The sequence below is a fragment of the Convolutriloba macropyga genome, chromosome 10 (assembly GCF_964194025.1).
Source record: "Convolutriloba macropyga chromosome 10, txConMacr16.3, whole genome shotgun sequence".
In the NCBI taxonomy this organism is placed as follows: Eukaryota; Metazoa; Xenacoelomorpha; order Acoela; family Convolutidae; genus Convolutriloba; species Convolutriloba macropyga.
The window spans coordinates 35,428,236-35,572,414 of record NC_134477.1 but is presented as its reverse complement, the minus strand read 5'-3'; the positions used below and the strand labels follow the sequence as shown (position 1 = coordinate 35,572,414).

The window sequence follows — 144,179 nt, the reverse complement described above, 5'->3', positions numbered from 1 at the left end:
AACTTATCAAACGGGATTAGATTGATACTTTGTTCCTTAGGGGGCTTGGTTACGGATGCGGCTAAAGATGAGATGGAGTCATCATCTTGTTCCTTGGTTACAACGCCGAGTTTGATGTTATCAACGACGTCAGTATTTGGCACAAAAGGGAATTGCTTAGTTCTCAAGAAGTCAGGACCCCTCACCCAGCTACTTGATTGCAAAACTTCAGCGGACATGCCACGCGTGCCAGCATCTGCCGGATTATCACAAGTGGCGACGTGGTTCCATTGGTCAACGCTGGTGTTCTCCAGGATTTCACTAACACGATTTGCAATGAAGATGGGGTGTTTGTTTGTTGAGTTTATCCACTGCAAGACGATGGTACTATCTGTCCACATAAAGACTTTATCCACAGTAACCGTTAATGCTCGACAGATTTCCCTTTTTAAACGGGCAGCGAGGAGAGCGGCTTGTAATTCCAACTTAGGAACTGTCAATACCTTCATAGCTGCAACACGGGCCTTGCCCAAGACAAACGCCAGCTCTGTTTTAATCTCCCCGGAGGTGCAAGTTACTTGAGCCCTGAGAAAACCTACTGCACTGAATACGTCTTGCGAGCTATCACCAAACATGTGGAGTTCAAGATGTTGGAATGGTCCTGAAAAGTAACTTCTCGGTATAGTGATCTCAGCTAACCGCGGCAGTTCAACACACCAGGCAAGGAATCTGTCAACTGTGTCTTTAGGTAACTCGTCATCCCAACTTTGTCCATTGACACGCCAAATGTCTTTCAAGATTAACCGAGCACCAACAGTGAACGGTGCGACAAGACCAATTGGGTCGTAGACCTTTGACACAAGACTTAGGACCAAGCGCTGTGTTAAACTTTTCGTGATGGTGCTGTTAGTACCCCTGCTCACAACCAGAGTATCGTTGTTGTGATCCCACTTAAGCCCAAGCACGTGCATTGATTCCTCCTTGGATGAAACGATGACCTTCGGTTCAGTGGATTGAGCAGACCCATCAATTCGGTCAGCCAGATCTGGTACATTGCTTACAAACTTAGTAAGCTTGAACCCACCTAGATGGAGAAGATGTACCAATTCCTTCGACCTAATGAGGGCCCTCTCGGGGGATTCCACTGAGTCCAAGTAATCGTCCATGTAGAAGTTCTCAAGGACGGCTTTCGCAGCTTCTGGGTACTCCTTAGCATTATCGCGTGCCGTGCGCTGAAGTGCGTAGTTGGCGCAGGTGGGTGAATCTTTTGCCCCAAAGATGTGGCGCGTATACTGGTGTACCACAACATTTGATGTGGGGTCCTCCCGCCACAAAAAGCGCAATGATGGTTGATCACATGGCAACACTCCAACTTGGAGGAACATTCCCTCGATGTCGGCGGATACGGCAAATGGATGTTGTCTGAACCGTAGGAGTACATAGATTAGGTTTTGTAGTAGGTCAGGTCCGGTAAGTAATGACTTATTAAGAGATGCGCCATGGAATTTTGCTGCTCCGTTTAGTACCCTACGAACCTTACCCGGCTTGTTCGGGTTAACAACCGGATGGTGTGGTAGGTACCACTCTCGTTCCGAGCGACTTTCCACCTTATGAGCATCTTTGACCCTTACTACGTAGCCTTTGTCTAAGTCCTCTTTGATGGTATTCGAGTATTTTTCCCTTAATGTCTGATCTTTCGTTAGCCGCTTTTCCAAAGACTTTAATTGAACAAGTGCTGAGAAATAATTGTTGGGCAGTTCGATGTTATCTTCAGCCCATAGCATTCCGACATCGTACCTTTTTCCATTATGCACGGTGGTGTTTTCAAGAATTTCATGCGCACGTGCATCCGATGCGGATCGTGGGTCTACTTGCTTAAGTGCGCCGTACGACTCCATGTCGTACCAAGATTTTACCTGACTAGCGAGTTCAAAATCCTGCTCCAAATTAGCTTTGAAACAAGTCGAGACTAAACCTGAAGACGACGGTAGAGGGCCGCTTAGAACCCAACCTATGGGCAAGCGAACAGCGAAGGGCGAGGACTTCTCGTCGGCAGCGAAGTACTCTAACGGGCGGATGGCATGATACACATCCTGTCCAAGTATCATCTCGATGTTTCCATAGCAATATGTAACTGGGTCTAGATCTGCTAGGTGCGGGTATGTTTCCTGAAGTGCTTTAATGTTAATGACATCGGCGCCTACATTCAAATTTTCCTTTACGTAAGGGCTGACTTTAAATGGTTCAAATGCTTGGTTGTCGCGTGGTGTTACAATTAGTTCAACTAACTCAGTGTCTACGACCTCTTCGGTATTTATACCCTTGACTGTTAGTTTCAATGCTGTACCGTGCAAACCAAGTCTATTTGCAAGATCATTGGACACCCAAGAGTTACTGCAAGCGGTATCGCACAAAACTAAAGCCGTGGTATCTTTACCGGTAGAGCTCTTTAACTGTAATTCAGTCACCTGAAGGAGGCCTTTCACATTACTCACAGATGACAAAGTGGTGGTCTTGCTCGATGATTGGACACTAGGGAGTTTACTTTGATTTGTGCCAGCATTAGAATTACTGTTGTTGTTGTTTGGAGGTAATTTTGATGGATAAACCCTCTCAGCTCCATGGAGAAGAGTATTATGGGAGCTGTTGCAACCGTCCTTTCTACATTTCCTGGGGTTTGGGCATTGCCTGAACATATGCTTTTCTCTCAAACATGAGAAACACAGTTTTGCTTCAGCCACTACCTTTGCTCGCTGAGTGGGAGACTTTTCTTTAAATACCCTACACTCCCAGATGCGGTGGATACCTTTACAAACAATGCAGCGAGGGGTTGCAGGCGTTGCCGATGTTGAGGCTGGTCTCTGAGTGCCCTTAGTTTGTGTGTTAGCAGCAAAAGTTTTTGAGGCTACTTTGGTCTTTACTACTGAGTTGGTGTTATCCTCAGTTCTTGCCTTCGATGAAGTTTGTTTCATTAAATCATCTGCCTCGGCCTTCTCCTTCAACCAATCGTTGAAGTCAAGGAGTGTTGGCTTAACCCAATGTTTCTTCACTGTGAAGAGTGACCAAGACTCTTTCAGATTGGGCGGCAATTTTTGCACAGCCGTATTGAGAAGTGAGGCGCTCTTAAGGTCTGCGTCATATGAAAGTGATTTAAAGACCCCAACAAGACTTGAAATTGTTGCAGAATAGTTTATGATGTTATCACTATTGTGCATCTTTAGTGGTGGAAAAGAGCTGAGTTTTTCTAAGTGTGCACTGACTACTGCCTGTGGTTGGCCAAATTTACGTTCGAGTGTCTTAAGTGCGTCCTTGTACATTACACCGCAGTATGCGAACTCAGCGATGGCGGTTTTAGCTTTTCCAGTTACAAGAGTTTTTAAGTATGTTAACTTGACGTCATCAGTCAAGGACTGTGCGTCTATGGCGCTTTTAAATTGTCCGAACCATTCGTGCCACTGCAGGGGATCACCATTGTATTGTGCCAACTTCCACTCGGGCAGTGGATCGTTCTTCTTACAAGTAATTGCGTCCGCCAACTGCTTTATCAAATCCGCAGAGTCCAAAGAAGGAGCCGAAGGTGTGGGATGCGGCGGGCCACCCCAACACAACGGGTTCGGAACGGTAGCTCCATACGTTGGCGGAATGATCGGAGTGACAAAGGTGGGGGCGGTACCTGCGGAAGAACTAAATGGATTCGCTTGCATGAAGTCTGATGTTACGTAATTTTGAGCGCCTGCTGCTGCTTGTACATGAGGGGGGCGGTGCGATGTAGATATTTGAGGGTTGATTAACGGGGCCGGTTGTACGGTGTATGAATTCGCAGATGTACGTACAAGTGGTACTGCATTAGGTGGGACTGCTGCCGGAAAACGCCAGACATTTGGATCTGGAGGAGCAGGAGGTGCATGGGTTATGGGTACAAAGTTTTGGGGCTGAAAAGTCTTTTGTGGAGGTGGTGGATGAATTAATTGAGGCACGAAATTGTTTGCCGGGGAAATGAATGGTGCAGGCGGAGAATGGGGTAACAGATTGGCATTATTCGCCACGGGGTTAGTGGCTTGTAGTGGGAGTGCTTGTGGCGGCGAAGGAGGAAAGCGGAATGCTGGTGGGATTAACGGAAAATGCGGTGGTGCGGGGTTTAGGACGGGGGATGGAGGGGCTGGTACATTTATGTGTGTCTGTTGCGGATTAAGTGCTAGCGGAGCATTAACAAGTGTGTTTAAAGGTAGTGAACGCAAAGGGCTGACTGAATTCAACTGTCCCGGCATGCTCGACCTGCGAGGGAATTGATGATCTAACTGTAAACCATCGAAGTGCATTGTTGCTTGAGACAGTTGTCGGGCTGTGTTTGGGGCGTTTAGTTGAGTTGGCATACCAAAGTTTATTGGTGGTGATGAAGGCGTATATTGAGGATGTCGCTGCTCTTGCATGATGTTGTTTGCAACATGTGCATCGTTGGTTACATTGGTTCTAGTACTTGGTTCTTGCGGCTCATGGACAGGGAGGTTGATGTTAGCCTCAACTTGACCATGAGTATTGAGATTAGAGTGTGACTTTGGAAGTTGAGCTGAAGAAGGTCGTTGGACAATTGCTTGGTTGGATTGGGCGATGGAACCAGAAAAGTGCAAACTCGGTTCGTTTGCAACATCTGCCATGTTCCCGGCCGGTGACGAATTAACCCAATCTTGAAAAAGTTTCTTGCTCTTAACTGAACTTCTTTCGGTAAAGAGCCCACTCATTTCGCTTGTATCAGACCCGTCTGTTGCTGATTTTGTCATCAACTCAATTTCCTCAAGGGCTGCAGCAGCTACTTCCTTGCGATGATCCTCCTCAAGCTGCTCAATTTCTAATTCCCGCAATTTCGTTTGTTTTTCAATTTCGAGACGTTGTCGAGCAATGCGAAGCTTTGCCTCATGTTGTTTCTCAAGTTCCTCCCTTTTTAGTCTTGATAATTCTAATTCTCGTTGACGCTGACTTGATCTTTTTGAGGAAGTCATATGCGAACCTGATCTTGAGTGGTGAGAGTTATACATCTCTGCCTTCTCTTTGTCTTGGACCGAATTGATATACCCTCGAGCAGCAGCAATGAACTCGTCAGTTTTCTTTGTTACAGTCTCTAACCATTTCTCAAGATTCTTACAGGCAGCGTCTGGATCTTCAGTCTTCTGTGCCAGATCAAAGAGCTCTTCATTCTTATCAATCACTCTAGTAAAAGCATCTTTGCACTTCACAATCAGACGTTCGATCTTAAATTTCCTGTCTTGCTTATTAACAGCATTGTTAATTTCCCCATAGATATTATTAAGTTCAGCCTCTAATTTTGCTCTTGCACTATAAAGTTTGTTGAATTTGTCCTGCAAAGTTGTCATGATCTTAAGAAAAACAGGAACCACAAGTTTAATTCAGTACTATTATAAAGTACACAACAGCACAACACAAATGGGTTATACCGAACCCGTGTGACGGTTTGGCTAGCAAACCGCCAAAGAGCAAAAATGTTCGTCGAGTACAATAGTACCCGGCGAAAGAAAGAAAGAGCGGTGCGCAGGAAGCGCGAAAAGGGGCAGAACGGGAGACGGGACGGAGGGGAAGAGACGCCGAACGAGTAACGCACGACGGACAAACGGGAGCGTCGGGCGAGTGGCGCGCGACGAAACGGGAAAACGGCACGGGCGGGGCGGAAACGTCGGGCGGATGGCGCGCGACGAAACGGGAAAACGGCACGGGCGGGGCGGAAACGTCGGGCCGATGGCGCGCGACGAAACGGGAAAACGGCACGGGCGGGGTGGAAACGTCGGGCGGATGGCGCGCGACGAAACGGGAAAACGGCACGGAAGGGGCGGAAACGTCGGGCGGATGGCGCGCGACGAAAAGGGAAAACGACACGGGCGGGGCGGAAAGCACAAGCGAGGAGGCGGGAAGATCGATGCTAGCAGACCACAGCAATAAACTCAACCAAACAAGCTAGCCGTAACTCCAGAATAAACTTAAGTCACACCCTAGAAAGAAGGAGAGGAGCTACTGCCAGGTAAACTAGCACAAACATTATGGGGTTTTATCAACGGCATCAAAACATGAAACAATTTACGGCAACGATGTAGTATAACCAAAAGTCGAAAGGGTCAGGAAATTTACTAGCCGTAACTCCAGAACAAACTTAAGTCACCCCCTAGCAAACCACCATACCCAGACAACAAAAGTGCATAATACAAAAATTAATAAAGCTACAACAAATTGCTAGCAAACAGGTGTGGTGAAAGTCACGAAACAAACCAGCCGTAACTCTAGAATGAACTTAAGTCACACCCTAGCAAGGAACGAGACTAAACAACAAACCGGCATACTAGCAGAAAGAAATTTTACTACAGCAAAACTCAACATACTACATCATACAACAAATAAACGGGGAATAGGAAGAAACAAGAAGACACGGAAACAAAGAGGACGGAAACGGAAAATGAAACCAGATAACCTGCGGAAAACGGACGGTAGTGAATAACTCAAAATGGGGAGAGCGAAACGTTTAGTAAAGCGCTATTGGAAGGAATCAACCACAAACTAACCCGCGCAACAACGCAAGACTACGAGACATTTAGGTTATTAAAGGCTTGAGTAAGTTCCGCCTCCTCGTACGCATGGCGGTTGCGGAGCGTTTTTCGACGGCGCTTTGAAAGTTTTTTCGGTCGATACCGTGTTATCAAGGACCGGAGGTTGTTCTTATGAGTTAAGACTATGGTCAATGTTTTCAGCTCAAGCGCAGGCCTTTGGTGTAATGCTCTGTACTCTTTGAGTAAACTAAGATCTTTCTGTTTACGTCTAGACACAATGTCTTTCACTAAGTGTATGGTAACTAGAGTACTACACTTGAGCTGGTCAGAAATATCAGGAGTTCCCTCTCTGGGGCAATACACAATAGCTTCTATGCGCTCCTGATAGTTTTCAAGCACTGCAATAAGCTGTGAAGGTGTTAAAGGCTTATTGTTGTTGCTTCGATGACGTGAAAGCGAATTGTTCACTACATCATGCCATATAACTAGGCGCTTCTTATCATGAAAGAAATGACTCAACTGGAACTGCGCTGTTTTTCTGACTTTCAAAGCGTTAGGGTTGAAACTTAAACCCGGTAATGCGTAAATGTTACGTTTGTAACGATTTTGTGTTACTTGAGGCGCAGTTTTTATGGCGTGATGAAGTGAACTAGCAGCTAATATGAAAACCATATAATGTTTTTACAGCATAAATGATTTGAGCTTTGCTCAAACTCCGAGCCTTGATGTTAAATGCACGATTTTCACGAGTTACCAAGAATAAGCGCTTATTTGAGCGAAAAAAATCAGTTCCCTGATTCTTTTTTTTTCAAATTTGAAATTTTTGACCAAACCCTAAATTCTACCCTTTTTTATACTACTGTTCGATCCGCAATCTATCGACGCTCTAAATGAAGTATTGCAAAATTTTCTCAAGTTTGGTTAAATTTTTCAAGTTTTTTTTTTCGCTTCGCTTAAAAGTGTAATAGTCTTACCCAAGTTCCAACCTTCACCCCGATTTGGTCAATTCTAAATTTTGACCAAAAATTTTCAAAATTGATGTTTTTCAACAAAAAATGTGTATGGGTTGGGTTATCGGTGACCGGTGAAATCGAAAAGTTGTTATATGGGATAGGAAATGGGTTCTGGGAGGCTAGATTTGCCGAATAAGTAATCAATTTAATGCATCAAAACCAAGTTTTTTGGTCGAGTCTTACAGTTTTTTGCTATTGCTCGGGGCTCCTTTGTGTCCATCTAATTGCACATGCGTTTCGTGTCCGGGCTTTGTATCCAACCAATTGCATCTCTTTTCTCGTGTCCGGGACTCGTATCCACCCAATTTGTCTCTTTGTAGCCGTCTAATTGACGATGGGTTTTGTGTTGGGGACCCAATTTGACTGTTCGCTTGACGACAGTTGAGACATAGAATTAGTTGAAGTAACCCTCCTTTCCCGTTGTCTGCTTTTCGTTGGAAGCTTTCTTCCAGTTGCAAAAGGAATTAACAATCAAGAGGGGATAAAAATCTCTAATACTTGAATGAGATGAGCGGAGGATGGGTACAAATAGCTGATAATTTATAATACACGGAGTGGAAGAATATGAACAAATATGGCCGACTGAATGGTCGACTCAAATATGGTCGATAATAAACAAACTTCTCTTTTCCTTTTCCCCGAGTTTGCAGTGTGAAATTAAAGTTCTCCAAAAGGCCGCTATATATCACCTCTAATCATCAACCTATTAAGTTTGTCACAACTCGCGGCACCAGCAATAAAGCTGATAAATTTAATAATCAGACTTTCGAAGGTAAATTCAAACGTACAATCTATATCGCATCCAACTATCTTCTATCAACGCAAAAGGCCAAAGGCCCCTCTCAATGGCCCGGCAAATCTAGCTCGATCTTTTTTAGCAGGTATTTTGTCTGAGTCGATTTTCGACTCAGATTGGTCACCGATACGTTTTCGAAACATAAAAATATTAAGCCTAAAAAGAGCGCAATCGATTCAGTATATTAGTAGGCTCAACGAAAATTATGTTTAACGAAATTTTCCGACCTTTCTACGTATATTAGAAGAGATTTTGTGTGCATTTAAACGGTTAAGAAATTACGTAATCCTTTCTCGCTTTGTTTACATAGCGCTTTAAATTCGTCGCTGCTCTTTTATTTAAATAGCGCATTGTTCATTTACGCGGTAACAAGTTGGTTGAGCTGAAATTATTTAATATATTGTTGGACAATTTCTCAAATCACGTAAAAAACGGACTCTGAGATTTTCCAGTATAAAAGGATTTTGAAAAAAGTTTCCCCCCTTTTTCATTTTCGGCTTGGGATTGGCACTGGAGGAGTTACTAAAAAAATTATTGGAAAAATGATGCAAAACACTAAAAATTATGGAAGTAAAATTAATCAATATATCTTTTATTGAGCTTATGGAGACAATTTAAATTAAGTTTACTTTTTAACTGTGTTTTTAAAAGTCTTCAACTTTAAAAATATAATAGCAGTTTTCATAGGTTTTCAATTTCAGCCCTGTTGTCCTGAACAAGGCAAGTCTTATCGCTGAGTTGCGAAAAACTTTACACCTCAATTTCATTAAACTTATGATATTTTACATCAGCTTTGATTTCAAATATTGTAGTTTGCGGACACTTTTTTCTCAATTTTACTTTCATTTGTACTGCATTTCCGTACTTTTCATCCTCTTGGATTGCCCTTTTTTATTTATCATAAAAGTTTCATATATAATTGTATAAACGTATTAAAATATTTGCTCGTACAATTCGTAAATGTTACCGGAACATTCGGTTACCGGAACATCACATATAATCCTTGTACACTGACTAATATTTCATAGAAAAGTACAACTTTTATAACACTTTTATGAATACTGTGGAACCGTTTATGACAGATGTACTATTACTAAGGAATCACGTATGATCAAAGTACAATTTTTAAACCATCCACTTCACTTTTTATGACTTTTTAATGACTATAGTGGGAAATAACAGAGAAAGATATGTAATGTTTGCTCGATTCCTGGGAGTCTAATATGACCTGGTATGGTTTCCGCTACTTCTGTCAGACCGGCAGACCTCTCTTTTACTGAAGTTCGCACTATTGGGTCAAAATTTGTTTGGTACAATATTTTTAAGGATTTGCTTTCGTTTCACCAAATTCACATCATTTGACTAAACTAGTGCATAATTCAATCTAAAAAATGAATTAAGTGATTTTTTAAACCTGTGGTGAAAAATTTCTTTCAACGATGTGCGGTTTCTTTAAAAAATATTGTAGTTTTCTCCGCAACTTTTCTGCGGTCATCTGAGCTTGGCTACGGAAAATAAACTTTTCGTTTTCTGTTTTGATTCAAATGATACATCACTTTTTAAATGCATCACTTTTCTTCAAGAATTAAAAACCTTTTCAAATGAAAATTATTATTTTTGAATATGTTAATTTATCTAATCTTTGTTAGTTGCATAAGTAACTGAGTATTGAGCACATCTCGTAATTATTATTGTCAGATATTTGTTCCGACCCCACTTGAGCGGGGGAGGAACTATATACTCAGATGAGTTTTTTTTGTTCAGTCAATTTTGGCCGATCGATATATTCATCGCAGAGAAATGTGAGTGGTATCATTAAAAAACTAGCCCACTTGTGCGGGGGAGGAACTATATACTCAGATGGGTTTTTTTTTCAGTCAATTTTGGCCGATCGATATATTCATCGCAGAGAAATGTGAGTGGTATCATTAAAAAACTAGTCCAGTGTAGAATTCAAAATTAAAAATGTTTTCTTTATTTCGTTTTTTTTTTCGAGGATTTATCGAGGATTGAAGTTTTGTGTGAACACGGGATATTTGTTCACTTTTAGTACGATTTTTCTTCAAATTAAGAAATTTTCTATAAAAATAGAATTTCCAACTTAAATTTCTTGCCAAAAAATGAACCAATTTCGTGTTCCTAATAGACTAAAGGCGATAAAAAAGACTAGTTCTGGGCTCATGAGGAGCTTCAATATAAAAAAAAATCAAAATTTATATGAGAGCTCTTTTTTTATGAACTTTTTCAACTTTTTTTCCCCTTTTTTATGTCACCTTGAGACAAGTCACTTTTCATATCGAGGTTCCGTAAATGACAAACCTCCTTTACAATAAAATGAAGCCCAATGAACAAAAAAATCGTTTTCAAGGAATTGCTCATGTTTTTTTAAAAATTCGACGCTGAGTTTTCTTAATTTTAAATAAAAATTTGAACTTCTTTTTGAGGATTTACTAAAGTTTTGGAGTCTTATAGCATGAACTCATTGACTAAAAGTGCAATATGTTTCGTAATGAGACTTAGGTGAGCACATCTAGTGCTTTGAGTGGACAGCTAATGGTCCTTAAGACTTTAAAAATAATTTTTCGAAATTTTTTTTCGATTATTAACCAATCTTAAACTTATTATTGTGAACTGTAAGTCAGTCTTTGCGATGACAGCACCCTCTCCCTTCCTATTTTACACAAATTTTATCTAGCTGGCGGTTTTCTCTTCTAACTTTTAGTAATATGACTTCAAAACACAACATTTCAAAAAGTTTTAAATTTTTTTTTGTATACTTCCGTATTATTTACTTTTGAAATCTTATCACATTATCCTCAAATTGACAGCTCCCATTGGCCTCAAGAAGACTTTCAGTGGATCACAGATAAATGTTTCAGGGAAAAGCTTATGGTTTCGAAAGGCTTTGACCTTTCCTTCTCGCACTTCTCTACTGAATTTTTGGTTTTTGCCTGATTTTGTTGATGTTTCCTTAGTCATAAGACCTGCTGTGATGTCTTATTGATCACCTATGCATGACAAACATTCCCATACTCATATTGAAGCATATTTGAGCTTATTTATTGATTTCCGTTGAAATTCACTGATTTTAATGTCTGTTAAGAATTTAAAAATCTTTTTTCGAAAATTTCTTTGAACATTAACCAATTTTAAAGTTTTCGAGCACTGTTAGCCAGTCTCAGTAATGACAGAACCCAGTTGCTTTCTACTGAAACTAAGATAATTTTCGTTGGCTGTTTTATCTTCTAACTATTGATTAGATGACATCAATAACACAAGAAATCAAAATTTGGATATTTTCGTATTATTGGTTACTTTTGAACTCTTATCACATTATCCAAATATTATACACATTATCCAAATATTAAACTGATCTAACTGGCTGGGAAAAGATTTTCAGTTGATCACAGATAAAGTTTTCAGAGAAAAGCTAATGGTTTAAACGGCTTCGAAATTTTCTTCTCATTCTTTTCTACTCAATTTTGGTTTTCGCCTGTTTTTGTTGTTGTTTTTAATAGTCTTAAGATTTATTGTGATCTCCTATTGATTATAAATGCAAGAGAAACATCTATTTTCTGCCATCGTGTTATTTCTGAGCGTAGTTATTGACCTCCGTTAAAAGCTTTTGATTTTAATGACTGCTAAGACTTTAAAAAATTTTTTCGAATTTTTTTGAACATCAACCGAACCTAAACTTTTTTGTGGGCTGTTCGTAAGTCTTAGTACTTACGTGACATCTTTTTAAATCTAGTGCAGCTAATTTTAATCTGGTTTCAGCTTCTACCTATTATTTTTAAAACTTCAATGCCACGAGTTTTCATATATTTCTTAAAAATTTTTGGGTACTTTTTGTTATTTTTGATTACTTTTGAAATCTTATTACAATGTTCTTTTACTGATAGTTCCCATTGGTTAAGTGAGGACGTTCAATGGATCATGGGTAAAGTTTTCAGGGAAGAGCTTATGGTTTAAACTGCTTCGACACCTTCTTCTGGCACTTCTCTACAGAGTTTTGTTTGTTGCATGTCTTTGTTATTGTTTTCATCTTCAATAACTTGTTGTAAGGTCTTATTGACCACTATGAATGGCCAACAATTTTGTTTTTTGGCCATTCCATGGAGGCATAATTTAGCGTATTTAGTGGATGACGTTGAAAGCTAATGAAATTAATGGCGTTGATACTACGAGTTTTCTCAAAAATTTCGAGTATCTGAAGTATTTGTTCATGCACATTAACGAGCCGCCTTGTTTGGAATTTAAAAACAAAGCAAAAACATGTCAAAACCACTGCCAAAGAAAAAATCTTTGGTTTCCAGAACATAGCAGCACTTTTTAGTATTTGAACTTATTTTGCTTTAAAATAACCCCTTTTTAAAAAAATATCTCCATACTCGATTAAATAAATCAGTACAATAAAATTTTGCTTTCGATACCTATAAGATATGTTAATCAATCTTGACAACGATAACATGCCAAAATTCACGAGAAATAATAGAGAAGACGAAAGAGAGGCATGTGGATTTTTTGATTCAACACGATTCCAAACAAGAGAAATAACTAAAAGTAAAGCAATAATTTGAGTTAATGAGAATTTTAAGTATTTTGATCATAAAAACCTCAAATTTTGTTCCAACTTTGTATTTTTTGTTCAGCAGTTTTAAGCATTAGATAATGTGAAAATGGTTTTCTCCCAAATTACTTTCGACTCATAAACAAATGGTAAAATGGAAGCAAATTGAAAAAAGTGGAGAAAATATTGTTAATATATACCGACACAAAAATAATACCTACTTCTGATGGGTGATGATTTTTGAGACGAAGCGCATCTTCATTTTACAATTGCCACAGTCATTGCGAAAGTGGCCGAATAAGATGTACAGGTTCTCTGCTGAAATAAACAACATCGTCATTGAACCCTAGTCAACACTGCATGTTAATCTTGCAAGATTCGGCAAGACTATGCATCGTGCAAAAAAATTTTTCACATTGACGTCAAAGAAAGCTTAAAACACAATGAAGTCTTGCTTGATAGATCAAAAAGTGACACCAAAACACATTTAACAATGCTTGATTTACAGATAACAAACGCTTTTAACATATGTGAGTGCCATCAATTCTTTTCGTTCAAATCTGATTGAATTTTCATTTATAAGACTACTAATAGTCCTCTTCCTGACAATTTTAACCTACTTCCTTAAAAAAACAGGGCGCTGTAGTGGTTTTACGACTCAAAGAGGAGTATCGGTGGAGCCTCTTTTTCTTGATCGATAATTTCTTAGAGTGTGTTTAAAACAGGATGTAAAAGTCAACGCCACACGTGAAACCTAAATGGTTACGGCTAATAGCTGAACAATTTGAATAGCAGAGAGAGTAGGGAGTGACTTTATTTCATGCAGCGTTGAAAAAAACGATTAGACTTATTTCAAGCGGCCTTTGTACTCTTTTTTTTAGCGTCTAGAGTATTTTCATTGGTTGAAATTATATTATATGCTAGTTCTAGTGGCATTCTGATTTGGTTAATATGAATTCTAAATTTGTTTCAGTTGTAGAAAATAGGCTATTTCAATTTTTTGCTTATTTAGCTCGTTTTTAATGTTAGTTGCCTATTTTTCCGGTTTTTAATCTGCAGTTCAGAATTTTATTTCATTGTTTACTTGGAGTTGTTGGTCGGGTAGTTGTTACTAAACGAAAGCAATTAATGGTTTTGTTTCTACCTGTATGTCTCAATTCTGCTGTTTTTCTGTAGTTTTAGCTTTTGCTCATATTAAAAGTGTTTTTTGGTGTGTTGGGATTTCGCGTAGGTGCTCAATAAATAAATCAGAACAGTTTTTTAGGATGTGTCAAAAAACAGTGTTTAAGACTTTTGCCTTTTCTGAGAAAATTTTTTAAACGGCTTTTTATTTTGTTGTTTGATTGTTTTTCTTTTCTGTTTTCGAGGTGTATTGCTGATTATGATTATCCCATCATCTCGTAGTCATTTTTTGAGCACAATGAAATTAATTCAGAAATCGTTAGCGATGCATTTGGATTCCCAACTTATGAAAATTTGCCAAGGAAACTCTTTCATATTTTACTTTTTCCCTGATAACTTGTTCCCCGGTTTGATGTTGCAAAATGATTGGCATATTGAAGTGGTTAGTTTTATCGGTTTGTGGTCGGATAGGGTGTATACTAGGCTTTACTTTGAGTCAAGTCCGGAGTCTTCCGGCTATTTATTTGTATTCTTCCAAGTGCAGAGACCAGTGGAACTTGTGGGATGTTGAGGTATATACAAGCAGTTACGCAAACATGACATCGGCCATGAGTGGTAATACACAAGAAACGTTCTTTTTTTCCAAACAAATATCAACAGTAGTTGCTAACTAAATCGAAAACCACAACTTATGAAAATATTTCTACTGAGCAAAATCGGATGAACTGCTCTCGAATGACAAGTGGGAGCTGAAACCTAATGCAACCTTTTTCAGTCCGGGAGATAGGCTAAAAAAATAGCTATGTTCACTAAAAAGGGGCTTGAAATAACGTCATCAGAGAGCATAAAGAATCACAATTGAGACTTAAAGTGAAAAAATGACACAAAATTTTGAAAATTGTGAATGATAGAGTAATTTATATCACGCAAAACACTGAGTTTTCAGTAACTGCCCCAAGCGGTTGTTGCATATATTATTTGTCAGGAGCTTGTCATTCTAGATTTCCTAGAGGGCGGGAGAAAATTTTCTCTTTAAACATAAGCGTTCGGTACCAGAAACAGCTCGAATTATTGTGCAATGAAATTCTTAACAAACAATTCCTATTTCAAAAATACCAAAATGAGAATTTGAGGTTTGGGGGTTAGAGGTGATTGCGGTTATGTAGTTGTAGAGGGTAATTTTTTGCGCGGGAGGGTGTTGATATGTGGGTTGGAGGGGGAATCTTCAGTTAGGTATAGAGTGGGGAGTAGGTATGTAGATAGGTCCCCGTGGTTAGCTAGGTAGGTAGGGGGCAGGTCTGGCGTGGTGAGATAGGTTTAGGTGTAGTGATCATGGTGGGAGGCAGGTAGTACGAAATTGGGGTTGGTAGTGTTGACAACAAGGTGTTTGGTGTGTGACTTAGATAGGTAGGTATTTATATGGAATCGAAAATGGTCAAAATTAATTTTAAGAATACAAGAATCGATAATAATAAAAATTTGACCATTACCGACAACTCTTATTTACTATACACTAAACACTAAACTGCTGTAAGAACCCAGCGTTTGGAAATATGGGTTACGGTTAAAATCCGAAGTAAATGTTCAAACAGAGGACCTGTCTGTCCAGCGTTTTTATGCTCCAAATAACAATCTTCTTTTGTTATATACAGCAATATTTTTTTGTTACTATTGTCGAAAGTTTTATGCTCTTTAAGGAAGGGAGGGGCATTCGCAAAACAATATTAAACAAATTTTGTTCACACAACTCAAAATAAACAGCTCAGTCAATAAAAGCAGCTCAATTGGTTATGAAATCCACATTTACGTTCTAAAAACGAGCATTTTTTAGCAGAAGCCTACATGAAGAACATCGATTTGAACAATATCCTCAAACTATATTACTTTATCTTTGCATTTCTCTACTTTCAAAAGTTTTTTTCTTTCTTTCTACTTATTTTGGCTGTGGTAAGCAGTCGGAAGAGACATCTTCAAAATGCGATGAGAAAATTGTGAGTCGCAACCCTGATAAAAGAATGAATTAACCAAGGAGATTTGGTTTTTGCGCCCGAAAACCGAACAACAAGAACCAGAAACTGCTAAATGAAGGGAAAATCAAAAACAAACATTAACGATTGCCTTAGTTTTCAGCAACGGTATTCCAGGAAAAATTTTGCCCCCATTTGAGGCAAAAAATAGTCTAGAAGTCACCCAAGACATTCCTAAAACTTTTTTTCAAAATTCTCTTGGAAACAAAATAGATTACAGGTTGATAAAAGCTTGACACCTATTACCCAGTAACAATGTCAAAACACTCTCCACTGTTATCTGTGATTTCGGGTTCTACCAGGGAAAAATCAATGTGTACAAGAAACACAGGAGTTGGGAAAACAGAAAAAATTATGAACAAGTTAAATGTTTACATGTACGAATCGCTGCTTGTATATGATCAGAAAAAACGTAACGAGGCACAACAACGAGACAAGATTACGAACACCAACAATTGTGCTGTCAGTTTTGGTTCATGATGAAAACGACAAAACTATGTTTGTCAGTGTACAAGAATTTGAGGAACTGGACAACTTAGATGCTGTCACAATAAGCAGCAGACTGCGACAACGACAAAAAACTATTACCGCAAAACAAATTCCACTGCCTTGGCAGAGAGTCGAGGAACTTAGTATATGTTATATGAACTTAGTGCTCTAACTTAATCTTTCTGTTTTGGCTAATTTTAATGAACTTCGATTATTTCTGTTAAAAAATGATTTCTCACGGAAAGATAAATACTTTTGGTAGGAACAGAGCCCATATTGCTAATTTTGCTGTATATTGAAAAAAAAATTTTTTGAGGCTCCTACAAACCTACCAGTGATCTCCGGTGGTGCCTTTCAACCCAGTTGCGATCACCGCAAACTGCATAAATTGGAAGAAGGGAATTGATGCATAAAAAAAACTCTGCGACCTCCACAGAGCCGTGTAAGCAAGTAGCAACACTCTAAAAAACTATCAAAATTATATTTTTCTTATCTAGGAAAGCTTGTTTCCGTTTTATGCTATCGCAATTTCCTGAAAGTTTTTGTTTTTTTCCCTCAAAGTATAAATTTCGCATGTGCTTTATCTCATTTTGAAAAAGTAAATTGCGTTGTCAGGATGAAATTTGGATATAAACCAGTAAAACATAATGCTAAAAACGCAAACAAACGAACATCGGGAAGTTTTCAAAAACAAAGACACTTCAAGTGAAACAGTAAATGAGTAGATACGTCTTCAAAACGTTCGCTCTTTAACAAGAAAGTTCGATGAATTAAAACTTTTTATTAGTCAAAATGATGTTGACCCATTGGCAATCTGCCTCATCAAAATTTGGTAAAAAACAGATTCGAACGCAATTGTTTTGTTCTATCGAACTACCTCGAGATAACGTAATCAACCGAAAAACTAGAGTATGTGCTATTTGTTTTTTTTCACAAGAGAGTGACAAAGAGGAGAATCGCATCAGATGCACAAACTGTCTGCAATCTATTGGTTTGGAGAATTAAAACTTACTTAGTGGCTTGCATATACATTCCGCCCATTGCTTCAAAAGCAGAAGAATTTGAAAAACTTTCTTCTATTTTTGGTTAAATAAGTATAACACCCACTGCCCTGCAAATCGTGTGTGAGGACCTAAGTGTTAATCACTTGAATCAGCAAATTTGATCCTGATAATCAACCAGATGGAAAGAAATGCTTTGGCTCTTGTGAACCCTCAAACTCAATCGCGCAAAACAATTACAACGAAAACATGTTTTGATGTTTTTTTTTACAAACTTTAGACCAAATTTTTTTTGAGAAATTAAAATCAGCGACCATTACTCTATGGGACTAGAGCTTGTAAAAAGCGAGAAAAACTCTGAAATTTTTCGAATACTGACAAAAACTGGAATAAACTAGGGGATGACAGTCTGCTCAACGATCTCAACTCTTTTCTCAACAATGAACTTGAATCAGTGAGCGGCTAATTTTTAACAGGTGCAAGTGCTGCTAACCGGCGTGCGGAGTTAGTACATGAGAAACTGGTTGAGGCACTGAGTAAATTTTTTTTACCACTAAAGAAATCAAAAAAGAGGGCCCAAGAACTGGATTGATAGAGAAGTAGAAAAATGTTCAGAAAAAAAAAATGCCAACCCTAAAAGCGTTTCTTAACAAGTGATAAAGAACCGTACGGAAACCATTCTCAGTCGTTCAGGAAAAAAAATACGCGAAAAATTGTTAGAGTTTTCTGAAATACAAATATTGATAGTTGCCGGAAACAGAAACCCTTTTTTTTTCATTTTGTTAACGAAGTAGTCAACATCAGTTGGATTGATAAGAGTCTATAAGACATATATACAGCCATAAGTCATAAAGTACGAAGTCCTGGTTTATTGGTCGGCCACAAAAAGCGTCCTACAGCCTATTGATAACAAAATGAACAAATTAATGAGAATAATCTTTTTTAAAGAAAAAATTTGAGTCAACTACAAAAATACTCGAAGTGAACAACATTTACAGCACACGAGCGCTTCTAATTTACAAACGACTAACATTGCTGAGAAAAGTGATGCGAATATGATGCAAGGTCAAATAACTGCAACAATTGATCGGAGAGAAAGAGTTGATTGAGTTTGATGGGATGAGAAAAAAACAAAAGCACCTGAAAGTAATTACCCTCAACTAAGTGACCGCTCAATCACTTTACGGTTGAGAAAACTATGCAACTGCTTGTTAACATTGCACCCTACCCTACCTATTTCAAAAGTCAAAGAAAAGGAAAGAAACACAGGCTAAAGTTTTTGCTAAAATATTTCTTAAAAAATATGTTATTGGTTGTTTAGAAATAAAAAACCATATATTTGGCTAATTGTGAATTTAGTTAAGATCTGTATTTTGATTATACTTGACGTTTTTATAAACAATTGGTGAGTCCTTTTCTCTGCATTGAAATAAAAGACCGTGTTTGTTGACCTTCCTCAAAAACGCGCCTCAAAACGATGCGGAGGGGCAATGGTGTCCTTTTTGGGCGCATGTGATATTTGAAAATAAATAAATATGTAAATGCCAATCTCTTTTAAGCGTAATCAGCAAATATTTAGTTATTATTAATAAATAAAAAACCTAGTGATATCATTACTCCTCTTCAAGTCGTAAAAACCGGTGAAATAACAATACTCCCCAATTCGATTCTTAAAAACTTGTATACGACCTCGTGTACTCGTCTTCGATTCCTAAAAAGACATGCAGGTTTACAATAGTTGCAAACGCCTCGCGAACATCTAAAAATTCACAAGATGATGCTCTGGTTTCTACAGATATTTGATGACAAAAATGTATCTTCAGTTGTTCGCGGTTCCGTATCACATAAAAATTTCTCTAAAGTTTACAGTCAGTTTTTGTAAATTTTGCGAAAGGAATAGTCTTGCTTCGTTTTTTTTCATACTGCAATTATTTTTTTAGATAGTATGCATTCATTATTGAAAGCGCCATTAAAACTAAGCGCAGCAGTGGCTAATGAGGCGGTCTTTTTATACCACGCACCCAGAGTGTGGCTCAGACGGGTGCAGATTTGGATAATGATTCGTTTGGTTCGTCAATTAGATGAGATTAAATCTTAGTGCCCTGAAATGGGAGCTTACGTCGCTCTGCAGTGAGACAGTGAGCTGCAGTGACTACCCACCACATGTCAACAATAGTAGCCCCACAAAAGCCTCTCTCCCCTTCTAGAAATTTCACCACTGCGAAAAAAGGCCTGACTCTTGTAGGAACACCGTTAACTACCGAATAAATCAGAGACTGGCTCACGCTTTTTGTTCGAGAATCTGTGGGTGTTATAATCAATAGAATGTAATAAACCTTAATATAGTTTGTAAAACGGTTCAGTTCATGTTTTCGTACAAAATTTTTCACAGCCATTTTGTAGTGGTTTGACCTACTTGTGAAATAAGCGAAACCAATATAGACAGTATTTGAGTTGAGCTAACTATATCAAATCAACTGTAACAATCGTAGGTCAAAAGTTTCTGTTTAGGGTGAAATTTACATTCTACCGCTTAATCTTTGTAGTTCGCTTTACTGAGACGGTCAATGTTTCTAAGTTGATAAAGTGCAAAATTTCACAACAAACAATGCGCATCAAAATACAATTCACGCGGTTGAAATCATCAAGCTCATTTGCCTGCCCTGGTTGAACTCTCTCGACTCAAGATCTTCTTAGCAGATCAGCATGTTTTCCTCCGTTTTAGTCGAACACTTAATGTCTTCAGTGTTGAGAAGATTATTAAATATTCTACATAAGGAAAGTCTACGAAATTTGGTGATTAAAAGTTATAGTATTGTTTAAGTTTTGCATCAAATCGTGTGAGAACATTCATCAATATTTATAGTTTGATTAAACGGTAGGCGGTGACCTTGCAAGATCTTACAAGGCGGCTAGAAAACATCATTGTGCGAAAGGCAAGGATGAGAGCACCGTATGTTCGATGAAAAACGGCGAAAAACTCGAAGGGCTCAATTTTCGTAGACAATTGCAAAACTTTCGATAATTTTATCGATCAAGTTTTGCCCGTCCAGAGCCCAAGAGATAAGGATGATGAAATTTAGCAAGAATCCTTGCAAGAATTTTGATCGACAGTGACGACAGCCCCGTAATTGGTCTGAACAGTAAACAAAAAGCTGGTCAAAAGAAAGAGAAGACAGTTGCAATTTTTATTCGCACTTTTTCGTGTATATGAATTATACTTCTTTCGTTCATTTATTGGGTGGCTTTGTGATTTTAAGTACTTGCCAAAAAATTGAATCTGGCCCCAAAATTGAAGTTTTCAAAGAAGCACAGAAAATTTTTGTTAAAAATCCATCCATAAACATTATATAGCAGATCATTTTCATGGAAAGATTTTTGAAAGGGCTGAACTTTTGTTGTCCGTTAAAAAAATGCGTGATGGTTGGCCACAAAAAGGTTTACTTGACCACATGAAAAGTTAACAATTGTTGGTCAGAGAGAATTGTCAGAGAGAATTAGTTCGAGCTATTGGTCTGACCTCGTTTTCTCAAATTGCTATGATAATGATAGATTATTATAAGAATTTTTATACCTCAATCCGAAACACCGAACAAAAACGGAAACATTACATTTAATTTGTATAAATAAGCTCGATCGTGATTAGTTTCTGCAATATTGAGTTTGAGTAAAAAAGCTTTCATGTAAAAAATGACATATTCAATTTTATAACTTAGAAAAATTTCGACATCTTCCTTTAGAAAGGGAAAAACGCAACTTAAGACATATCAAATTATACGTTTGTTTGGTTGGGAAGCTAAGGAAATTTTACTTTTCAATTATAATTAACTCAAACGTAAACTTCTACCAACTCCTACCTAAATAAGCTCCTACCAACTTCAAAAGTACATCCTCATTTTTTTTCAAAAGTATTTAATCACGAACTTTTTTTGTTTCATTTTTTTAGCTTTTTATTGTAGAATTGATTTTAATTGATTGAATTCAGTTTTCAATAGCAAATTGAATTGTAATAGACAATTTAGTACATGAAATTTAGCGCGAGCCACTATGACAACATCAGAACTGCAAGCTTGGGTTCAAAATTGTTCAAACCGGATTTTCGTTTTCCAATTTTAATTCGCGACGATTTGAAAACTGAAAGGACGAATCATTGAAACGAAAAACCTGCCGCTGAAGGAGTTAACTTAATGCAGTGAATTCTTACCGAGCAGCACCAGAACATCTCACCCACGACCATGTTTTCCTGGCTAAAGCAATTGCAATGGTGGGTTCTTCTGAGAAGATACTCAGGCTGTGATGATGACGGCGCAGTAGCTTTTTTTAATTGTCAGTGTTTGCCAGGTATTGAGTCCAGTATTCTGCAGAGTTGGATTTTTGTCGCAGTTGGGGCATGTTGGGTCAACCAGTGGGCTCATGAGAAGAATCTCGGTTTCCAACAGCCTGCAGTACCCGCTTCTTAGCTGTGCAAAGTTAAATGCGTCCCCTTCTTCTTGAATACTTTTGCTTCTTTCTTTGGAGTTTGGATTTTGTAGCTGATCTTGATCCTGGACAGAGATGGGAGGAGGATCCCTGCAGTACCTTTTGATGGCTGAGATGACTGTCTTTAGGGAAGTTTCCTCTGAAGTTGTTTCTAGGGCTGTGGCTGCTTTCTTTCTTGAGTGTTTTTGTTGTTTCATTACCGGCTATTTCATTGTGGCCTGGAATCCAATGGAGGTTAATATCCGTGTTTAGTGAGGCCACTGTGATCCGTATCTTCTCTGTGTCCAGATATTTTGATAGCATTGATTTACATAGAGATTGGCGATCTGTGCATTTTAGTTTATTGGTATTTTCTGTTATTTTATCAATGTTAGTGCAGCGTACAGGTTCCCTTTTCTTCGTCATATGACAAGGTTATGCTTCTGCCAACTTTCTCAATGGCGTGGGTGATTTCGATTGTGTGCTGTGAGGTTTTGCAAATGAGTGCGTATCCAATGTCTGCTATATGCCCACATTAGCGGATCCATCTATGTAATTTATCGTTTCGGCTTCATAACTACTGTTTGTTGTGATCATAGCACTGTTTCTATCGTGGTATCTTCGTTTTGGCCTCGGATCGTATCGATTAATTTCAAGTTAATGGGTTTTCTCTAAGGGGTGGGGGTTCTGTTGGGGAGAAAGGAGCCGATCAAGTCGGCTGGTATTTGATTGAGTACAGTCGTTGCTTTGTGTCTAGTTTTTGATGAGCTAGTTTCATCTTCTAATCTGATGGTTTCGATTGGTTTTGAGCTGGTATTGCTCTGAAGGCACCATTTTGGCATCGTTCTGAGCGGTTGAACTGACTTCTACCGATGAAGGGCTGCCGTGCTGTGGCTGAGTGGTGTTGTTGTTGTTGTGGCCGTCGTTGTTGAAGTCTATTTCTGACTGATTGTCGATGGAACTGATATCTTTTTGGTCTTTTTGTAGCCTTTTCTTCGTATGTTTGTTCTTTTAAAATTGGTTTTCGTTCGTTTTCATTTTTAATAGAGACACTTGAAAACAGGCCAACCTTGGCCTAAAAGTGTTCTCCTGGAGTATTTAATGCATTAATGAACTTCGATATTAACTTCTAAATGTAAAAGAGCAAGTTTCTTTTTTTTCTAATCAATACTCTGGAAACAATTTATTAATCGATATAAAATTACAATATTCATAGTCATTTTTATTTGCTGGACTGAAATTTCTAAATAAAACACTTCGAAACGTTCCTGCTTTTAACACTGAACACACACAGACAGTTTTCTATCTTATAAAACCAAACAAACCAAAGAGTTTTTTTTTGCCTGAAGACGCAATATTACAAAACGTACTGAAGAAAATTAGATTGGGTATATAACATTCCAACTATTTTTTACGTTCAGACTCAACAAATTCTGAGAATTATAGTGCCCTAACATAACAGTACGACAGGAAACAGGACATTTCGACATTGAGTACTTTTATTCCTGATGTCAGAACTGTTATGGCTCCAAATGCATCAAAATTCCGTAGAAGGAGAAAATATTCTGTATAGCTTAATGGTTTCAATAAACCAAAATGAGATGTGGTCAATGTTAGTGTAACAGCCCTACCCCATTATTATTCCTTAGGCAGTATAATGTTCCAGCTATTAATCTATTAATCTTATAGCGCCTTTCCGCTCAAGCTTTGTTTTACTTTCGTGCCACTGGACCATAGTGTATTTATTATTGATAACACAATTTGGCACGCAATTTATTTAGCTTTTGCGTGTTTCAAGAGCTAATTGAGAATTTGTTCCGTTGGCCATGTTCCTTCGCCCAAACGACACTTGATACTTTTCTGCTTACAATCCAGTTAGTTGAGCTTTTTCTCAACAAGCTTTTATAAATAACCTATTCAGTTTAATTCAATATTCTGAAAACTTACTTTGTCGATTTTCCAAGAAAAAGATAGAGCACAGAAAACAAGGTAAGATCAATTAAATTGAAGTTGTTAATTTCAACAAAAAAAAACTAAAACAACCCAATCTCGAATCCCGCATTCGCAATTCAAACGTTCGTTTTTTTTTTAATACCTACCGGGTTGTTATATTGTTGACAGGTTCGGGATTTTTTTTCCAAAATAAGCTATCCTGCAATTTTCAGGAACATCTGCTTTTTCTTTACCTTCTTTTCAAAAAAAAAAAAAAAAAGAGAAAAATAACTCAAATATTCGGTCGTTTTTGTGATCTGCTTGACAGATAACGGTTGTTCTTTTTCTTAGATGAGCAATAATTGCCTTTAACTTTAGAACGCTTTGACAAATAGGTACTGATTTCAGAGGCTTCTCAAGCGTTATCCGATTTATCGGAAAATAGACGCTCCTTGCTTCCGCAGCTTCTACATTCCCAGTGTTTGTAGGTGCCACGTAGTAAGACTAAGGGGCTTAGCAAGGGAGGTTTCGGCGGCTGCTACGGCAACCTCAACGATACATAACTTAAGACGAGAGACCTGAAATCCTAAGTTAAAAAAAAGTCTCTGCGTTCTTTTCTGTTATCTCTTAGAGGCCAGCTTTTTCTGGTCCCCACAATGTTGAACAACCGATATCTGACTTGCCGGTCCAATCGCAAGGTTGGAACTTTGTGCAGCATTTTTTTATTTCCATGTAATTAATAACAAATGGCTGACGCAGCTCTGGAAGCTAAACTTCTTCTACCGGAGCCTTTTAACGGAACAAGTGATATTCAGGCCTATATAACACAATTCGAACTCTTGAGTTCGTTACAAAATTGGCTAAAAAAAGCATTCAATAGTGATGGAACTCCGCAACACGACAGCGCTGGTCAACAGGTTTACATTGATAAGCGTCATACTATTTTTCCCTTGCGCTTACGAGGCAGTGCTATCGAATTTTATCAGTCATTAGATGACGCAACAAAAAATGATTATTCAGAGCTTAAAAAGCAATTTTTGCGCCAATATCAGGAACCTCCTGAATTTTTTCGGTCATCCCTTGCAAAACGTATTCAAGGCGAGTCCGAAAAAGTAAGTGAATTTTTAGCTGAGCTCAAACTTCTAGCTAATAAGGCTTATCCCCAAGACACGCAGGCAATCAGAGACCATATTGTGCTTCAATCTTTCATTGATGGCCTTCACAATATTCATGTAAGGGTAGAGTTAAGAAAGAACAAGCCGGCTGACATTAACGCGGCCTTAGAATCAGCACTCCACTTCGACGCAATTTACCGTCTTGAAGCAAATGCAAATGAGACTGCGCCTTCATCTACTTCTGTGAGTTCCATTGAAGCACTTTCGCGTAAAGTTGATAAACTCATGGCCGGACAAGTTAGTTACCAACCACGTTCTCGTCCGATGAACAAAAAATCGGGTCGCAGGAGCAACTCTCCTTACAGATTGTCTCCGTTTAACAAACGCAAGTCACCTACTTTCTCTCGTAGCCCATCGCAACACGGAGAACGTCGTCAATCTTCCTCTCCGCGAAAAACGTTTCTTGACAATTCACACAGTCGTTCAATCAGTAATGAAAGAAAAGTCAGGTTCACCGGACCAACTATTTGTTATGGTTGTAATCGTAAAGGTCATACTAAAAATAATTGCAAAAATTGTTGGAACTGTGGTTCTTCTCAACATCAGCGACGTAATTGCCCAGAGTCAAAACCATACTCTAACCGATAGCTTCTTCTATCGCCATAGTCCACCTTGAAAGAGTTTGTTCTCCATTTTTAATAACCCATGGCACAAAACAAGCGTATTTTTGGCATACAGTCGCTTCTTTCCAAAATAATAATCGCCGATAATATACTGCCTGCCCTGATTGATTCAGGTGCTTCAATTAGTGTAATTCGTGCCGATGTTTTTGGCAAGTTCAGCAACTTTAGCCCTTCGCTTACATTGGAAGCATCTGATATCCAAGCATCCGCCATAAATGGCTCTATGCTTCAATTTAAGGGTATGTGCTTGCTTCCATGTCGTTGGTTTAAAAATGGTCCCATGTTTTCTTTCAAATTTTACATTTGTGCCCACCTCAGTGTTCCTTGTGTGGTCGGTTTTGATCTCCTACACAAACAAAAATGTGCAGTAGACTTCTCTCGGGGTTTATTAGATGTAGGTGACGCAGTACTGGAATGTATCAGTCCGTTGTCTCAGTGGTTTGAGGATAATTCTCCGACAACTGAGACTTCGCTTTGTTCTGTAACTTCGCGTTTCCTTATTCCACCTCGAAGTGAAGCACTCGTAAAATGTAATCTAAAGTCACATCATGCGCATAAGTTTTCTTCAAGCAGTTCGCGTACTTCGTCTGACGCGACTGTGGGTTTGGTTGAGCCCCACGTAGGTTTCACCAGTTTAAACTCCCTTTTAGTGGCCTCGTCTCTTGTAACAGTTTCTCAAAATGAATTTTGGCTAAGAGTACTTAACCCTACTTGTAATTCCGTAACTTTATATCCTTCGCAAACTATTGCGCAAATCTTACCCTACAACGAGACTGTCCTTCAAACTGTTGGTTTCAATGCTGTTGACATCAATTCAGCTGAAACTTTGATGCAGCTGTTTAAATCAAAGTTCAGCACTCTCACTAAAAAACAACAAAAGGACACTTTTAGTCTACTCAAGCAGTTTGCAGACGTGTTTGCTACCGACAAATGGGATCTAGGCTCATGTAATTTGCATAAACTGCGTATTCAGTTGAAAGATGACGCCCAGCCTAGCCGAGTGCCATACAGATCAATGAATCCTTCTAAAAGAAAAGATCTCAAGGATAAGATAACCAAACTCCAAGAAAAAGATCTCATATCTCCTACTCATTCCGAGTGGGCAGCTCCAACCGTGTTAGTTCCGAAACGTGACGGGTCATATCGTCTTGTTATTGACTATCGGAAACTAAATGCCCAAACAGTCAAAACATCGTGGCCTCTTCCGCGCATATCAGATATTCTAAATAATCTCGAGGGAAGCATTTTCTTCTCTAGCCTCGACCTTTGCAGTGGATTTCATCAAATGGAGATTGATGAAGAAGATCGACACCTTACTTCTTTCATTACGCCGTTTGGACTGTATCAGTGGAAACGGATGCCAATGGGTCTTTGCAATGCCCCTGGAGCATTTCAAAGACTAATGGAAATTGTTTTATCAGGGTTGACATATGAAATTGTCCTGGTTTATCTTGATGATATTATAGTCTTTGGTCGTTCTTTCGAGGAACACATACATCGTCTTCAACTTGTGTTCCAACGCATACGGGAAGCAAATTTGAAAATTTCACCTGCCAAATGTTCCTTATTCCAAACGAAGTTATTATTTCTGGGTCATGTAGTCTCTGCTGACGGGATACACACTGATCCTGCTAAAATAGCAGCTGTGGAGAAATACCCAGTTCCACAAACTATTCGTCAGTTAAGATCGTTCATGGGCCTTGTTGGCTTCTATAGAAAGTTTATTCTCAATTTTGGTTTGATTGCGAACCCTCTGTACCAATTGATGAATAAAACAACAACGTTCCATTGGACAGCAGACTGCCAAAAAGCTTTCGAGAAATTGAAAACAGCGCTAGTATCCGCTCCAATCTTAGGTTTTCCAAATGAAAAGGATCAATTCGTTCTCTGTACTGACGCATCGCTTACTGGAATTGGCGCAGTGCTATCTCAAAAACAGAAAAATGGTGAAAAGGTTATTGCATATACTAGCAAAGTGCTGCAAAAAGGTCAAAGAAACTACTCGGCTACGAAACGTGAACACTTTGCTGTGGTGTTCTTCACATCATACTTCAAAGAATTTCTTCTTGGGCAAAAATTTCAGATAATTACTGACCATCGCGCCCTCGTTTGGCTCTATTCGTTCAAAGAGCCTGATGCAATAGTAGCGCGTTGGCTAGAAAAATTAAGTATGTTCAATTTTGAAATTGTCCATCGGCCTGGAAAAACTATTGCAAATGCTGATGCTCTTTCCAGATTACCACCTTTGAATTTATCTGCTACTTCTGTCACATCTGTTTCTTCGTCTCCGCACTTTTCAGAAACGCAAGATCAGGATAAAACTCTGTCTGTAGTCAAATCATGGTGTCGAACAGGTGAGAAACCACCTCGATCCTTAATGTTTGGTAGACCATCTGCTTTGCAGTGTTACTGGCAGCAATTCGAGACATTGAAAATTATTGATGGTGTTTTGTACCGGCTATTTCAACAACTGGATGGATCTACACTTTTCCATCAGTGTTGCGTTCCACTTAACCAGGTTCAAAAAGTTCTTCTTCAGTTGCATGATTCACCTGCTTCAGGACATTTAGGCAATAAGAAAACTCTTGATCGGGTACGTCAGCGATTTTACTGGCCAGGATTGAAAAATGATGTGGACTCCTGGATCTCAGGTTGTGCAACTTGTCAAAAACGAAAGAATCCCAAACAATCACATCAGCAAGAAATGCAGCTCTGGGCATTCTATGAACCTTTTCTTTGCGTGTCAGTTGATATCCTTGGCCCTCTCCCAGAAAGTCGGTTGAATGAGAAATTTTATAAATACATCCTAATGATTGGAGACCATTTTACTCGCTGGTTCGAGGCTGCACCCCTACAGAACATCAAGGCTGAGACAATCTGTAGCACTTTCTTAGATCAATGGGTCACCCGATTTGGTGTACCTGAATATATTCACAGTGACAACGGTTCGCAGTTCACATCGCGCCTTTTCGCAGATATGTGCAATAAGCTGCAGTTAACCAGCTCAAGATCTACTCCTTACCACCCGCAAGGAAATGCAAAAGTGGAACGCATAAATCGCACTTTGGAAGATGGGTTGGCAAAGTACTGCGCAGAACGGCATGAAGTTTGGTCTGTTCATCTTCAATCTTTCATGATGGCCTATCGTTCTGCAGTTCATGAGTCGACAGGTCAATCGCCTTTCCGATTAGTTTTTGGGAAAGAAATGCGCATGCCTGTTGATATGCTATATCCAACATTGCCCACTCCAATTGTTGGTCATCGGGATTATGTTTTTCCACGTTTAGTTGAATCTTCCACCATTTTCGAGTCCGTAATTCAGAAAAACGGATGGGAAATGCGCCGACAAAAAGCTATCTTTGACAAAAAGAAGCATGGTCCTTCGTATAAGGAAGGAGACCTGGTGCTTCTTCATTCACCAGTGTGCTCACAGGGTCAAACTCCTAAATTAAAGAGCTTCTGGTCTGGACCTCATTGCGTGAAAAAGGTTATTAACCAAATTAATTTTGTTCTACAAGACGTCAAAACTCAAAAACAACAGATTGCTCATTACGATCGCATTAAACCTTTTACACCATCAGACCAGCGGTTGCGCAGAAATCGTTCCAACCAAACTGTAAGACCAAGTCCTCAACCCATCGTCCCTGAAGACGATGATCTTTTGTTGGTTGATTTATCTGAAAGACAGGCTTCTACCTCTGATAGGTTACAAAACACTACTAACCCTACAAGTTCCGCCATTCCGTCACCGCCAATTTTTTTGTCAGAAAATCAAAGTGGTTCAGGTTCCACAACAGTTCCTCAACGACCGCGTAGAGCTGTTGCTGATCATGCACGGCATCCAGGATTTTTCCGTTTAGCTTATTTTGATTCAGACAGTGATGTTGAGTGATTTGTTTAGATGCTCTTTGTGCAGCAAGTGTTGCTGTTGTTCACTTGCCTAGTAGATTGCAGTTTCTCTACACTTGTAGGCTATGACATCGAGGAAGTTCTCACAACAAAAATTTACTCGCTTCTTCCGAGTGAACAGTGTACGCCTGATAAATTAAGCACCAAAAACATTACTTTTGGTGGTTTGGTTCTTCATGCGCCCGAAGTTGATATTCAAATGAGTTTTTGCATGTTTCAAGCTTCTTACGCTGTTACCGGATTAGCGCATTCTGCCCGATTTGATGATTCTGTGTATTTAAAAGAGTATTCTCGCCTAGTGCCTACTTTCTATGCATTAGAAACTTGGGTTTGCAGAGCAATTTGGAGTGGTCGCAATTTCAAACTTCCAGGTTTTGCAGATGAAAATTTTAAAATGACTGAGGGGGATCTTTTGTTTGATGGTAGACCATACAAACCTGGCAATTTCAAGGTATTTGACTATTCGTACTCTTTCATGCGTGGTGGCAAGAAAGCTGGAATTTACTTCACCTGGCCTGTGGATTGGATTACCCCAGGTGGATCGAAAATTCACGCATCTGGTGTTATAAACGCAAAATTAACCATCGGCAAAGTAGTCGCAACTTTGGACAAAACCAGCTCTCCATGGTCCTTAATCTTGACAGATCCCAATGAAAGATCCACGTCCTGCAGTTTTCCAGGTTCTGACTTTCAGCATGACTCAATCACCTATTTACCGCATTTCTACGGTCAGTGTGAGATTAAATCAATATTTGAGTTCTCTCCGGAGCATCCTGGCGTTCAGATCTCTTCTGCTGATTCAATGTATTTGAGTGGAAAAACTGCTTCCAGGGATGATTCCCGCGTCTTTTATATAGAACTTCTGAACACAACTGTTAGTGTTTGCTCATATAAGGTCCGACCAACAACCTACTCTGGTGTTTACTTTGTCATTGAACCTATAACGGAGCAACTTCCGGAAATAGATTACAACACAGATGCAATTCCAAACTTAGTCTATGGGACAAAAATTGAGTTTGTGCATGTCAACGCGCATCTTTCGCGTCAACGAATTGTAAATTTCATCAAAAATGAAATTTGCAATACGCGTCAGATGATCTTAAATGGACTCATTTCTTTAGCGTCAAACTTGGACAATCCTAATCTCTTCCTCGGATCCGGTTCCATGTTAGGCATACATGCTGAAAAAGCGGGAGCTGTTCTTTACGTCCACAAATGTGTTAAAGTCGAAGCTCGAATTGCAGACTTCCCCTACTGCACAGAGGAAGTTCCTGTTCTTTTGGGCAATGATACGCAAATTCGTTTCATGAATCCGATAACACAAGTTGTGTATCCAAACTATACTTTGACTGCTTGTGATCCCATAGCACCTTACATGTACCGCACGTCTGAAGGCATCTGGATGCACTATGGAGATGATTATTCGGTCGCACGTACGCCCGAATCTCTAAGTGTTTTCAGCCATCTAGATTTTAGTGATAACTTACCTTCATTACACACCGCTGGTCTCTTTTCTTATCAGAACTTGAGGCAGAGCGCAAAGGCTCGGGTTCTAAAATACTCGCGCCGAACAATTTCGGGACGAGAAGTATATCTTGGTCCTCGCAGCCAATATTCTCATCCTGGTTTAATGCATTTTAATCCAAGCGTTTCCGAAGAACTAGAAAATTTGGCGGCTTGGAAATATTTGATTGATTTGCAATCTGTTGCGAGTGGTGGTTGGTACTACGCCGAGAGGTGCACTGTAATTACGCTAACAACTTTAGCGCTTCTAGGGCTCTTTATCTATATATTGAAACTTGTATTTGCGCTTAGGCTCCTTTCTCATGGAGTTCCTTTCTGGACAGTTTTCCGGCTTCTTAACCCCCTTGCGCCTTTTACGCAGATGCTTCAAAATCACATAAATAATATACACGCATCTGCGCCTGACAATCATGACCAACTTGTCAATGAAACTGATGGGAACCCTGATAATCGCACTGTAATAGTTGATTCAATTTATCCGTCAGCACAATTAAATTCTGCCCGCTACACAACAAAAATTTAAGCACAGGTTGACTCTTTATCGCCTATAGTGTTCTGTCTTAGAAAAAAAAAAAAAAAAACTGCCGCTTTCTGATTTTTGTCTTTTGCTTCATTCAAAATTTTTTTTTCTTTTCGTTCATCAATCACTAGCAGCCCTGATGCACTTCTGTACACAAATGATTGACATTGCTTGTTTTAGATGTCGACAAGCTCAGAGTCAATCAACACTATGCCTGCTTCTCCAGGCCCTGATATTCTTCTGGACACAGATCTTCTTTCAGGTGCTTCTTCGCCTGCAATTCCGTTGCTGGACGATAGTATGGACTCTCAAGCAGATACAGGAATAACTGGCAACTGGGCAAGTGATCAGTCGCTTGAGTTCCGTCAAAACCTCTCGCAAAATCGGGATCCTCAGCCGCACACGGATGTCTGCTCATCTGCTTCTTCGGATGAAATGACAATCATCTTTTGTCCGCCTTCCAAAAACATTCCAGTCGTTCAGACTGCTTCTGCAACAGCAGCTTCGGGTTCGAGAAGCAGCCCGCTCGAAGGAAGCAATTCAAGCCAGGCTATGGGTCCACCTCGCAACGGTCCCTTACGCCTCAACGGTTTGGTGTATTCAGCAAATTTGCATGCCGTGTTGCGGGTTGTTGAATTTTACCGCAATGGGAAAGTTCGCCTTCAGGATCCTTACAATGCAAGGCGAAGGCCTCTGCTGGATCCTGCGGATCTAGTCGCTATCCCTGTTGACAACTCGGCTGAAAATCGCGACCTTCGAGATCAACTTATTCGACTTCGTCGATCTCGTGAGGCTCACGAGCGTGACCTTTACCAGGCTACCAATGAGATCGACAAACTAAAAGCTCGCATTTCCGAGCTGAATCAAATGCTAGATGATTCTCGGACGGCAAATCGTCTGCTCTCCGCGAAGGTTGTTACGCTGGAGAAAAAACAACCTAAAAAGCCAAAATCCTCTAAGGTCCGCAATGCAGGGGTGAATACGGACACTATGTCTGCCTCTGAGTCCTGTTCAACGACCTGTCGTCACCTCAGAGGTCTCCAAAACGAATTCCGCTCCCTGCGTTCTCAATTACTTCGGGGAAATCATAATCCACAAAACAAGAAAATAAAAAGGAAGCCTCGCTCGCGTTCTTCGAGCTCATCGTCCTCATCGGGTTCGGAGACAGAATAGTGGGACATGAGGACATGTCCTTCCTAAGCGGGGTGATGTAACAGCCCTACCCCATTATTATTCCTTAGGCAGTATAATGTTCCAGCTATTAATCTATTAATCTTATAGCGCCTTTCCGCTCAAGCTTTGTTTTACTTTCGTGCCACTGGACCATAGTGTATTTATTATTGATAACACAATTTGGCACGCAATTTATTTAGCTTTTGCGTGTTTCAAGAGCTAATTGAGAATTTGTTCCGTTGGCCATGTTCCTTCGCCCAAACGACACTTGATACTTTTCTGCTTACAATCCAGTTAGTTGAGCTTTTTCTCAACAAGCTTTTATAAATAACCTATTCAGTTTAATTCAATATTCTGAAAACTTACTTTGTCGATTTTCCAAGAAAAAGATAGAGCACAGAAAACAAGGTAAGATCAATTAAATTGAAGTTGTTAATTTCAACAAAAAAAAAAACTAAAACAACCCAATCTCGAATCCCGCATTCGCAATTCAAACGTTCGTTTTTTTTTAATACCTACGGGGTTGTTATATTAGATCATTTTTCGTGACGAAACTTGGCAAACCTTTAGCGGTGAAGCTTTCCTTTTTAATAGAGTTTTACTGATTCACACGCGCACGCACATACGCTCTCTCTCACACACGTTCAAACACACACACACACACAGACGCACATTTATCAGTAACAAAAAGTTTTGACCAAAAATTTTTCTTTTACCGTGAGGACAAACATGAATATGGTGGGCGTGTAATTATCCATAATAAAAAACTTTCTTTGTTTTTTCACTAATTTATAAAGCGGATGAGCCAAATTTAGTCAACCAAATTTTTTATACGTGATGTTATAGTACTTTTTGTTGGCTCAACTACTATGAAAAACTGTATTGAATGCGATGACGTGTTACATTTTTGAGCAAGAATTAAGAAACTCTTGGGACCACTCTTAAACAAAACATCTGGTGCATATCTTAATGTGGCGTCTTTCGTGCAGACTAATTGCTCTACGTATTTTGAAGATATTAAACCAGCGTGAAAAGAAAGTAATTTGAAAAGGTATTACTTTCATTTACCAATGTCTTATACTAATAAGCGCCGATTGTTAAATTAACTCTCTAAGTATCATGTATAAGCTATCTTCAATGAATCTTCGGCCAAAAACGGAGTTGATTAAAATTTTAATTGTCCAATTTCTGTGATAGGTATAAATACCCCCCCCCCCCCCCCCCACCGCTCAAACAGCAAACTAGATAAGATTCTGTGCGCATTTTGTGGTTTTTCATCAATATCAAAATTACAAACGATTTTCGATTTACAAAAACTTTTGTACATCCAAACATTGGCACAAAATGATTTTAATTGTGCTGATTATACAAATTTGGACATTTGTCGAGTGTTCGTGGCGAGAAGAACCCTTCTATCTGCCATTTGGACCCGCCCACGGGGATAAGTTTACAAACAAGGAAGGCGGGTGCCCCTGTGATCCTGCCCAATGCTCCGCCAGACAGTTCCAATTTGGACGATGTTTCATGTTGGGCCTGAAACACGTCTGTTTTGTCCGAGTTTGTAATAGGGGTCAGTATCATATCCCAATAAGCCGAAACTTGATGGATCTTGATTTGAAACATGCCAAAATTTGGTATAAATCTTGCCAAGGATCTTGTCACGTCACTTGCTTTGAAAACATCAGGATCTTTTCAACAATCCCCCCCCCCTTTGGTACCTAGTAGAGAATCGCCACCCCTTCTGTGCTATACTTTACCACGATATTACTTGGCCTACAGTTTAGATAGCCGAATAATAGTTTAAGCGCAATTGCGGACCGCTGTCCATCGCCATGCCTCTCATGCGCTGTGGGATGTAATCCGGAAATCGCGGGCCGGTTATCCAGGGGCAACTTAAAATACGGGTATCCGAAAATTTTTCGGCTTACTTGACCTCATTTTCAAAATTCGGCTTGCTTGCCTATCGGCTTGCTTGACAGCCACCCGCTTCACTATTCCGGTTTATATCTCCACTCTTTGCGTTGGCCACGACTAATGCCAAATTTTCCCATCAGAGTCGAGTAACCTATACATAGTTTTTATAATGTCATGGAACACCTTTAATCCTGATGTGTTGCGAGGTGTCGCACCAACTGAAAAATAAAACCACGCTGAGAATCAAACTCAAAAGAAAACTTTTTAGAATTATTTATTTTTTATTTGTTTTTTAGAATTGTAAATTAAAAAAAAATAATCTCAGATTTGTAATGAATGATGGCACTTTAGGCATAGTTAATTTTTGTATGATATAATTTTAGTCGGTAATATTATTTTTATAATATTATTATTATTTTTATGATAGGATCGGTGAATCTGGAGGGTGTTTATAATGAGTACAATACGTCATTCCTCACCGACAATACTCCTGGAGAAGACAGAATCTTCATCTTCGTCACCCCAGATTCATTGCCCAGTGACTTCTTGTTCGACAATATGTGTCTGCAAAACTTCTACTACTACTATGGAACGGCTGCCTCACAATTAGGTATCTGTTCATAGCTCAACTCTACAATCACATGGAGGCACCATTACCTAGAATGACATCCCGGGTTGCTCATCTAACAAAATTCTTTGTAGTCATACCAGGTCTTATTTGATTCCTAGTAATCATATATCCCTAGTCGTGTATGTTTTGTATGATTTTCTATTAGTCATACAAGAATCATACAAAAAATCGAACCCGGTCTCAAAACGCTTACATTATTACGCTAAAACTCACTGAATTCAAAGTAATTTGATTAGTACTGCCAGGCTTTGCCAAAAAATCTTTTTCTTTGTAATCATACTAGGTCATATGATTTGTATGATTTCTTTTAATTTATACAAGGATCATGCATAATTTCATAGTAGTCATACAATGATCGTACTAGGAAATACGTTATGATTTGTATGGCATCGTATATGATCCTTGTATGACTACTGAGAAACGGCGAACCGGGATGTAAATTTATCAGAAACATGCACGTATATTAGCGTTCCTGCTTTCTACTTGCACGTTAACCGTACGCAACCGAACCTTCCGGTGAATCTGCCTGCAACTTTTAGGTAGTCCTCCTGCTTTTCAAGCAGTTTTTACTTCCTGGAGGTTTAAATGCGTATAAACCTCCCGGAAGTGTAAACTACTTGAAAAGTTTAGTTAAATTGCGCAGATATATATCTCAATATTTGTTTGTGTATATCGTGCAGGAGGACTACCTAAAAGTTGCAGGGGTATTCACCGGAGGGATCGGTCACCTTCGGTTAACGTGCAGATAGAGTGCAGGAACGCCAACATACCTGCACGGCATACATGTATATACCCGTGCGTGAAAAGCTTCGGCAAATTGTACACGTAAATGAAGCTTAATTTTTTACCTTATTTCCTTGTTTCAGTTGTAGCTTATGTTTCTCGTGACTTTGATCTTATCTGTTTCAAATCCGGTAGACATTAAACTGAGACATAAACAAAGAAATATTGTAGTTTTAGTTGCCCACAAGGATTTTTGTAATGTCAACATTGATGTTTTCAATAATATTACTCGACTTTTCAGGTCTAGTTAAAGACATGAAAAGACAATGCTCGACCAAAATGTACTATGAAAAGACCACACTCGACTCATTTGAGCTAGGAGCCGATTTTAGCTGGACTTTAAAACATTCTGGACTTTAGCTCAACTCAGAGTTTTTGCAAAAGAGTTTAGCCGGACCCAAAATATTACAAAAGACTATGGCTCGACTCAAAATTTGGGCTGGACTTAACCTTGACAAAATGTGTGCAAACAAAGTCGAGTTAAAGTGAACATGGGTCCATCATTGGTCTTTTCATAAGTCTGCTTTTCGCCATTAAAATCTATCAGCATGTATGATTCATCATATTTTACAATTCAGACAAAGCACAAATCCCTCAAAAACCTGCATTATTTTAAAAAAGAGAGCTCATAATTTTGGAAGGGAAAACAAACTAAATAAGGCCGAAAATTTGTCATGGCTGATGGGAGTAAGACCAATAAACCTAAGCTAGCTGGTTTCATTGAATCAAGTAATGGGGTAATATATTCAGCCTGCCATAATTTTTATATTATAATTTGAAAAAATTCGTAAGGCATTTGGCAGTTTTCCAACTGTTGAACTGCTCTTGTGCAAAGCTATTTAGTCTTGCTCTGGTTCTGCTTCTGTACGTACCGAAGCGGAAAAAGTCGATTTCTGAAAAAAACAGATGTATGAAAAGACTAATGGTGGACCCATTAAAAGACCTTAATTCGACTTTGTTGGTTATGATATGAATAACGGCGGACCCATGAAGAGACCTTATTTGGGCTTTCTTCGTAATGAAAAGACATAAGCTCGACCCAAGAAAAGATATTAGCACGACTTTAACTAGGAAGCAAGACTGTGTAATTATAGTCAATTTTTGCCCCTCTTACTAGAATTTTCAAGTCTTTTCATAAGTCGAGGCCTAGGCCTGGTTTGTGAGTTAGGCTTTCAATATTTGATCACTTTGGGTTCGCTGCTAAACTTCCTTATCGAGAGCTCTCATTGGCTTGTATACGAGGCTAAAGGGAATCTATACATTTGTTGCACTTTGTAAGTAGCCAGTAGTAATTATACTTCTCACACTGCTTATTTTAATGAACAATAAAAGATGTTTTGACTTTTGACTGCATCGCAGTCTCTTTCGTGACGGTTAAGGCTACCCGGGTTCAATGTCATCCCTAAAATCCTCCCATTTTGTTGTAAGAGTGGGGGGGGGAATTGTCTATGGGGGTAAATTGATGTAAGAGTGCGGTGGTATTTTGTTCAGAGGGGGGCAAAATGATGTAAGAGTTGGGTGCAATGGGAGGACTTTTGAGGAATTACCCCTGACTAAAACTGCCATGTAAAAGTGAACTGCAATGTGCTGCAAGGGGAGGACTTTTCAGGAAAAACCCCCTAAAATTGCCATGTAAGATTGGGCTGCAATGTGCTGCAATCGGAGGACTTTTGAGGAAACGCCCCTCTGACTCTGACTAAAATTAACATGTAGGGGTGGGCTGCAATGAGCTGCAATGGGAGGAGCTGGGTTGCCAAGGGGGTTAAATTGCAGTAAGAGTGAGGGGGTAATTATTCCAGAGGGGGTTTAGTTGTGTAGGAGTTGAGATGCAAGTGGGTAAAATGGTGTAAGAGTAATTTGTACAGAGGGGTAATATGAGGTAAGAGTTGAGCTGGCAATGGTGGTAAAGTGGTGTAAGAGTGAGGCGATAATTTGTTCAGAGGGTTGTAGAATGATGTAAGAGTTGGGCTGCCACCAGATGATTTTTAAGGAAAATGCACCTTAAAACTCTCACATCTTTTTGGGTTGCATTAGGCTTTCAACGGGGTTAAAATGGTGTAAGAGTGAGGTGTAATACAAAATAACGCCCAACTCTTACTTTTTTTGGTCTGTCAAAGGGGATAAAATGATGTAAGAGTCCGGGGTAATTTCTCCATTACCCCGGACTCTTACATCATTTCACCCCCTTAACAGACCAAAAAAATGTAAGAGTGGGGGCTTAATTTGGTTTTTACGCCCTCACTCTTACTTCTTTTTACACCCGTTGGAAGCGTAATGAAACCCAAAATGATGTAAGAGTTTTGAGCTGCATTTTCCTAAAAAATCCTCCCATTTCAGTCCCACTAATTTCAGCCGGGTGTTAAAACAGACTTTCGGAATAAGTTTCAATTCATGAGCATTCGACTGTTAATCCACTAACACTAATAAAGGCCAAAGTAAACTGCATCAAAAACGGCAAATCCAGCTTAAGTCTTATGCATGTCCTAGTTTAGGATCGATCACGATATATTTTCAAAACATAAAAATATTAAGCCAAAAAAGAGCGCAATCGATTCGGTATATTAGTAGGCTCAACCAAAATTAAGTTATTTGAATGATTTCGGTATTTTGCTCGCATTTTGTAAAGTAGACGATCTAGATAACTGACTTAATAAACTTTCCCACTGGATGTATAGCTTTTCCCATTTACTTTCTCGCTGGTCATTTATTTACAGCTTTAATTGAAAAGCGCTTTACTCATTTGTTTACTTCTTCGGCAAGGAAGATGTTGCGATGACGTGCGTACGATTGCGGAGCGGGCAACACTGTCGGAAGTGTACCGGAGCTCTTCAACCCGAGCAGTGGGATAGATCTACCGTTCAGAGCAGGTACATACTCCTTAATCCAACGTGCCTACATTGCATTGGCGTGGGAGTGCGCGCGAGCGTACGACTTATGATGATAAAATTCGTCAAAATCAAACGATTTTTGGAAATCCTGTTGCTTGGTTGCCTAGTAGAAAATGATTGGGTGCTATTGGGCCTAGATCAGACGGGTCAGCGCTCAAGGGCGTTACCAGACGTGCGTTTTGTAAAGAACTCTCTTAAAACTACGGAACAACCTCTCCTAGATGCCACCTTGATTTGGCGCACGGAGCTTATTGAAACTGCACTTAATGCTCTGATGAGAAAATTCCGCGGCGATGTGGGGCGTGTTTCATTTTTCATTCACTTAAGGAGCTCTTTCTCCGCTCCGATGAAGTGTGTACCATTGTCTGAGCAAACCGTAGCAGGCGTACTTCGCCGGGAGACGAACCGCTCGACTCTCATTAAACTGTAAAACGTGTCCATGGACGGACCGACTTTTACATGAAGAGCACGAGTATTTAAACAAGTAAACAGAACTCCCCTTCTTTGTTGTTCCACGAATTATGACACACAATGGGACAAAGTAATCAAACCCGGTGTTGGTAAAGGGAGGAGACTGATATGAAGGTCTCTCCTGATCAGCTGATGGTTGCCGCACGGAACTTTCTGCGCAGGACGCAGTTTGACTCGCATGAACGCAGTAAGGAACATAGTTTAAAGCTGGCATAAGGTTCCGGTACCTTTGACCGTAAGTATTTAATGCCCTTATGATGGTATTTTATGTGAGTTTGCCGCAAGATTAGTTTAACAAATGCATGACGCGCATCCCGCACGATAGGATGGTTAGTGTGAAAATCATTTTCCACTAGCCGTCCAACTCAACCAGAAGAACGAATGAGATCAGAAGTCCCACGAAACGGCACAAACTTAGCAACGCGGCTGCTCTTCTTGACGGATTTGTAGATTTGTCGTCAAAAAGATTCTTTCTTTCTGTATTAAAGGACTTACCTTGAACAAAGTGATGGAGATGACGCTCCGCCTCGTCAAGCTTAACACGCTCCGTTATGCTGCCGTCTATGGTACGGTAACTTTTGTAAGATGGTGTAAAACCATGTAGCACGTATACTGTAATACGACATAGTTTTTGATAAGAATTGAATTTATCAACCGATATTAGACTAAAGTTTTGTTCCTTAACGGGTTTGTTTAGTTGCTGGCTATAATTTAGTCATCATCTTGTTCCCTGGTTAAATCCCAAGTCAGTATTTGGCCTAAAACGGAATCGCCTAATTCTCAAGAAGTCAGGACTCCTCAAACAGTTAATTGATTGCAAAACTTCAGCGAAATTAGCACGCGTATCGGACTCTGCCGGATATTCATATGTGGCGAAGTGGTTCCATTGATCTACGCCGGTATACTCCAGCAATTAACTTACACATTTTACAATTAAAATGGGCGGTTTGCTGTTTGTGTTTACTTATACTAAGACAATTGTACTATCTGACCAGAAGAAAATTCTCTACAGTAACGGTCAACGCTCGATTTCCTTTTTCGATCGTTCAGCGAGAGGAGCGGCTTTCAGTTCCAACTTCGGAATGATCATCAGCATCATAGATGTAACGCGGGTTCTGCCCAGGACGAAAGCCAAGTTTATTTTTATCTCTCCGGAAGTGCAAGTCACTCGAGCCCAGTGAAAACCTACAGCACTGAATACGTCTTGTGAACTATCAACAAGCATGTGGAGTTCTAGATTCTTGAATGGTCCAGAAAAATAGCTTTTTGGTATAGTGATCTTAGCCAACTGCGGCAGCTTAAACATCATGCAAGAAACCCGTCATCTTTGTCTTTTGGTAACACGTCAATCTAATTTTTTCTATTGACACGCAAAATGTCTTTCAAGATTAAATGACACATACAGTAAATGGTGCAGCCAACCCAATTGGGTTGTACACCCTTGACACAAGACTTAATTCAAGCGTTGTGTTAATTTCTTTGGAATGGTGCTATTGGTACCCCTGCTTACAACGAAAGTGTCACTGTTGTGATCCAATTTCGGCGCAAGATGGTGCATTTATTCCTCCTTGGATGAGACGATGAAGATGGGCTAAGCGGATTCAGGAGACCCATCAATTCGGACATCCAGTTCAGGCACAATGCTTTTAAACTTATTAAGCTTGAAATCACCTAGATGAAAACAATGTACCAATTCCATCAACCTAATGAGGGCACTTTCAGAGCTTTCGCTGATTCTAAGTAATCGTAAGCGTAGATGTTCCCAAGGGTAGCTTCCGTGTACTGTTTAGCATTATCGCGTGACGTGCGCTTTAGGGCCTAGTTAGAGCATGTGGGCGACCCTTTTGTCCCCAGCATTCTGCATGTAAAATGATGTACCACAACATTTGATGTGGGCCCTCTCGCCAGAGGGAGCGCGAATATGGCTGATCACATGGTAGCATATCCACTTGGAGGAACAATCCTTCAATGTCGGCTGATACGGCAAATGGATGTTTTTCTGAATCCTAATATTTCCTAGATTAGGTTTTGTCGTAAATTGGGTCCAAGTAACGACTTATTAAGAGATGCGACATGGAATTTAGCAGCTGCCCAATTTAGAACCCTAAGATCCCTTCCTGGCCAGTTCGGGTTAACAAACGGTTGGTGCGGTAGGTAATATTCTCGTCTCGAGCTGTTTTCCACCTTATGAGCATCTTTGACCCTTACTACGTAGCTCTTGTCTAATTCCTCTTTGATGGTATTCGAATACTTTTCCCTTAAAGTCTGGTCTTTCGTACGTTCTTCTCACGTTCGGAGCGGCCTACCACCTTGTGGGCATCTTTGGCCCTTACTATCTAGACCAGCTCTAAATCTTCCTTGAAGGTATACAAATTCTTATCCCTAAAATGCTGGTCCTTCGTGATCCGCTTTTCCAAAGATTTTAATTGAACCGGCGCTGAGAAATAGTTGTTGAGCAGTTCAATCTCATCTTCAGCCCATAGCATCCCGACATTTTACTTTTTCAATTACGCACTGTAATGTTTTCAACAATTTCATGCGCACGTGCATCGCACTCGCAGAAGATCGTGGGTCTACTTTCCTAAGTGCTCCATACGACTCCATTTCGTGCCAATACTTTACTTGACTACAAAGATCAAAATGCTGCTAAATGTTAGATTTGAAACAAGCCGAGACTAAAACTGAAGACAACGGTAAAGGACCGTTAAAAACCCAGCCTATGGGCAAGCGAACGACGAAGGGCGAGGGATTCTTGTCGGCAGCGACGTACTATAACGAGCGGATGGCATAATACAAATCCTGTTCCAGAACGATCTCGGCATTTCGATAGCAATATGTAACCAGGTCATCAACTTTCCCTTCAGGTAAGAACCCACTTTGAAAAGCTCGAATGACTGGTTGTCGCGTGCGTGGTTTTAGAGTAAATTCTACCATCATGGTGTCAGTAAACTCCTCGGTATTTATAACATTGACTGTTAGTTTCAATGCTGTACCGTGCAAACCGAGTACATTTGCAATACTATAGGAGACCCAAGAGTTATTGCTAGCGGTATCGCACAAATCCTAAGCCGTGGCATCTTTGCCCGAATAGTTCGCCCCCTGCTCTTCGGTTACCTGAAGGAGTTCTTTCAAATCACTGACAAATGACAATGTACATGTCATACTCGGTGATTGCCGACTAGAAAATCTCCTTTGACGCGCCACCATTATGATTACGGTTGTTGTTAGTTGAAGGGGATTTCAATGGATGAACTCTCTCGGCTCCAGGAAGTTGTGTGTTACGGGAGCTGTTGCACCCAGCTTTCCTACATTTCTTTGGATAAGAGAACTGTCGAAACAAATATTTTCCCCTCAAATATGAGAAGCACAGTTTTGCTTCGGCCACGCTGCCAGATGCGGTGGTTTCCCGATAAATTAATACAGCCACTAGAAGGCGATGTTGTTGCAGTTGCAGCCGGTTTTTACGTGCTTTTTTGCTGTATTGGCAGCGCATGTCCTTGAGGCATCTTTGGTCTTGGTTTTGTCCTCAATTCTTGCTTTATTGATGTTTGTTTCATCAAGTCATGTGCCTCGGCCTTTTGCTTCAACCAATCGTTGAAATTGAGGAGTGCCCGCTTTACCCAATGTTTCTGGGCCGCAAAGAATGACCATGATACTTTCATATTTGGCGGCAATTTTGCACTGCCCTGTTAAGTAGAGAGGCACTCTTCAAGTAGGCGTCGTACTAATGTGACTTAAAGGCCTCGACGGGAATTGAGACGATTACAGATTAGTTTATGATTTTTTCCCTATTGTTCGTCTTTACTGGTGGAAAAGAGGCAACAAATCCAAATGTCCTATGTGCATCCCTATACAATATTCCGCAGTCTGCAATCTCGGCGATAGCGGTCTTTGTTGTTCCAGTTACTGGAGTTTTTAAGTCAGTCAGCTTGACATCATCAGTCAGTGACTTTGAGTATAGTGCGCTTTTAAATTGTCCAAACCATACATGCCAATGCAGGGGTTCACCATTGTACTGAGACAAATTGTACTCGTGCAGTGGTTCATTCTTCTCACTACTGATTGCGTCCGCCAACTATTTTAGCAAAACCATGGAGTCGAAAAAATGAGCCAAAAATGTGGGATGCGGTGGACACCCCAAGCACAACGGGTTTGGAACGAGTTCCGTGCGTTGGAGGAACCTTGGGAGTGACAAAAATTGGGGCTGTACTAGTTGAAAAACTAAAGAGATTCGGTCGCATGAAGTCTGATCTTACGTAAGTTTGAGAGCCGGAAAGCGCCAGACATTTGGATCCTGTATATATATATATATATATATATATATATATATATATATATATATAAATATATATATATATATACATATATATATATATATATATATATATATATATATATATACAGAGAGAGAGAGAGAGAGAGAGAGAGATGCATGGGTTGAAGGGGCAGTATTTAGTGGAGTGCACTACTGCTGTGGGGCCGGTGGATAATTTAAGTGTGGTACAAAACAATTGCCGAGAAGAAAGGTTCTATGCGGGCGCAGAGGGCGGTAATTAATTGTTATTGTTTGCCACGGTGTTATTGACAATAAATGTGATTTTTGTTGGTGGTGTTGGTGGTGGTGGCGATGGTTGTGCGGGAGCAAAAAAATGCGTGTGGAATTAACGGGAGTTGCGGGGCTATGGGATTTAGGGACCGGCGAAGCCTACTGAGTGGATTTAATGGTAGCGTAAGGGGGAGGGGGTGATCAGGTTCAATTGTCCCAGCATGCTTGATCTGCGGGCTAGTTGGTCGTCCAACTGTAGACCATCAATAATGTGAGGTCTGATGCAGTACTGATCCCAGACTAGCATTTTAATTGAATCGGTACCAATTAAGACTTGACTTTCAGTCCCGGTACTAATACGGAGATCATATACAAAGTCAGGCAAAAACATGTTAGGGGTAATTATAGCTGAAATCAATTTCTATCTCAGTTCCAGTGAAGTGAGTGTAACTTTTATGGCTGTTAAAGGAGCTTCACTTTAAAAGGCCCTTAAAAGCCAGGATATCATACAATTTGAACATGACCTTGCATGGTTGCCGGTATTTTTGTAAACCTGGTCGAGGTTTGATCAAAAAATAATGTATGATTAGCGGTGAATATTGGTGAAAAAAAAACTTTTTACCGCAAAGCTTCCGCATCTTTTAGCGTTGAATGCATTGACAGCGGTGATTTTTTGTAAGATTAGCGCTGAAATCATCTGTAAATATTTGTAGGATTTGCTATTCTAGCGGTGAATTTTTTTTCACATGATCCTGGTAGCGCTAATTTTTTTCACCGCACTCCCCGGGTCGATTAAAAAAATGGTGTCTATAATATTGCCATAGTTGTCAATTGAGCTAATAACTGTTGTATTGTGTAAGTTGAGTGGCTGTGAAATCGAACAATTAATCACAAGCTGAGAAGAAAAAGAAAAATGTTAAAAAAACAGAAGACCTTATTGGAATTTTTTAAAACCCCTATTCTTGTGTATTCAAAGCAATTATGTAGGGCCAAATATACAGAACAACCAACTTGCAGACTAGTGACGACCTGATTGGGCCATTAAGAGCCAAAAAGGCAAAAATGACTACAATGTTTTTTGACAAAATTATTGAAAATTTCTGGAGGACAGCAATCTAAAAACCAAAAATGAAAAAAAAAAGAATCAATTGTTGGTACGTGGAGATCCCTTCAAAAGTACGTCAAAAACTGCACGTCAATTTTTAGCCCAAGAAACTTCAAAAACAGACCTTTCCTATTTTTTAAATCTTGCCAGCAGATCCAATAAACTATACGCATAAAAAACTACTAAAAATTTGCCGACGGCCTCCATGAACATTTTGCTGTCGAGTTTTTCATGATTCCTCGTTTTGAAATCTGACAGCCATTTAAAAAATGTGTAAACAAGTCTTACCAAAAAACAGCAGGACATGTTTTTAACCACACTTCAAAACATTTCCGTTGACTTAACGACAACTAGATTTAGCAATGACTTGGATAAGATTTGAATTATCATTTTTCTTTAAACCGGTATGAAAACATTATAAACAGTCAAAAAATGATAGTACAAAAATCACAAATAAAAAAGTTTTTGATGAAAATTTTAATGAAACACCGTTTTCCGTTTTCCAAGAAGTTCAACGTTAGGGTGATGAAACTTTCCTTCGCAAAGCCACCCGTTTCCTTGCTTCATTAATTTTCGGCTGGACCAAATTGACTTCAAAATCCTAAAAGTTTGAGAACAGTTCCTAAGAAATATAGCCGGAAGAGTTCCGAAAACGACTCGAAGAATTATCTTCCACAAAAAACGTTCTTTTTGACAACGCAAAAAATATCTTAAGACAACACAAGAAAATTAGAAATGATTTGCATCCAAATAACAAAAAAAGTAGCTGAAAAAAAAGTTCAGTTTAAAAATTGAAAAATTTAGATTGTTTCCTTTTATCAGAAAAAACACATACAAGAAACAGTGTTTTTTTTCCAGTTCCCAAAAGATAGAAAAGAAATGGATTCAACGGAGAAAAACGTTTAAATTGACTGAAAATGTGACAAAATTTTTAAAACGCCAAAAAATTTTAGAAATTCTATTTTGACAAATAACTTCAAAACGCAGTGAAAGCAACTCTTATACCATAAATTTAGCCTATTCAACTCTTTGAAGTAGAAAACAAAAGTTGAAACCAGGAAAACTGTTTGAAACAGCCGCACCTGGACAAATATTTTTTTTCGATTACCGAAACTTTTAACGCGTCTTTTTCTCGCTCTGTCAAATATAGTGGTATGAACGAAAAAACAAAGCAGTCCCAAATAACGAATTATTTTCAGACAACAATTCCAGACAAAATTTTCTAAAGCAAACGCACAAAACCAAGATCTTCAATAGATAACTAGTTACCTAAAAAAGAAAACTATACAGAGTTAATACCAACTATATATCAACAAAAATTGTGTTGTAAACTGTTTATTTTTTTTGTAAACTAAATTTAAATAACTTATTTTCATGGGAAGAATTTGGCATTACTTTATGGTATGTATATCGAACATAGATATTTTAGTTATGAACAATTCTTAAATGTTTTCAAATATTTTTTTAATTCAGATACAAATCCAGTCAAAGAGCTGACTCCAATTGTTCATTCTGACTATTTTGACCGGAAATGTTTCATGTGGGCGTACTCGAATGTTTAGTAAAGTCACGAAACACCAATCTTAAGGTGATAAATACTACTGACGCTCGAGGCCATATTGCACCTTTGTCATTCGATACCACTTCTGATTGCACGCAAAAATGGTACCGAAATACAAAAGGACATTGGCCTCCACTGTCAAAAAATTAATTTAATTTTTTCCGACAAAATATTGTTCACGAGGAAGGAAGCATTTCCTTCAAATGTTGCCCTTTTTGAAACTCCGTTTTGAAACGGTTTAGAGAGTCAGGGTTATTAAACTGTCGTCTAAATTGAGTGCAAATTTAAATTATTTGTAAATATGTTACATTATGTGTTTTAAAACACATAAACAATTACACGTAATGGTTTATATGTTTTAAAATACATAGTGTAAATTTAGACGACAGATTTAAAGCCCTGATATCCAAAGCCTTTCAAAGGGAGTTTCAGAAAGGGCAACATTTGTAGGAAATGCAGTTTTTGTACTAGTAATGGTTCGTATACCCCGACCAGATGTGGGTATTGTCATGATAGTTAATACCCCTGGATTGCCACTTCTTAATACCCGGAACGTGTTTCAAGTATTAATCTGTACATCTCCAGTGAAATACACGTCTTGACCTGACAACTCAGAACTAATGACGTCATATTCCAAGTCTCAGGAATTGTGAAGACTTGTCAAGGCTTGCTCAAGACATGGCAAGTCTTAAATCAATTCTTGGCCAAAACTTAGCAAGTCTTAATTCGAGTCTCGGCCAAAACTTGGCAAGTCTTGATTCAAGTTTTGGCCAAGACTTGGCAAGTCTTGAGTTAAGTCTTGACCAAGATTTGACAAATTTTGAGACAAGTCCTAACCAAGACTTGGCAGGTCTTTTTTTGCGCAATTAATAACCAAAATAGAGGTTTGTAAAGAAATTTTTTAAATTATTTCAAAATTGTCATGTTTTTATGAGAAAATTGTTATTTTGACCAAGCTAATTCTGATCTGAGCATATAAAACTACAAATGTCCCATATAATCACTCCAAAACCAATTTTTTTCAATGGGCAGAAATGACAGGCTATGACTGCTGTCATGGCGGCGATATCAGATTTTTCAAAAAGTTCTCTGTCAAGTGAATTTGGTGGAAATGCTAATGATTTCTTGTGCTTCCTATTTCATTTTGGAGAGTTTTGCAGTCAAGCCGCGGTAAATGATGGCCTTTTTGTCAATTTTGGCCAAGGTTTGCGCAAAATTTTAAAATTTGATTTAAGACGTCCCAAGCCCAAAAGTGACAATATCAGAGCTCTGATGCAGTACTGATCCCAGACTAGTTTTTTTGAAATGAATCGGTACCTAGTAAGACTTGACTTTCAGTCCCGGTACTTATACAGAGATCATATACAAAGTCAGGCAAAAACATGTTAGGGGTAGTTAGAGCTGAGATCAATTTCTATCTCACTTCCGATGAAGTGAGCGTCACTTTTATGGCTTTTAAAGGTGTGTCACTTTAAAAGGCCCTTAAAACTTGTATAGCCAGGAAATCATACAATTTGTACACGACCTTGCATGATTTCCTGTTTTTTTGTAACCCTGGTCGAGGTTTGATCAAAGAATAATGTAAGATTAGTGGTGAATAGCGTTGAAAAAAAACTTTTTTACCGCAAAGCGCCCGCTTTGTTTAGCGTTGAATGCATTGACAGTGGTGATTTTTTGTAAGATTAGCGCTGAATACAGCGGTAAAAATTTGTAAGATTTGCTATTTTAGCAGTGATTTTTTTTCACATGATCCTGGTAGCTCTGATTTTTTTCACCGCATTCCCTGGTTCGAGCAATGAAAACGGAAAAAATGTAAGACAAGCGGTGAAAAATTGTTTTTTTTTCAACGCAAATTTCGAATATATTTTTGCGGTGAATTTCTGTGAAAGCGGTGAAATTATGTAAGTTCACCGCTAGAGTAAGAGGTGAACATACAAAAATTTAACACCTTTCTCAGCTTACTACAGGTTACCGTCCTTCCACGGATTCGAACCTCTCACCTCCTGCTTGTAAGCCAGTTCTTATACCACTGCGCCTCATCTCACTAAGATGTAATATGTTTGGTTTGAATTTAACTCAAATTCACCCTACTTTTTGTAGAACATACGAGTTGAACTTTTGTAAGATTAGCGCTGAAATTTGGTGATTTTTTGTAAGTTCACCGCTTACTCTAATGGTGAAATTATATTAATTCCCCGCTTTAAAAGGTTTCAAAAAGATGTATGATTATTCTTGGGTAAAATTTTCCATGCGTCTTTTAATAAATGTATCTTAATTCATTGAATACATAAATCCACCTCTTAACATAGTGGTGAATTTAAATAAACTCGTCGCTTAGAAAAAGTGTTAAAATTGTGTGAGATCAGCACTGAATGCGATGAAATTACACAAATCCGCTTCACTTATTGGTGAAATAACATAAATTCACCGCTTAGCAAACGCCTCGAATTGTCTTTTGTTTCACTGCTGTTCTCACGCAATTTAAACACTATTTTCTAAGCGGTGAATTTATGTAAGTTCACCACTAAGTTAAGCCGTGAATTTATGAAATGTCATCGCATTCACCGCTTATCTTACATAATTTGGACACTTTTTTGAAAGCGGTGAATTTATGTAAGTTCACCGCTAAATTCAGCTGTGAAATTTTGTAATTTCACCGCTACCAGACGATAAAGGTTTTCTTCACCGCATTCACCGCCTGATTTATGTAATTTCACCGCATTCACCGCCTTTTCTTACAAAATTTTCAGCATTCACCGCTTATCTTAAATAGTTTTGCGCTGAATGGCGGTGACACCTCGACCCGGGTCTGTTTTCACCGCATCCTTAAGACTGGCAATCTGGTTCGTTGTAAAACGTGTATAATATCAATTGTAGCTGGTCGTAAAGGGTGATTAGGGCACGGTTCCCAATTGCCGGCTATTTTTAGGTTACATCCCTGAACCTGCCTGTGCATACTGGTACTATGGACAGGCATACGATAAGTACATCCCAATTGCTTACTACGACTACCTTCCCGAGAACAACTATGCCATATACAAGTGGAATAATGGTGCCAATGTGACCCGACCCGAATTCAGCGTTGGCTTTGATGACGAATTGACGTACTTTCTGATTGGGCCAGAGACAAAGTACGTCAACATGGCCGGAAATGTATTTTACAGAGACATGATTGGAGATGACTTCGTCTTTATGAACAACCTAATTGGCGAAAATGTTGACACTGATTTCGGCTTTGTAGTCACTTTCTACATGATAACAAGCGGTGTAAGTTTCCGGGGGGGGGGGGGGGGGGGTTAAAATACGTAATTCATATATTAAAATACGGGTCAAAAAAGGGTACCGAATTTTACCCGGCTTGCCCAAGCTTGCCTCCTAAATGTAATTGAAGGTTACCATTTAAGTAACTTTTCATCCAGAGAGCAAAACCCTATATGCAACGCTCTTAGAGGTGCAAAAGTTTTTCGGTCATCATTACGTAACCCATGTCCCATTTATCGAGAAAATTTACTACATTTCTCACTATTTTCCACGAACATGTTTTAACATTAGGGTTATCAGCGTGATGAAATTTCGTCACAGTAAGCAAATTTAGTTCAAACTTTCTCTAAGTTTGGATGCATTTGAAACTAGTTTGCACGAAAAGTGTTCTCGGGGCTAGCATGAAAAATAGAGACAATCCTCTGAAACTATTTTGCACGCCATAAGTAACTAATTCCCATGCGTCATCTTTTCCATGGTTTCAGTATCTAAGAACTAAAATAGTGTCAATTAGACGAAACTTCAAGTGTTGACTAATTTCAGAATTGTCCCTTTATATACTTATTGTGAATCTATTAAAAAGACTTACCGGCTTTGCAATTACCCCTAGCACTGTTCACAGGAAAAATTTAGGCTAAAAACATGCTCAAAATTGTGGTATTGGCTTAAATTTATCCTTGAATACTCGCCGCACTATGTAAGCCTTCTGATGAGATATAAGTAACTTAATTCCAGATTTTAAGTATCAATTTTTTATCGTTGAAAATGGTTAAGCAAACTTGAAATTTTTTTAAAAAAAACGGAGTATTGCAACTCGTTTTTCCAGAGGGCCAAACTTATTTAAACATGATTTTTCGGAGATGATTCTGACTACGTACTGATTCTTTCAACACTGAATAAGGTACCATGAATAATAATTTTGTTTGGCATGCGAAGGTGAAGTCAACTTGAAAAAAACATGGTCTGCATAAACTGATAAGTATAACGCACGATTATTGATCGGAACGTTGTTCTCCAGCTGTACCAACAAACTTTATCACGCTAGAATTTAGCTTGAAATAAAATATGACACTGGACTATAACTCGACTACAATGCTTTGGTACACTATAGATCGACCCGAGAGTTTTTAAAGTGTGTTAAAGCAAGTAACCTTAGTCACAGCTATGACGTTTCAAGTATTTCTCTCCTCAAACAATCCTTAACTAAAAAGAGGGTTCTGCTCTTAATAAAGCGGGACCTTGCTCAAACATTTGATAAAAATAACATATTTGGGGGATTGAAACAACTGAAAAAGAATAAAAAAGATGGAAGATTATGACTGTACAATATTGTCTATTCCAAAAGAGTGAAATTATCCAACGTTTCCAAAACACTGCAACATTCGATTGAGAAATAAAAATTCCATTTGAAAGCTAACGTTTTTGCCTGAAGGCAAATTTTTCTGTTTTTATCCCCATTTATGGACCCATGACCTCTCTAAAGTGAAATTTGAGAAGTTCACTTAACTCAACTCTATAGGACACCACGCTATAGATTACATACTTGTATTGCCTCAAACAAATAAAAAATGTAGCCTGCATGCAACAAGCACTCTTTATTAAATTTCTCACTGTTGAATATGTTCTTGATCAGATTTTTTTGTACCAGTGATGTTTTGATGTTGCTTCGTGGAAGCTCCAGCCAGAATCAGCAGAACCAGTAGAGTTTAAACGAGCTCATGCTCAAATTATAATTGTCAATAGGAGACAATTCCCGCAAATAAAGATTAAAGATGAATAATATAATCTTACATTTGATTACATTGGGTGTTTATCCAATCAATTTGTGTCAAATTTTAGTTGTTCCTAAGCTGTAAATTCTTTCACTGGTTTTTGAAGTGTAAAGGTCAATGCGATTGTATATATTGATTAATTTCTTAAAATCGAATAGATTGTTTGAATATAATTTTATGAGTTCCACTGTCCCAGCAGAGGTCTTATGTTTTGAGAAATATTTTAGGCAAAAAAGCGGACGTTATATTAGCCTGCGTAAATATCTAACTGACGGCGGTTATTCTTGTAGCAACATCATACTTAGTTTTTAGGTCGAATAAAATTAAAAAAATCAAATTTAATTCTTATGTTTTAAAGCATGAAATATAAGTCGTGCTTTTTGAAATGCTCTACGAACGTAACTTAGTTACTTGTAAAAAAGTGTTTTCAATATTTAGTATTTAGAAATAATCAATTTCTCTCCGCTGTTCATAATTATAGACGACTTTTGTGACAAACAAAAGAACAAATTATTAAGAATAGCTCAGTTATCAGTATAATTAGCAGCTAATTAAAAAAAACTTTTTCAAGAACAATATTCAACTCATTTTTCCCACAGCTAAAATATACTTCATTTTTTTGTTTCCAAAAGTTATATTGTTTTATCTATCTCTGAGAGCCGAATTCCGAAAGATATTTCTAATTGTATCAAATACAGCTGCAGTTGGTGTTTTCTCTTTCTGTTGAAATGAAAATGATCTGAGAAAAAAAAACTACAACCTGCAAATATTTTTTTTCATTTTATTTCTTTTGTTCATGCACATTTTCGATTTGTTTATATTTCTAGAATTAGCACTGTCAGAAAAATCACATTCATTTTTTGCAATTCCTTCATACGGAATGTGCTCTAGATTCTGAAAATCTACGAATTACTGATAAGGTTTTCTACATTCATTTAACCTACGCTGCAAGTAATAAAGTAATTGTTCGAGCACCCGAGACACGGGAAAAAAATTTTCAGAATACGAAAAGGACACCATTAGTTCAATTCTTTTTATACTAGTGGTAATCTCACTTTGGAGATTGCTTATTCACATGACATTCAATTGAGTGCAAATACAACAAGTGTTATATATCCCGGGCCGAGGAATTCTACCAAATTTATGTAAGATCAGCGGTAACTAGTGGTGACAAGTCGGAAAATTCACCACAATTTTCTTACATAATTTTGCGTTGAATGCGTTGATTTTACCGTAGATCTCACATATTTTGCGTTCAATTTAGCGTAGATCTTACATAATTTGCGTTGAATTTAGCGTAGATCTTTCATGTTTTGCGTTGAATTTAGCGTAGATCTTACATATTTTGCGTTGATTTTAGCGTTGATTTTACAAAAAATTTAAACGAGGAAAACTCTGTGTATGGGACTCGAACCACTGACCTCCTTCTTACTTGTCGCCTCTTCTACCACTGTGCCACTGTACCTTAATTTTTTTAGGATCCGCACTCTTTACAAATCGGACTGTAACATCACATTTCAGATAATTTTGGCTTTTCTAAGCGTAGATCTTACATAATTTTGCGTTGAATTCAGCTTAGATCATATTCGATTTCTGTTCAATTTTTGTTCTGTCTTTTCAACTCTTTCCAGTTTTTCTTGCACGCAACCGGTTTCTGATTTTTTGAAAAAAAAACTTGCCACCCCCAACCCCACATACCCCCCCCCCCCTCCTCACCTCACATAACCCCCAACACGTACCCCAACCTACCCCCCATATACCCAACCCAACTAACACCCCTCCCCCCGCGGCGAGGTAACCCCCCACCAAACCCCCCTTGAACCCCCCCCCCCACCCCCCCTCACCACCACCACGCCCCTCGTACTCCCCTCCCACACGCTTTGATCTTACATAAATTCAACGCATTAAACGCCAATCTTACATAATTTTGCGTTTTTAGCGTTGACACCTCGGCCCGGGATGGGTAAGTTTTGAAGCTTGTGTTCAACCGTTTGAATTGAGTGCTCTGTTTGTTCCACACAGGTGGCGGGCAACCAGTTCTTCAACAGCTACCAATTTGCTGTCGTGTGTGACAGCCAGGATACTGCCTGGACTATAAATGATGACAGGTGTTTTGCTTCGTTTGAGTTCCAGAGGATTCAGTATGGCAGACACCCTCCTTCTTTTGGTGCTGTCGGATTCAAAGTGGCCAACAGTATGTACATAAATGTCTCATTTTTTGTAATAAACGTTTTTTTTATTACACAAACTTAAGTTTCTCTCGGACTTTTTCTCGATTTTATCATTCGGTTTTATTTTTGCACTTCTCATCAGAAAAAGTCATTTGAGCATTGCATCTCAGATTAGATTCGGAGCAAAATGCTGCTGGTTTTTTGTCAGCTTTGTGGTCTTTTATATAATCAGATTACAAAATAAATTTTTTCCTTTCTAATTGGGTTGCGTGTGTCTTATTTTGTAATTGTCAGTTGATCGCCAGATAAGAAGTAATATTCTTCTCTGCCATTTTCCTATTTATTTGCATAAATCTAAGCAAATCTGAGTTCCTAAACATTAGACATGATTAAAATGATTAATTGATATATAGAGGAACTAAAATAAGGATATCGGAACATTTTTAGTTCCTCTGGCACATTACACGATTTTTGCGTTCATTTTCGAATTCTCGAACGTTCCATTTTTCTCTGGTTTTTTTTCGTCTTCATTTTTGTTCATTCATTTTTTTGCAGGCAGACTATTGAGAGTGGACAAGAAAAAAAAACTAGGAGACGACTATTCAACAATAATTATTTTCCTAACCTGAGAAACCTTATATTTAATAGTCAAATAATTTGCAATTTTTAGATCTTAACTTGTAATTCAATTAACTTATATGTCTTGACTATTTGCGGATTATGGAAACGGTTTATGTAGAATTTGAAAACACGGGGTGGGGGAGTTCCCTATCCAAATCCCAACAATTTTGAATACTTGAAGATCACTAAAAAAATTAGAGAAGTGGTAACTTCACAAAGCTATTCTCTTAATTGAAAGAGAGGGTTATACCAGGCCCTCCTGCTACTCTTAAGGTTCAAGTTTAGAGGCAATAGTTGCAAGAATTTGATTCAATTTTGAGCGCCTCGTCTACGATCTAATTTTGTGGAGAAACTAATTAACTACAAAATAGGTGGCGCTATGATTGGGAAGTATATCAAGTTCCCAATACAATTGAGTTCTATTGAGAGATCAATCTATGGACTTAGGAATTACTAATTTGAAGATGAAGAGACGATCGTCGGTGTTCACTCCACAACCCAACCAGACGAGTATCAACCACTTGAAAATCATGAACGTAAGATCTATTGCCCATCAGGTACTTCAGGGTTACTGCAGACCGTGTTAATTGTCTACTTGGTTCGCCCATCCATACTACATGGGTTAGTCCTACTTCACTATTTCAGTCTCCAGAGGAGCACAGCGATCAATACTCTCAGAAACACTCGTCTTGTGGGTAACTACAATTACTCTTTCCTCGGTCAAGTCCAAGGAGTTCTTAACTTAACCTATTTAAGATTGATCCCTGTAAGCCACTTCTATATTCCTAAATTAGTTATGCTAATTTGAGTTCAATGCCAAATCTTACTGTATAGAAATCATAGAACCTATAACTAAAGATGCGAAGTTACCACAGATCTTAACCCTAGTCAGAACTGAACTTTACCAAGTGTATTATTCCCCAAAGAGTTCCTTATTATGTTCTAATTCTTTATTCGACCTCTGAGTCTACACCGACTCCATCGAATAGTTCTAAGACCTTAGAAAAACCGAGTTTTAAGGAAGACTATTACCGCGGAGAATATAACAAGTTGGCAAATAAATGAGTTAAATTAGAATCAAGATTTTAGATTCGAAAAGCTGTGGTCTGAAATTGATGTGCAAAATCAACCGCATTTATAGCGCCAGAACAATGGAATAATAGGTCCGAGTTCAATTTGATCATCTTCTTGTATGTCTTTTGTTTAATGCTTCACAATGTGTTTCTAGGCTTTTGTCTTTAACAATGCTTGTGAAGGTAATTGTTCAGTTTCAATCGTTATTTGAATTCCCGTTAGTATTCCCTTTGTTGCTCAATTTAACATCAACATTCTGGTTGACAAGGTTAATAAAATCTTTAACAAGTTCTACTTTTCACATTCTACAGTTTACAGTTCAGCAACCACCTATATCACGACTCACAAGAATAATTACCCGGGTTGACGCTTCTCGGCAATAGCCATATATGGTTCCATACACGCAAAACAAAACTTTTGCTGTATAATCTTACCGTTTTTTTTTGAAGATTTTCAAAAATTTTGCTTCGCGTTTCAGGAATTTCATGCAGGGGTTGATATAAGCGTGCAAACTAAACACACCAAAACAGTACCTCGTTGTTGTCTATGGCTCTGGTTTTTGAAAGATTTGACCATAAATGGTCTTCCATGTGACGATAAACGTTTTTCACATATATTGTTGCAAAAAACCAAGAACTTGAACAGTTTTCAAAATTTCGACAGATATATTTCACCACCAAAATATGTCCGAGGAACTTATTTCAGGCTTTTTCAGCCTTAGTTTAAAAATTCAGATGGGCTGGTATGTGGTTGCCAAGTTTTCTTGTTCAACATATATGGCTGCCACGATTTATTCATGGTTGTCAACGCGGGAATATTTTAATCAATTGAGTCGTAATTAATATTTGTAAAAAAAAGAACGATCAAGTTTTGCGCTGATTGAAGAGCTTGTGGAAAAATAGATGCTCAAAATTGTCGACAATGATTACCGTGGCTGAAGTTCCAAATGAAAACCAGTATGTCCAAACCGTCCCAGACAGAAAGTGTCCATGTCGAGACCCCGGTTCAACGATCATACAACTTTCTTTGATTTCGTACTAGGTCATATAAGATTCTTAGTAATCATGCTAGGTCATATATGATTTGTATGCATTTTTTGTAGTCATACAAGGTCCATATATGACTTCCTAGAAATCATACAAGGAACATACAAAAAAATTCAAAGACAAAAAACTGTATAATTCTGATTCTCCATTGAATTTGAAAAAATTTCTTTGATTTCATACAAGGTCATATATGACACATAATACATTGACTGGTGCCACAAATTCCAGAATAATGTAGTCAGAGGACTTATTAAATTGTTATATCGCATTTCCAATCCACATTTAATTCTTTGTGTGCGCTAAAAGAATAACTTTGTGGTTTAAACGTAATCAGAAAACGAATTTGACGTGATATGCATTTTTTTTCGTGATTAATTTTTTTTATAAATGAGCATTTAAAAATATAAACTGGCTTCAGAGTATGTCAAAAATTTTGATATTTGTTTGGACTTACTCTTTTATTTTGTGCCCAACTTGCAATTTATATTTTACGTTAGGGTCTTTTGACGGATCACAATGTGATGCCGGGGTATCATATATGTGATGCCCTACCGAATAAAACCAGAAAAACATAAATGGTTAAAGATTTTCAAAAAAATAGATGTCTGATTCTTGGTATTCGTACTAGGATCATATATGATTTCTTGGTAATCATACAAGGATCATATATGATTTCTTTGGTTTCATACAAGGATCGTACTAAGAAATCAAGTATGGACACTATGAAATCATATATGATCCTTGTATGAAATCAAAGAAACTTCAACCCGGGACTGTCTGAGACGGGAAAATCTTATGTTCAGACATTTGCGCGTTCACCAGATTTTTGTGCGTTTATTTCCAGATTACTCCTTAGTGCATTCCCCAGATTTTCGTACGTTCATGCTCTCACTTTAGCGCCTTCAGCAGACTTTTGTGCGTTCATGTTCAGACTTTTATGCGTTCAAATTCAGACAAACTGCAATAACGCTTAACTTGAATACTTGAAATAAGCATAACGTTTTCATTTCGTCGTGTGTTCACCTTTGGTTATTTGAACATACTTGATTCCGTCTGGAACCTCAACCGGGTACGTTTTCCACGAGAACCTGCAAGAGTGATGAATCCATGCTTTTTCAATCACTGTTGTTCACGATTCATGTATCGATTTTTTATCGTAGACAACAGTGTAGCAAATTGGAAATATGTGACTACGTAATTTGAATGTTGTTCATGCCCTATAAAGCTCTACAATTACAATTTAAATGTGGAGGAATTACAATGTAAAAAAATAAATATAATGTGGAGGAACTAGATATGATCTTTATAAATTGTTTCCTGGTGTCACAAATACAATTGACATGGATTATTTACACATTTTTCTTCTAAGCAATAAGTGGCAGCAGAGAGAACATTATTAGACCATATGGTCCGTTTTCAAGTGCCTCTTTTAGTGGAGGTTGAATTGTAGCTGTCACTCCTAATGCAGATTTTTATTTTATTCAAGAAATTTGTGAGAAAAATGAAGAAAGAAGTGATAAGGTGAGAAAACTGAAAAGAAGAAAAGCTTTTATTGCCTTCGATTTTTTTCTTAAAAATTAATTTTTATATCGGGCTACTGGTAACTAGCTGTTTTCGTATTTTAAGGGACCCTGTTTGAGGTACCCTACTCGCGGACTGGAAGAGTGACTCACTTGACCCATGAGAGCAATATTGGGATCCCTGGAATATGGTTGTATGAGTTGGAACAAAACCGAGTGGTAAGAATAACCAGTCACTGTTACCCATGCTTTTGCAGTCTGTTCTTTTTATAGAACATCATTAAAATACAATCGCCAATTTATTTGGCGAAGTGACATTACTGTATACTATAAGAACTTTTATCCCAATATGAAAATGCGAGTTTTGATATGAAAATAGTAAAATGGGAGGTTTCTTCCCATAATGGGATCGTTTATCCCGCGATGAAATCTTTTATCCCAATTAAACAAACCAGAGGAAATCCTATCCCACTGTTACGCCTATTAATAGGAGGCGTTTGAGTATCCACCCTGTAGTAAAATTCAATTCTTTCAGTAATAATTTCCTTCAGTGTAACTTCAAACATCTGAATTCCATTTAAACAAATATTGCAGCGCTTTGATGTGATATCAGTTATACTAAGATCTTTTCTTATCTTATGCGATTCCAATTATTTTCTTAATTAATTTTTAAATTCACATTCTTCCCTATTCTTTAGAAGTACAAACTTTGTATACTCCCAAAAAAGTAGATATTATAAATGGTTGTAAATTTTTGATGACAAGTGAGGCTCGAATGGACTTTAGTATACGACGGAGATGATGACATGCCGGATTTAGATGATTCTACTCGACACATTCGAGGAATTAATGGGACCAACACATTCATCGACAACAGTTGGCCACAACAATAACACAGGTCCACCATGACTATCGACCATGACATCTCCGTCGTATCCCAATTTAGCACAAACAACAGGAAAAACGATTTCAAATCATCTCAATCAGCGCAAAAGAGGTGGGGAAAATCAAATAGAAAATCAAATGAAGACGATAAATGCCCGACCGCATTACATAAGGTACTACGAAATCAAATCCTATACATTCGAGGATACTGACGATGTATCAACCCTTGGAGAGAAATATTCAATCCTAGGCATACGAAATTCTAGCTCCTAGGCACACGAAGTGCTCTGAGATCGATCAAAAACAAATGCATTAGATGCCGAAAGGGAAGAGCCCAATCAAAAGCACCAGTAATGGCAGATCTGTCTGAAACACAATTAGTCTCATCAACATTGTTCTCGAATGTGCGCCTAGACTTTTTCGGACCATTCACAGTAATGATTGGTCGAAGAAACGAAAAGTGTTGGTGCTATCTATTCACATGCCTTACTGTGCGAGCGGTACATATAGAGATTGTACCAAAACTTGACACTGATAGTTGTCTGAACGCAAGTATGCGATTCATGGCTCGAAGAGGTAAACCGTTCAAAATGATTATTGATAACGGGACAAACTTCTTGGAGCTGAAAAGAAATGGCAGAGTATATAGCAGCATGGAACAAGGAGCAAATTGAAGAACATCTGATTCAACAAGGTATCAGATGGAAGTTCAACCCACCTGCAGCACCACACTTTGGAGGAGTGTGTGTAAAACTGGTTAGGAGTTGCAAGAAGGCAATGTACGCAGTGCTAGGCAATCGGTCAGTCAGAGAAGATGTTCTTTCAACCACGATGTGTCTTGGTGAACAGACGCTGAATGCTAGACGGCTGACACCGGTCAGTTCTGATGCTACCAATTTAGAAGCTATTACTCGAAACCATTTCCTACTTGGCAACAAGAACCTTCGTTTACCGTATCTATCAGGTGCAGAGCAATTTGTTGATCATAGAAAGCTCTTCCGACAAACACATGCTTACGCAGACCTGATATGGGACAGATTCCGCAAAGAGTACTTGTCAACGTTGAACAGTCGAAGGAAATGGCAGGCCATAACGGACAGAAGTAATCAGCAGGGTGATCTTGTGTGGTTAGTGGAAGACAGTGACAAACGTGGATATTACGATCTGGGTCGAACAACCGAAACCTTTGAAAGTTCCGACGGATTGATTCGATCAGCGAAAATCCGAACGAAAGATGGATAATACAAGAGGCCAGTAGTGAAGGGCACTCCAGTACTACCAACTGGCGATGATTTTTTCACATATGAAAACAAGGCCGTCGACGTTGGAGTTGAGCTTAAGGAATAACAAAATTGCGTAGGAAGTAAAACTTGAGCCCAGATTCAAAACAGATCCCAATAAATGCGTTGAATGAAAACTATTACTGTGTTCCATTTTAATCCAGATTATCCATCCCCTTAGCGACAAAATTATGCATAGCGAATCAAAAACAGCGGCGTATGCCACCCAAGCATAAATTATTGTGAACAACCTGAACAAAAAATAAGAACTTACAATTTTAAGTTGTTTTGTCAGCCTAGCAACTTGAGCTAGCACATAAACTCAGCAATGAAATTGTTGAAAAAATATAGTCTTGAGCAATATAATTGTTACTGCGTCTTGCCAAAACCCAACACTTGAGCAGTGTATTTGTTAAATTGATACTGTGTCTTGATACCACAATAATTTTTCTTGATCAATATTCAATCTAATACTGTGTCTTGTATCAAAAACGTCTAGAATAGTGAATTCAATTTTCTCTTTCCAGATTTCCAATCTTCAACTCGTTAGTACTCTGCAAAAATCGCAACACACACACCTAGGATTACGTTAGAAACCAATTTTTCATAAAACTTCTCAGGCATATTTTTTGCCTTTGATTTGTTTCATCAAAACGATTGAACTGTTAAACATATAAAGATCCCGTATTGTGTGATCTGTGGACCAAGTTCAATTGAGAAAAAAATCCAAAACTGAGGTAGTTAAAATAGTTAATGCAACGGTAAGTACAGCACAGCGGATATACAGTTACAAAAGCAAACTGGATAAACGAAATATCCGGACAGATTTTGTAACCACTCAGAACGAACTGGGCGGTGTAAAACTTTCGTTGTGAAACACAAGGAGAGCAGCCGTTACATTTGGTCCGTCGATCCTGACAGTTGAATAGACTGCTGTCCAACTCAACGAGTGAAGTGCCAAAGGCATCAACAAACAAAACAAAACTCAACAGGCAATTTAACGCGCAAAGCCAATTAGGCAAAGAGCATTAGAAGTTGAATAGCAAGGCTTAATTAAAACAAATAATCAAAATTACTTGAGAGATTCAAGCTCCAGTCCCAAAGTACAAACGAAGTGACTTCGTCACAGAGTCAAGACATTTTGCATAGACAGGTTAGCAACTGCCAAAAACAACTCGAAGCAAAAACTCAGGAGGTTCAGGAGCTAATCAGAAACAACACTAGATCAAACAAACTCAAGACCATTTATCAGCAGCTACTGATGCTTGACCACTCTCTTTGCATTCTTCTGCGGAAGCGAGCAATTATTCTTCGCGATCCCAAACTGTTAACTGTTAGAACGTTACGAAGCCCAACGACTAAATTTGTTACAAAAATTAAACGCAGATTGGTTACCATGCATTCACGGAGAAACAAACATGACGGATCAACAGAATCAAACCGCAAAATTGACATGCGAAGCATAAGCAACTGCCGCTAAGTCTTCACAGTCTGTTGTATGAGTTTCTCAACAAAATGCTGAACATAGAAACCCAAACAGGGAGAATGATTCAAAAGCATCCTCTGATAAACGAGCTAAAAGGGCAGAAAAACTTGCGGCTTTAGAGAAAGACTTTGCATCAAAAATGAGGCTGAAGAAAATTGAATTCGAATTGAAAAGGAAGGAGCTTGAAATGGAGATGCAACTTTTTGAAGAAAAATGTGCACTGAAACTGGAATACGAGAAAGAAGCTCTTGACGCAAGAGCATCAGATTTTGATGATAGTGCAGCCCCTAGTAATTGAAGTAGATCACCATTCAATTGGAAAACCCGGAAGAACAAAGACGTTTCCGGTTGGATCGATAAATCGGATAAATTCTCCAACTTGCACGATTATGGTTTCGAGCGTGCGAAAACCAGGTTCAACAACAATTATCCCAGGGTAAGCTTCAATCGCAAAGGTGTAATTAAGTAGGGGTCACCAAGCGGAAAGTGTGTCAGTTCAGCCCGGAAAAAGAACAAGTTTAAGCGTAATAAACCATGCAGTAGTAGTCAGCTACCTAAGTTGAAGTTAAGTTCAATCAACGGAAACCCCCTAGAGTCCGGAGTGGTCGAATATGTTCAAAGCAACGGTTCACCATCGCGATAAACCTGACTCAGAGAAAATTAGCAACTTGAAAACTTTATTGACAGGTAAAGCAAAGTCAGCTATATCAGGAATGGGCTATTCGGGAGAGTTCTGCGCTCAGGCGTTGGAACTCCTGGGACGGAAATTTGGGCGACCTTACCTAATTGTCGATGCTCAGCTTAAAATATTGCGCAAACAACAACCAATTCGAATGCATGACTCAACGGCTAAAATTAATTACTCAATAACAGTCAGCAACCTATTTAATGTACTGAAGCAATACAATTATGAGGGCGAGCTGCGTTCAAGTTCAACACTGCAAGTTGCATTAGAAAAACTGCCCCAAAACTTGAAAGAAAAGTGGTTCTTCTTCGATGACGAGCGCCAAGAAGAAAGACCCGACCTCACTCTCCTTGATAAAAGTTTGGCTCAAATGGCTTTTCTCCATGAAGGAATGCAATCAACCAAGAGCGAACGCAAGGAGGATGACCGACCAAAAGCTAACAAGAAAAAACGATTATCAAAATCGTCAAATGTTAGTGCGAGTTCGAATGCGAACAAAACGAAGCAAATGCAAAACAACAACTGTCCATTAGCGGTTGGCACTGATAAAATATGGAACTGTCCAATATTTAAGAATTTGAATGTCATCGATCGCTATGCAGCAGTGAGAAAAGAACGCTAATGTTAAGGATGTCTGGGAAAGGGCAAGCTATCAAAGATTGTAAAGTCAACCCGTGCGGTATAAATGGATGTACCAAAAAGCACAACTGAATGCTACACTCAGAAACCAAACGGACGAGGGTAGTCACGCAGTTAAAGTAAGCGCAGCAACAATCAACCAGGATAACCAAGTTACTAGTTTTCTTCAAAAATTTCCGGTATCGGTTCAGAGCGGTGGTAACAGGTTGACTACCTACGTTTTCCTCGATAGTGGGTCAACAGTATCTGTCATCGGTCAAAGTTTCAAGGACCAACTACAAGCCAAAAGGCACGGACGTTACCTTGAGCAGAGCAGGCATACATGGGACGCAAGATTTGAGGACACAGAAGGTTCCCATCACAATAAACGGACTACATTCAAAGGTGCATTCGATTGAAGCGTTTGCACACCCATCAATCTTGTTGGGAAACACGGCATATGATTACAAGGAACGGAAGAACTACTTCAGACACCTGAATTTTCTCATTAACAGGACATTCAACCTGATGGAAGTAAGCATCATTTTTGGACAAGATGATTACGAAATTCAAAGTCCATTGGACTACGAGGCTGGAACACGAAAGAGCCTTTTGCCGTCTTAACAAAATTAGGAGGGGTAGTCACTGGTCCCATGACAGGCAAGACAAGTCAAAATGTTCGTCATTTCGCCTCCGCAGAAGATGTGAAGGTGGCAGAAAATATCCCTTCATGGTGGGACATAGAAACTTATGCTTCCAAAATAAATGATGTAAGTCAATCAAAGATAGAGCAGCCAGCCCAGAATTTCTTAGAGAGCGCTACAAAGTTTACAGGCGAGCTGTATGAAGTAGGCATGCTCTGGAGTGAACCAGAGCCCAATCTTCCAAAGAACTACGGCTTGGACCTTGGTCAGCTTTAATCATTGGAACGAAGACTCCAAAAGACCCCAATTTGAAAGAAACATATCAAGAATCAATTTACCAAGATGTTGAAAAAGGATTTGTGAAGATCCTTGGTAAATCGAAAGTCAAAGGCATTTTTGGAAAGGAATGGTATTTGCCACACCATCCAGTACTAAGCTCCAACAAACCGGGTAAAGTACGCCGTGATTGCAATGCTGCAGCGAAAAAGGATATTTGCATAAATGACAAGTTTATAGCCGGACCCGATCTACTGCACGGATTGATCGTAACAATATTCAGATTTCGAGAAGGAGCAATTGCCCTAACCGCAGATGTTGAATCAATGTTTCTGCAAGTGCAAGTTCCTGAACGGGATAAGGGCTGCTTGAGATTCCTTTGGCGACCAACAATGAACGAACTTGTGCCAGTTTACGAGTATCACCGTCATTTTTTTGGAGAAAAGATTTTATCAACATGTGCCAACTGCGCTCGGAAGCGAGTAGCGATCTATAACGAGGATGAGTTCCCAGTTGCAGATAAATCAATTCAAAAGAACTTCTACATGGACGATTTCATCTAGTCACCTGAAGAAGCAATCAATGTTTTCAAACAACTGCAACCTCTTCTCTCGAAACATGGATTTGAACTGAAGAAGTGGCTGGCTCAACAACAGCGACGTCGTAACCAACGCAATCCCCGAGGACTTGAGATCAATCAGCGACACAACGCAAGTTGAAGTAGAACCCAGCAAGGAAGGTTCATCCGTGCTCGGGCTTTTGTGGACGATTACCGATGATAGTCTACAGGTTTGTAGAGGTACAAGCAAAGAAGTGGAGACCCCAACCACCCAAAGGAACATCTTTTCTCTAGTTTCTTGAGTGTTTGATCAACTTGGACTGTTTGCATCATTCAGTGTTCATATGAGACAACTCCTGAAGAGCATATGGATCACAAATGGACAACATTGGGACAACTCAGTGGAACCTAACGAAGAAAAGTAGTTTCTGAAGCGGAAAGCGCAGCTCCAAGAAGTAGCAGAAACCAGCACTGATGGAAGATACTTCAGCACAGCCAAGGAAAAATGGCAACTTCATGTGTTTGCCGACGCATCTGAAGACACAATTTGCGCAATGGCATATCTACATTCAAAATCCAAAGAATACTCAGCAGACTTAGCATTTGTAATCGGAAAGTGAGTCGCACCGATGCGACACCTTTCCACACCAGGCTTGGAGCAACACGCAGCAGTGATGGCGGTGAGACTTAAAGAACAGATAGTAAAGGAACACGAAGATTCACAGTTGTAACTTTTGGACACACTCCACTACTGTTCTGCAATGGATTCATAGCTCCCACCGTAAGCAACAGGTATTTGTTGCAAAAAAGAGTAGCTGAGATTTTGAATACAACTAATGTTTCACAGTGGAATCATGTGTGTGGTGTTAACAATCCAGCTGACATCGGGACACAAGCGATCAATGTTGACGAACTTAAGAGAGGCGAATGGCTCACTGGGCCGGCCTGGTTAAAGCAACGAGAGAACGAACGGCCTGAACAGTTGAACTTAACAGGTGAGCAGGTGTGCTTCAGACGAACAAAACAACCAAATGGTTTTCTCAGCAAAGGTTGAAGAAAAGAAGCCAATAATTCAGTGGGAACGATTCAACAATTTCAATCGACCAGTAAATACAAACGCATACGTGCTGCGCGTATTCAAAAAACACAAACCGGCAACAAAAACACTAAGTGTTGAAAAAAGAGAGGGTGCACAAGCAAGCATCTTCAAACTACTACAGGAAGAACAGTTTGCTGAAGAGATGAAATCTCTCAAGGCTGAAAAGCAAATTCCAAAAAACAGCAAAATTCTCCCGTTTTCACCATTCATAGAACATCTAGGGCTTATTTGGGCTCAATGCAGAATAGGTAAAAGTCAATTGACTTTCAAATCCAAGCATCCAATACTGTTACACTTGAAGCACATGTAGTTGAACTATTCTTGCGAAATGAACATAAGAATAATCATCACGAAAGTAGTGAATATGTAAGAAACATAGTTCAGCAGAAATTCTAGATCCTAGGCATACGAATTGCTTTGAGGTCGATCAAAAAGATATGCATTAGATGTCGAAAGGGAAGAGCCCAACCAAAAGCACCAGTAATGGCAGATCTGCCTGAAAAACAATTAGTTACATCAACAGTGTCCTAGACTAATTCGGACCATTCACGGTTAAGATTGGTCAAAGAAACGAAAAGCCTTGGTGCTGTCTATTCACATGCCTTACTGTACGAGCGGTACATATAGAGATTGTACCAAAACTTGACACTGATAGTTGTCTGAAAGCAATTATGCGATTCATGGCTCGAAGAGGCAAACCGGTCAAAATGATTAGTGATAACGGGACAAACTTCTTGGAGCTGAAAAAAATTGGCAGAGTATATAGCAGCATAGAACAAGGAGCAAATTGAAGAACATCTGATTCAACAAGGTACCAGATGGAAGTTCAACACACCTGCGGCACCACTCTTTAGAGGAGTGTGGAAAAAACAGGTTAAGAGTTGCAAGTAGGCAATGTACGCAGTGCTAGGCAACCGATCATTCACGTAAGATGTTCTTTCAACCATGATGGATGTGACTTGTTGAACAGACGCTGAATGCTAGACCGCTGACACCGGTCGGTTCTGATGCTACCGATTCAGAAGAAATTAATCCAAACCATTTCCTACGTGGCAACAAGAACCTTTGTATACCGTATCTATCAGGTGCACAGCAATTTGTTGACCAAAGAAAGCTCTTCCGACACACACAAGCTTACCCTGACCTAATCTGGGACAGATTTCGTAAAGAGTACTTGTCAACGTTGAACAGTCGAAAGAAATGGCAGGCCATACCGGACAGAAGTAATCAGCAGGGTGATCTTGTGTGGTTAGTGGAAGACAGTGACAAACGTGGATATTACGATCTGGGTCGAATAAACGAAACCTTTGAAGATTCCGACGGAGTGATTAGACCAGCGAAAATCCGAACAAAAGATGGATAATACAAGAGGCCAGTAGTGAATCTCGCTCAAGAACTACCAACTGGCGATGATGTATTCACAAAGGAAAACAGGGCCGGCTATGTTGGAGCTGAGCATAAGGAATAACAAAATTGCGCAGGAAGTAAAAACTCAGCGCAGATTCAAAACAGATCCCAATAAATGCGTAGGACGAAAACTATTACTCTGTTCTAATTTATCCGGATTATCCATCCCCTTAGCGAGAAAATTGTGCATAGCGAATCAGAAACGGCGGCGTATGCCACCCAAGCATAAGATATTGTGAACAACCTGAACAAAAAAAAGAACTCACAATTTTAAGTTGTTTTGTCAGCCTAGCAACTTGAGCTAGCACATAAACTCAACAATGAAATTGTTGAAAAAATATAGTCTTGAGCAATATAATTGTTACTGCGTCTTGCCAAAACCCAACACTTGAGCAGAATAATTGTTAAATTGATACTGTGTCTTGATACCAAAAAAAATTGTCTTGAGAAATTGTCTATCTAATATTGTGTCTTGTATCGAAAACGTCTCGAACAGTGAATTTATTTTTCTGTGTCCTGATTTGCAATCTTCAACTTGTGAGTAGTCTGCGAAAATCGCAACGCACACCTAGGATTAAGTTCGAAACCAATTTTTCATAACACTTCTAAGGCATATATGTTTGCCTTTGATTTGTTTTATCAAAACGATTGAACTGGTAAACATATAGAAATCCCGTATTGTGTGATCTGTTGACCCAGTTCAATTGAGAAAAAAATCCAAACCTAAGTTAGTTAAATTAGTTATGAAACGGTAATTACAGCAGAGCGGATATACAGTTACAAAAGCAAACTGCATAAACGAAGTATCCGGACAGATTTTGTAACCACTCAGAACGAACTGAGCGTTGTAAAACTTTCGTTGTGAAACACAAGGAGAGCAGCCGTTACAATCGTGGACATCAAAATTACGACAGGCGACTACAATATAGAATTCTACCAGAAGGAAATGTATACAGAATTCAGTCATACAACTCAAAACTAAAAACGTAGAGACCTAACATAATCTCACTTGATAAACAAAACTTGACTGTACTTGTCAATTCATCACTGCCAATTTTCATAACGAACACAACACGTATGTACAACTTCCGCCTGGAGCAAAATTTCTTGAGAACGAAGCAAAAGACTGCGAACCTACAAAACCGAAAGTTCCTTCAAAGTGGAATCAATGAGCTTGAAAGAACCCATGATCAGCAAAATTAAACTTATAAAACTCAAGCTTTTAAACTTTATTAAGCTTTTCGAGTGTTGCTCCTGCTTTCGGAATTGCAGTATGTTTCTAAAAGTAAATATCTAGAAAATTTTCATAACCATATCATTGTTTGTTTATATTACTGTTCAGATCTAGAAAGTAAAAAAAATCTCCCTTAGCTTAAAACCTTTGCTTTAAAAATTTTCTTTGGCTGCTGATTTTTTATTTTATTTACCAAATTATTTACATTAAAATTGCATACACACTGAGATGAGGTGTACTAAAATGGGAGCCCAATAGTCCAATTCAATTCTTCCAGTATTCACTTCCTTCAGCGTAAACTCAAACATCTCAATTCTATTTAGAAAAATGTTGCAGCGCTTTGATATGTGCTTTGATATAATTAGATCGTTCCGTATCCTATATCCTTCAATTTTTTTAAAAAAAATAATTTTTAAATTCCCAATAATTGACTCTTCAGAAAATCAAAGCTTTGTACACTCTCAACAGGGCTGAGAGTATAAATTGGTGGGAACAGTGGTTCTCTTTAAGTTTCGGCAGTTTGCTCCAAATGAGGGAATGGAATGTTGGAGCAGACTTTTTGTAATCGTTCAAACAAAGGGCAATAATTGATCATCAATATCCAATATGTAGTCAACAACCAGAGGCCTTCAAACGAAAAAAGAGTAAATATTTGATAACCATTGGAACTCAATTTTCTGGTCTGAGATTATCTAGCCTGGCAGTATTGTGGACTCTTGTGATCAACAATTTATGATGAATGATCAGTGGAAAAACCTATAGTCGTATTTGTTAACTCAAAATGGGGTACACCTATTTGGGAATGGGCTTAGTTTGCTTTGCTGATTTTGGCTACGTTAATTTTTCAAAAGTACGCTATATCTTTTGTTTTTTACATGCATTTTGATTATCAACAATTGAACAGACTTTTGGACTGCTGTTACCCAATTTGAGGAAACAGGTTACCTTGAGTTTGTAAAGCCAGTTAGACCCAAACATAAAAAATAGTCCGCGAGGCTTGTTGAAAGTGAAAACGAATTTTCCTCCAAACAGCCATTTTGCGATTTACGTGCTCCAGCGTCGTCGTGTGCTCTTTTCATTTTTTCCTCAAAAACAAATTTGCCAGTTAATTTACATCAGCTCTATTGCGCTGTATTTTTGGTTATACTAAGACAATGCCACTGATACATGATGAAAATTTAGCAATCAACTTTTTACTAGATCTTTATCTTCATATTGAAATACTTAATAATTAGTTCATCTTTACACTGCTCCGATACAGTTCACATTCAGAAATAACGATTCACTGTTTTGACGTATTCATTTTTTATCTTTTCGGGATCAAGAATTTTATATATATATATTTCAGAGCACTGATCATTTAACTTCGGCCAATCCTATGTCAAATATTGGTATTCCAAGTTTTGGCGTACTTGTGTCCCCTTTTCCAAGCTTTGAAAAGTTTTGCGATCAGTGTTAACTTTTATTTAACAAATTTTGAACAAAAGTCTTCAGAGCAGACTTTTTTATTTTTAAATGGCCATTTAGATCTTGGTGTCCTCAGACGTCCAAAAATATCAATGACCTTTAAGCAAACACAAGCATTAGATTCTACTTGACAACATTTTTATACATGGCTCAAAATGTGCCCCGCAGAGGGGGGGGGGGCTTTGAACAACTTCCGAACTACACTTGCAACAATTGGTAATAAGTTTTTTTCGCTTTTGCTTTTGGAGAAAAATCGTATGTTTTCCTCTGCATGAAATTTGCTTAGTTTCTTCAGTAATTTTTATCTATTTAACAAAAAGTTATTAGAGTGCAGAAACAAGTGCGTGCGTGTTCAATGAATAGAAAAGAACATTTCATCACAACTAAATGATTATTATAGCCCGTTTGAATTTTTAACTATCTAGTAATAAATTATAATGATGAACTATTCCGGATAAAAACAAAAAATTTGAAATATGTTTGTATATGAAATTTCTTTCTCAGAAACGCAAAGTTAACCCAAAATTGGTTAAATTCAAAAAACCCGTAGGTAGTCATTATTGACCTGAAATGAATAGCAATCGAAAAATTTTGTCCATTTGCACCATATCAAGAGTCCTTTTAAATTTATTTGAAAACAGTTTTACTTTTTTGCTGCACCTAAAAATGGACCTTTTAAAAATTCATTCCAGCCCTATTCCAATTTGCTCCGGAAAAACTCTGATTTAAAGGTCCTTCTTCTGCTATCTCTACCTCCACGGTTGATTACATTTTGCCTCACCGCAGAATTCTAAATTAAGGAAATAGATTTAAAACTTCGCTCTACCTATTATTTAAAACACTTCTGCCATTCAGTACAGTCATCTGAAAATTTTCACAAATGTCCTGAAGAAACACCATCCAGATTTATTTAAAATCTGTTCACATCAGTTCTCATTTCATGATCTGCGATTCATGTTGCATTCGCTCATATTTTGAGCAAAAACTGTCACCAACACTCTCTAATCAAAATTTTAAATTAGTTTTTTTTGTTACATGCGTCACATTGCCCGTTGTGACTGAAACTTTCGTGGACTGAAAGAGGTGATCGATTTCACCAATTTTTCATATTTTTTCTTAAAGTGTTAGATTGAATTTGCCCTGAAAATTATTATTACTATTTCCGCCAAGAATTTTCTCAGCCAAACAGCATCAGTAGGAACACTTTTTGTTTCTGCATACTTTATGTTCATTAGTGTCAACAAAGTGTTTCTTAGAAGCAAAATTATTTCTTAGAAAAAGACAACAATTTTCGACATCAAGTTTCTCTGTAAAACGGCATCAGTTGAAATAAATTTTTTATGTGTGCTTCACATCATCCTAAAGTTTGTCAGACTGGAAATTGAGATTAGTTTCACAACTTCTAATCAGTTTTTATAGAAATTTTCTTGCCCATTTACCTTTCTACCACATCAGTGTTATATCAATTTTGAACATAATTTGATTTTTGTTCCGACTCACTTTAGTGGGGCAGGAACTAAATACTCAAATGGGCTTACTTGTTCAATCAATTTTGGCCGATCGATATAATCATCGTAGAGAGTTGTGAGTGGTATCATAAAAAAGCCCGTCCAGCGTAGAATATGGAAATAAACAGTTTCTTCCAATTTTCGCTTTTTATAGGGAGTTATCGCGGTTTAAGGTTTGGTGAATATTATAGGCTGTTTTTATTCATATTTAAGGTATTTTTGACCACATTTTCGTCATTTTTGCTAAAATATGTCACAATTGTTAACTTTAGTGTTGTTGATTTTATCTCTGAAGATAAAGGAGTGCTGCTGAATTGTTTGATTCAAGTTTTGTGGCTAGAAGATATGCTAAATTTTTCAAAATTCAGACTTTTTTCGTCAAATATGGGAACAAATTTGCCTTTTAGCCCCTTGTTTCAAAGTTTCAGGAAGTAAATACCTTAAAACTGATGCCATATTCTTCCTAAGCTCGAAAAAGAACTAGTTGTTCTCCCGCTTGATTTAAGAGTCATCTGGAAATATAATTTTGCCCAATTTTGTTTAAAAATCGACCTATTTCGACACCATTTGGACAATTGAGTTTTTTGCTAGACGCCCAGCACTATTTGATCTGATTTTGATCTACCATGGATCCTTACGATAAAAAATTACTAGATTTCAATCGAAATTTTTTGGTAGTTTTTTTTTAAACATTTCCGCCATGTAATTGTTTTTTTTTATATAAAATACTGACAATAATTACAAATCAGGGCTCAATTAATGACAATACTATTTACAATAAATTGGGCGAAACGAGATTTTATCATGGTTTCAGAGTTAAGCTCTTGTTTTTTATGGCTATCACCAATTGATTTCGTTAAAATTTTACTTGAGTTTTGATTTCATTTGTCACACTTGTAGCCCCATGACTTAGTGCCCCAATCAACGACCCAGTTAACTTTTAAGGAGGTATAAAGGAAACTAGACAATTTTTTAATTGTTATCTAAGGTCTGTTATGACTCTGAAAATTTTTGTTTTAAGAAAGAATTGCTGAATTTTTGAACTTTGCCAAAATTTTATCCCATTTTTCGGTTGCAGTCTCATCAAAAAAGGCCGACAGCAATTTTATATCAAACCTAAATTAATGTCTGTAACCGTTTTACATTCAAATAATGTTTTCTTTGTTTTGATACTACGCATTCTCAATTTTTTTATTTGAGTACAATTGCAAAATTTTTGATTTAATTTTGTTTCCTTAGCAAAATATCACATCATTAACAAACACAAATGAAGGAAAGGACACTAGGGAAAATACATCATGTTAGAAAAAGGCGCATCTGGATATGTTAACTCTTTTTGTTGAACAGTTTATGCTTTTGTACTGAGACACAGTTATCTCGCAAAATTTATGATTTTTTTTTGTTTTTGCCTATGATTGTCAGTCTTTTTGTTGTTTTACGCCAAATAACTAATAACGATAGGTCGCAATTACTTCTCCAGGACGTATAACTCAATCTAGATAAAAGTTTCAGTTTATAGCTGTTTGTTTTAATGACTTTCAAAATAAATTAAAAAAAATGATTTTTTTAACTGTCTCCCTTTGGCTTTTATTGTCGTCACCATGTAACTCAATCTTACTAATTAGATGTATTTTTGTGTTTTGTTGATTCAAAATTTTTTCTTCGCTTTTGGTTATACCTTGCGACTGATCGCATCAACCATTTAATTTCATAAAATTTTTCGAGATATTTATACTGTTCAACTTTTGGGTTTTTTTATTGTCATGTCTACGTGGTCCTTTTGCAAGGAAGGCTCTTTGATGTTAAGATGAGGAGAAAGTGATGAATTACAGTTCTTGCAGGTAATATCTTATAATAATAGTGCCTTCAATAGTGAGATGTCGTAAAGTTATTTGGTGTTTGAGCTTTTTTCTGTAATTGTTGTTATTTTGTGAGGTGGTGACTTAGTCTTATTATTGAGACTAGTGGCTTTCCTGCAACTTAATACATCGTTTTTGTTGAAGTCCTAAGTCTGTTGTGACTTTTGACACATTTTGTTTTCAAAAACATATTTGGGTTTTTGAGCTTCGTAATTTTTTTTAAATAGTTGTTCGGCAAATTTGTAGCTCGGTCTCTGCAACCGCAGGTCAAATGCCGTTTCCTGTGAGCTATAAATAATCTTTACAACGGTTTTTGCTTCAAATATTTGTTTTTTGGCTTTGTTGCTACTGTTACTACGAGATTTTATAAAATGTTTGAGAATTAAATTTTAAAGGATTTTTGTTTTCCTTTTAATTTATAACACTAATCGTAGATATCATTGGATTTTGAAATTTTGCTCAAATTAACATTGGATAATGGCATTTCTCAGTTGCTTCCTATGGAGATATAAATGAACATTTTAACGATTTCAGTTGGTATCTGATAACTTTAATAACTGTGAAATTAATTGTTTTCAAAAATTTAAAAGTTATTTTTGAACTTCGCACCTCTTTGCTATTTTTTGTCGACCTGTTAAGTGGTCACATCGACCACAAGTTCCACATCTTTTCTAATGAAATAAAAGTTATATTGTTTTGTTTAGGTTTTATCTGATGAGAGTTGGATTTTGTTATAATTTTTTTTATTATAGACAATAAGTTTTGGTCAATAATAATGTTTGTTGTTTGATTTTCATTGTTTTCCTTTCTAGCAGTCTTTTTATCAACAACTTTTATCGGCCCTATAACATGGCATTATTGGATTCCATTGGTAATTTATTGAACGATGTGTATGTTTTTGAAAGTTTTCTATCTCTTCATCATTTTGTAGCCAATTAAGTCAAGAACCTGGATGAGCGGGGTCGGAACCATATGTGCATACGCACATTGCCGAGCCTCCTTGTTTATCTTAATGACAATTATAGGTATTGGTTATATTATAACTCCCATTAATTCTCCAATCTATGTCTCCCACCATTGTTTGACGTCTTTAACGATTCTCCCTACACATAAAATATTTTTTAACTTTAATAATTCACTTTAAAAGCCAAATGTGTGAATTTTAATTACCATAGGCAAAAAATTCTGATTACTAAATCTTAATGTCGTACTGACGTTCAAAATGTGAAGTACACGTGCGTCGTTTGTCTGTGTGATTAGCTGTGCGTAAGTTAGTTTTGGCCTAAAAATGACTCAATGCTCAAATCTGTAATACGATTTGACTTTGACTTTCCAGGTCTCGGCTAATACTTGCAAACTACTTGGCAAATTTTGATTCGCAAAAAGGAATTCAAGAGATGGACTTTAATTCAACGGTGAAGTGCGTCATAACTTGTAACTCTTATGTTGCGTATGTACTCTCAGGGTTGCGTAGTTAAATAGAAAAATTTTCTTGTTTAATTTTGTTTCATTTTTGTTTTTGAATGCTTTGGTTCTAAGTTATATCAAATCAGTCCGTCCGGAGTTTAGTTTTGCCCTTTTTTGATGACCAATAACTAACTTGGATACACTGAAAAGTAATTTATACAACCTAGTTATTTTATCCCGAATGTTATGTTTTTGTACACATCTTTGTCCTTAGATATTATTTCTTACCAAAAAAAGTGACTGAGGAGGCGTCAAAACCTTCCCACAAACCTAAACTACGCAGCTTCCTTATTGATGTTTTCTTTCAACTTTTACAAACTTGGAAGAGTCTTGAAGTAAATAGTGGATGTCTCAGCTCAATGTCAACTTTTTTATTTTAAAACTGATAATTTGTACTTTAAAAAATTAAAGTCTCGTTTTTAATTTCGATTTAATCGTCTGATAAGGTAATGGAGCATTTGGAGAATCAGCCATTCAAATGACACGGGCAAGTCAACTTTTGTTTAAGGAGCCGTATGTGTACGGAGGGACATTTGCTCATATGACAATTGCAGACCTGTGTCCTGAATTAGAATTGACCCCTCGCGAGGCGCACATGTTCGAACGCGATGACATTGAAATGGTCCTTTCCGGTTGTGTTGGACTCCGCAGCTGGCAAAAAATTGGGTTCAAAGTTGTGGGCACGTTTACCAGGAATTACCCAGCATATGACAGCTCTAACCCTACAGGTGTTATATAGAAACCAATTTGTTTCTATTAAACTTCAGTCTGTTTGTCGTCGTATAATAGCGAATTATGCTTTTATGACAAACTTTGAATATCAAATTTAAGTTATAGAAACACGGGGAGATCTTAATAGATTTTATATATTGCAACACAACAATCTATGGTATTAGTTAACACCATTTTGTAAGCATAAAGAAAATATTGGACTCGAAACCTATAAATTCGGGCACCAAATTTCCTTCCCGGTGGGGTCGTGTGGAGGTGGATACAAACGGTAGAAATAGGCAAATATCATAAACAGGTGTTGTGGCAAACACTGTGCTGGGTTTCGTTACCGGCAAAGTTCCAAAAGTGTGGGGCGTGAACGAGGCTGCTAAAGTGTACCTAACTCTGGATCACCGAGACCTGGATACCGGACTGACTTTGTTCTTCTACTCACCAGAACAAGACTCTGCTGCTACTAACGGAGGCATAACAGTTAACAGGGAAAACTTAACTTTTGTTCACGTGTCCTGGGCGAACTCAACTGTCGATGTGTCATCACTCACGGCTCCGGAGTTCATTTCCGTCACCATAAATGACATCGGTGAGAAATTCATTGTCATGTCCTTTTGATACTAAAAAATGCCTGCGTGCTCTAAAATTAAAGAGCTAAAATACCAATAAAGTGTGGTGCATTATCGATTTTTCAAGAAATAGTAGTTTTTTTTTTCAATTAGCCAATCCATCCAAAATTTAGACATATTATTTTAAGATCAGTATGTGTGGGTGCTCTTCAAAACTCAATTGTTTTGCTCAAAAAGTGCGCTCATCCTATAAGAACAAACGACTGCAATCCATTGTTAAAAGGATTGGAGAATTAGTTACGGGTGGAACGCTGAGGAGAATTGTAACTTGGACCAAAAGACGCACATTCAATGGTACGTTGAAGTGGGGATATTAATGCTGTATATTGTTCAAAAAAGGCAATAATGAAAGTTATCATTCATTCCCGTGGTTTATATTATTCGTGGTTCAATTTTAATCATATTTTGATTTCAAACTTTGATTACAAATTATCCTACATTGGTTCCTTGTTCATTCCATAGATCTATTTCTTCTGTATCTTCCTCGTTTTGTCATTTCGAACTTTTCAACTCCTCACTCATTGGGTGAGTCTAAAGAAAATTAATCTTGAATAGCTTTCCTTCTTTTCTGGACGACAGAAATCCGGGAATCTACATAATTCTGTCTAAAAATTTTATTTTGTAGGAATATCTGATCTGAGCTATTGTTGTTGAGTCATAATATTGCATATTTTTCCAATGCCTAATGCTAGTCTGCCCTGATATCATACTATGCTGAAGATTTTCAATAATTGGGCTTAATTTAAATTAAATTGGTTTCCTTTCACTGGCTTTCACATGCCAACTGTTTTAAGTAGTGCAAAAGTAGGAAACTTTAGAACAAAAGTGAAAACGGTTGAACTTTTGTACGATTAGCGGTGAAATTACAAATTTTAGCGATGAAATGTGGTGATTTTTGGTAAGTTCACCGCTTACTATTGTGTTGAAACTACATAAAATCATCGGTCAAAAAAGTTTCAAAAAGATGTATGATTATTCGTGGGTAATATTACCGGGCGTCTTTTGATAAATATATATTAAATTCGTTGACCAAAAGACAATTCGAGGCGTTTTCTAGCGGTGAATTTATGTTATTTTACCACTAAGTGAAGCGGTAACTTTATGTAGTTTTATCGCATTCACTGCTGATCTCACAAAATTTTAACACTTTCTTCTAACCTGTGAGTTTGTGTAATTTGACCACTAATTTAAGCGGTGATTTTATGTAATTTCACCCCATTAATTGTTATTTTCACACAATTTTAACACTTTTTCCTGATTCAAATTTATGTAAGTTTACCACTATTTTTCTAAAGAGGTGAATTTATGTAATTTCACCGCTACCAGGCGATAAAGGATTTTTTTACCGCATTCACCGCCTGATTTATGTAATTTCACCGCATTCACCGCTTCTATTACAAAATTTTCCGCATTCACCGCTTATCTTACATAATTTTGCGTTGAATCGCGGTGAAACCATGAACTGGGGTGTTCAATTTCTATTTTATCTCGTTTTAATTCCAAATTTACTCTTCTAAGTGGAGAATATTTTTCAAAAGGGGAGATTTAAGTATGCTACAATTTAAATTTTCACCCCCTGAACTATTTCCGCTGTTTTTGACCAAGTGAATTTCAAAAAATTTTTTGTGAGAGGCACGCAACTGCTCATTTTGCCTACAGTTATAGAAAGCTCTCATCAATACAGCAGCAACACCCAACACCAGTGGAAATCTCATATTATAATATAAATTTGTTCAAGAATTTTTTCATCAAAATGAGAATAAATATAATCTCAAATTTAGATCATTTGAGATCAAAACTGGACAGAAAAAAAATCACCACGCTGATGAAGCAGAAATTTGCTACAGAGCTCAATCCGATTTAATACTACGTAATTCCGTGGTCTATGTCCAAAAAAGACAACTTCACAGAGGTTTTGCGTTTTGTGCAAATTGCTGACAATATTTCGCAACCAATTTTGTTTTAAACAGTCATTTTTCACGTTGAAAATTAGTCTCGCGAGCCCCGGCAAACAGTTAATTTATCCTAGTAAAAAGATTAAATTTTGTTACAAACATTTGCAATGAATTTTCACGGTTTTGATTAGGTATTTAGCTTAAAAGTCTATTGGCCAAATTTTATTAGTATTTTTTGAGAACAAATGCAAAGACTTAATTTTTCCTGTGAGTAATGCTATGGGTAAAAGTAAAACTACTAAAAGTCTTCCCAACAATTGAGAGAGAAATTTCTGAAAATAATCATCAAAAAGGCCTTTGTTTAAATTTAGTTGTTAATGATGATATGTTAAATATTAGATACAGTAACTCTTGGAAAAAGATGACGTGTAGAAATTATTTACCAATGTTGTGGCAAATAAAAAATACAAAATTAACTGAATTTACTCGAGAAATTGGTATTTGGCCGCGTAATGTGTTATTACTGTTCAAAATGATTTGTAGAAGTTTTTCAAGGAGGAAATTTTCAGGACAGTCTTGTTTGACAAGACAAAAAAGTACCCAATGTCCCGTAACAAAACGGGGGAAAATCCAAACAAGGATAAATGGTTTGGACGTCAATTGATAAATAGTTAAAAAATCATGGATAAATGGTTCGGACGTCAATTGATAAATAGTTAAAAAATCATTTTCTTACTTTTCTTTTTTTTTACAAAAATAGATCTTTTTGTGCATCAAGTTGACGCTTAGAGAGCACAGAGATGCTGCATTAAAACCTTCCAGCAAAACAAAACAAAATCAGTTGAGAAGAATATCAAGTTTATCAAATCAACCTTACGTTATTCTCAGTTGCCATGCCTAGATCAGTTTCAGATACAACAGCGAAGCTTTTGTTTTCTAACAAAATTTTTATGCTCAATTCGTTATTCAAATTGCAATTTTGGGAGGATAAAAAAAATAGAATTCTTTTTATTCAAAACTTTCAACATTTGTCCATAAAATTTCTAATGATTCTAAAATACACAACGTGAACTGTGCGTAGTAATATAACCAGCATCTCTGGAACATTCACTCTACTTCAATTTAAGTATTGCTGATAAATTATTCCCACAACTGTCTGGATTTACAGGGTCAAGGTTTCAAATTCCGCCCTTACTTTCTTTTCAATTTTACAAGGCTCTAACGTTGACATCTCACTGTAGAAAAATAGAACGCTTTCAAAACGTACAAAATGAGAAAATGTAGGGTTTGTTGTTCGGCGACGCCAATTCGATTGAATTGCAAGCGAGTGTTTATCTATTAATTCGCGGAGCGAATCAATACTAAATTTTGTCGAGTGGAATTTATTTATTTGAGTTACCAAATAAATCTTGATTTGGCGGAGCGAAATCTCACTTCTATTTTGTACTAGTGTTTCGCTTAACGAATTACAGTTTACTTTTGAATCGTATAGATTAGACTTTAGCGGTACGATTTCGAGAAAAGAATTTAGTTGACTGATTTGAATTATGAATTTCAGAATTGTGGTATAATAGTACCTTCATCTTAAAAGTTTTAGTTTTGAGTTGCTAAATTAAGATAATCCATTATCATTTATTTAGTTCATTTTCGCTCTTTAAAATTTGTTCAATTTGTAAAGTTAGATTTCTGAAGATCAAATCTCAAGATTTCACGTCGTTAAAATTTGTTTACAATTTGTTGCATGATTGAATGTCTGTTCATAAATCTTGTAAAGATTTGCCGCTTTAAATTGTCTGATGATATGAATAAGTTATTGTTCAACCATTTTATTCTTTCAATTTTCATTCTTCTGAAATTCATAATTCAAATCAGTCAACTAAATTCTTTTCTCGAAATCGTTCCGCTAAAGTCTAATCTATACGATTCAAAAGTAAACTGTAATTCGTTAAGCGAAACACTAGTACAAAATAGAAGTGAGATTTCGCTCCGCCAAATCAAGATTTATTTGGTAACTCAAATAAATAAATTCCACTCGACAAAATTTAGTATTGATTCGCTCCGCGAATTAATAGATAAACACTCGCTTGCAATTCAATCGAATTGGCGTCGCCGAACAACAAACCCTACATTTTCTCATTTTGTACGACATGGCGCAGCCAGCTCGCGAATCCCGAAAAACACCTCTATCGATAGAGCCATTTTGGGAACGGCCGACTTCAGACCCACCGATCAGATGGGAGAAATGGAGAATACAAGTGAAATTAGCGATTCTCGCTCGGGAAAACATCACAATTGATACATTGTTGCAACCTAAACCGACAGAAGTTCGTTTGCCGGCAGAACCGAAATATGAGGTACCAATCGAAGATGCGACAGAGGAAACAGAAAGAGACAGACGAATTCGAAATAATCAATTGAAATTGCAGTGGGAGCTCAAATGTCAGAAACTAATTGAGGCAGGAATACTTTGTGGAGAACGACCATGGAACTTGTGCGACCAAAAATGCGTCTCTCTGTTATACTTGAGTATAGGCACGGAAGGACGACGTCTGCTAACACAAAAATTCCCACATGACAATATCTATGATTTGTCAACCCTCAAACTGTGGGAAATGATGGAGATCGCCTTCATTCGCCCCAGAAACATTACATTCGATAGATACGTCTTCTTCTCCAGAAAACAAAAGAAGGGCGAGTCAGTTGAGCAATTTTACAGTGTTCTTAAGGAGCTTGCAGAAAACTGCGATTTTGAAAACCGTGAGGAAGCCATAATAAGGGATATCTTCATTACAAACATGTTAGACGACGACATCCAACGAGAGCTACTTCGAGATACGGTGGAACCAGAAAGGGCTCTCAGTATTGCAGTGAACATGGAAATGGGCAACCAAAATCAACAACGGATTTCATCCAACAATGGAGGAAACGGCAACGCAGTAAACGTGATACAACAGAATAGTCGATTTCGCGGCGCGGGTGTGCGTGGTAATCAATCGACGAGGATAACAACGAATCGCACCTCCATTGGACAATGCCGTGGCTCTGGTCAAAGTTGGACACCTACACATCGTCAGGTTTGCCCCGCCATGGGTAAGAAATGTAATTATTGTGGTTTGCAAAATCATTTTGCAAAAATATGTCGTCGACGACTTAATAATTCGAGAACTAATCAACAAAATAATCGTATTAATACAGTAGAAAATGTAGACACTTCAAATCAGAACTCAAGTCAAGAAAACCAAAATGTTAACTACATAAACTATAATGCGGAAACCCACTCAGACTACGATTCCTCTGACGATAACTATGTCGCTACTATCGAAAACGTCGATTCACCGAATACAACTTTGCAAAATTTATCAATTATTATTGGTAACACAAATTGTGACTTACTACTTGATTCTGGTAGTGGCTGTACCATAATAAACATGTCATTAGCAAGAGAAATAATGTTCAACTGTATCCAATCCCAATGGTCAGAGAAAAAGCCGCAAGAATTGAAGTCTTTTTCGAATGATATAGTTCAACCACTTGGAACATTGAAAACTCCTGTAAAATGCAACGACTGGTATATCTCGAAAGCAAGAATTACAGTAGTACCTGATGGATTTAGACCAATATTAGGAAGAGACCTTTTTGACCAATTAGGTATTACAATCACTCAAAAACCTTGTCCAAAAATCGAAGTTAACAACGTGGATCAAACGTGTGTAATAAAAAAATCACTAGCAAAAGAGTTTCCTGAACTAATATCACGAATTGGCAAATCAAAAAATCATACAGTAAACTCCAAATTTCACAGAAACTATCGAGTTGTACATCAAAAAGGTAGAAAAGTACCAATACACCTCCAACCAAAAGTAAAAATTGAGTTAGAAAAACTGCTTAATGAAGGACACATCGAAAAACTAAACAATTGCTCAGATCAATTTTTCATATCCCCAATAGTCATCACTGTGAAAAAGGATCAGTCAATAAAAATAGCACTGGATTCAAAAATCCTCAACAAAGCGATTCACAAAAACAAGTACCAAATGCCGAACATTGACTCACTAATTCAAACTATTTCGCAAACTCTATCATCGGCGCCGCAAGAGACCGCATATTTTACAACGCTCGATCTGCAGTACGCGTACAGCCAACTCAATTTACATAACGATACGGCCCGCCATTGTAACTTTAATATTGTTAGTGGAGATATGACAGGAACATATCGATTTAAAACGGGATTCTATGGTTTAACAGATATGCCAGCAGAATTTCAAAAAGCTATTGACTGTACTCTTGCGGGTTTAGAAAATACATTCTGTTTTTTGGACGACATATTAATAGTAAGCAGAGGAAGAATCGAAAAACACTTGGATTTGGTACGAAAATGCTTAATAAGACTTGACCAAGAGAATCTGCGAATTAATTTGGCTAAATGTCATTTTGCTAAAGACAAAATTGAATGGCTCGGTCACAATATTACACAGTCAGGTGTAACACCTCTCTCGAGCAAAACAGACGCAATTGAAAAATTAGCAGCACCAACTAATCTCAAAAAACTTAGATCATTTATGGGATCAGTTCATCACTTAGGAAAATTCATTCCGAACCTGTCTCAACTATGTTACCCTCTTAGACCATTGTTAAAGAAAAACACTAAGTTCATTTGGACGGACGAGCATGAAAAACACTTTTGTTTAATTAAAGAGAAAATTGCGGAAACAACGGAAAATAAACATTTCAATCCAGAGTTAGAAACACGCATTAAATGTGATGCTTCACGTAAAGGATTAGGATGCGCATTGGAGCAACGAACGCCCAATGGTTGGCACACTGTAGCATTCGCATCGCGATTTCTTAATTCAGTAGAAGATAGATACAGTGTAAACGAACTCGAACTCCTAGGGGTGGTGTGGTCTATTGAACATTTTAAATACTATCTCTACGGAAAACCGTTCACCGTCATCACTGATCATAGAGCCCTCTTATCTATTATGCGAGAAAATAGATCTAATAAGTCATACAATAGCAGATTAACACGTTGGGTGGACCGATTATTGCCATTCGATTTCTCAATTGATCATCTTCCTGGCTCTAAAATGGGCTTAGTGGATTACATTTCTCGCGACCCACATCAACAAGCCGCTAATATATCTACATACGATGAACAATTCATAGTAGCAAAATTGGATGTAATTAAGCGCGGCGCGAAACGCTTTCTATTAAATGCTGAAAATTACGTTGATTTCGCAGCGCGAAATCCACCCACAAAATGCGTCGAGCATAATCTAAATTCCATTAACAAATTTGGAAGTGAATTGGCACCGCGAAATCCAGAACATTCTAATATTACGCTAACTGACAATTCAATTAGCGAATTAAGCCCAATTATTGCAAATACCAAACCCGAAATTGAAATAGCCAACATTCCAAACTCGCTTTCTGCCCACAATCGCTCAGCTAATCAGTCGCATAGTAATTTAAACAATTTCCAGCGAATAGCCCAAAAATTTAGACAAGTTTACATGATGTCCCAGCCGAATTCCGACGACGAAACCCTCATGTCTGTTAAGCAATCCACTCCATCAAGAGTTCGCTTCGCGGATGCAGGGCCCTCAATTGCATCAACCGCTCCAATTGTCCCAGCCGCACCCAGTACCCCAACAACACCGACAACAGACACAACAGGCACTTCCACTTCAGGCGACGAATTATATCTAGACTCGTTTAATTTTGCGTTATCGAAAATATTTTCCAGCTCTCTAATGGCGAGTCTAACGACAAAAGACGCAATCCTTAAAGAAATTCGTGACTGTATCCTCACAGGTAACGAGGACCGATGTAAGCAGATCTCGCCATATATACACAGTTACTGGAAAGATCTTCATGTGAAGAGTGGGTGTGTATGTATTGACGACAGAATAGCACTTCCGCACACAATAAAGGACGCCTATGTGGACGCAATCCACGCCACGCATCCGGGCACATGGGGCATGACAGACATGGCATCGCACGCGTGGTGGCCATATATGCATCGTGATTTGGCCACAAAGACGGCGAAGTGCAACCCGTGTGTAAAAATCGGTAAAAATTTAAAATCTATAATACCAATTAAAAAATGGGCACCATTAAAACTATGTAAAGTTCCTAATGAAGAAATTCAAATTGATTTTGGCGGACCCATATATAATGAGAAAAATCAAGAAGTCTACTTTCTTGCATGTATTGACCGATTTTCGAAATTTCCATCAGCTGAGGTATTTGAAAGCGCGAATGCAGATAATATTTTGAAATTCCTTCAAGAATATGTTTTATTACACGGTATACCCCGTGCAATTCGACTAGATCAAGCTAGATGTCAAACGGGCCAGCGAATTAAAGCATTCTGTAATCAAAATAATATAGAGTTAATTGAGGCACCAATACACGATCACAGAGCTATTGGCTTAGTGGAGAGGCTAATTCAGACAATCAAGAATCGTCTAGCATGTATTAAAACGGCGGCACGAAATCAATTTAATATAAAGGCTTCAATAAATTCAATAATATATCAACTACGAATCTGTCGTCAAAAGACGATAAACATGTCACCATTTGAAGCACATTTTGGTCGCAAAGCAAATACGCCTTTAAGTAACATAACAACAAAGCCAGACCCTAAAAGTCTAACATACAATAACATTCTAAATAAATATTTAGATCTGGAGACAGTTAGATGGGATCAACTAATTAAAGATGAGAATTGGACGAACGAAGAAAGGAGTGACACAGAAGTGGAGGACAACAAATTTCACTTATGTAAAGATGCGGAAAAACGTCAACAAGACGACACTAACAAAGAGTCCCGATTCATCCTCCATCCGGATGTATGCCAACCACTACCGCGGACAGAGACTTCATTAGAACTAAAACTGGCAAAGAAACGACCAAGGACTAAAAGGTCCAAGAAGAGTCTAGATGGACTTTATGAAGTATTGGCCCCCGGCTCCTCTGTAATCAAAACAGACGAACACACGTCTGTCATAAAAGAGCCTGGCAAACGTGAAGTCACAATCCGGAACTCCAATTTGGCTAAATTTGGGACAAAGGCAGAGAGGGGGACTGAGCTTCAAGCCTATGCCAATAGGAGACCAACGATCCCAACAGGAAAAACTACGGAGGAGCTTATTAATAATCATGCTAAAGAGTTGAGAAGAAAAATCGAGGGAGGAAAGAAGATGAAACATCGTCGAATCGCTGACGATATCAGCACTGTGTCATCCATACACTCAAATGTAACACGGGCACTACGAGTAAAGATGCCAATCAAACCAAAACGTCATGTACAAATCGCGCCGCCAAATCAACAACCAGATCAAGATACTCAACCCGCAGCGCCAATAGACCTCCCCACATCTAGTATTGTAATAGCAGAACCACCAAGCCGACCCAAAAGAAAAGCCGCTAGTAAAGCCTCCGCAAATCTTATGCCCGCCAAACGAACACGAGCATCAACTTCGGTCACTGAAACAGACGAATCGGCAGCTTCGTCACAAACATGCCCCCCAACAACATCCAGTTCGAGTGTAACAGGAAAACAAAAAAGACGGCAGAAATTGAAACAACAACAAATAGAAAACAAAACGCTAATCTCACAAATTCAAACGGCCGCCTCACAAACACAACATGTAGAATCGAACTTTACAGTGCCGCAATGCTCACCAACTCCTGCTTTCCCAGTTCAATACTACGTTTCACCAAACTACGAAGGACCTGAGGTGTCGATGACAGTTGGTGAGGCAGAACGTTATTATGAGAGCGAGAGTGACTGAATTGAAAATATCTCAAAATAAACATTACTCAAAAACTTCATTTAAACTCTCAAAACTTTATGATATTATTTAATTAACAAGTACATATTTTACTAATTTTCTGCTAAATAATTCTCATTATTTACTTCTCCAAAGGGGGAAATGTGGTATAATAGTACCTTCATCTTAAAAGTTTTAGTTTTGAGTTGCTAAATTAAGATAATCCATTATCATTTATTTAGTTCATTTTCGCTCTTTAAAATTTGTTCAATTTGTAAAGTTAGATTTCTGAAGATCAAATCTCAAGATTTCACGTCGTTAAAATTTGTTTACAATTTGTTGCATGATTGAATGTCTGTTCATAAATCTTGTAAAGATTTGCCGCTTTAAATTGTCTGATGATATGAATAAGTTATTGTTCAACCATTTTATTCTTTCAATTTTCATTCTTCTGAAATTCATAATTCAAATCAGTCAACTAAATTCTTTTCTCGAAATCGTTCCGCTAAAGTCTAATCTATACGATTCAAAAGTAAACTGTAATTCGTTAAGCGAAACACTAGTACAAAATAGAAGTGAGATTTCGCTCCGCCAAATCAAGATTTATTTGGTAACTCAAATAAATAAATTCCACTCGACAAAATTTGGCATTGATTCGCTCCGCGAATTAATAGATAAACACTCGCTTGCAATTCAATCGAATTGGCGTCGCCGAACAACAAACCCTACATTTTCTCATTTTGTACGACACAAGGCTCTAACGTTGACATCTCACTGTAGAAAAATAGAACGCTTTCAAAACGTTTTTGAGCGAAACCGGTCATAGAGAATCTTTTGATCAATTCATTTTCACTTCCGAAATGGACAGTAGTAAGTTTTTCTACTGGCTATTATCAACTTGAGGACCGAGATGGCAACATTGAAATGTAGTGAGACGTACATGTTAATTCAAAGTACATTATCGGGGCAATATTTGGTTTTGATTTGCAGTTTTTTTATGTAAAGACAGTCAATCTCTTTACACTTGCTTCCATGTTTTCCTTCATCAATAACAGAGTCCATGCCTCGACTATCTGGTGTAATTTTAACTAACAGTTTTTGCTTTTTCTTCGTTTTCTAGTCATATTTTGCAAGTTCTGTTTATGTACTTGATTTAATGGTGCATCATCCAAACTTGTTGAACCTTTGATTATGAGGAAAAACAATTTCTACATGTTAAATGAGAGGTCTTTCTAGCTGCAAATTCCACGGAAATATTGAATGTTTTGAAACTGTTAAGATACTGAGGGATTCCTTCCGACGGAGGCAGGCGGAATTGCTTTGACTAATGAGGTGGAACAGGATTACAGTGGATCGCAAGAGAGATACACGTACTTCACAGTTGCAAGTAGTGAAACAAGTTAGTGTTCATGGACTGTATTTTTTGTGTCACCCGGCTTGAGGTGTCTGCCGTAAATTGGATAGAAGTGTGAACAAATCGAAGAGTTCCACTGTTGGTCTGCCGATTTTTTTCTTTTTGATGACAGTCGAAAACTTATCATGGGAGATAGTAAACAAGAGAAAAAAAATGTTTTTGTTTGTTCCAGCTGTATATTCCATGCCAATTCTGGGAAGCAACACTCGCAGCTGTTCAGTTTGGAGCAGTTTGGAAAGTATAAGAAGTCTCACAACATGCCAAGCTCGCCTAAGAGAGAACTATCCTTGTCCAGCGTACCCAGAGGACTCTGGACTCAACAAAACTGACGCCTTCTTTGCCCATTTGGAAGCCGGGGCAGCTACTGGAACCAAAGGGTGGTTCTACGATATTTGCTGCAACAAGAACGGATCATCAGAACTCCATACAGTAGTAACAAATTCCGGATTTTGCACACCTAGCCAGTGCTACTTCAACCCAGGAGCCGATTTCTGCGTCCGATCACCTGCTTTGAGCTGTTATGATGACAGTTCTAATCAGCCTTATTATGTATCTAATCAATGTTGCTATGACTCAGAGGAGAGTTTGATCACGCTGCGTAAATCAGGAGCCGGAAGCATGGGGTTGCAACCCGGGACATTCTCCAACATCATGGCTCACTATGACTTCGACTTGCAACCTTTTGCTGAGTGCTGTTTGCTTGAAGACGGGTCAGTAAATACGGACCCTAACAACGAGGCTGTCTGCAACTCTTTCTTGACTGCCAGACCAACAATCATAGGAACCTACAGCGGCTCAGCAGTTGCAGAGTCAACCATGCTTTCACACATTAGAACTCTGGATGGAAAAGATTACACCTTTTTTGGACTAGGGGTGTATACTTATCTGATAACAAGCCAGGCTACGCCTTTTAAAATGCAAGTCAGTACCAGAGTTAAAGGCAATGGTACCGTTATTTCCGGGTTTGCCATCAGTTACGGAGGAGTTGCGGTATTCGATTTATTTCGGCTGAGTGAGACATCGACTAAAATAGCCATTAGAGGACAATCAGTTACACTAGATCGTATCTACCTTGTGCGCGAAGGTGTAGTAATTACGCAACCAGTTGATGACATAATAGTGGTTGCTATTCTGGACGCAAACGTGATCATAAGCGTGTTGATCATCGACGACTTCTTCTCTATCACTGTGTCGGTGCCCACTAGTTTCCTGGGCATTGCTCAAGGGCTTCTGGGCTATTTCGATGGAACCGTTGTAAATGATTTCACTACACCAGGCTAGTAACCCAAATTGCATGGTCCTTTTGCCCCTTTTTTTCATCGGTCTTCATGAAAATGCCCCCGATTGTGATTGAACGTTTTATATCTTATTCAGTTCCTACTTATAAATTTCGATTATCGAAATTTCCCTTAATTGTTTATGATATCTGACAGAACAGCGTGATGTTTCTCAAACAAAAAACGACCTATTAAAATATTTCTTTGAGCAAAAATGTATTGGTTTCCTTGAGGTCGTTGTGGCAAATTCCATCACAGATTTCTTCGACTGATCTCTTGTTTGGTAAAAACATAGCTGCAGGAATCTTAGCGGGCCGATGAAGGATTGATCCGCTGTCATAACTATGGAACTTTCAATCAATTTTATCAAAAAATCGTAAAAATTTTCCTTACAAAAAATAAAATGGAAAGATTTGCTTTTTTACCACTGGCTTCCCAACAGGCAACAAACAATCGTTGAAAATGGCGAAAAGCATTATACTTAGTTAGGAACAGCAAAAAATGTTTATTTGGCTGGAGAAAACAGAAAATTTTAACAATTTTTGCATAAGTTTAAATTTTTTTTGCATTTTTCAATATAAAACAACTAAACAGCCCATTGAAGAAACAGAACTTAAGACAACCTGGAATTTTTTAATCATATGTGAAAATCATTGCAATGATTGGTTCATAAAATTGTTCGAGTTAACTGAAAAAATATTTTTTTTTTCATAGAACTTCTTTGCTACCAAACACATTATGCCAACCATTCTCACTTGACACTCTCTGTTAGTATAGAATATGAAGTTTTCGAGCCTCTAAAACGCAGAAACGCAAAATGGTCCAGTTCTGTAGAAATTGTTAACAGGTACTGAGATCCTGAAGTAAACTCTAATTCTTTTAATACTTTTAACTCAATAGCTATGAAGTAATCTTGAGAGTTAGAGCTCAGGCAACAAATCTCGAAATTCAAATCCCTGTTTTTATGTCGACAAAATTTGAGCAAAACAGTTACGATTTGTGCTTGAAAAACATCACACATGCCATCATTTAATCCGATTCTGAACCATTACTTTAATTTAACCTTGACAACAAAAAATTGTTTTCATGACAATCTTTTAAGATTCCTAGAGATTTTGATCAGAACGAAGCCTGTAGTGTGTTTTAAAAAAAATTTTCTATTGAAATTATCTCAGAAAGAAACAAAACTGTCACTTTCCTTCCATGTGTACACAATTTAGTATGTTCAGTGCACAGTTCAGACGATACTGCGATTAAAAATGAATCTTTGTGGGCCTATTAGTCAATTTTTGCTCGTAGGAAAAGCTGTCTTTCTAAAAATGGCTGAACAAATTTTAACATAAATAAATGCAGCAAGTTGCAAGATCAAAGTGCATTTTGAATTATTTATGTCTGCTTGTTTGCTTCAATCAAAATTCACTTCTACGGTTTCCCAGTGAAACGAAACTTGATACACCTTGCCATGACATGCAAGATCTTGTTAACTCGTGCAAAACTTGAAACATCTTGCCAAGATCTTGATAGACAAACATTTCTTGGAACACCTTGATAAGATCTTGACAAGATCTTATCAAGACATATCAAGAACTTTTCTTGGCGTAACTTGATAAGATCTTGATAATTCTTGACATATAGAAAATTATTTTTCTAAGCAACACGGGATGAGGTGGTGGAAAAATGAAATGGGAATCCAGAGAAAAATCAGTTTTTCTGCATAAACTTGTTTTTGGGGTAATTTGGAGCATTCAGAAAAAAGTTCGTTCCGTTGTGCGTTGAATAAGGATCCCACGGAAAGTTATAGTGTTATCCCCTTAAAAATAACACTGAAATTGCTTGGCTTAAAACTAGTTTTCGTAGAAAAAATGCTTGGAGCGTAATGTAGGAAAATGTGACCACAGAATAATGATTTCCCTCTGTTTTTCATATTAAGTTTTAAAAAGACCTATATGTTTTAAATTTTGTGCTCGATTCTACTTTTTTTTAGACATCTAGAGAAAAACAAGCTTATATCTGACTGTTAAACGGTATTATCGGCGTTAATAATGTATACCAGGACGACCGTTTTTGTTATAAAAAAGATGTTTTTATGGGATTTTAGTGGGGGCCTTCCCGATGGCGGTCCTGTATAAGGTGTGTACTATGTACATACCGAGCTAGCACCCACTTAAAAATTTAACTATACTGGAAAAAGTAGGCTCAATTGTTGGTTGATAAACTACTGGGAGCTGAATTTTCCGACAATTCTTGATAAATCTTGAGAAATCGTGCTTAATCATATGAATTCTTGCTAAATCTTGTTTGAAGGTGCTTTTTAATTTTTACAACTTGGTATATCTTGCCATGTCATGGTTAGTCTTTCTTGGAAATCTTGCCAAGAGCTTGTTTCTTGATAGCCATGCAAAGATCATACAAGTTCGTACATATCTTGATGTTTTCTTGCCATGTTACATAGCAAGATCTTGGCAAGATTTTCCATGTTTTATCATGTTTCTTATCATGGCTATCAAGTTTCGTTTCACTGGGTTATTTTTAGTTAAGTTGAAAAGTAATCTGACAACAACCAACAGTGTTCAAAAATCCTCAGGTTAAGGAAAGTTTGAGTAAAATTCTCACGGTTTTCTTCACAACGGCTGTCTGCTCTTCCGATATGTATTGATGGTTTTCAGAGATTTAATTTTATAGCAAAACAGCACTCTGAGGTGAGCGAATGAGATTTTGGGTTATCGACAAAACTGTCCAGTTAAAACTTTATGCAACCTGTTGCAACTCTCAATAAATTGACCATTGTCAAGAAAATTGAATAATTTCGTACTCTTCGTAAACTTACAACTTTTTAAAAACTGTATTATAACAAATAACAAATGCACAGAATTTAAGTTTTGATTAGCTTCGAGGGACAGCATTATACTACTTATTTTTAGTAGAGGCATTTTTTGAAAACCCGTCAATCCAGATATACTATTGTCATTAAGTTGCGAGATATCATGGTTTCCGGGGGTCATTTTTTTGCTTAAATCATTTAAGAAATGCTCTGACAGAATCTGAAAAACTTCAGTGGATAAACTTTGCACAACTATTTCGTGAAATGTGAACATAATATCGTGAAATGTGAACATAATATCGTGAAATGTGAACGCGTTGGTTCTATTTATTCGGCAGTTTCCAACATAGTGAGATTGTAATTAAGAAGATCTTTCCGCTAAAAAAAATAAATTTGCCAGAGACTGTTTGCAGAACTTTTACATTCATTGAGCGCTTTTAGACAAACTATTAAAATCTTCAGCACTTAATATTCTTTTTTCACAAACAATTTCCCTACTTTCAGCACTTATGTTACGTAGTTTCTTCAGCTTGCTCACGTAGTTTCCAGACCGTTGCAATTTTTTCCCAATTTTTTTGATAACAATCACCTACATTCATATTCCTTATAAAAACACATTAACCTCTTGTAACATTTATGTACCTTCAGCATTATATTTCATTCACCAACAAATCTTGGTCTCAAAATCCGATCTCTCAAACATTAGCCTCTTCTTCCTCCCCTTTCCACAATTTGAGAAGACTATTGAGGTTTGTTAGGTTGCTATTTTCACTGATTGTTATGAACATAATTCAAAACCTTTCATAAAAATTCCCCATGTTTTTGTAACACAATTTTCACAATTTCAGCAGTTCTCTGACATGTTTTGCATCTTTGTGCACCTTTCTTTTTAAATTTCTTTTAAAATAATTTGCACACTTTTACGTAAAAAAAAAACGATTTTTTTCTGCTTTTGAGGCACATAAGGTATGTATTAAACTATTGATTAGTGTTAAAAAATATTGTTTGTTGAATGCGCTAAATTATTGAAGTGGCGATTTTATTTAAGGTTTTTGCTGAGGCAATGCTGCATTCTTCTAAAAATTGTGCCGAAAAAAAATTTAAAAGGAGCTGAAAACGTGCGATTTTCTTTCCAACGAGGAAATATTGTAGGAAAAATACTGAGTTTCTTTAAGCAATGCGTTGAAGAAAACTGAAGTATTATTTCAGCACATTCAGCACTTGAAACTACACATTGAAACGCTTTTAGAAATTTTCATACATTATATTGCACACGTTCACTGCATTTGGTACAAAAATATTTGCTCATACCCGGAGGTTGGTGGCAGCGTAAATCAACGCTGAATCAGTCTAGAGACATTTTGTTTTTTAGGATGCCCAATACTCTGTTCATGAACCAATTTACACGGGCCAGTGTTGATTTTTGAGTAAAACTTGCTGCATGAAAAATTATATGCTCAGCTTAACTCCCGCCAACAAGGTTTGATTTATATGCGATTCTAATTTCCGCGTGGGTACCTGAAACATTTAACTTGCGTATCAAGTCGTAACCAATAAGCTAAATCAGCTTTGTGGTAATTGCCTACGAACTAGCTTACATATAAAGAGTGGGTATACTACTATAGTAATTAGCAGTTATACGCTACAAAAGTATGACATTACTCTGCTCAGACTTAATTTTGGGGTGTGAGTAATTATCAGACTGCACATGATAAGTTTAGCTTGGGCTAACTCCATGACCTCAATATAATCATAATGCAGAAGAATTACACATAAAGAAAATTAATATGTTCTGGAGATGCAATATTTCAGAGCTGAATTAAGTTTGTACACTTGAAGTGTGCTGGCTCAGCGCTGAAATGCTCTGAGACTAAAGTCTGGGTATCTACTGACACTTTGACCACCTAACAACAAAAAAGAGCTCAAAAGAAAATGCTTCCAGTTTGTCCGGGCCAAAATGCGACGTTGTACTCCCAAGAAAGTTAACTATGCCAAGTTTTCAAAGAAAACGTTAATCCTGCAAATCATACAATATGGTGGTTATCTTGCAAAATTCTTGCAAGTTTGTTCCAGTCGAGCTCTGCACTCATTGGTTCTCTTCTGTGTATCATCTTTTTGCAAGCTATAGTTGCTCGTGGTTAAAGTAAGGAATTAAATTAAAATTATGTAAAATAATGTCTAGTAGTCTAATAGCAAAATGTCCAGTAGTCTAATAGGGATAAACCGTTATTGTTCTTTCCCTTGATCGCACCTTTTGACAACTTTAGAACCATATAAAAACTCAGATTTAATCTTCTCCTGTAAAAAAGTAAAAATTGTTTCTTATAAAATTTTTATATGAAAAACTAAAGTTGATCTTATTCTAGATCTTTATAAATTTGTACTCTAAATCTGAAAAAAAACTTCTAATGAAAAAAAATTGATTGATATACTACTATCACTTTATTTGACTTTTTGAGTTCATTTTGCGTATTGTTGAAGCTCCTCATGCCTTTTGTTAGCTTTTTCAGATGCTTTTCAGATATTAATGATGAAGAACTCTTGTAGATGTTAATCTTGCATAATTCTTACAAGACTTATGGTAATCTTGCAAGATATTGCAAGGTTAACATCCGAACCCCAATCTGGATGTTTGTTTTTTCCTTTTTATACCCAATTTGTGGTATACTACACAGAATTTGAGTTTTTCTTAACCAAATACTCCAACCAACACCCTCCCACCCCATGCTCAAGGAGAGAGAACCAGAAAAGTATTGTATTTGAGGCGGGACCGTGATCAACATAGAGACCAGTTCCAAGGATCTTCATTCCTTTTTTGGGGAGACGTGGAAAGTGGTGAACCAGAGTGACTGGATATCCCAGTGCGTGACAGAGATCCAATCTGACATTAATAATGGTCCAGTGTACCCTGTTTACACTGCTTCTGAGGCAAATCAAGAAACATACTCTGAGGTAACTTTTATACAATTTCGCTCTCTTACCCTATTTTTACCCAGGTTGATCGGATAAATCTTCTATTAAATCGTTTGGTTATATACCTATATAACGAAAAGGAAAAAAATCGCGGCTTGCTAACCAATCAACGGACTACATCGTGTCCAACAAGGTTCTAAAATACTGCATTTGTTACTTGAACTATCAGAAGCAGTCTGATTGGTGTTTTTGGACGAGTAAATGGAAAAAAATGAAAACCTGACAATTACTTGAAAAAATAAATAATAGATATGAAGGAACGCTTAGACTAATAAAAAATTCGTTTATTTTAATTATAAGAATGAACATGAAGCTGCTCTTAGTGTATGAAAATTGATAAGATATATCATATGGTCCTGTTTATGGCGAAGTAAAACAAACAAGGAGGCTCGGTAATGTGCGTACGCAACTTAAGTTTCCGACCCCCGCTCAACCACATTCTTGACTTAATTTGTTACCAAATGATGGAGAGATAAAAAACTTTCAAAACATTCTTACCGTTCCATAAATAGCCAGTGGAATACAATAATGCCACTCTAGATGGCCGATGAACGTTATAGATAATATGATTACTAGAAAGGACAATAATAGATATCAAACAACAAACATTATTTACGATCATAACTCGATTTCTATAAGAAATAAATTCATAACAAAATCAAACTCGCATCAGACAAAATCTAAACAAAACAATTTAGCCTATACGTCATTAGAAAAAATATGGAACCTGTCCTCAATACAACTGGTTAATAGGTCGACAAAAAAGAGCAAAGAGGCGCGAAGTTCAAAACTACGTTTCTATTTTTGAAAAGAATTAAATTCACTGAATACCCTAAAATGTTCATTTATATCTCTATAGGAGGCAATTGAAACATGTCTTTATCCAATGTTTAATTGCGCAAAGTTAAAAAGCCAATGGGACATGGGACCTACGCTTATTGTTGTAAATAAAAAAAAACAAAAATCCTATAAAATGTACAAATACAAAAAATCTCAAATATTTTATGAAATCTCGTAGCAACAGCAGTTAAAAAGCCGAGAAACAAATGTTCAAAGCTAACACCGTTATATAGATTAAATAATAGATCACTGGAAATGGGTTGTCACATGTGTTTACAGAGACTGAGCTACAAATCCACCAAAAAATTAACTAAAAATGATGAAGTTAAAAAAACCCAATTACGTTTTTGAAAACAAATATTTTCAAAAGCCAAACAGACTTCAAAAAGATTTCAAAAAACAGCGATGGAGTAAGCTGCAATACACCAGGAAGCCAATTGGGCCTGATAAAAATGAGACTAAACCACGACCATAACAAAAACAACAAATATAAAAAGAAGCCAAACAATTTTACGAGATCACACTGTTCAAGGCAATATAATTATAAGTTGTTACCTGCAAGAATTGTATACTTTCTCCTCATTTTAACATCAAAGAGTCTTCCTTCTAAAAGGATGACGTGGACATGAAAACAAAATACCCAGAAATTGAACACTTTAGAAATCTCGAAAAGTCTTTATGAAATTAATTGGTCGAAGCAGTCAGTCACAGTGAATAACAAAGCGCAAATTGTACGAGAACATGATAAAATCGAGAAAATTAATTGAGACTTCTGATTTGTGAGATTGAGTCACTTGGTTACGAAAATGAAAGCAAAAATGATACAGTTGAAGGTCATTAAAACAAACAGCTGTGAACTGAATTCTTTAACTAGGTTCAGTTAGACGACCTGAAGAATCAATTGAGACCTATCCTTAGTAGGTATATGGCGTATAAGAACAAAAAGAAGGACAAACATAGGCAAAAACAAAAAAAAGTCCACAAAATTTTGCGTGATAACTGTGTCTCAGCCCAAAAAGTATAAACTATATGACAAAAACAATTAAAGATTCAGATACGCGTTTTCCCATCGCTGCTCATTTTTCCTACTATGCTCTCCCTCAATTACAGTTATCAATAATGCAATAATACGACAAGGAAACAAACTGAACTCATAAAATATGCAGTTATGCTCAAAAAAGTGAAAATGCGTAGTATCAAAACAAAGAGACCCTTAGTTGAACTTAAAAAATTACGGACCTTAATTATAACGTTTATAATCCACGTGAAACTGGTTTCTGTAATTTTTAATTGATACTGCACCCAAAGCTGAGAAAAATAAGATAAAATATTGGCAAAAATCAAAAATTAACAGATGTTTTCTTAAAACAAATATATTCAAAGTCATAGCAGACACTAGATAACAACTGAAAGAGATGTCAAGGTTCACGAATAACTCCTGAAAAGTGACTGGATCTTTGATTGCGAAAAATAAGTTATTGGGCATGAAGATTGGGCAAAAAGACAACAAATGAAAGCAAAAATCAGGAAGTACATAAAAGATTTTTACGTAAACATTTGGTCAGAGCCATAGAAACCACGCACTTAACTCTAAAACCGTAAATTAATCTCGTTTGTAAATACTATCTGTCACTAATTGGGCGCTGATTTGAAGTTCTTGTAATTAAAAAAATTATACATAGAAATCGTTTACATAGCGGAGTTATTTTGAAAAAAAAATTGCTCCCCATTAAAATCTAAAAAATTTTTTATCGTAAGGATCCATGGCGAGATCAAGATCAGCCCAGATGTTGCTGCCCGTCTAGTAAAATACTCATTTGGTCAAATGGTTGCAAAATAGATATTTTTTTCGCAAAATCTTTCAGTTTGTCAAAAAAAATTTGTTTTGTATATTTCATGAATTGAAATTTGCAAAAAACTGGCAACTCCAGAACACTATCAAAGCCATTTGGTGTAAAACTAGCTCGGTTGTTAGCTTGAAAAGAATATGGACGCTGTTTTAAGGAATTTAATTCCAGCAAATATTAAGCCAGTCGGCTGAAAAATCAAATTTGGTCCCAATTTTGGTCCCAAAAAAAGTAGAATTTTGAAAAATTTAGCGTAAATTTTAGCCAACAAACGCAAACCGAACATTTCAGCATCCCGGCTCAATCTTAAGGGATAAAAATAATAACACTACAGTTAACAATTTGTACGAATTTTATCAAAATTGACGAAAATTATGTCAAAAATACCAAAAAAGTGAATAAAAACGGCTAAAATACGTCTAATATTCACAAATATTTAATGCACGATAACTCCCTATAAAAAGTCAAAATTGAAAAAATCTGTTTAATTCCATATTCTGTGCTGGACGTTTTGTTTAATGATACCACTCACAACTCTCTACAATGATTATATCGATCGGCCAGAATTGACTGAACAAAAAAAAACCCATTTGAGTAATAGTTCCTCCCCCACTAAAGTGGGTCGGAACAAAAAAAAATGATATTCATTATTTGTTATTTTTATGCATATCAACTTTTAACATTATTTAAATGCTCTAATGCTAGCGTTACAACAGGTCACTATTTAAAATTTTCTTCAAAAAAACACTTGAAGAGTGCTCTGAATAAATTATTGTTGAATTGAAACTAATGTCAAGTTCGACAAAATTTGAAAACCTTTACTTTAATATTTTGCTTAATCAAAAAACAAAAGATATATTTTGAAAAAGCTATTACGGCCATTCGTCCAACTCATTTTTTTTCTATCAGAAGTAATCCTTTTGAAATTTTTTAACAATTCTTCACCGTTAGTTTTTGGGGAAGATCATTTTTTATTTTTCCCCGGGTCGAGTTCGGATGTTTAACCTAAAGGAAAGTGAGTTCTTTCTAGGCAATGCAGGTTGTTACAACATAAACACTCGACCTAAAACTTTTGACAAAAATTATTCAACGAAAACAATTCTGCTTAAAATGTAGGGAAAAGGCAAAAAAACGGAAGCTAAAACTGTGCACATATACTGCTCAACAACAAAAGCAAAGTATAAGATAAATAATCTTAAAGAAATTGGTATAAGAGGAACGAAGGACAATTTGTTAGCTCGAAGAAAAATGCTGACATATGAAGATGAAAATTCAGCAATAGTTGAAAAAGGTATAAAATTTTAAGAATATTCTTAAAAATCAATCGGGCTCCAAAAGTTTAAATTAGGGCAGATTTTTCCGCCTTGAAATTGAAATAAAGAGGCCCAGTGAGATTTAGATTTTATTAGTTGAATTGCAAAAGAACCTATTAGGTTGATAAAAAATAAAAAAAAGTATCGTTTTTTCAACTTTGGAGGCAACAATGGATTATGTTATACAAGCTGAACAACTAATTCACTCGCGACGATTCAAAAGGTAAATGATAGTATGTTAAGGTGAATTAGCAGATTATAGATGAACTCGACAGGAACGGTTTCGCAAGAAATGTAGAAATTCACTAACCGACTTGAAGGGTCCTACAATTTAAACATCCGGTCTCGACAAGGGTTACGCATGTTTCAGAAACGCTCACATTAAAAACTTTTGTCAATAATCTTCTCGTATAATGTAGTCAATTTTGTTTGAATATTATAAAACTATATTGCAAAGAAGGCAGAGGAAGTGGCAATTCTTCTGAATTCAGTTAAAGTAGATACCCGGAATTGAGTCTCTGAGCATGTCAGTGCTGAACCAGCCTTATTTTTATATTGAGGTCATAGAGTTCGCTCGCACGGGGGAGTTTGAATCGCATATAAAGAAAACCTTGTTAGCGGGGGTTAAGCTGAACATATTAGTTTTCATGCAGCAAACTTTACTCAAAAATTCTGGCTGTCCAATGTAATTTGTTACATGAACAGAGTGCCGGCATCCAAAAAAAAAACAGAAAGTCTTTAGACTAATCAGCGCTGATTTGCTCTGCCACCGACCTTCGGTTATTTGATCGTGCAAAGTTATTTTGAGCATTTTATCAACAAGGCGGCTCGGTAATGTGCGATGGCACATAAGGTTCCGAACCCGCTCATCCACAAATTTGGCATAATTGTCTGTATCAACGATAAGATAGCCTCCAAAGCAAACAACTCAGTGGAGTAAAAGTTGATGCATTGGATTGCTGTAATATGTCAATATTAAGAAAGCGAGTCAAGACGAAAAGCAAAATCAAACAACAACAACAACAAACATTAATTACATCAAAAAATTTATGTCCCTCTTAGAAACTAAATTTAATAACAAAATCAACATACCGTCAGATAAACCCAAAACTAAACAAAAATAACTTATAAATCCCCAGAAAACATATGCGACCAGTCCATAAAAAGGTTTGGTAACAATTATACAAGAAAGAACAAAAACAGTAAAGTAAAAAAATTAACTTATTTTTTGAAACAGTTAACTTCAAAGTAATAAATACCATTAGGAATCAATTAATATTACCAAAAATTTACGATTTTCACTACTTCTATAGAAGGGCATTAGGACCTGTCCTTATTCATTTTTTAAAGCGGCTAAAAAGAACAACAAAGAACAAACAAAATTTCAATTGAAACTTGCCAGAAAACGCTGTCAAAACCGTCAAGCCAATTTTTGGCACTCAAAATACATTTGATTGCACCTTCTTCAAACAGCTATAATTTAGTACGTGGCTATTCATTAGTAAGACTAGGTAACAAGCAGACAAAAAAGCGAAAGGCTAAAGTATGTAATTTTTTTTCGAAACAAAATTACATTTAATGTCATGAAAGGCATTAATAACAAAAAGAGCTATTTAAATAGGGTCGTTTATTTAAAAAAAAGCCCTCGAGACCTGTAATTATCCAGAATATTTCTTGCATCTACAAAAAGAACGTCAAATATGACAAAAATCACATTAGTTTACTTTTTTTTTGTGAAAAACCGGTGTCGAAGCCAGTAAGGTCATAACAAATTCTTTAAAAGATTTTGGGACACCAATCCCTCCTATTCCTTTGACACCCATAATGTTATATTTGACCTGTAGTTAACTAACGAGATTAGGTAACAAAAAGAAACATAAAAAGAACAAAATTGCGAAGTTGAAAATTTTTTTTTTTTAAATTTTGGAAAACGATTGTTTTGATCGTCGTGAAAGCCATCAGCTATCTACTAATATCAGAATATCGGTTCTTCTACTCTTGTATGAAAAGCCAATGAAAGCAATCACTATACAGGAAATTTCATTCGACCGAAATGACAAAGTATAAATGACAGTTAGAGACAAAATTAAAAAATTCAATTGATTTCTTCAAGAAAGAGGCGTCGAGGCCGTTAAAACGATGATGTATATCTTTCAGAATTTTAATATGTTCAATTGTGCCTTATTCTGAATGCTAATGAGGTGACATGAGAACCGTCAAAAATGTGATAATGTGACAAAATTAGAAAACGTGAAAAACTGGCAAATATCAAAACAAAAAAAATCTGAAATCTTGTGGTATCAAAGCCAGAAAACAATAATTTCAGGCTTAAAACTGCAACTGAGAATAAATGTTAAATAAGTCGAAAGAAGAAGCGGTCGTTTTTTTGCTGACATTAAGCTGGAAGTTGTACAAATTAAGAAAAAAAGTAGAGGAAAAGTTAATTAAGCCATTATTTATTGAAAGGTCAATTATTTTTAAAAAAAGAAACGACCATAAATTTTCAATTAAAAAACTTAATGCATTAGCTTGGAGCTGCTTAACAAGCAAATCGGGTGGACCTATCACTCCTGAGCTTTGATTTGATATGTTCTGTTTTTTATTATTAAAAAAAAGTCTTTTTTTTTAAAAAAAAGACCGACTGATTAAAACCCGATTTTTTTTGGATTGTAACAGTCCTAGAATGGCCAAAAACAAGCCCTAATAATACTTATTGTCCCTTAGGAATAACTGATTTTTCGAATGTTGTAGATATAGATAATTTGTTAGTTGAAAACTCAAAATAAATTCTGCATTTTTGATACTCATTGAGTAAAGTTGGCAAAAAACGGCAAGGTTTTAACTACAGTGCACTCTCAGCGGACTCTGAAGTAGAAATAGCCCCCTCTGAGTCTACAAAGATTTTTTAAGTGTTGTTTGGGGATGTACTGTCGGCAAATTTAATCAAAGTGGACTAAATTAGCTTATTTCGTGCTGTTTTTGATGAAAAAGTCTAAATTTTGAAATGTTTATCCAGATTTTTTGACCAAAAAATTAAATCAAAACAATCAACAATGCTTGTTCGTCTTCAAAAATAAAATCAACGACACTATTCTTAAAAATTATAACAAATTTCAGCAAAATCGACGAAAAAATTTAGGCAAAAATTCCGGAAAATGTGAATAAAAACAACGTGAATTCACTCTTCTTTTCTCAGAACTTTAAACCTCGATAACTCTCTGTAGAAATCGAAAATTAAACAAATCTTTTTAATTCCATATTCTACGCTGGATGAGCTTTCTAATGATACCAGTCTCAACTCTCTACGATGAATATATCGAGCGGCGAAAATTCACGGAACAAAAAAAAACCCAGTTGAGTATATAGTTCCTCTCCCCTCAAGAGGGTCGGAACAAAAAACAAATGATTTCCTGTAAGATAAGTAAATGACACTAAGAAGAATGCCAACCTGTAACTAGCCAATATCGTGAAGAGACTATTCGTGAAAATTTTCTGGCAAAGATTTTGTCTGGATTCATCAAAATTATTGGATGCATTAAAATAGGGTAAAAAACAATAATTTTAAGAAACAGTGTCAAAAACGGACTTTTCCTACAGACAGCGGCCAATAACGATCATTCCTAAGTTTAAAAACGGTCAAAACTGATCATATATTGGTTTTCGTCTTAAAATAACAGTTAAGATCGGTAATTACTTGTAATTTTTTGTTCAGATAAAACTTCAAGTCGGATATCCTTCTGAGAAAACCTGACCTCTGGAGAATAACTAAACCAGATCTGATAATCGGTGGAGTTCTTTTCGCAAGTAGATCATTTGAACCATGTTTCAGCATAACGCAACAAACTTTACAAATGAAAAATCCCAAACTATGCGTTAGAAATAGCTTAATATTGCAAGGTTCTGCAAAAAAATCAAGTTTACCTTGCAGAATTTGTTAGAAAAGAGATAAACTGCCCTAAAAACATAAAAAAATTGCCCGATGGTGCTTCATGGTCAGTACTAGTATAATCCGGTTAGGCAATAGGAGAAAAACAGTTACTTTTGAGAACGATTTACGACCAGTTGCTCAAAGTTCTCTAAATTTTTTTTTGAAATGAAGCTTGATGCTGCCTTCAATTTGCCAGAAGTCAATTTTCTCATATTGTAGTTCCTTTCCCTTTAAAAAACCTTTTAACACTTGAAAATCACTTTTAGAATGTTATAGTTAGGTTTTTAAGTTTTTAATATACTTTGAATTGGTCAGATATACAACATAATAAAGCAAAACAATTGTTTTAAGAAGAATCCAGACTTTTCGGCAATTATCAGACCTTAGTTCGTTCTTGATCAGACTTTATCCAGACTGCGAAAGCAACCTCGTACTTCCTTGTAATGAAAACACTTTAACCCCTTCCCCGTGGGTTTTTTTAAATTCTGGTCATAAACTCACACCTTGAATTGAAAAACACAGTTTTAGGTTTAGTTTGTCCAAATCAACGAAGTGTTCTTAATGGTCTGGTCGCATGGTCAATCCGGGATTTCAATTTATATAACCCAACACAAATTTATTTACCTTTTAATGATATTTCAGAATTGCCTGAATGATACGAATTGTATCTTGGACATAATCAACTCAAAAGACCCGCTCTTCTACACTAAGTACGCAACAGCTGCAGCCTCTCTTTTGCAGGGAAGTAAATCGGGTGGCATCCGGGAACTCTTTCAGGCTGTTCATGAAATAATTGAGGATATTATAGAAAATAATGACAGCGCAATTCAGATTTCGTTCGATTTGGCTGATCAAATTCACCTGAGCTTGACCAAGATTCTGGTTTACACTGGATTTTCCCACCTTGCCTTGGTCGGACTTTTGAGATAGAGAGACTTGTAAATTTGGAAGCTAACTGCGAAAAAAGACATTTCGATGTAAATATTTGGAATATTTTCATATAGAGAGCTATAATACTCCAAAATATTGGAACTAAACATGAGTTTCGAAAAAGTTCTCAAATGAAAAGCAACGTGATCATACATTCTTAGGAACAGCAGTAATAGCTTAAGTCCCCGAGGACACTGACAATTACTTCGCTGTAATGGTCATCGAAGCCTCCTGGCTCATACGCAGGAGGAACTAACCTCGCAGGACATACACAGGAAATAATTAAAAACTCTGATGGGAAAATTTGAGGTTAAGGATGTCTAGGCAAGTGCAACGGAAGAGAAAAATCTGGGCAAACATCACGAATACTCCAAAAAGACTAGTCGTGTTCCGAAGCGATCCGGCTGTGTAGATTAATCACGTCCCCTCAATATTTTGCCGCCAGTAACATTGCAGGATATTATCATTGTTCCGACCCCACTTGTGGGGGAAGGAACTATATACTCAAATGGGTTTTTTTTTGTTCAGTGAATTTTGGCCGATCGATATATTCGTCGTAGAGAAATGTGAGTGGTATCATTAAAAAGCTGGTCCAGCGTAGAATTCAAAAGTAAAAAGATTTTTTTGAATTTCGTTTTTTTCGAGGAGTTATCGAGGATTGAAGTTTTGTGTGAACAATGGGATCTTTAGCATGATTGTTCACTTTTAGTACAATTTTCTTCAAACTAAGATCTTTTTTACGAAAACATTAATTCAAATTTCTATAAAAAGAATAAATTTTGAGTTCGTAAAAGTTGAATGCAAGGCGATAGAAAGACTAGTTCTGGTCTCATAGGGAAGTTCACTATCAAAAAAAAATCGAACTCTAATTGAGAGCCCTTTTTTTAATAAAACTTTTCTCTTTTTTGCTTTTTTAAGTCACCTAGAGACAAGTCACATTTTATATCGACGTTCTATTAATGACAAAACTCCTTTATAGTCGAATGAAGCGCAATGAACAAAAAACGTCGTTTTCAAGGAATTGCTCATGTTTTTTTTTGGCTTCGATTCTGAGTTTTCGTAATTTTGAATGAAATTTTGAATTTCTTTTTGAAGTTTTACTATTTTTTTTGGAGTCCTATGGTAGGGATTCATTGACTAACAGTGCAATATGTTCCATAATGAGCATTAAGTGAACATGTCTATTTCATTGAGGGGGCGGCTAATGGCTGTTAAGACTTAAAAAATAATTTTTCGAATTTTTTTTTGAATATTAAAGAATCATAATCTTATTATAGTGAATTGTAAGTCAGTCCAGGGGTGAGAGCACCCTCTTCCTTCCTACTGCAACCAAAACTAAACTGGTTAGCGGTTTTATCTTCTATCTATTGGTTATATGACTTCAATGACAAAAAATTTCAATTTTTTAAAATTTTTTTTGGATTTTTACGTATTATTGGTTACTTTTGAAATCTTATCACATTATCCAAATATTGACAGTTCCCATTAGCTTAAAAACGATGTTCTGTGGATGACCAATAAAAATTTTAAACAAAAATTTATGGTTTAAATGGCTTCGACACGTTCTTCTTGCACTTTTCTACTGATTTTTTGGTTTTCTCCTGTTTTTTTTTTGTTGTTTTAATAGTCATTATACTTACTGTGATCTCATAATGAATACCTATGCATGACAAACATAAATGTACTGCCACCGGGGCATCTTTGAGCGTTTTTATTGACTTACGTTGAAAGCTATTGAATTTAATGTCTGTTAAAATAAAAATCATTTTTCGAAAATTTTATTTGAACAATTACAATTCCTAAATTTTTCTTGAACTGTTAGTGAGTTTCAGTATTGACTGGACCCACTTGCTTTTTACTGCGACTAAAAATATTCTGTTTAGCTGTTTTATCTTCTAGCTATTGGTTATATGACTTCAATGACAAAGATTTCAATTTTTTTAAATTTTTTTTTGGATTTTTTGAATTATTGGTCACTTTTGAACTCTTTATCACATTATCCAAAGATTATTGTAATCCAATTGGCTTAGAGAGGACGTTCAGTGGATCACAGAGAAAGTTTTCAGAGAATAGCTAATGGTTTAATTGTCTTCGACACTTTCTTATCGCATTTTTCTACTGAATTTTAGTTTTTGCTGTTTTTGTTATTGTTTTCTGTCATAAGACTTATTGTGATGTCTTTTTAACTATCTATGCATGACAGACATCATTTTCCACCCTATGGGTTATATCTGAGCATCGTCATTGAGCTCCGATGAAAGATTGAGTTTACTGGCTGTTAAGGGTTTAAAAATAATTTTTCGAAACTTTTTTGAAATTCAACCATTCCTAATTTTTTTTCGTGAATACTCTTGGTCATTGTTGGTTCTAACAGAATCCATTTCCGTTCTACTATAGCCAAAATTAATCTGGTTAGCGGTTTTATCTTCTACCTATTAGTTTTAAAACATCAATGCCACGAGAATTCATATTTTTTTTGGGTACTTTATTTTGTTTTTCGATCCTTTTGAAATCTTATCACATCATCTTACTGCTGAGAGTCCCTATTGGTTTAAGGAAGAAGTTCAATGGATCATAAATAAAGTTTTCAGGGAAGAGCTTATGATTTGAGTTGCTTCGACATTTTCTTCAGGCACTTTTCTACTGAATTTGTGGTTTTTGCCTCTCTCTGTTGTTGTTTTCATAGTCATTAACTTGTTGTAAGGTCTTATTGATGAAATACGATTGGCAAAAAAACTTATTGTCCCCTCGAGGCATCATTTATTGTATATACTGGCTTCCGTTGAAGGCTAATGAATTTAATGGCGTTGATAATACGTGTTTTCCCGCAATTTTCGTGCGTCTAATGTATTTGTTTATATTTGTTGATTTTTTGAAATTATATTGATAAAAAAGGTTTTCCCATTGCTCCTGAAAAATTAATTTAAAATTGAAGAGTGTTTAGTGAAAAGTTCATTTTTTTAATGCCTTCGACCCTTTTGTCGCTCAATTTTTTTTCCTGAATTCGCTGTTTTTGTTCTTTAGGTAGCCGTAAATTGCTCACAGATCTCATAGGCTTGTAATTGAAGACTGAATGAATTATGTTGCTCGAAACATTCAGTATATAGCGAATAAGTTCCTTTCGTCAAATTTAACTTCTATTCATCAATCAGATGTCCCATCGAATTTCGTGTATTTCAAGAAATAACATATATATTGATATTATGTGCCACTGTTGTTTCGTTTTTCTGAACGTTTATTGAATGGCCATTTTTTGCGTTTCTTTTTCTCTTCCTTCAGAACAATCGCGTAATAACAGATCCCAATGGTTTTTAAATGTGGCCCAAGTAAACTTATTTAATCTTTCAGTATAAATCCTTCAACTGAAATAGCAGAAATAACAACTCAATTAAAAATACATATTCAGATGATAGCTATTGATTTTAATGGTAGCAAAGGTTTGTGTTTTCGCAAATCGTTTGTAATTTTTTGAGTTTCTCTTTAGTTTTTTTCTATGGCATAGTCTGACCACAGACGGGTGCTTTTGGTTTTGTAATGACTTTTTAGTAATTTATCAAGGATTTTTTTATTAAAAACCAATGTTTTTTAAGATTTTTGAATTTTCTTGGTGCAAAAAATGTTGATTAATTTTTAAGTTTCGCCTCACTGTTCGTTTTTTTTTTGTCGGCTTGTTACCTAGTCTCGTTAAGAAAACTTTTCATCTGCTGTATAGTTAGTAAAAGGTAAACTTGTGTAGTTAAGGTTTTATCTGACTGCATTTTGACGTTGTTACCAGGTGCTTTTAAATTTAGATATTCATTTTTTGCCGCCAAAATTTTGTTGGTGCTATTTTTTTCTAGTCTCTTCAATGTCAGGTCACGTTGGTGCTGTAATGAAGCATGGCATTAGTAATTCAATTAGTAGATAGAATGTGTAACGATTGTTTTAAACTCAAACATCTATTTTTGTTATCTCTTGATTTGGTTGACATTTTAGTCAAAAATGTAGATGAGCTCGGGTCGGAACATCATGTGCGAACGCACATTAACGAGCCGCCTTGTTTAATTTACGCATCAGTTGGTAAATACACTTCAAAACATGAATATCACTGGCTGAGTTTCACAATCATATAAGCAAGCAAAGATTCGGCAAATTTTCAGGGCAAGCGATTTACCAACAAAAAAATCTAACGAAATGGTTCAAAATTAGGAAAAACATAAAAAGAAATTTAAAATCAATTCGATATTCCGACGGAATTCAAACGGGGTTGAAACACCAGAGAAGCTTCAGCTAGTAAGAAAGAAAACCGTTTCAAAAATTCTAAGAAAAATGTTACTATATTCAAAACATTCCACTTAGCAGTGATTTTCGGAGTCTTCTGAAAAAATGTAGTTCTCAGTTGCTCAAAAAATATTTCTTTTTCATTAAATGGTCTTCAGGTCTATTGTACTAAAGTATTCCAATTTTTACGGATATTCTAATTTATTGGTGGGATATGTTCAATGTAGAGAGCTGTGAGTCGTATCATTAGAAGTCCAAACTTTTCCCTATTCATTTTTTCCATGACGATATCAAGCTTTAGAGTTTTGTGAACACTCGACTGCATGATTCGAGTTTGTTGGATATCTTAATCTAAAAACTGCGGACAACACATTCCTAATATCAGAACAGGTTTAGTTTTATTTTCGCTTCCTATGAGAAAACCTGAAGCAATTATGTTTTTAATTGGCTAGCTTTCTAGCAAGGCTAGATCTTATCCATCTTATTTTTATTATCAAATCTTATCAAATATTAATCTTATTTTTATTGGGCGCTGCTTTTTTTAAATTTGTTTTCTGTTTGTTCTATAATACATAAAGTCAAGGATGATTTAATTTAAAGTCTAAAGTAGTTAAAGGTACAAATAACTTGCAAAGAAGGTGCAATTAAAACTTTAATTACAGCTCAAGTTAGGGCTGACTAAAAATATATACACATTTTTTTTGGTGAATATCTTACGGTTGTAGCGGCAGTTTTCTTCAAAAAATTATTTGAATTCTTTTTTTGCCCTCATTTGTCGTGTCTTTACTCGAACAGAAAAACTTTTTTTAAATTGGGTTTGATTTGATGCTAGTTTGGATCTGTTATTACGAATCTGTTGTTAAAAATGTATGGCATTCATTTTTCGTTGTAGTTTGTTTTTTTGTAATTCTGGTTTCTGTTTTGTCTCCAAGTCTCAATATTAGAGGGTAACTCTTCTGATGCAGTTTTTTAAAACCAACTATGAGGTTTGAAGTAAAAAAAGCTTATGCATCAGTTTTTTTCAAAAAGGGTCTGCTTTTTTGAAGTTTTTCCATCTCTTCCCTATCCTGCAATTGAGATAATTAAAATAAGGTCAAAAAGTGAATGCTCGCGTTCGGAAAATTATGCGCGAAAACACATTACCGAGCATCTTTGCTCGATGTTGTAATGGTTAGCCAGAAAAACACAACACGAAACTTTCATTGAGGCCATGAAAAAACCAAAACTTCTACTGGGAAGTTTTTGTTAGAAAAAACGCAAGTTTTTTAATTGTGAGCACAAACATTTGTGTTTAATAAATTCAATTTCACCCTAGGTTGCTATCCCAGAACTTCCAGTCAGAACAGAGCTGTGTCTTATCCCCAGAGCAAAGTTGTGTTGAAATATAAAAGATTTAACCTCGACTTAAATTTCAATGAAAGGATTGCCTGCTGTCTAGATTCCAAATATACACCCAAATACTAAATTTTTTAAAGGCTGAATTTGTTGAAGTAGTAACAGGTGTTGAATTTACCTAATCTAAGCAGTGCCTTTGCAGCCAGTAGGTTCTGTTTTCTTCAATGATACACCTCGCTAGCTCAGCTCTTTAGATTTCAGTAAAATTTCAACCAAAAAAAAACACATCTGAGTCACCATCCAAAAAAACCGCTTTATAGAAAACGAAACAACTGAACATTGGGGTCACGCATATTTGATGTTGATGTTGCATTTTCTTTCGAGAACCAGTTGAAATTGGGGAACAAGACAAATATTGCAACAAAAACAAATTTTGGCTCCTGAAATCAGCTGGAATTGACTACGGCTGTAATGAAAGCTACTAGAAATTTTGGTGCAACAAGATTATAGTATCCAAATCAATTCCAGTGATTGTCAGTGAGATTATGATGCCTTCCAAATTAAAAAGACAATTGTTTCATCAAAGTTATAAATTTTTCACAATTAAGTTTCACAAGTAGAAATTAGTATTCCATCAAGAACGCCAAGTCTTTTACCAGATGATGCTCTCTGTTCTTAAAAGAAGCAAATTAAATATTTAAAATAAATGCTAAAAATTGCTCACGGATTATACTCGCTACTTAAGTTGACTGTACTGAATTCTGTCAGACAGTAATTTTATTGTTTGTTTTGCAAGTTTATCTATTCATTAAATAATAAATAACCATATCGTTAAAAAACTACAGCTTTCCAAAAAACTGATTTGATTTAATTTACAATTGATGGTTTTTTTCGCTGTGAGTTTTGCAATTGTTTACGTTGATGTCGTCTTCTGAATTTCTGCTAGGCTCAACAGTGAGGGGACTCTGTCGCCCAGAAGATCGATCAAATAAAATAAACCAAAGGTTTTGAATTGGTGAAGCAAGCGTTACCTTGTTACTCTGCGATTTCCCCTCTTCCACTCTTGTATGCTGTTGCAAATTGGATTGCCTTGAAATAAGTTAATTCACAATGGGGCTCGTAATATCAATTCTAGTTATATGGATAACGAATGTAAGAGAATTACTTGCACAGCAATGGAAAAGACAAATTCAAGACAATTTATAATATTAATTAGAATGATAATGACAATATCCGTGGTTCAATTCCCAAATGAACTAAATCAAAACCGCTCACAGTATCCCAACTGGTCTTGCAATTACAAACTTCCAAAGTTCAATCTCCCTCTAAATCTCTTTAAAGTTTAGTCCCCCTAAATCAAAGCTTTCTGTCGCTTGTGCAGAAAACGCTCTTGTGTTCAAACTTCAGAATTCTCCCAGAATTCTCCAACATCTCTCTCTCTCTCTCTCTGTGTCGCTTCAATTTATACTCAACCAATACGCTCTTATCTTAAGCAAACAAAACTTAATCTCTTAAGTAAACATTTCAACTTATACTTGCAATCTGTCACATTCCGTAGGAGGGCTTTGTTTGCTATGCAAACAAATCAATATCAAACTATGCTCTGTCATTCAACTGCTACCAACCATTGTTGAATTTTCTCCTTATCTTAAGTAAACGACCTTGGGCTCTTATGTAACCAAATCCACTCCACTTTATCTCATATATGCACTTGACATGTCAATCAGTGCTTGCTTAGTAAACAATGAACGTTGTTCTGAAATGTTCTTATACCTCTATTTCCGCTATAAATTTAATTAGCTGCAATCAATCCCTGTCAAAAGTCATGTGTTGAATAAATAACTAAACTCAACCCCAAAGCTAAGAGCAGTTGTTATTCTGAGCTTTTTTCATCATTTCATGCAATTCCCCAGTTAGAAACTGCCGAAAAGTCTAATATTCCTAAAAACCCAAAAGTGTGACCTCTAGAGGTCAATCAGGGGTCATTCGTCCAAAATGAAGGGGCAAGTTAATAAAACTAACTAATGTCACGGAAAGTTCTCTCATAGTTGCACCTACTCACAAAATTTCATGGCCTAACTCCAGCTAGAACACGAGCAATGACCACGCACACTTTTCATCGACCTCCCGGATGACCCCAATTTTCCAAACTTAATAACTTGCGAAGTAGTGGTCAAAACGTTTTCGGGTAAAGTTTTATAGTAACTATAGGGTGCCACCAACTTGCCTGCCAAGTTTCATGACCAACGGATCAGCCGTTGCGAGTCGTTTGCAATTTAAAAATTTTCAACGAGTTGTGGGTGACGAAACCCGAAAAATCCAAAATCCGGATTCGTCAAAATTGACCGTGTTGGTTATTTTTTGTCACTAACTGTCTCAGGTTATCATAATAAAACCGTTTCAAAGTCATTCGGCCGCTCAAAAAGGCCAATCTCCGGTTTTCGGCACTCGGGTTATCCCGAAGCACCAACTTCCGGTCGGAATCTGGGATTGAAAATATCACCAATCGAAAGCCCTTGAAAAGTTACACTAACCCTCCAAAAATCATAGGGCTACTACCAATACTCCACGAGCAATTCAAATTTTACCTTCCGCAGCACCGGCGTGCGCTAGTTCCGTGCAGGTTGGTGTGGGGTCAAATCTGACCTTGAAATCGGATTTCTCGTACCCAAATTAGTCTATCCCCCAATTTTCAGGTCAATCCGAAGTCAACTTTTCGAAAAAATACTATTTCAATTTAGGTGCTAACTACATTTCTGTGATAATTACCAATATACTTAAAAAATGCCATTTTACATCCTAAACCCTTTCCAAGATCAAGCAAAAACATTAATTCATCCGTGCAGGACATTACAACTGAATAATCGCCTTATTTCTTAATCAAACATTCATTTTTCGCAGTAAAATACCTAAAAACCTTCAAATCACACTACTTCCGGTGTTAATATTTGGAGGGTGGGTGGTCGGATTCGCCTGAAAATTATTCTCGCAATAGAGGACCACTAGGGGTTTCTCGCCATCATTGACCAGTTATCAACCAGTAACTCCTTCCCATCCCGGGGGGGTCGGACAACTTTTTATCGGTAGGGTATTTGGAAAACTGATAAGCTGCCTTTTCATTTACTTTAAGTCAACAAAACTCTAATAAATTTCTTCCACAACTTTCTAAACCATTTCCATGATTATCCAATACATTACTGCACCAGTACATGCTAGTACGCCTGGTTTCTACCGTTATTTCATCCATAAACAGTCGAAATTTATACCGCAAATTATCAAAAACCGTCGAATAACACCATTTCTTGTGCCAAAAACTCAGATCAAAAATGTATGTACGGCTGCGTATCTCTATTATATATCAACAATCATAAGGGGAATAGCCCCACAAAATTTCAGATTCCAAAGACGATTATAACTTGAAGAGTTGAGTGTACCAAGTTTGGAGTTGCCAATTATTTTGTAAATTTGAAATCACACTTTAATTTGGTTCAAATTTGAAATTCCAATTCTGTTCAAAGTATCTAGTTCACTTCAAATGTTCGCTCTCTAGTTTTCAGCTAAACTTAAATCACTCATTTCGACTTTGGCCTGATGCAGAAATTCAACTTTGCTAAGTAAATCAAAATAGATTGACAGCTCAAAATGCGTTTGTTCATTAATTTGTTTGTTTAAGATATATCACTCAACTCCTCTCTGGCGCCTTCAAAACAATAACCTTTTTAAGAAAGAACTCTTACTTCAAACACCTTATTAACTTGTCTAATTTGACCTAAATTCTCTAACTTACAATATCTGGTTATAAAATTTCTATTGAGTTTATTCTTATGCTTTCTACAGTTAACCGTAATCTCTCATAACTTCATTTCGTCATTATTCTTTGTCATTAACGTCATTTTCTGTTGAAGTATACGAAAATATGTAATATATGTATACGAATGTTAAAGTTGAGGAAGGGTTGCTGAACTGCTTTTATAAATTTTTTCGGATTTTCGGCTAATTTTCTTTAAATCAGACTTTTTTCATCAAAAATGTCACCATTATGCTTTTTTTACCCACTTTGTTTGAGTTTGCTGAACGAACAGACCTGAAATTATTTGAAAATTCAGAACACGTCTAGTATTACTTTTGCTGCCTGTGCGAACACTCGAAACAATTGTTTTTTAACGGACCAGCTGCTAAGGCAACGCTAGTTTCAGTCTCATCTCCACGTGCAAGTTTGAAATAAAAGATTCTAAGGATTTCTTGGGGGCACTGCCTTTTAAAAATTTATTGTCTCTTTTTTTGTTCTATGTTAAATACAGACCACAATAACTCCAAATCAATGATAAAGTAGTTAAAGGTCCAACTTAAATTTCGAAGAGGGCCCAATGAACATATATTGTGTTTTTCGAGAAAAGATCACGGTTTCTATGGCCTCTATGAAACGTTTGAGTAATTTTGAGTTTTTCCTACATTTTTGGTTGTTTTTGCAGTCTCATGTTTTTTCTGAATAAAAGAAGACCCATTTGCCTGCCTTAATTATTTTGAGTTTATCTATATGATCGTTTCAGTTGATACCTGGTTGATACATTGATTGACCTTGAGATGACCTCCAATATATTTCTATTCGGAAGATGTCAGGAATTATGTTAAAATTTGTCACAAATTGTCTTAATTCTGTCGACCTGCAGTATAGTCTCAGTAAATACAGGTGCAATCCTCCTACTGGTTTTTTAAATTGTAGTCTTTGCAGAAGCTTTTGGTTCTTACGGATTCTCCCAGTTTTCATCTAATTTTGCCCATTTTTGTTTTCATTTTTGTTGTCCTCTCATATTATCACATTGAAGACAACTCCTATTGGCGCTGACAAAAAACGCAATTGAACCTTTATAATGTTTTAAGCACAAATTTTTTTTGCAAACAACGGCAAACATTTTCTCTCAAGTCTAACTCCTGATTTATGCCTGTATTTTTTTCTAATGATACAAGATAATAAGTTTTAATTAGTTTTGTTTACGTCTCAATTGATGATTTTAAGACTTTGTTTTTAAATGCATTTTGAAAAGAATTTAGTTTTGGTTGTATTTATTGTTTGTTGTTATCTGTATTTTATATTTGTCTTGCCTTAGTCTCAACAACTGCTGGTCTCGTGGATTTAGGTATTACGGCCTCATTTGCCGCATTAATGGTTTGATAATGGTTTGATTTGAAATTTTCATACATACATACAGTCAAATACCAATTCTTTGCGAACAGTGTCTTTTTTGTTAAAATTTTCCATCTTTGTTTCCCGTTTTGCAAGTGAGACAATTGAATATAATTAGTTCAACAAATTGGATGCGCGGGGATGAAATATTATGCTCAAACGCACATTACAGAGCCTCTTTGGTTGACACTGTAATGGCTTGCAAACAAAACAAGAAAATTGATAACAATTTTGGCACATCGACGGTTCATTGGACAGAGAGTTTTTGCTTGACTCAATTTTGTGAAATCTTATCATTTCTTAAAGGGACAAAAAGTTGCAAATATTCTGGCGGCACTTTTTTTCTGATGAAAAATTTTTTTGATGGCAAGCTGATGGCTTTTTCTTGCACCTCCCAAAAACTTAGGCAGGACGTCCAGTGACAGGAGATCGGCATGTCAGCCCCTGATATGCATAAATTAAATCACATTTAGGTCCTTCAAAGGCACTTAGACAAGATTGTGTTGATATATAAAATCCTGATTTAACGTTCATTGAAATTATTCAGCGCTGTCTAGAGTCCAAATCAAAATTTTACAACCAATTACGAAGGTTTCATTTGAGGTTGGTCTTCTTTGGCCAATATCATCTGTTTTTATACATTTATTTATAAATTCTTAGTAGCACTTTTGCAGCCACCAGGTTCTGTTTTTTCCAATTATGAAGCTCGCTGGTTTAGCTCCTTAGCTTTCAATAAAATTTCAAAATTTCAAAAAAAGGAAAGAATAAAAAACTTAGAAAATATCGAAAAAAACGCCGGCACAATGGTACTAGGGACCCTATGCTGATTTACTGCAGTTTACTGCAAATGTACTGGTAAATTTCATTTCGAGAACCTGCAGAACTTGACGAACAAGACAAAGTTTGCATTAAAAATAAAGATTGACTCTTGAAAACGGCTGGAATTGACCACAGCTATATTGAAGCTAGTAACAATTGTCTCAACAGGGGAATAAAATCCAAACCAATTCCTCTGACGCCCACTGAGATTTTCATGCCTTCCAGGGTTGAGGTTTTCGGGTAAATTTTTGTGAGAAATGCGCTGAATGCGGTGAATTCTTGAAAGAATTGCGGTGAATACTGTGAATGCCCTTAAAAAAATTTTAACTCAACGCATTACACCGCAATTCCTACATCAATTCATCATCTTGAAATTCACCGTATTTCTTACAAAAATTCACCGCATTTGTTGTCCAACGTTTATTGGATCGGATTTAGGTTCAGAAGAATTATTAGAGAGGGAAGTGGCAGATGGCGCAGAGGAGTAATTATAGTTTTAGACATACAGGAGGAGAGATGTTTGACCCCTTTTACGGAAGTTTCTTTGTGTTGTAAGCATTCCTTTGGTTTTGATATAATAAATACGCAGTAAAAATTAGTTATTTTCTGCGGATTTTGCCGCATTTCTTACAAAAATTCATTGCCAAACCTTGATCCGGATTCCAAACTTCGCTTAGATCATTGATCTCTCACCAGAAGAAAGTGGTATTCCTCCACGAACATCGGATCTCGGATGATTGTACCCGATGTAATTTTTTGAAATAAAATATAAATAGAGTCGTTGATTATTCACATTTTCACATAAACATTAAACCGATTGTCACTAAACTAAGATCGCATGGTGGTTGTTCCGACCCACTAAAGTTGGGGGGGGGGGGGACTATATCCTCAAATGTTGTTTTTTGTCCCGTCAATTTTGTTCGATTGATACATTCATCTTAGAGAGCTGTTGGTGGTATCATTAGAAAACCCGTTAAGCTGAGAATATTAACTAAAACGATTTTTTTATATTCGCTTTTCTTCAGGGAGTTAACGAGGTTTGGAGTTTTTTGAACAATTGCCGGACTGCCGTTTTTTTATTCACAGATTTCCGGAATCTCTGCCTTTAATTTTGTCAGTTTTGCTTAAATATGTTGCTTAACACCTGAAAATTGAAGAATTTGCTTCAACTCAAGAAAGGGTAATTTACCTCTTTGAAAGCTTTTTTTGGTCAGAAGTTTTTCCAGTTTTTAGCTAATATATCTCGATAATTATACAAGGAGTATCATTACAATTTTAAATATGAAATTTTTGTCAGGGTGTCTATCCCCATCCAATTGGGAACCATTTTATTTTCCTAAAGTGGGGCGAGTAATAGCAAAGCTAGTTTTGATCTGATCGCGGAGTTCTAAAATCCTAAAATAAACCGGATTGTAATCAGTTGCTGTCTTTTTTCTTAAAAAATTATCGTTTTTTTGTTCGTTTTAGAACAGACTAATTCATATCATGGCTCAATATTGACAGGTCCAAATGGGTCCATGGCAACTTACCAGTTAATGTGTTTAACATTAAACCTCTAAGGATTTTTAGAGCTTTGCAACTACTTTTTACTTTTTTGGTCAATTTGCAGCTCAGTTTCAGCAAAGACAGAATGCATCTTCATACTAACTTAAATTTGATCTCAATGGTGGTTTTGTAGTTTAAGTGAATGTTTTCTGGGTTCAAAACAGAAGCTGGCTTCAGAGAAATTTTGATTTTTCGGCCTTTGCCAATTTTTTAGTTTTTTTTTGGTATTTTCAAATTATCAGTCTTATAGAACACTTATCATTTTATTGATGTTCAAAAAGTAGGCACAATTGAACATACAGTTTTTTAAGAAATGAATGATGCATGCTTTTAACGTCTTTGACAACGATTTTTAGAAGATTTTAATAAAATTTATTTCACTGTTGTCTTCAATTGCCTTTCTTTTTGGATTTGTATGAGAGCGTCTGATAGCAAGAGGTCTCAAGGGTAATGATAATTGCTATGAGGGAACATGTGAGCCTATTTACCTTTTGTTGCTGCTAGGTGATGGATTTCATCGCTTAAAAGATACATTTTTCGAGAAATGTAAAAGATTTTTTAAAACTTTCATCTTCTGTTGTTTTTGCCTATTTGTTACCTAGTCTCATTAATCGCATGTCGCAAGTCGCATTGTGGCGTCAAGTGGAGACGTGATTGAAGATATCAACTTTGTGAATTCATTTTGGTTTTAATATCTTCGACAACGATTTACACAAAAAGAATAAGTTGGTTTTTGATTTTTGCCTCTATTGGAGGTTGTTTTTAAGCAAATGACAAATTCTGCTTTTTGGCAGGTCTCAGTGGCTTCCGTTGGGGAAAAATAAAATATGTTTAGACATTTTATACTACAGCTGGTAGATTTTCAGGACTTTAAAAACAACTGTTTTCAAAGGAAATCATCATTCATCAGTAATGTATTGCAATAACATGAATCTGCAAGTGAGCACAATATTGAATACCTGGAAAGCGAGATCCTGGTAAACAAATATTGCAATCGGAACCGCAGTGACTCGTGGTAACCAAGCAAATGCCGTTACTTCTTGAAAGTCAGTTGAAGATTTGTAATCAAATAACGGGGCGAGAAGTATACAAATCTCATGAATCAAGCCAATACAGTTTTACACCAAGCACTGAAGTAGTTATTGAAATCAAACTATCTCTAGAAACATAGGTCGTGAACAAAAGTAACAAATCACTAACTGCATCAATAGCTAAGCCAACTTAGGTACCCCCTGGCCCAGCTATTTCTGATCAAGTTCGGCCCTTATCAGAAACTGCAAGGAATCAAATGTGCTCTCCGGATGTTACTCTCTCATAAATGTAACCAGTTAGTTGCAATTTACTTTGAAGAAAATCATCCAGTCGTTCCAGAAACACCTATCATTGGTTTTTACGCTATGTAATCCTTAAACTACGACCCTCACCGCAACAATCTCAAAATCAACCAGACAAAATCAAAGTGCGGAACGTAAAGCATTTTCCGTACTGCCTTTATTCTATCTATCATGGCTGACATCCAAACAGAAAGACTCCGTCCATGGACTCTAGTTCTTGCATAAGGGCATTGGAGTTGTTGATATCTCCTTTGTTACTGCTGCTTTGATATGCTCATATAATGGTACTAACTTTGTTGGAGTGAAAAAGAGGTCTGCGAGGATATTGAAATCTGAAATATTGTTAACCTGGCCGTCGAATTGGCCCACAAAGGCATTAATTAGAGATTCAACCATCCAAGAATAACGTCAGTGTGCCAATTAGCAACTGGGTTAGGCTATCGTGCTTATAGTTTTAATTTTGTGTTTTTTTTTTTAAATCCTCCGTACTGGTCGCCTCACTGACGAAGATTAGATCACCAATTTTTGCCACATTTGGCTCGATTTTGATGTGATTGCGTTAACATCTGATCCGTCTGACCTAGGCGCTTTACTCCGATTCAATCTCGGCTAGGTTATCTTCCACTGGTCTTCAATTTGATTCATTTTATGCTAGGTAACCATTCAATATTTGATCAATTTTGTGTATTCAATGACGCGTTGGATCATCAAAAGTCATACACTAACTCTTTTTGGTCCTGTTGGATAAAACAGGACAGATACTGCCCAAGCAACAACCTAAAAACAATGTTTTGGTTCCAATGTTTGAAAAGAACAACCCTTCAAACCGTTTTTACCCACTGAATTCCGTTACCGTACCGATTTCGTCGTCGCACGCTGCGACCTGGCCACAGTTCAGTCCCGAAAACTTGCAAAAACTAGAGCCAATTCAACGCAAATCAACACAATTCCTGAGTATATGTTTATACGCTATTTTTTGAGATATATGATCGAGAGATCATCCAAAATCTGTCATGTTTTTGTACTTTTTTAAAAAATAGATTGGAGTATGTAAAATTTTCATAAAACGGGTTCCAGTTTAGATAAAAAGCTCCGAAAAAGTGAGAAACAAATATTTTCAGTACAGCAAAAAAAAATAAACCCAGAAGAATACATATGCCGATAGGGTGATACTCGGCACCCAATCAGCACATGCATTCTTCCTCGGTTTTCGGAACTTACCCGACAATGAAATTGTTCTACTTTTAGAAACACCTCATTTTAGAAAAAAACAAATTAAAATATTACTAACCTCACTTTGCCTTCCTAATAAGAATACCAACATTGAAGCACACTGTTTGACGGCTGTGGTGAACATTCAGGTTTGACTCCTTCCGTCCTGTCTCCTCGTCAATAATTCGTGCGAATTTAGCGCTGGTTCGATTTTTTACGTCAATAATGCAACTTGTTCTATGGATAACGTTATTAAAATAACCAATGTCTTCATTTTGAGCCAACTTGAGACTTTTTCTCCACTGCGCGTGCATCACCACGAATTTGATGTCATTATACTTTTTCGCTAGCGCCTCTATTATCTTCACGCAACTTTTTCCATCTAGCGCTTCATGACCGTTTGCTGTAAAAACAAAAAACAAAGTAAACAAAGAATCCTTTACTAGAACTGCCAGCATCAGCTTTTCCCAAGACATCAACAACATTAGTTAGGATCAAAATGCATTGAAAACCCTTTAAGCTCACCCTGTCTCTCTCTCTTCTCTATTTCTTCTCCTCGTGTTGGGTGAAGCTATTCTGTTGGGAGAACGAGGAGAAAGGAACCGTATTTCAGCGAACTCACTTTCTTCATATGAGGCAGGTGGATCATCGGATACCCCGGTATTTTCGAGTGCCTGATTCGACACCTCATCAGTAATTGGTGACTCGGGCGACGAGAGAAATACTGTTACTTCCAACACTCTTGCGGCTTCATTCAGCAAGCCGTCATTGCTGTCATCATACCCTCCTGCATGACGCCCAAGGAAAACCAAGGCTTGAGTTAAAGCCTGTCTTTCTCCGTCTCTTGGACATCCATACATTCGGAGCAGATGGCAAAACCGCAAAACTGCGTTTCAAGGTCTCCATAACTATAAAGTTCATACGCTTACAAGACAAATTCGAAGTTGTTGTTGTTGTAGAAGGGTTATCATCTGCACATGATTTAGATGGCAACCTTTTATTTCGGGAGGGCACTTCCTCGACCAGGCTTCCATAGTGAGAAGTAGAAGTGTTATTATCTCTAAAATGACTTACATTTGCCGGCTTGTTTTTTGAAATAGTCGTGAAAGAATTGTTTCTCTGAACGGAAATTGGTGTATAAAAAATGTTTCGAGAGCTTGTTGGTAAAGAGTGTTTTCGTTCACACAAAACCGGATACTGCATATATTTTTCGGTCCAATCAGTGGTAAAACTACAGTCATGTTCTCCCTACTTGCATTGGAAACCAGGAGATCGGGAGGAACGGAGTGAACTTGCGCAGTAGTCTGGAGAGCTTGGACAGAATTTGGATCGTGTTGCCACCATGAAGCCGCGGACATTTCGCCTTGTGTTGTAGCAGAGCAACCACTGCAATTCAAGTCAGAAGAATTTTTTTCTTCTTGCAAGCGTGTTTGCCCGTCCACCGCCATCCTTTTCCCAAGAACCTCGGTCGCCAGTCGGTTTTTCGATTTCTTTTTAACGTCTGACTGAATTTCCTGTTTGCGGGACCATCGGAAATGAGTAGCATCAATAACACAGCACATAACGACAGACAGCAAAATTATCGAAAGGATGAACAGGAACAATGAAACATAGTTTGCGCGCACAATAGAGCTGACATTAGTGTCATTAATTAGATCTAAGTCAGCTTTTAGTTGGCCCCTTGGCTCGCAACAATAAAACCCATCAACGCTCATGCAACAGCCCATATTCTTCATTTGACAGGAGTTGACCGCAATGTAGTGACAAGTCAGTTTTTTAAGATAGCTGTTACTTGATCAGTCTCTTATTGTTTCTGAGCTCCAATGTTGAGTGCTGTCTGACTTGGTTTAAGACATAAGGTTCAATAGTCTGAAAACAAGACAAAGTTTGTGCATGGTTTGCAATTTCTGTTCAAAAAATAAACAATTGGAGAAAAAAAAATGTAAAAAGAAGTGATTACTTCAAATTGAAAAAAGAAACAAAAATTAAATTACTGTTACCAAATGCAAACTGGCTACATTAATGTTTGAAGTTGGATCAGAAACCATAGTGGTCAGATAAGCCAGTATCAGTATTGAAACAGCGTTTAGTACAAGTAATCTTAGTCATTTTTTGCAAAACTGTGTTTGAATTTTACCAGTTTTAACACAACGACGCATTGAGCTAAATGGGGAGCGCAGCTCGTGAACCTCCTGAAGAACCAGTTTTTGAATGCTTCGATATCGAACGTTTTCTCCACTGCTCTGTTAATAGTGAGACATTTGACTTTAAAAACATTGTACTCAGCAGCTGTTTCATTTTTGCGTCCATTGATACAGTAAAATTTTGGCCCACCACTAAAAAAATTATCAAACGTGACCGTTTTTGGAAGCTCGTCCGTCACATCACCGAGATAGGAACCGATAGGTATATCCCTATGAGCATCCAAACCACTAACTTGCTCATCATTGTACATGATACTGTCTGTATCACAGTATAAAACGTTTTGAGGTTTTTTCACTTTCGAAATATGCTGATATAGTATGCTTCGGGCGTGGGCGGTTGTAAAGTCAGCCAAAACAACATTAGGTTTTCTCGGAATATCAGCCGCATCGTCAATCATTTGGTACTGAAGAAACATCAAATCTTCTCCCACTAGAATTGCGTCAAAAACGCGAGAAAAATTAGACGCGAAGTATTTTACGACATCAGGGTAATTGTTAACATACTTCGTCCTTGGCAGGTTCTAACGCATACCAAGAAAACCCCAAAAAGAATTGAGAAGAATTTTTGAGATGAAACGTAAGCCTTCGTTCCGCTCCATAATCTCCTCATTCAGTTTAATCCCCTCTTTGAGTTCAAAGTCGCGCAGAAAGTCTCTTCTGTGGCTACAAGTTTCAGTCTGATCACAGTAACACTCTATTGGCCACCCACTCGCTTCTGTTTTTATCTTCAAAAAAGTGTTTATGTACTCCCGAAATAAGTTTGATGAGCGTCTTGCAGTGCTCCATGACCAAATTTCCAACACATCAGTAACTCTGTGGCCCCAACGAATCCCTAATCGGAGTTCAACTGTCACAAATGTGCCCCAGAAAGCCCTATCAAGGTAATCACTGTGCGAGCAATTTGACCCATCGATTGAGATATTTGCCTGCTGGGATTGGTTAGAACTAGTCGTTTCCACGCACTTCCTGCAGAGCTGGAAAAAAGTTTCGCATTATACTTGAAAGGGATAATTGGTATCCAGAGATTCCTTGGCGGTAGAACAAGACATTTGATTAATCCAAAATATTCTTCATCCAAAATTTTTTGATCAACTTCTGAAGAGGGCTGACAATAAATGCAATCATTCGAACGTGATGCTAGCACTTTTTGTTGCTGGAGACTTAACGGATTTTCCGACACATTTTCATCAAAAACTGGAGCCAATAGCACAAATTTGGATGAAAAACAGGATGAGGGCACGACGCGTTAACATACGGGTACAAGGAACAAATATCAACATACCGAAAATTTTTGGTTAGAAATCTTTTTGGGCCAACGTGTGCAGAAATTTTCTGTCCGAGGGCCAACAAAAGCTTCTCTGGCTTTGAGTGGTGAAAAAAACTTGCTATTGCTTACCAGTTGTTTCAAATTTGAGGTATAATAGTGGCCGTTAGAAAAAGGAGCAATTTTTTTCGCCTCTTCAAAAGAATGATTTTTAACTAAATCGTTAAATTGACATTCCCAGATATTTTCACAGGACTCAATAACATAGTTTAAACCATCCGTCGTTTTGTGGCGAACTTTGTTTTCAGTTTGAGATTGGATAAACTGAAATCTATTTGAAAAGTGGTGAAATGAAGCTCTTCCATAGGCATTCCCATTTTCTTATTAAACTCTTTGCAATTTGGATAACATTTATAGCAGCCGTGATAATAACAACCAAAAAACTCATAAACAATTGCTCTGTACACAAATTTAGAATCGCTGATCCAATCTTTTTCATCGGAGCGTTTTCTTTATTTAACATGAGACCATCTACACGGCACGGGCCAATTTTTTGCTCTCGAAATTCTTTATCGTTTTTTGAAGCAGAACCACCCACGGAGTTTGATTTGTAGAAGTTTATTTCAAAATTCCTTTTTTCCCTCTCGGTACGTTCGATCCAGCAGAGCCATTGGTTAGCCGGGAACTAAGTTTTCTCCATCGACCGATATCCGTTTGACGGTAAAATCGCTATAGAGGCTGGAGGCATGAACAGCTGTCGGTATATATAGTTACAAGCTGATGCAGCAGTACATGCTATTTGAAAGGGGTCATTGTTGTTGCATGTTTTCTTAATCAGTCGTCAAAAAGTGGTAACGCCTTGTTTCAATAATTCAACGTCTGTCTGGCAGTATTTTATCAACTCTAGATGAAAGTCGTAAAATAGCAAGTTTTCCTTGTAAATCACCTCTTGTTGTTGATGCCACTGAATGAAGTGATTAAAATCCTCAGTACCTTTTAGAGAATTAACGCCAAACAGACACCGCGGCGTGAACTGTCCGAGTAGGAAGGCAAAGTCTGGTTCTTGGCATTCTCTTGAATTCTCATGGCACTCTCTTGGTAGCGTCCGTGCCGTGCAATTTATTCCTTGGAGTTTTGAAAGTCTGCTATCTCTCCTACTAATGCAGTGAGGGCAATCAGCGGAAACGATGTTCACTTAGCCGCATTCCTGTCCATTGGGGCACGAAGAAATTGTATGAAAAGGTGTTTTACCTTCAAAAGCTGCAGATGAAGTAAGAAAGGAGGAAATATCCCTTCTCCGTCTCTTCAATAGTAAATGTCTCTGAAAATTTCCGAAGAGGGATAGGTATGAGCAGGTATGAATCAATAAACCGTTTTATTCCAACTTTGAGTGACACAACTTTATTGCCTCTCAGAACAATTTTTGAAATGAAACTTTGTTTCTGATATAGCCACTCCAAGATTGGCAGAAAGTCGTACCCATTTCCAGAATGAGCAATGGACCATTCGCACTTTCTGACACGCTCTTTGTTGTCGAACAACCAAAGACAAATATCGTTAACTGAATTGTAACCAACAAAAGATTCCTCAACTCCGGAAAATGATTTTGCAATCAGAAGAACCGGTTTGTGTACATTCTTTTGTTCGCAGCTCTGATAAGTTTCAATGTCAAAGACCCAAGTTTGTTCGTCTGGCACTGCTTGCTCTGCTTCTTCATCATGTCGCGAGAAGGAAGCGTCAGATGTGGACACTGAATTGAAGAGGTTACTCCTCTTTGATTTCTTGCTGGCAAAATTTCCGTTTTCATCGTCAGCAGTCGTTCTCTCACCAACATCAGTCTCCAGGGCTGCACGTGCCCGTTTTCTGCGGCTCTATACAAAAAACTCGTGTTTCTTTCCTTGTGAGAAATCGTAAAATTGAGAACAAGTTACGCATCATTTTTTGCTGCATTGTTGAGTGGACGGGAAACAGTAAGATTGCACCCAGGACATTTGTAGAAATAAGAGCAAATACCTTGTGTTATATGCGCATCCAAGCACAGCTGACTCTTCAAAATTAGTCCACAAGTTTGGCAACGATACGTAGAACACGTCTGTTTTCCAAAAAAATTAATATAGAACGCAGTAGAAGCCCTGTTTCTGCACTATGGCATACGACACTCTGTGCACGAACTGGCTGCACAAAAGTGTTTAACAGTAGAAAATCCTTTATGACAAGCATAGCGGTAAAACCGAACGCTGAACAGGCCCTTCATTGAAGTGAATACATCAACGTGCTCTGCGTCTGAGTTGTACAACAAATCAATGCGCTTTTCCTGGCCGTCGTTGAAACTTTTCAAATAAACACACATGAACTTTGCATCGTACACAGTTATGTTGTATGGTATTAGAGTTGCGGTTTTGGCCAACATAGAGAGATTGTCAAGAGTCAAATTTTTATTCGCGCTGTTTTCGAAATCAATATCCGAATTTGAAAACCGTTTCAGTTTGAATATCAACTGCTCTTTTTCCGAATCCTGTTTGTATTTTTTTGATAATTGTTACTTTGCCTGCTGTAATCCGTTATCTGCCAGAGCCATGCCTACGCCTAGTGCTGCTAATAGGCAAATATTTGATTCATCAGTATGAATAGATATAACTGATTGCTTCTGTGATATGAAAGTTAGAACGTCGGAGATAGTTCGATTATGAATTTCGCCTATTTTATAGCCAGTCATTGCAAGTAAAGACACCGATAACACATTCACTTTCATATCGCTACTGATATCGAATTTGAATTTAAAACACGCTCTATTTCATTTAGCACAAATTCGATGATAAAATCAGCCACTTCCTGAAAAGGTATATGAGATGGGTAACTCAGACTCATGCTCGGAGCTTTTAGAACCAAGCGTATACGGTGATTAGTATTTTCGTTTTTACGGTTTAATTCTTCAATGAGGATATTTATCAAGTGATCAAAAATGTCTTTGACTTTGTCAATTTGTGTTTCAATACCTCGGAAACTGACCTCGAAGTCGCGACTGACCGCTTGTAAGGAGCTTCTTTTTTTCGGTCTTCGTGTTATTTGATAAAATGTTGAGGGATCAAAACCACTAGCTGAGCTCAGGTCTGGTGCTTCAGCTACAGTAGCGTGTGTGTTTTCACTTGACATGATCAGTGTCTGAAAACAGGTATCAAAATTAGAACCTGATTCTTCAATTATTAATTTAAGACGACGGTCTGTTTGTGTGGTTTATAGAGAGAGAACAATCATCAATTTCGAACAACAAAAAAATGTTAGACAGAATTCGTGTTCTTTTTTAAGTTGACACAAGAACAAAGTATTGTGTCATCATAAATATTTAGAAAACTCGAGTACAAAAAGTGAGCGCATCAGAAATGACAAAAGAAAAAGTTTTGATTGGAAAATGATTAGCGGCTTTAAGTACAGCAGCATGGGTGGTAACATGTGGGAGCAAGTTTTACTTATCATTTGAAAGCAACAGTTAAAGACACAATTTAATCATTTGTTGGCTGGTTTCTGAACATATTTGCAGGCAAAACCCGCTGCCATTTAAAGACATTCTTTGGCTTCAGATTTAGAGGAACCACCAAGACGTAGAATAATGTTTTTCTCCATGTTTTTCATAGGTTCGTTCCATCAGATATGTCATGCTGAACCACTGATAACCAGTCAAAAACTCTTTGATATTTGGGAGCGTATGAAGTCGTAAACCTTCGTCTCTGAGGCCTTTTAAAAGCTGCACTGCCTTCACATCGTTCATCTCTTTTAATCGAATACCTTCACTTGCTTCCATTAGTGAATCGTTCCAGGCCGCAATACATTTGTCAAGATAGACAACCCTTTCATCGGCACTGGCTTGTACATTCATTCCACCGAAACGCAGCAAATACGTTAGAAACAGCAACAACGAAGTCAGTTTGATCAAGTTTGATCAAAGATTGATTGGTAAGATATCATTCAATGCTTTTGAAAAAAAATTCTGTCCAATAGTTGACACATTTTTATTCCTCTCAAAAAAGCTGTACATTAAACCCGGATATAAATTAAAGTACTTTAATATCAGTAAAAACACTGTGAACTATACATAATATTTGAAGGTGAAAGATATGCAGCTAACAAAAATCATAAACGTTCACAAAAAACGTTATAATCTGGTTTTGGAACAATCACTCTGGGATAGTCGCTGGTTTTTGTGCCTCATTACGCTGTCTATATTCTTGCGATAAATTGAACGCTCTTAGGCTGAGTGCTTTTGCGTCGTCGTGCATGTCAATTTTCCTGTAACAATCCCCCAGCCTCAGATAAATTTGTTCGAGAGTCTTGTTCAGTCGATTCCATTGAAATAAGGAAGCGAAACGTCTGACGATTCCCATATGGTAGAGCACATTTCCAAAAGCCTTTGTGCTTTCCAGGTTTCTCAGAGCTTCTATCCATGTAGAGGATCCGCTATCTATCGAAATGGTAATTGACTGATGTGACAGCTCCAGTTGACGAACAGCACTCTCAACTTTTTCGTAAACTTCAACTTCTTTTGAGCATGACGGGTTCTCGGACATTGCAAAAGGTTGATTTCCAATCTGCATTTTGTGGTCTGAAAAACAGAGAAGTGGCTGAATTGGTGATCTTGTGAGAACATTTGTTTTTTTTTCTAATGAGTTTGACAAACATTCATCATAATACTATTGAAGACAAGGTGGTTTTGAATAAACTTTCTTCTTGCAGTTGGGCGTTGAAGTTAAAAATAAGGGAAAAAATTTGGTAGTAAAACAACTAAATAGTCAACAAATGACTGACTGTCTTAGCATAAGAATATAAGTAATAAACAAATGTAAGAAGAAAAAGCGTACAATAAATTTTTAGACATAACAAAATCAGCGCAAGAAAAATGAATTATGATAGGTTGAACATTTTGCTATGCTATGTATTTGTCTCCGAGGAACCTAAGTTTATTTGGAGAAGTAGGCTCTTTAAATTAGCTATCGTGAAGTCAAATGCCGTATTCAATTCTTCTCGCGTTGCAACATATTTAAACTTCGGATAAAGATAATCACATTGGCCCTCTGCGATAGCCTTGAGTATCATATTGCCTAGCGATATTTGATTTGATTGTTTATTGACAACTTCCTTCACTACGTCAATCCCAAACACTTCCGCTAGCTGGGTTATTTGAACATTTCCACTATCCTAAACAAAACACAATAAAATTATTGAGGCTCAGCAAATTATCCAAGTGATTTGTTATTTGTATCTTTTAGGGTTCGATACTGTCCATCTCAATACAGTACAATATATGTCATCCTTGAAAATATGAGGTGTTTCTGAATCAAAAAGGTTCTCAGTACCTCGTCATTAACGTCTTCAATGTCCAAGTCAACAACTTCAGTGGTAGAGCTCGCTTGTTGGGAGTTGTCGTCGACAGATTCTTCGATTTAAATCCGGGTAGAATTGCCTTCATCATCCTCCAGTGTAAAATGAAAACCGTCCGGTTGCCTTGTCAAACGTGGCCGCTTCACAGCAAGATTATGACCGCGACTAAGGTCAGTTGCTTCGCAACTCACTGCTTCAGAGGAACTGAAAGAAGTCATTGATACTTGTCTGAAAAACACAGCACTATAAGCTCGTTCAAGGTTTGAAAAAGGACCAACAATGGCTGTAATGAGATGACGAGTAAAAGCGGCAAAAAAATTCTTTATTTAAAAAATAGTAGCATTAGAATACAAAAGTATTGTATATAGGTTGATCAAGGAGAGGAGATTAATAATGTGGTAGCCAATCAATCAGTTGAACCAAAGCTGTGTGATATCATTCAGACAATTTCAAATTTTTTCATATCGAAAGAATTGCTCTTTTTTTATTTACTAGCTTTGAATTTGACTGGGGATCGCCAACTATCTGCATCTTGTTTATTTCTAAATGATACATCCTCTGTAACAGGGATAGCAAAGTCCTCGGAAAAGTCGTCCCCAGCTTGAGACTGGGTAAAATTCACCTTCGTCGCCGATCGTTTCGCCATTTAATTTGTGTTCAACTTCCACAACTTTTGTCTTCATTTTCTTCCCTTCAACAGGAGCGCTATTGCTTCAAGGGATGAAGTCATTGCCAACTCAAAAGACTCCCGCAGTGCCAAATCTGTCTCGGTCAAGGTTTCACTTGATTCACTACCAATAATTTTTGTGACGTTGATCAATTTGTCCATTGTGAGCGATAAACTCGATTGTCTGATCCATTTATCAGATATTGTATTGATTTTTGAATCAACCGTAGTTGTTAGTTTGAATACCTTAATGTAAGCGTATACTCTCGTTTCAAATTTTCTGAGCGCGACTCTGACAAATTGGTTGTTTTTTGGATCCAGGTCCCACGCGTTATCCAGTTTTGATACCTCAAGATCTTCTTCAGGCGTTACTCCGGTGAAAGGCTGTGCATTTTGTCGCTCGAGGTCACTTTGTTCTTTTCGTTTTCTGATCCACTGCGCCATTCTAATCTATTGCAAGCAATGAAACTATGAACTAATTTTTTGAAAGAAAAGTGTTGCTTGGTACGACCAACTCCCGTGAAAGGTATCAGTTTCCCAGTGTCACTTCGAATTTCAATCAAAATGTTGTGAATATAGTTTTTATTGACAAGCTTAGATTGAGTTTTGTCAAAAGAGTGACGATATACAGCTGGATATCCGAAACTACCTGCGATGAAGTACTCCACCTTTTCAGGACCAATTTGAGTTGCATCAGATAAAGGAAGAGATCTTAATAAGGGCGCCTTGGTATTGCCAACAAACTGTCGCTCAATAATGTCACAATAAACAAAAGCAAGATGATACAAATTGATATCCGTTGGAAAAACTGGCTTATCTTCCAACTGGTTATTTCCGGAGGAAAATTTATTAAGCGTCCTAATCCTAATGTGTATCTGAGATCAACGGAAACATTTGTCAGATGAACACAGTCCTTTCCTTTGCATAGAACAACAACACCTTTGGACGTAAGTTCTTTTCTCGGGATAAACTGAAAATCTTTTTTACTTTTATCGAAAATAGATTCCTGTCCTCTAGATGAATAGATTCCTTTTTCCATGCCATCAATCAATTCGAAGACGCTATTGTACAAACCTCTAGGAACACGACAATTTGATAAGTAGATTCGAAGTTTTCCATTGATATAGTCAAATTTACCTTCAACGATATTGAAGAACTTTTTTGGGGCAAGTTATGCTAGAGAGGGAAACGGTCCACAAATTATCGCCAAGTTCTAAAGTTGCGTTGAGTGATGTACGGAAGGACGCAAGTGTATTGTTGGGATAGCAATCAAGCGAAGCATTGGTTAATAAATTGATCGTAAAGAAACTGTTTTCTAATTTTGTCATCAAAACGTTGCAATCACTACTGCCTAAAGTTGGCAAGCACTTCTTCTTTAAAAAAATTAAACAAACCACTCATGGCGCAAACTGTGTTTTAATCAAAATTTTAACTTACTAACAATGTTGTGGGAATGAAGACCAGGATGCTTTTGGATATAAGTTGGATGACACTCCTCCAGGTTTTGTTTTCTTCCAATGAGAAACAAAATGTAGTAGTGCAAGCTAATCTGAAATAAAGTGGAAGGGCTGTTTTTTTTGAAAAACACAAACAAGAGCTCTATGTAAAAATGAGAAATCACTTTAATTTGTTTTTTGCTGATGAAAAACAAAAACAGCGAAAGAACGAATTTTACAATTTGTAAAATTGGAGCAAGACATCCCTCGCTTGTTAGAAATAATCCTCTTTTTTAAAATCTGTAAACAGGAGCAAAATAGAGAATTTTAAATAATTCCGAACGAGGAACATAGTTGAAATTTTACAATTTGTAAAAAGTAGAAGCTGAGTTTTTTACAATTCTTAAAAAAGATAGAAGCTGAGTTTTTTACAATTTGAAAAAAGTAGAAGTTGAGTTTTTAAAATTTGTAAAATGAGATGCCTTAAAGTTTGACAATTTGCAAGAGGAACGTAGTCGAACTTTTACAATTTGTAAAAAGTAGAAGCTGAGTTTTTTTACAATTTGTAAAAAGTAGAAGCTGAGTTTCTTACAATTTGTAAAAAGTAGAAGCTGAGTTTTTTACAATTTGTAAAAAGTAGAAGTTGAGTTTTTACAATTTGTAAATTGAAATGCCTAAAAATTTGATAATTTGTAAGAGGAACCTAGTTGAAATTTTACAATTTGTAAAAAGCATAAGCTGAATTTTTTTACAATTTGTAAGAATTAGAAGCTGAGTTTTTAACAATTTGTAAAATGTAGAAGCTGAATGACGGTTAGCATCAGTGTGAGCAAAATGATTTACTTGGAGCGAGGCAAAGCTAACCTCAATTTGCTAGTCAATACACCAACCAGTCAGAAAAAATCTGGAAAAATGATCCACAAAAACAAAGAATTAAAGCATTGAGTCCTATCAAAAAATTTGTCAAAAACGAAAAAAGAGCAAAGAATGAATGAAAAGTAGAGAAAAAATTAACCAATCAGTTTTCTTCGCTAACTCAAATTAAAGTTCGAAAACACAAAACGAATCAACAAAAAGGTTGTTTTCATAGTGAATCAAGTTTTTTACAATTTGTAAAAAAATTTTACATTTTTTAAAATTGAGTTGATCCAACAGGCAGGTATCACGATTAAAAGAGTAAGAGTTTTTTACATTTTGTAAAATTTCTTTTACAAATTATAAAAATTGTGCCTTTTTTAGTTTTTAAAGATTCCTTGGAACAATGAAAGTTTTACAATTTGTAAAAAAACTTGTAAAATGTACTGTTTGTTTTCAGAATTCAAAATAATTTTTGAGAACTATAATTTTTTACAATTTGTAAAAATTTTGCATTTTGTAAGATAAACTGATTGTTTTTAGAATTTGAAATACTATTGAAGAAAAGCAGTTTTTACAATTTGTAAAAAAAAAATTGTAAAAAAATTTTTTTACATTTTGTAAAATCTATTTTACAAAATGTAATTTTTTCTGCAAATATAAGAAACGTTGACTGTGTGCATGTATAAGTCAGTTGTTGCGTATAAACGCGTGAATGTGTGTGTGTGTGGGCGCTTGTATTTGTGTGTGTGTGTGTGTGGGTGTGTGTGTGGGTTGGTGTGTGGGTGTGTGGGTAGGTGGGTAGGGTTGATGGAGGGGGGTTCACATTTTAGTGACTACTTTTTTGATATTTTTTTGATAATTTTCTTAGAAAACACGCAGTGTTTTTCAAATACGTAGGTTGAATAAGTTGGGAAGACTTAACTGTTTAGAATGAGTAAAATTGTTGAGGCAAAATACTGTTTTTTGTACGTTAGGGTAAAGCGTGTTGATATTAAGAGCTATGACAAATTAATGTGCTTGCCCTAACAAACAGTAAGTTATTTTAGCAAACACACATACTCATGCACGCATACACTCATACACAACACAAGCAAACACACATACTCACGCACGCATACACTCATACACACAACAAATACAAACGGGCACTCAAAAAGAACAATACGCCAGCTGAAAAAGTGGGGGGGGGAATTATGACGCTATATGGTTTGCTAAAAATTGAAAAAGGAAAATGAATGAGTTTACAGTGTCATCTAAAAATAGAACAACATGATTATTCGGGTAGGCTCCGAAAACCGAGGAAGATTGCATGTGCTGATTGGGTGCCGAGTATCACCCTATCGGCATATGTATCCTTCTAAACCCATATGATGAACCTAGTTTAAACTCAATAAATATAATTTTTTAATGACTTTCAAAAAATGATAACCTCCTTTGATCCTATAGAATCTTCGTATCACAAAATAATTACAAACTAGTCATTGGGCATCAAAAAAATATTGTGTCTTCTAAAGCACTTGTTGCTAGGTATGTGACCATGAAACATTGCCCATTGTAAGAATGCCTATCGCGTGCTCAAACAAATTCTCGGCAGCAAATATTTCTGCTGAGCCTCGCGCTCTTCTGGTATTCTCCCGGTTTCCTGTGCTTCTCCCCTCCAAAGGGGCAACCTCACTTCTGCTGTTGGCTACTGGACTAGGAAGAAGAAAAGAGTTGCAGCTAGAAGATTGAAGTGAAGTCTTCTGGAGAGGGTAGATGGAGAGAGGGCCAAGTCCGTTGTTGAAGCTCCAAAAAGTCCGAAACAGCTGATTTTGAATTTTTCAGAGTCCTCCTTTTATCCTACTTTTCCATATGCCTTAAGTTTAGCCAATCAAAAGTATTCACGTCAGAACTCTGCTTCTTTTGTTTTGCTAATACCTATCGCATGGAGCATGAATTTGGAATTACCAACCCTCTCCTCAGCATCCATTCCTATTTTGTTCATGCATACAAATTTAATCAGAATCACATACCTAAATTTCAAGTAAATCAGTTTGTAATAAATTGCGCATATGTGTTTCTTCTAAATGAGGGGTATGAAATTGGTACTTCATTAAAAAGGGTAATATAATTTGTTTTACGGTGTAATCAACCACCTGAACCTCCGTTTCTTGCTAAATTTTGTGACTAAATTCAAACTTCATTTCCTATTCATTATTTGCCTATAAATTTTGTTTGGTTTATCAACTTTGACGATTTAGTGGATCTTGGATCATCTACGAATGGAGACAATCAACGGAGAAAGAAATCAGCAAGATGATTGGGTCAGTAGTAAAATAAAAACAAAACTTAAAAGACAATTGTATTCTGTGCATAAAAATACTTTGTTCATATATGTTGGTGAATTAATCTTCTTTTAACTTATTCCCTTAGTCAAGCGAAAAGCGCTTGACTCAGGCATATTTCTTTTGTTATAAACATTTGAGGCTATGCATCAATTATTTAGTCCTAAATTGCGTCTATTATTCAATCCTACATACCCCTCATCTAGGCTTGCTATTCGCCAATTGAAGTAGTTTTTCGGCATCAATATTTTTGTCCGGTAAATAGTTTAGTGTCAATATGACGGCTTTGAAGATCGATCTTTGATTTCATATGATCTCATTCGGGGGCTGGTGCCATTGTGAACTGGATTTCCACGTGATTAAACATTTCCTGTAGAATCCCAGGTAGTTGAAAGTTTTTTATCTTTCCAGTGTCAATACTGCACACCTTGGGTTCCGGATGAAGGATTAGAACACATCTAGGGAGTTCAAGAAGGCCATTGCAGCGTTGTTGCACCAAGCAAACACTACAGCCAAGTATTTGGCCTTCTCGGGTGCCATTGTTACGTTAAGAAGATGATAATTGTTGAGTTCCGACTGAAGAAGAAACATAGACGGCTTCAAGTTTTGGGCTGACGGCAACGAAATTATCTTCTGTGGACTCAATTTCATCGGGTCAGTTTTTTGGTCAAAAAACAGGCTGCTAAGACACAGGCTCTTCGCTGGTCTTGTTAGAGCAAACGGTTTTTTGCAGAAACAAAGACGGTCAGTACCATGGCATTTGACTTATTCAGATCTATACAATTCCCGAAAGAATTCTTGCCGTGGGGAGACATCAAAGTACTCTTTCTGAAAATCGTAAACTGTTGCCGTCTTTCCGCTGTTCAGTGGTTGTGGAATCGCCACAGTCCGATATACTTGGTAATTTGCGTAGGTGTAATGAAATGGAATTTCCAGTTCAAAATGGAGTCCTTCGGATGTTATTTCGGCGTTTTTTACAAGTTCGAATTCGTAATATGCAGACATCTCGCACTTGCTGATTGCGGGGAACTACACGTTTTTTCCATCTTTGACACAATGTCCCTAATTTCTAGTGGCGGTAACAAGCTGGCCGGTAATAGTCCTTTGAGTAGAGAAACTAGGGCATCGGTTAGCACATATCCCAGGTTGGTCACAATGGCACGTGAGAAGAGAACTTGCATTTGTAGTTCGGATAGATTTCTTAGCAGAATCTCGATCTACAGGTTGACTTTCATCTCATCTCAATACGCTTCGTTTACCTTGCATCCCCAACCGCTCATGCGTTCTCATTTTTTCCCCATCTCATTGATTTGGGTGACAAGCAAGTCTAAGTTTCTGTCGGTATTGTTCCTGATGGTCTCAACACGAGTGCATGTAGCGAGCTCCTCAGCACTCAGATTTTTGACTGCACCTCCCGTTTGCGTGTTTAGCCAGTCCACGTTCCACTTGTTTCTCTGGTTTTCCTCATGCAGTTTCTCTTTGTGCCTTGCTTCCTTTGATTTGCATAAACTGGATTTAGAGAAGAATTTACAGCCTACTGCCTCCAGATTTGGACCCAGGATGAGTGCCGCTCCTGCCGCCAATAGCACGTTGACCTTTCTCTTTTGCCTTGTTTCCTCATGTACCACATTGGAATGGTTGCTAAACAATGAGATGCGGTCCTTGAATAGCTGATAATCCTGTTGGAGTTGTTGATATTCCTTTTCTAGTTCAATAACAGCACTAGTTGTCAAGTTTTTGAAACTCTCAGTGACAACCGTGAAAGAGCAAATGCATCCTTTGTAGTTTCCGTCCCATTGTTGAGTCACATCCTGCGCGAGGCTGTGTCTTGCGAGTTGTAGTTGGGCAACGTCGATGCGTGGGAGCTCTGGAAAGGGTACGAACGATCTCATCGTCATGAAAGAAGAGGCCACAAACACCGTTGTATCTGGGATGAACACCACTCCTGCTTCTAGCCAATCGTCTTGAATGAAGTCACCAGGTTTGAAAAGAATCAGCCAGTATATGAGAAGATTTCGCAGCATTTTAGCACTCACAAAGTTTTATCAAACAGAATAAGAGGTGAAGCCAAGACAAAGTCACCCAAAAAAGTGATTTTGAAATGCAAAGGCCTGCTATTTATACTATTCAAGTTGAAAACTAACCAATAGGATTGGTACTGTTTGATTTGTTGGTTACTTTGACCTAGCACATTGTATAATACTACTTCATGCCTTTAAGGTGTTTTCCTCTGTAGATTGATTATACTATATAAAATTAGTATCGTTTTTGCATTCGTTATTTCTGCAATGATATTGCAATCATAATAATTTATCATGCAACATATAAAAGTTTCACAGTCCCATTCTGTCTACTGGTCGTCGTGTTCTTCTCGGATATTGGCGCTGTTCGTCATCGTCAATGTTGTTCGGTTCGTCTGCAACAATCACCGATTGCTCTTCCGTTTCATCAATTGTTTCTTCCCGCTCGGGCTTGATTTCGTTAGTTGCTGGATCTGCACCGTCATTGATTTCTGAAATCCAAGCCAAAACTTGGGGTGGTTCAGCGAAAATATCTTGTACATCCCCACCAATGTCATCGTCGTCCCACAAGTCGTATACAGGCTCCCTAACTCTCCTGTGGATCCTCCGATTACGCTCCAGCAATGCATCATCTTCATCGTCGCTACTTGGCAAATGGTTTTCATCAAAACGTTCAGTTTTTAGTCTTTCTGCAATTCGCTTGGATCGACGCAGATGCTGATCATCATTTTCTGATCGTGCTTTGAAAGGTTTCAGTCTGTTATAGTGCACAATCTGATTTTTCTTTTTGTTTTCCTCGGAACAAACTTCGTAATTGATTTCATTAATTTTCCGAACAACGGTATATGGGCCAGTCCATGGTTGGTAGAAATTATTTTACTTCACCAATTTAGGCGAAAAGAGCCACACCTTGTCGTCTTTCTGATACGATTTTCCGTACGTTCTCTTGAAAAACTTATCCTTCTGTCGTTGTTGTACTGCGCCTAGGGTCTCACGAGCACACATGTGGGCTTCCCGAAACTTCTCGTCCAAAAGTTGAGAGTACTCGTGTACTGTAAGTTTTGTGTCTGGTGGCTTGGAGAACAATAAGTCAATCGGGTAGACGGCTTCGTCTCCAAATACTAGCGAGAAAAGGGTTTCTCCTGTCGACTTGTGGACAGTTGTGTTCTACACAAACTCTACGTATGGGAGGATTGACTCCCATTCCCTTGGATTTTCTGAGCAGTATTTGCTGATCACATCTTCCAGAACTCTATTGTTGCGCTCTATTTGCCCATTTTCTTGTGGGTGGTATGGAGATGTCCGGGATCTTTCTATGTTTAGGAAGGCGTCCACTTCATTCATGAGTTCGCTGCAGAAATTGGTTCTTTTGTCTGTATGCAACGTATCGGGGGCTCCAAACCGCAAAACCCACTTCTCAGCGAACGCCTTTGCCACATCTGCCGCTGTTATTGCTGAGAGAGGGACAGTGATTACGTATTTCGTAAAATAATCAGTTATGACCAAGATGTATTTGTTTCCCGTTTCTCGGTTACGCGTTATTGGTCCCAGGATGTCGGTAGCCACTTTCGCGAACTGTACTCCCACCGTGATTGGTTACAACTCGGCTTTCAAATTTCTGCCAGCTGTCGATCGCGCTGCACATGGTTTGCAACTTTTTGATCCCTTTATCAATGTCTCTTCTCATCATGGGCCACCAGAAACGTTGTCGAGTTCTATCGAGCAACTTGTGTAATGCAAAAAGTCCTCCTGTTACCTTGGAGTCCTGCAGTTGTTCTAGTACGCTGCGCCTTGCAACTTGTGGTACAACGATAAGTTCTTGATAGCCGTCTTTGCCAGGGGTATACCACTTTCGTATGAGTATACCATCCTTCATCATGAATTGCTCCCAATTATTCCATAACCCGAGGACTTCAGGTCCCAGCTTCTGAGCCTGTTCCATCGTCATTGGGTTTACTCCAAAAGTTCTGCAGTTGTACTGTCTGTCATTTAGTGGTACCGTAGCTTTTTGCAGAATCGTGGCAATAGCTGAATCTTCCCTCTGTTTTGCCCTGACTTCGTCACTGCTAGCTTTGAGCTCCACTGAGGCACCGTTTTCTTCCGAATACTCCGTTATCGACAAAACAAAAAACCTCTGGTTCTCGCAATTTAGCTATTGCCGTCTCCAGGTTCATGGGTTCCGGGCAAGATCCAGTTGTTGCCTCTTCCTCGCCCTCCTGTTACTCAGGTTCCCTTGTTGCTTGCCGAGAACGAGCGTCTGCATTGCAATGTTTCTCACCAGGCCGGCGAACTACTTGGAACTGAAACTCTTGCATCACCTTGATCATTTTGTATGTCATTCCGTCAGCATTCTGACGAAAGAGCCATTGTGAACTTGCGTGGTCTGTTCGAAGTATAAAGGGGAATACCCAGCAAATAGGAGCGGAACCACATTGCTTCTTGAACAAACGCCAACGCTTCATTTTTCGTTGTACTGTAGTTTACTTCTGTTCGAGTCAGCACGCGACTAGCAAAAGCAAGTGAATTCTCCGTATTGCTTTCTAGATTCGACAGAACAGCCGCAATGCTGTTGTTACTAGCGTCAGTGTCCAAAACAAAAGGTCAATCGTAATTTGGATGGCTCAAAATTGGTGCTCCGATGAGTCTATTCTTCAGACCTTCAAAGGAAAGCTGAGAATTCTCGTTCCAAAGGAATTGCTGGTGCTTTTTAGTAAGCTCGTGTAGGGGCTTCGCTATACCCGCAAATTCTTTAACAAATCGTCTGTAGTAGCTACAAAAGCCAACAAATGATTGTACTTCCTTGTATTAGTAGGTTCAGGCCACATCGATAGGGCATTCAATTTCCCCTCATCTGGCCATTTTTTATCCGCTCCAGTGTGATATCCAAGGTAGGACACTGCTGTTTGAATCAGCTTGTATTTCGAGGGCTTCAGTTTCAATCCAGCTGATGCTAGTCTCTCCATGACAATTTTGAGGCGTTGCAGGTGCCCTTCAAGGTTCTGGCTGTAGATGAGGACAGCATCAAGAAAGATGGTAACAAAAACATACAACTCTTCTTTGAACAATTGATTCATGAGGCGCTGGAAAGTTGCAGGCGCATTGCGCAGTCCAAAGGGTAGGCGCTTGTACTCATAGTGGCCCCCATCTGGCGGTGAGAAGACTGTTTTCGGTCTAACACTCTCAGCGAGTGGTACTTGCCAGTACCCCGCTGCTAAGTCCAAGTAGTTGTAAAATTGGACCCCTTCCAAGCAATCCAAGATCTGATCAATTAATGGCAAGAGAAATGCGTCCTTTTTGGTGATCGCATTGAGTTTGCGAAAATCTACACAGAAACGTGAAGTGCCATGCTTCTTTCCCACTAAGAGCACTGGAGCACTCCAATCGCTTTTTGACGGTTGGATGATGTCCAAATCGAGCATCTGTTGCACTTGTTTTTTAACCTCTGTCAGCTTAGCCGGGGTGATCTTGTAAGCCGGTAGCTTGATTGGCGCGTTGTCGCTGGTGTCAATGTTGTGCTCAACTAGGTTGGTCAGACCCAACTCATTGTCATTCTTTGCAAAATTGGCTCCAAAAATGTAGACAATCTGTTCCACTACGTCATTCTGTTGATTGTTGGTCCCTTTGCGTTCTCAAGGAGTGCCTCCGTGATTTCGTCTACGTCAGCGTTGAATTGAGCATCTTCGATGATTGCGGAGAGCACTGCAGGGGCTCCCTTTTTTGAATCTTCCTTCAAAACTTCTTCAGGTGATTGGTCAGGGATGATCCATAATCTAACCTCAGAAACGCCAAATTTTCTGATGATGAAATCGTGTACCATCTCCATGTTTAATCCAAGGAGCTTCAGGTCCTTCTCATCAATTCTGAGCTCCATTGTGTGGTATCGTTCGGCTTTTGTTCGAAAGTTCGAAAACATTTGCCAAAGATCTGTGTACAGTAACTTCTCCCCTTGCTGAAACCAAGGGTTAATGTGATATCATGTAATGGACCCCTTGTCCCAATGAAAAACTGCCCCTGATCGTTTTCCAAATAATTTGAAATGAAGTCCAAGTGCGTTGTCATTTTCCAATAAATTGTTCTCTGTTTCGGGCGAATTGGGCATCAGTTTCACCATTGGCATCAGTTCCACTGGCGTTGTTCAGAAACATAGTCACGGTTTTTTTACGCTAATCGATTGGGGTGAAACTCTCAAATTCGTAAAATTGATCGAAGAGCCAGTTATTGTCTTCTAGCTCCTCTCGGTTCTTTGGCCATGTAGTTTTCCTAACTTTGGCGATTAGGGCACCCGCTTCGATCTTCACACTTGTTTGTACATGGTTTTCGATGAGTATTTTGCCATGGCCCCGCCATCACACGAGCAAATTGCACGAATAGCCAGTAATGACTTCTTGGGCCAATTCATTTCCGAGACCAGAAAGTTTCCTTGATACATGTTTACCCCGCTCTCCGAGATCTCAATCTCCACAGATAGTCTCCCGTAGGGTGCTATCTCTTTTGCGTTTAGGCATCTGGCTGTCAAGAATCCCCCTTCGAAGCCACTCATCTGGCCCGTGGTCGATATTGTTGGCAATCACTTCGGTCTTGAATACACAATCGAATGCAACAGCACTCGATTCAGTAGTAACGGTGAATAATTGACCCGCTTGGAAGTCAATCGAACATTGATAGGGCTTAAGGAATGCTGTGCCAAGAATGATGTCCACTGGCAGCATCGGGGCTACCAGAAAGTCTGCATCGCACACAAACTTGCCGCCCATGCAAACTGGCAAGGTCTCTTTACCCAGGAGTCAGATCTGCTTGCCCTCCGCTTGGTACACTGTCCCGTCATACTTCTGTAGTGGCACGGGGTACTGTTCTGCTGTCTCCTTGGACATGAAGTATACCCCACTGCCGGTGTCCACTACAGCTCTTCTTTCAGCTCAACCAATATCGGCTTTCACTAGTATCGATGGGCCGCTACTTTCTCGCACTGACGTTGCTTTCGAGGATCAGGGTCGTTCAGGACAAAAACGGGTGACACATTGCTGGCCGGAGCAGTCCTGTTTGGAATATGTTCTCGCCCCGGCCGATCCTCGTTTAACTGCTCCTTCTTATTTGGGCAGTTTCGAGAATAGTGCCCTTTCTCATGGCACGCATAGCACTCATTGTCTTGATTTGCCCTTTCGCTACTTTCTGGTCGCTGAGGTCTTGTTGCCTGGAAACCATTCTTCATGACCTGCATCATTTCTTCTTGCATCTTAAGGGACTGCACAAGCGATGACTGAATCGATTCTAGAGCAGTACTGTTTCCCAAGTCTGTGCCCTCAACGTCCACATATCGTATACCAACACCACAGCGGCGGTACCTCTGAGCTTCAACCTTGTTCAGTGCTTCTAGATGGGTATGCGGCATTCAGTGTTGCGGGTTCCTCCCGCAGTAGGTGCCTCCTTACGTCTGGGTCCACCAATCCTTCTATGAAGGTCTCTTTCGCAGCCAAGTCCATTGCAACTGCCGCTAGAGCTGCATTGACCGATTCACTAACTTTCCTCACTCGTCGGTAGAAGTCCACAATCTTCTCAGACTCCCCTTGTTGCAGACTCTTGAACTCTGCCCTGGCCGTCCTAAGGTTTGGGTAGTCTCCGATCCTGTTCCTCAACTCATTAGGTTGAATCTGGAGTTTTGGTTCTGGGTGTCCTGCTTCCTGTTGCAGGAACTGCGCCGGGAGTATGTAGTACTCGTCAATTGCATGACCAGTCAAGCATGTTGGCAGAATTCCTCTTGACTGAGCGTCATTCAACCCGTTCGCTTGACAGACAGCATTGAAGTGTCCTGCCCAACGGTCAAAAGAGTTGAAGAACTTCGACGGGAACTTGCTGGGTACTTGGGCTTGGGGGCCTCCTGCCGCTGGAGCCACTGCAGCGCCGCTTCCCGCTCCAGCTCCTGGTTATGCCATCTGAAGCTGGAAATCCTCTGCTTCTTCCTCACAGTAGCCCCTCTGGGACCACCGCTGTAAGATTGCCTACACGCTCAAACACGTTCTCGGGAGCGAGTACTTTTGCTGCGCCTCGCGCTCTTCTGGTATTCTCCCGGGTTCCTGTGCTTCTCCTCTCCAATGAGGCAACCTCACTTCTGCTGTTGGCTATTGGACTAGGAAGAAGAAAAGAGTTGCAGCTAGAAGATTGAAGTGAAGTCTTCTGGAGAGGGTAGTTGGAGAGAGGGCCAAGTCCGTTGTTGAAGCTCCAAAAAGTCCGAAACAACTGATTTTGAGTTTTCAGAGTCCTACTTTTGTACTACTTTTCCATATGCCTTAAGTTTAGCCAATCAAAAGTACTGACGTCAGAACTCTGCTTCTTTTGTTTTGCTAATACGTACCGCATGGAGCATGAACTTGGAACTACCAACCCTCTCCTCAGCATCCTTTCCTATTTTGTTCATGCATACAAATTTAATCAGAATGACATACCCATATTTCAGGCAAATTACTTTTTGATAAACTGCACATATGTGTTTCTACTAAATGAGGGATATGAAACTGGTACTTCATTAAAAAGTGTAATATAATTTGTTTTACGGTGTAATCAACCACCTGAGCCTCCGTTCATTGCTAAATTTTGTGAATAATTTCAAACTACTTTTCCTACTCAGTATTTGCTTATAAATTTTGTTTGGTTTATCAACTTTGACGATTTGGTGGATCTTGGATCAACTACGAATGGAGACAATCAACGGAGCACGAAATCAGCAAGATCATTGGGTCAGTAGTAAAATGAAAACAAAACTTAAATACAATTGTAGACTGAATATAAATATACTTTGTTCTTATATGTTGGTGAATTAATCTTCTGTTAACTTATTCCCTTAGTCAAGCGAATAGCACTTGACTCAGGCATATTTCTTTTATTATAAACAATTGAGGCTATGCAACAATTATTTAGTCCTAAATTGCGTCTATTATTCAATCCTACACCCTTCGTTACGAATCTGATTTTTCGTATCACTGGAAAAAACCTCCAAACTTATTTTCCACCGGATATCATGGGCTCTACTGCAAAATGCCCTTGAATTGCGTGAAACTCAAACATTGCATAAAACCCCTTGATAAGCTGTTCGAAAAATCTGTTTTGAATCAACTCTCCCATACAATCAATAATTAGAAGCTCATCAATCACATTTAGTTTGCTCCTTTTTATGTGAATAACTTTAAAAATATATAACTATTGTTATATAAATATATATTGTTTTACTGTTGCAAATATAGTTATATGAAAATATATAAATAGTTTTCTGTTACCATTCTAATCTGAAGATTCAGGCTCAGCAATCTTGCAGTGACAAAAACTGACAACATTCTTAAACATACCCAAGGTTCTTAGATTTCTCCTTCGCCGAGAAGAACATAAGGCAGCTAAGACGTTCACAATCTGCCTCAAAAAATTTTGAGGTTTGGTTTCAACAAAAACAATGTTGCAGCCAGAACTTGCTTCTTTAAAACAAAAGAGAATAGCTATTTCTATTCAAAAAAGTGAAGCAATTTAAGTTGTACAAACGAAAAGCTGATTCTTAGGATCAAGAAAGATATAATTATTACTTATTTGCCACCGAAAACAAATCGTTGTCATCGTGCGCTCTACGGTAGAATAACTTTGTCTTGCATGCTACTAAGACAGTGCAAATAACCCTCTTGATAAACTTAACTGTTCTTCAATTTTTTTTTGCATTCTCTTTCGAAATAGTAACACGCTGAACAAATTAGTTAGCTCTATTTTCCTTTAACAACACGCCCGAAGTTGGAATTCGAATCCAGAAATTGGGTCTCAAGAGTCTTGCAGTGAAAAAACATCACTGCGATCTAAAACAGGTCCAAGACTTCTGGCTTTCTCACAGGGAGGAACATAATACAACTCGGAAGTTAACAATCTGCTTTAAAAAATGTTTCAGATTTGGTTTCAACAAAAACAATTTTGCAGCCCGGATTTGCTTCTTTAAAACAAAAGAGAATAGCTCTTTCTATTCAAAAAATTGAAGCAATTTAAGTTGTACAAACGAAAAGCTGATTCTCAGGAACAAGACACAATTATTAATTATTTGCCACCGCAAACAAATCGTTGACATCGTGCGCTCTACTGTAGAATAACTTTGCATTGCTTGCTACTAAGACAGTGCAAATAACCCTCTTGATAAACTTAACTGTTCTGCATTTTTTTTGCATTTTCTTTCAAAATAGTAACACGCTAAACAAATTAGTTTGCTCTATTTTCCTTTAGCAACACGCCGACGTTAGCATTTGAATCCGGAAATTGGGTCTCAACAGTCTTGCAGTGAAAAAACCTCACTGCGATCTAAAACAGGTCCAAGGCTTTAGGCTTTCTCCTGCACAGAGAGGAACATAACACAGCTCAGAAGTTAACAATCTGCTTTAATCAACAAATTTTGTTTTAGGGTTGTTTCCAACAATAAAATAGTGAAGATTGACGTGGCTTCCTCAAAACCAAACAGATAATCAGTGTTTCCCCAATTTTTGCCGAGTTTCTGATACCTAGAAACTTTGTTCGTCAGAAAAAAGGGTCGTTTAATTTTTTCCAACCTAAATCTCTATTAAAAAGTAAAAGTGATTTAAGCTCTACAAACTCAAGGCTGATACCCAGCAGCAAGTCATAATGATAACTGGTTTACCACTAAGGAAAAAATGGTATTATTGAGAGCAGCATGTTATTTTAATTTGACCAAAATTTTGAGTTTTAACTGATATTGGGTGCTTTTCGACGCATGACTTGTAATATTAGTCTTGTGATTTTGAAGTCTCAAGTTGGCTTCTCTGCCTAATTTGATATCGTCTCTTTTTAGTTGAATTTTGATGTCAAGCCTTCTGATTTTACGCTGTAAACAGCTCGACCATATATAACTTAAAATTGCTTCAAATATCTATTACTTTATTAAATCCCTGAGTTACTCTTGGCATATTTTTCTCAGAAGTATTATTGATGAATTGCTTTGCTGCCTGTTTGTTGGATCTAATTCATAACAATACAGTGAGACTGCATGCTAATTAATATGCCCCGGGTCGAGGGGTCACCAGCTGTAAGCGGATATTTTAGTATGAAATCCGCTGAATGTGCTGAAATTATGTAAGGTTTGTGCTGATTGTGCTGAAAATCGATGAAAAGGTGCTGAATCCGCTGAAATAAAATATTTAAGCACATTTCAGCGCATCTCTTGCATAAAATCAGCATTTGATTCAGCACCTTTCTTACATAATTTTAGCAATTGTGAAAATTTTAAATTCAGCGGATTCAGCCTTTC

General features: G+C 37.5%; 2 protein-coding genes across 3 annotated transcripts in view; one reads left to right on the top strand and one right to left on the bottom strand.

Annotated features, from left to right (window-relative positions):
- The window catches only part of LOC142348473 (serine protease 55-like), a 23,410-nt gene extending 3,383 nt beyond the window's left edge, over nt 1–20,027 (bottom strand). Inside the window, exons 1-2 of one of the 2 annotated variants that reach the window (XM_075399847.1) lie at nt 19,665–20,027; nt 13,128–13,224 (exon numbers count right to left, since the gene is read on the bottom strand). In XM_075399847.1, the coding sequence (XP_075255962.1) occupies nt 13,128–13,224; nt 19,665–19,941 (374 nt within the window). In that variant the 5' untranslated portion in view covers nt 19,942–20,027. The remainder of the gene's footprint in view (nt 1–13,127; nt 13,225–19,664) is intronic. The other variant, XM_075399848.1, reaches the window with a different exon arrangement.
- Nucleotides 20,028–34,093: 14,066 nt separating this feature from the next.
- LOC142347894 (uncharacterized) lies at nt 34,094–103,188 on the top strand. The gene is made up of 11 exons (XM_075399051.1): nt 34,094–34,429; nt 35,201–35,383; nt 49,688–50,025; nt 53,814–53,985; nt 58,330–58,442; nt 75,206–75,425; nt 75,725–76,009; nt 87,002–87,121; nt 87,309–88,412; nt 93,999–94,186; nt 102,778–103,188. Exons 1-11 carry the CDS (start codon nt 34,204–34,206, stop codon nt 103,063–103,065), a joined length of 3,237 nt encoding a protein of 1,078 aa, XP_075255166.1. The 5' UTR covers nt 34,094–34,203; the 3' UTR covers nt 103,066–103,188.
- The last annotated feature ends 40,991 nt before the right edge of the window (nt 103,189–144,179 follow it).

What these genes read in the sequence shown, in the direction of transcription:
- LOC142347894 (XM_075399051.1), top strand. Translation starts at nt 34,204, where the DNA reads ATGATTTTAATTGTGCTGATTATACAAATTTGGACATTTGTCGAGTGT. An exon ending in CGGATTCAAAGTGGCCAACA is followed by an intron (nt 53,986 to 58,329) that starts GTATGTACATAA and finishes TCGTATTTTAAG; the next exon opens with GGACCCTGTTTGAGGTACCC. An exon ending in CGTCACCATAAATGACATCG is followed by an intron (nt 76,010 to 87,001) that starts GTGAGAAATTCA and finishes GAAACTGTTAAG; the next exon opens with ATACTGAGGGATTCCTTCCG.